At 39.6% G+C, this 144,179-nt stretch overlaps 5 protein-coding genes across 10 annotated transcripts in view; 3 read left to right on the top strand and 2 right to left on the bottom strand.

Annotated features, from left to right (window-relative positions):
* Window positions 1–14,842, top strand: part of LOC127640624 (synaptotagmin-7-like) — a 137,423-nt gene extending 122,581 nt beyond the window's left edge. Inside the window, exon 9 of the transcript XR_007970100.1 lies at window positions 14,768–14,842. The gene's annotated coding sequence lies outside the window, so the exon portion shown is untranslated. The remainder of the gene's footprint in view (window positions 1–14,767) is intronic.
* Window positions 14,843–40,636: 25,794 nt separating this feature from the next.
* LOC127640627 (leucine-rich repeat-containing protein 10B-like) lies at window positions 40,637–43,575 on the bottom strand. Its single transcript, XM_052123292.1, has one exon. It carries the CDS (start codon window positions 42,740–42,742, stop codon window positions 41,513–41,515), a length of 1,230 nt encoding a protein of 409 aa, XP_051979252.1. The 5' UTR covers window positions 42,743–43,575; the 3' UTR covers window positions 40,637–41,512.
* A 2,227-nt stretch (window positions 43,576–45,802) lies between these two features.
* Window positions 45,803–63,096, top strand: LOC127640626 (acyl-CoA 6-desaturase-like). Its single transcript, XM_052123291.1, has 13 exons — window positions 45,803–45,945; window positions 52,618–52,859; window positions 53,801–53,911; window positions 54,302–54,499; window positions 55,554–55,655; window positions 55,988–56,113; window positions 56,202–56,262; window positions 56,398–56,474; window positions 56,605–56,702; window positions 58,358–58,454; window positions 58,698–58,777; window positions 61,633–61,758; window positions 62,466–63,096. Exons 2-13 carry the CDS (start codon window positions 52,653–52,655, stop codon window positions 62,515–62,517), a joined length of 1,335 nt encoding a protein of 444 aa, XP_051979251.1. The 5' UTR covers window positions 45,803–45,945; window positions 52,618–52,652; the 3' UTR covers window positions 62,518–63,096.
* Window positions 63,097–63,117: 21 nt separating this feature from the next.
* LOC127640623 (epidermal growth factor receptor kinase substrate 8-like protein 2) lies at window positions 63,118–116,320 on the bottom strand. 3 transcript variants are annotated; one of them, XM_052123284.1, is made up of 21 exons: window positions 116,055–116,320; window positions 99,823–99,873; window positions 96,915–96,961; window positions 81,839–81,903; window positions 78,870–79,031; window positions 76,662–76,811; window positions 76,387–76,466; window positions 75,403–75,512; window positions 75,245–75,309; window positions 73,381–73,507; window positions 73,024–73,112; window positions 72,790–72,864; window positions 72,445–72,593; window positions 72,072–72,228; window positions 71,910–71,944; window positions 69,128–69,233; window positions 68,894–69,025; window positions 68,737–68,785; window positions 66,369–66,561; window positions 66,042–66,174; window positions 63,118–64,258 (listed from the first exon to the last, which is right to left on the bottom strand). In XM_052123284.1, exons 2-21 carry the CDS (start codon window positions 99,855–99,857, stop codon window positions 64,184–64,186), a joined length of 2,034 nt encoding a protein of 677 aa, XP_051979244.1. In that variant the 5' UTR covers window positions 99,858–99,873; window positions 116,055–116,320; the 3' UTR covers window positions 63,118–64,183. The 3 variants fall into 3 exon arrangements, with proteins under 3 accessions (XP_051979244.1, XP_051979245.1, XP_051979243.1); XM_052123285.1 differs by lacking the exons at window positions 96,915–96,961; window positions 99,823–99,873; window positions 116,055–116,320 and adding exons at window positions 83,253–83,295; window positions 83,499–83,595; XM_052123283.1 differs by lacking the exons at window positions 99,823–99,873; window positions 116,055–116,320 and having other exon boundaries at window positions 96,915–97,159.
* A 9,451-nt stretch (window positions 116,321–125,771) lies between these two features.
* The window catches only part of LOC127640521 (myelin regulatory factor-like), a 43,002-nt gene continuing 24,594 nt past the window's right edge, over window positions 125,772–144,179 (top strand). For all 4 annotated transcript variants that reach the window (XM_052123131.1, XM_052123133.1, XM_052123132.1 and 1 more), the window contains exon 1: window positions 125,772–126,013. In XM_052123131.1, the coding sequence (XP_051979091.1) occupies window positions 125,968–126,013 (46 nt within the window). In that variant the 5' untranslated portion in view covers window positions 125,772–125,967. The remainder of the gene's footprint in view (window positions 126,014–144,179) is intronic.

The following is a 144,179-nucleotide window of genomic DNA, read 5'->3' as shown; positions in this document are numbered from 1 at the left end:
AAAAAAGGACTTAAATATTGATCTGTTTCGCACCCACACCTATCATATCACTTCTGAAGACATGGATTAAACCACTGGAGTCTTATGGATTATTTTTATGATGATTTATGTGATTTTTGGAGCTTAAAAATTGATGTATGGACCTACAGAGTTGAGATATTCTTCTAAAAATCTTAATTCGTGTTCAGCAGAATCAAGAAAGTCATACACATCTGGGATGGCATACATTTTCATTTTTGGGTGAACTATGCCTTTAAGGGACGAGACCTTGAACAGGAAACACTATTTTCTATCCAAAAAACCTAGTCTAACTTTTATTTTTAGCTCTAAACGTGTAGAAAAAATAAAAAGCAATAATAGTAGTAAGCATAAGCAGGAGCCAATTGCGAAGGACTGCCAATGTTAACTTGTGTAATATGTTTATTTATGAGATTATACTGAATTATCTTAAACATATGAACCTAATGATATATACAGATATATATATATACACACACACACACAGTATATATGTATATATAACAATTGAATGATTTTATTTATTAAATATTATTATATATTTAATTGGTTTGACATTACCTTGCAAAACAAATCACAATGGTTTTACTACAGTCATAGTTACTAAAATATCACTACAGTAAAACAATGAATAATTGTATCAAAACCATGGTTTTGCCCAAAAAATAATAAAGAAAAAATATGGTTATTACAGTAACTAACCATGGTTCATTTTCATAAGTGTTAAACAAATAGGGTGACAACATTAGAATATAAGTGCTTTATACTAACAACCTAGAAAACACCCTATTTACGTTTCTCGCTTCAAAAAAGAAGGCAAGGTCCCTTGAGGCTGCTGATGAACTAGTTCGTTTACATGAACTGTCCAAAAGAACCGACTGACTAAAATGAATCCGAGGGTGCGTTCCATTCCGAAGTGATCATCCCTATGCCCTAATCCCTTCGAAGGCTTTACCAGCCACTCTGAGAGCTTTGAAAGGCTAAAAGGTGTGATGCTCAAAAATAAGGGTCACTCAGAAGTCACTTTAGCGATCTTACTGCATACCTATCATGATTCTTCTCCCTTCAAAGTGCCCTTCTGAGGGTCATTTATGCCGTTTGGAATGTAGTGAGTGTTCACAAGGCTAAATATAAGGGAATTGTTTATTTAAATGAACTGACTGAAAGAACCGATTAACTTAAATGATCTGGCTTTCCTAGCGGTACATGGGAGAGAGAGAGAGAGTGGACGATTTAGGCTTTGATTCCTCCCTTGGCTCCATTGCTGCATTTGCAATTCAATGTGACAAATGTAACAATTTGTGACGCTACAGCGCTACCCAGAAAACGTAGCTTGGTCCTGGTAAAGACTTTTGTGAGCTAGCGTCATACTAATGAGACATTTAAGTTAGTAGCATCACTACTTTAAGTTACGGTGACTACTCCCCAACACTGCTGGTTTATTAATACTTAATTTCTGAATTATTTAGAAATCGACCCATATGGGAATTTTGACAAAAGCACAGTCCTTAGCGGTCTTTGAGTGCAGGATCAATGCAGTGTCACCTACTGTTGATTAGCACCAAACACAAAAGCTGTAGGAGTGAGTTATGATCCCTACAGCTGGATTCTGACGTCGGGATGTGTTTGTGTGTGTCCGTGCTGAAGCAGATCTTTGACAGATCACAGGCAGTGAGGCAGTAAATCTCCCAGACTGTATTTAAGTGCACAGTACATCTGCTTTCAGCCAAGAGCCATTTCAGATCACTGGAGCGTTTGATAAAGCACTCAATGCAATCAGATAATAATACAGCTTAAATTGTGTTTGTGTTCATCTCCGTAGCTTACCATGTTGCATACTCAAATCTTGTGCAAGATGCAACATCTTATGTGCGTGTGTGAGAGAGAGAGAGAGAGAGAGAGAGAGAGAGAGAGAGCAAGAGTGTGTGTGTGTGTGTGTGAGTGAGAGAGAGAGCAAGAGTGTGTGTGTGTGTATGTGTGAGAGAGAGAAAGCAAGAGTGTGTGTGTGTGTGTGTGTGTGTGTGTGTGTGTGTGAGAGAGAGAGAGCAAGAGTGTCTGTGTGTGTGTGTGAGAGAGAGAGAGAGCAAGAGTGTGTGTGTGTGTGTGTGTGTGTGTGTGTGTGTGTGTGTGTGTGTGTGAGAGAGAGAGAGAGCAAGAGTGTGTGTGTGTGTGAGAGAGAGAGCAAGAGTGTGTGTGTGCGAGAGAGCGAGCAAGAGTGTGTGTGTGTGTTTGAGAGAGAGAGAGAGAGAGCGCGCAACAGTGTGTGTGTGTGTGAGAGAGAGAGAGAGAGAGAGCAAGAGTGTGTGTGTGTGTGTGTGTGAGTGAGAGAGAGAGAGAGCGCGTGTGTGTGTGAGAGAGAGAGAGCGCAAGAGTGTGTGTGTGAGAGAGAGAGAGCAAGAGAGTGTGTGTGTGTGTGTGTGTGTGAGAGAGAGAGAGCAAGAGTGTGTGTGTGTGTGTGTGTGAGAGAGAGAGCAAGAGAGTGTGTGTGTGTGTGTGTGTGTGTGTGTGTGTGTGTGTGTGAGAGAGAGAGAGAGAGCAAGAGTGTGTGTGTGTGTGTGTGTGTGTGTGTGTGTGTGTGTGTGTGTGTGTGTGTGTAAAATGTAAGGAGGTGCTGTTGAGGTCACTTTGCTCTTTCTTTTCTGATCTAACTTGATGACCGCTGTACGGGTGTTTGTGCATACATGCATGCATGTGTATGTGTGTGTGTTACATCCACACACGATGCAAATCTCATCATCAGCAGTGCGCTCCAGCACTGAACACACACACATTTTTGTAATGCGCAGAATGCACATGCTCTAGGAATTATTTGCCTGAATTACTGGGTCCACAAGGTGGCAACACTCACATTTGAGCCGTTGCTGTCAAGAAGAGGTAACTGCGTTAAACAGGAGACGAAGGTAAAAAACAACAACAGCAGATGTGCACATCAAGAACACGTGTGTGAGGAGGGCTGGAGGTACCTGTAATTGTATAACTTGAGTCTGAAGGAATACAAAGACAACTTTATGGGTCTAAACTCATAAAGAGATATAGTCCGGTGTCTTATAGCAGTCGTAGCATGCATGCGGCAACCATGGTCATTGTGGGTTTATTCACACATTTAATTCACTATTTCTGTGGAGATGATAAAAAGCAAAAAACAGAATCTCAAAGTCTTCCTTCACGAGAAATAAGAGCTTGTGAGTTAATCAGAGAACCTTAAAATAATGTGTGAAACTGCACACAGGTTTGACTATTGCAAAATATAATACAATACAATATAATATAATATAATAGCTATACAGGTTGTCCGAGTTACAAAAGAAGCAAAAGAAAACAAAACACGGAAAACGTCAGATGGACCAAAAGTAAATCGGACAAATAAGAGAGATATAATTTTAGTTATTTAGACACATTTTATCATTAAAATATGATTTTAATTATTTTTAATTTTATACTTTTATATTTGACTGTCATTCATACGATTTTGAAGCCTGAAAAGGAAATCATACACCCTTATTTTATTATATGTCCCAAGCTAAATTTGTATAAACGACTTTGTTGTGTGCATGAAGCACACATAGTGAGTTTGTACGGTAATTAATCGTCATAGTCGTGAAAAACCTAAAACAGGCAATTAATCGTCATAATCGCAATTATTTGTTTGACAATTAATTGTCAGCCAAATTTCACAATCGTGACCCCTATTTTTCATTATTAGGTTCCTAGCTTGTGAATTGTTTTGTTAAAAATGTGAACGAAATTTCAATAGTTTTTGTATCATTTTTAAAAATGCGATTTCATGACATCATGTAAATTGATAGAATGTGACATTTGCACGTTTTTAAAAAGCTCAAATGTGATTGAAATCATAACGCTAAATAAAAGCATTTAAAATACAATATACTATATTGCGTGAATATATATGAAGAGCCCCCCTCTCTCAGTTTGCTTAATATATATATTTTTAGTTACATTACGTTTACATGTCGTCAAAAATCTGCCGAGTAAAAACCAAAAATTACTAGCCAATGATGATTCTTTCTCCAACATGATCGTAGAGGGTTGTCTAAAGAAAATGGGGACGAGTCGAAATAATTTTGGGGTCCATAGAAACGTAAGAGGCTGTTTCTAAGCAACAACCCAGCAACTAACCAGAACACCTTAGCAACCCCATAGCAATGCCCAAGCAACCTCTCACAACACCACTGGCAAACTCCACTCGCTCTTTCTTCAGGAAACATGAAAATAGGTTTATCTTTGCAATTTCGTTTCACACAGAGGTTACTTACTCCAAGCACATTGTTTCTAGAGTGCTTCCAGAATAATCCTAGTAAACACTGCCAGACCGACTCGTTCATGTGGCACTGTTAAGCTTTATTTAGTAGTTATTTTCAAAAGACTCCGGTCAGCAAAACATGGTCACTGACCTCTGTGCTGACCAGCACCTTTTCTCCAGTGTGTGTGTGTGTGTGTGTGTGCACCTGTGTGTGTATTATAGAGAAATAGCGCTGTTGTGGCACTCAGTGTCACTCTAAATTATTCTCTTCATGGGCTTTTTGGGTTGTTTTCGTTGGAAAAACCTCTAAACCTCACACACACACAAAATAATGAACACATGCTGTCGTTTACCAGCTCATTAACCAGCAACAATCATTTCAGTTCTTCCATTTGCCAAATTATTGTTTTAAAAACTATTTATCAGCATTTATGAACACGTTGCGGGTCTCCCCCACACACGGTCGCAATTGCCGCGTTCACTCCTACACACACAACAGACACTCGTCACATGCTGAGACACTGGTGCAGTGCATCAGTCACTCCTCCTGTCCAATGAGCTCTTCACCAGAGATGAGTGCGAGAAATAAAGAGTGATAAATGAGTTGTTCTCATTTTGCAGTTGATTGCATCATGCAGGCCTCAGCCGAAGCCGCTTATGGTCGTAGGCGTTTGATTCAGCAGCGGTTAAAGTGTGCATTTCGATGCTCAGAAATGTCTCTATTATAGCTCAGAATTACCATTTATGTTACTTTAAAGCATCCGCTTTATTTCAGATTCAGATCACTCGTTTTTACACGACTCCTCGTACACGTCGCAGACGTTTCCTGGTGAAATGAACACTAGAGGCGCTAAAACAACAACTCACTTTTATTTACACCAATCACAAATGAAACCGCAGACTCTCAGCTCATGAACACTTTTCGGCCTGTTTCTCACTCAATGCCATCTTATGACATATAAACACTTCTACTATCTAGCACAAGCTTGTTCGAGTATGATCAAGGGTTGATCAGTAGCTCAACTGAATGAGCATTGCACCTCTGACGCAAAAGAGCGGGGTTGGAGTCCTCAAGAGAGTATGCGAGTCGATACGTGAGCCGAAAGTGTTATAGAAGCACTGCGAAATGACACAGTTGTGTTTTTCACGTCACATTTGCTTTTTCTGACACTTATCGGTTGGTGGCGCATTCACCATAAAAACCTTGTTTGTTTTGGAGAACATTTAACTCGCTTTTAGCGCCACACAGTGGACATTCCACCACGTGTTTGTATGTGTGGCGTTTAATCATACAGTGTGACTATAAGATATTCTTTCTCTTCTGATAGATTGCCAGCCAAATTGCATCCATCAGTGTCTCGACCTCTTCCTCTCTTTTAGCTTAGTTCTGTCATCCCAGTTCCAGCTTCCTGTGTGCGCTTCTCTTTATTGGTTTAAAGAGCTGTCCATCAGGCCAGCGTGAGTCCTCCCCGTCAGGGTTTTAGTGTGACTTATTCTGAATGAAGTTAAAAACATGCTTAAAGTAATAATAATTCTTCTGTTTCTGTGTGTCTGTTTGTGTGTGCTTGGGTGTATATTTTAGTTTGTTTGTTTCTTTATCATAAATGTGATAAATGGGAGAAGTCATGTTTTGAAAAAAAAAAATTTTGTTGTAAATAATTGAGCAAAAAAACAGAAGAAAATTATAAATGTTTTGGTTTGTCACTTGCACCGAAAACAGATATTTTTGATGAACAGTGTGTTGACGACGGGTTTGATCCACCCTTCTTGAACGAGGGATTTGTGATGCGTTTTCTATTTTTGCCGAAGGGGAAATGTGCTTGAGGGGATTGAAAGAGCAAGAAAACAATCATCCTAAACATTTCGATGACATTACACTGCCTATCCCATCCCATAAATTACCCATGATTCTTCCCGATGCCCCCCAGTCTTTGTTGTTGGATTTTCTCCCCAATGTGGAATGCCCAATTCCCAATATGCTCCAAGTCTTCATGGTGGCGTAGTGACGAATCTCAGTTGCCTCCGTGTTGGAGACGTCAATCCATGCATCTTATCACATGGCTTGTTGAGTGCGTTACCGCGGATACCTAGCGCATGTGGAGGCTTCACGCTATTCTCAGCAGCATCCATGCACAACTCACCACGCGCCCCACCGAGAGCGATAAACCACAATATAGCAACCACGAGGAAGTTACCCCATGTGACTCTACCCTCCATAGCAACCGGGCCAATTGGTTGCTTAGGAGACCTAGTTGGAGTCACTCAGCACGCCCTGAATTTGAACCTGATGCCCTGCAAACTTAAACAGACGTGATGCTACAATATTCTAACAAATTTTTCTAAAAATGATGTGACAAAATTGCAGTGAACCAGAAAATATTTTATTTTGAATATACAGCAATGTAGTGGGATTGCAGCCCAATGAGATTTCACAGTGGGCGGAGCTACCCAGCGCAAGGCGACAATATAGAAACTGTGTGCTGCTTGGTTTAACTCCAATTAATACGTTAATTTTTATCTACAACATCTGTGGCATGCTTTTTATTTCGAAATAAAATTATTTCAACAATTTATTAATTTTCAAAAGTAATGCATTGACAGTTACATGCTTACAGTTAGGGTGTGTTATTCAACAGCATACATCTTAAGTAAACATCTTAAAGGGATAGTTCACCTAAAAATGAAAATCTTCGGTGGAACACAGAATGTTAGCCTCATTGCCTTTCCATACAATAAAACTGATGTTGACTGAGATGAACATTCTGCCTTACATCTCCTTTTGTATTGCACCAATGACAGAAAGCCATATGAGTTTGGAGTAGGGGAGTAAGGTGAGTAAATGACAATTTTCATTATTGGGCAACCTATCCCTTTAAGTAGTATTTTACACAGAATATATGTATTAATTAGAAGTGAAAGAATTTATTGTCCAGACTCTAGTGAATATCGCCCCAGACAGTCACACACTGGGAGGAGAGACGTGCGGTCTAAAAATAGACGCGGAGCGCACACGCATACAGTAGGTGTTGGGATGACATAATGGGAGCACGTTTGGGAGTTTGATGCAGGTTGCATCTGCTTTCGAACATTAGCATAGATACTGCTCAGAGCCGAGTCAAAACACCATGACGACAACCAGCTGAGCTAGACACACTCGCTTTAGTCCAGTATGTGTAGAACAAGTACACACACCCTGTCTGCTTCCCATATGCTGCTGCCTGCGGGGCTTATCGATTTCATCCACTCTCTCTCTCTCTCTCTCTCTCTCCTAAAACCCAGAACCTTCTTGCCAAATTTCCACCAAATCAAAGTCCGTTCATGCTCAGCTGTTCTGTTCTTATGAGCTGGCTCTTCTTATTGGTGTTTGCAAAGGCAAGCTTCACTATTGTTCATACTCAAGGCCCAAACATACTCAATGCAAGTATGTTATCACACAGCTACGCAAGCTTTATTTCACATGTAGTTGCATTTAAAAATGTGCCGAACTGTGATTCATGAATTCATAAAGAAACTTGCTCTACACAAGTACTTGAATGTAGAAGTTTCTAGCTACACAACCTTGATTTCGTGCATCTTTCAGTTTTAAATTTTGTCCGAATGAAATTCATAATACAACGTGTGTTGCATTCTCAACGTTGCCACAAGGGGCGCTAGAGGAGACATTTTTTGCGAACTGTCCGCTTCTACGGCGAGTTTTCTCTTTCAAGTCAGCCACTGTCTTGGTGGAGCAGCAGTTTGAAGAAAGTATTGCTGAGCAAGTAAGTTAAACTCAAAAGTAAGCGCAGCGTAGTTCTAGCGGGAAGACTAGCATTTGTTCATCATCGCACCATTAGCTGGGTAATTCTCAGACAGGGCTGGACTGGTAATCTGGCATACCGGGCATTTTTCCGGTGATCCGATGCACTTTGGGGACTGGCCATTGGGAGAACCGAGCGGGTCAGTGGGATGGCTGTGAAACATGCCGAATGGGCGCGACAAGCTAAAATGAGCCGCCGCGTTATGCAGAACGGACCACAAAACGGTGCCGTGATATGCATAAATCTCTAAATTTATCAAATCGGGCCGATTTCTCTTCCAAGACCAGCACTGTTCCCAGCCAATCACATGTAAGCCATTGTTTTATTTCAGCGTGCTATCGCGGCAACCTCCACCACCCCACCACCACCAGTCGAGTCCCGTCCTGCACAGGGGTAGGCTCCTCGCCCCTGCCTCCTATCTCCGGCAGGATATGACGGTTCAGAGTACAACTTCTTCAGACCGCCTGACGGGGCCTACGCCAAAGAGAGACATTACCTTTCGGTGTTATATTCCTCAAATAAATGTCATCTTAAATTTCACTTGAGTCTGCAAGTCTTCCTGATAGAAATATATTTATAGCAACTTACCTGAATAATAACATATCCAGTTTAAATGGCACAGACTTCGGAAGGTAACTCCATCACCCCCTTGAGGACTGAGGTCTGTTACCGCTGCAGGAACGCATGTTACGCATGTTGAACCAGACCACGTTTTTTAACATACTTTTAATATCCCCAATCCTTACCCTTATGGTAAGGGATCTGAACAAACCCGTAACCCTAAATATTCAGTTGTAGCACACAACCATACCTTGGCACAAGAATATCATATTGGACATGAGAAATTGTAGAAAAAAGGTGTTATGCTCCAACATTACGGTGGCAAGTATTTCACAAGCAAGCACAGCAATATTCTTCTAAAACTAGTTACAACAATTTATAGTAATGTTTGGACAATAATAGCCATTTCCCTTCAGCTCAGCACTTGAGTTTAACACACATCGGCGCCCAGAAGCCACGTCTAAAATGCGAACACAGATTTTAATTACTTGGTTCTACCGCGTGGCGTTGATTGATGCAGGAGTGCTGACCCAATGAAAGAGCGTTGAAAGAGCTCGAGTAATGAAACTCTCACAGAAGAACAAAACTTATATTTGTTCTGGATAGATGGAGAATATCATGAGATCATTATTTTGCCATCTGGAGGGGCTCTTTCACTTTCCCAGACACATTTCTCCACGGCAAAGACCGTTTGAAGTCTCAACACACACTTGATGTGTACAATCTGACTCGATGTATTTATTCATGTATTTAGTTTTTTGCCAACTTTGTACAGTGTAAAAAAAAACTATGAATCTATGAAAAATAACAGTACTGTATAGATTTAACTGCGTGTGAAAGAGTCACAGAATAGTGTTGATAGAGGTTAACAGCAGAGATGCGATCTAAAGCCAGTTAAACGTGCTTTCTGGATGCCACACAACGGTTTTATATTCTCGCTTTTTTTCCTCGTCATTTCTTTATATGTTTTTACAAGTTACCTAGTGGCATCGTACGGTGTGTGTTGTTTACTTTCTATTGCTTGTTTCTTTGTTTGTTTGTTGATTGTTAATAAACACAGCGAGGTTCAGGCGCCCGGGAGAGTGCTTTTGGGAACAGAAAGGAAATGCCGAAGAATTTCAGTGGTTCGGGATCGAACTCACCTGCCCTTGACTGTATCTGCATCCTGTGTTAGACTCATACCACTCATGTAGCGTAGGACAATACATTTGTACTCGATTTTTAGCTTTCCCATTCTCTCCCATTTCTCAACAGTAAACACAAGCAGTACAGCTAGTTTGACCGATAACATTTCTTACATGTCATCTAAACAGATGCATTGTTAGCGAACGTTGACTAGCAGATGGCTAGCGATCTCTCATGATGGTTTTTAACGGTAAAATACACGGCCCTGCGCCAATCATTATGTACTTGTCTGTTTATAAAAGTGTATGTTTATAGATGAACCACTGTATATGTGTCTTTAAGAAGTGTTGAAGCTGGGTTAGCGTTCAAGACGCCTCACTCTTCCAAGAGCCCTTCCCTTCTCTCAAAGGTCTCTAAAAACTTCAAACATCCAATGAACGGTAGTATGGAACGCCACCATAGAGGCTTAAGTGTAGCACATATCCCGATGCTTCACGTGTACACCCAGAGTGTAAAAGAAGTTTGTTTACCATCATGCATCTTGTGGCATTTTTAGCAACCAACAGGCGGCTGCAAATGGGGGGGGGGGGGGTGCTTGGCTTGAGTTGGAGGTGTCTAAAATGTTTGCCCAGAATCATGACTGTAAAGCGTTCCCAATTTTTAGCCTCTCCTGTTTTTTTGGCCGAGCGGACTGTGATGTTATTGGTTAATTTGTTTGGTTTTTATTTGTTTGTTTTTCTGCCCCACCCACACCCTTCCATGTGATTGGCTGTGAGGGTGGGTGGAGCTAAGGAGCACAGTTCTTACTATGTTCCATAATAAAATAGAGAAATTAATTTGTACACCTGCTGGCGTAGAGTCTTTATTCACCTTCATTTTGTAAATATGTACTTAACTATGTTACTTGATCTCTTGTATTTCATTGAAGATTTTGGTGAATGCATATCCTGGTTATTTATTTTTTCATGCATTTTACATTTACATACATTATTCAACTATTCAATTCATATCTGGATGTTAAATAATAATGTTTTGTTATCTGTCTATAAATGGAGTACAACAATTAATCATTTGCAAGCCAAGACTGCTCAATTTGTCACCACACAAAGTAATCCATTTGAAATAATGTGTTATGCTGAAGTAATATGGAGTGTCGAGATGGAGTGTGTTATTAATTTTAGCACGGCTTATGCGTTTGCCATTGCATTTGTGTGTGTGTGTGCATGCTGTAGATTTCTGTACACTAAGAGATTTGCTGCACGTGTTGGTCACTAGGGATGAGAATTATAAGAAAGTAATGATTCAGGTGCACGCTTATCGTCATGACACCAGCTCTTATGCTAATGCCGAATTGGAGTAATTTATAAAATGTTAATATTAAAATGGGCCATAACAAATCAACCAAATTTCAAAAACTTCCCTGGATGAAATGTTTGATTTTGTTTCTAGTTTTTCCTGAAGGAAGATTAACATAAATGATGATGAAAGCCAAAATATTGAAAGCCATGGACTGATATTTACAGAGTAATCTATTGTCTTGTAGAAGTGGATCAAAATGATAATATTTGCATGTTTTTGGAGCAAAACTACAGGTAAAAAAACATCTTGGTGTCAGCATCATTATTTTATTTGTACACAGAGATAGGTAGGTCTATTACTCAAATCAGTTGACTTCAGCACCTCTTCTTGCATTATATGCTATATGGTATGATTGCTTTTTGTATCTTAATTTTTAAGGCCCTACATGGTTAAATCCCAGTGATGTGGGGCTCTCAATGTGGCCCCATGCATAAATGTGTTAAAAAGTTACACGTTTTCAATAGTCAAAACCAAATGTGGGTCACATGGTGAGAAGCTAGTTTTCAAATCATAGTCTTAGTAACAAATATTGTTGACACTCTCGATAAAATCGTCCAAAAATATGCTATTATTAAGAATAAGTGACATGTGGCTCTTCAATTAATGCAATACCTATAGATTATTGGATTATAGAAATGTACATCTGCAAAGCTCTGTAATACTTTTGGCTTATAGTGCAAATGTTTTAGGCACATAAGATGTTTCACAAAAGCATTTGTCTAAAGATGGTTATTAATTTTTTTTAGCTTTAGTGTGTCATTAAGAAATCTAAATGTTAGACTCCAAATAGAATAGAATAGAAGAACAGGGATTCCTGTAACAGATGTCATGGCCCCCACAAAACCCCCCACTGAACATCGTGTCAGTCTGAGATTACATAAAGAGACAGAAGCAATTGAGACAGCCGAAATAGACAGAAGAACTGTGGAGAATTCTCCAAGAAGTTTGAAACATCCGATCTGCCAACAAGAAAAACTGTGTCCTGGTGTAAGTAGGAGAATTGGTGCTGTTTTGAAGGCAAAGGTGGTCACACTGAATATTGATTAAGCTTTTTTATGTTTACTGGACTATGTATGACATTAAGTAATAAATGAAAACTATTTATGGCATTATTTTTGAAGACATCCTCACAAGTGCCCAAAACCTTTGCACAGTACTGTATATCAAAACAACATTTATTGGACCCGGGGACCTGCTTAGTAAAAAAGCAGAGGAAGAGCACAAGAGAAGCTGAATAGGACAGTCGAAGAGTCACAGATGAGTATATAAATAAAGCACATCCTGGAGTGAATAAAGCATCTACACAAACACTGTGTTCCAGGGACCTGCAGACAAGATGCTGAGCGCTTGTCCCTTTTTGAGTCACTGCAAATATCCAAACCCACCCAGCACGGCAGGAGCTCGATTATGACATCACTGAGGACTAATATTAGACACATTCCATCCACACCTTTATCCCACCTCTCTCTTTCTCTCCGTCTGTCTCTCCAGTTCCCTCTACAGTTTTTCTATTCTGGCTATTCACACAGCAGCACAATATGGTTGCCAGTCCAGTTTGGGGTACTAAATATGGTTCATAAACCGTTTGGTTCTGAAAAGGTGATACTGCATTTATTAACCAAAGTGACTAGTTTACATTTTCATGATCATTTTTTAGGAGTTGCAGTAGAATTTTAGAACAGATTTGTTTCCGGAAGCATCTCAGGGAATTTGTTTGTGTCACTGTGAACTTTTGGCTTGCTCACAGGGGTGTGTAAGGCACTCTTCTTTTTTTTAAACATTATAAACATACGTTTTATTATAAGTATTGTGACAAGCTCTATTTGACTGCTGTAGGTGTTTCTTCAACTTCGGGCACTTTCATGTCCCACGGCATGATTTTCATCAAAACAATCAGATTTCAGTGCATTTGTTTTTGTTATACAAGGTTCACATTTAAACTGAATTGGAAATTCTACCAGGCCTTTTTCGTTTTTTTCTGATGCTTGTCCGATGCCTTTAATGCATAGATTTGACTGTTTTAGCCAGAACCAGACTTTCAATATTAAGCTATGAAAATCCATGCTAAAAATACAAATGATTGCGAGTTTAAAACTAGGATAATTTAAAGAAGGATTAAAATAAACCATTTCAATATTTATTGTGTGAAAATGATTTATGATTGTCCCATAGTTGTGGCATAATTTCTATCATAACCAAGCAACATTGCCACTTATAAAGTTTTTTAGTGTTAGACACTATGTTAGTGTACTTGTTATGCAAGTCGACAAAAGTGTCAGTGAAGATGATGCATGATGTTTGAAGAAAAGAAAGAAAATTCAAGGTAAATATCACATTTATTGTGCACCATTTCCAAGCAAGCTGCAATTCTGCGAAAAGTGTGAAAAGCAAATATTATTTAAATGTGTGTTTTTATTGTAAATCAAATGTTAGCTATGAAACTAGCATTATGGCACTTTTCCACTGCACGTTACGGTTTGACACCTCAACTCTACTCGCTTTGCTTTTCTGAGCTTGTATTTCCACTGCAGTTTAGTGCCGCCTCAACATGGGTGGGATTATAGGCTGATCGTCACAGTTGCGCTGCCTCTACTGCCGTGACATCTTCCAAAACAAACTGACCAAAACAATAACACAACGGCTAGCTGTTAGCTACTAGCTCATTGTGCTGCATAAAGCAGTTGTTGCATGGTGATTTTATACAGTGTAACAGTTAAAATTGCCTGGTTGCTTGAGAAGCTTTCCAGTAGCTGGTCAACTAAATAAAGTGAAGCTTTCAAGCAGAGAATAGAGTTAATGTAACAAAACGTACCATCCTCGATCGTGGATCATCGCCAGTCCAGGGCACTCTCCCTCCCATTGCTCGCCGGTTTAGATGGCATCCATTTGGTCGGACCACTTCCAATTTTCCTTGATGGTACTGTAGTCACTTTTACGTTTTGTCTTTACTTTTCCCGACACTGTTGGTAGGTCCGTTGGTAGCCGTGTGCGGCCAACACCTGATACACTTCCTGAGATACATTTACGTTTCGTGCATCGCTAACAGGAGGAACGTCAGCACCTCGTTTATTGACCACGGCGTGGTTTTGCGCAGAGCCATTTCTTTTTTCACAAATCGAAACTCAAGTGAACAAATGATACCACTATCGCTGTTGCCAACTTTAAAACTAGCGCGATGATGTCGCGTGTTGAAAATCCAGTGACGCTGGTAGTGACGATCCTCCCTGACCAATCAGTGATCTGCAGGATTTTGACGTCACATTTAGTATCGGCTCGACTCGCTTGGAACCTCGACCGAGGTGGTACTAAAAAAGTATCTGGTACCAGGTACTGTCCACAGTGGAAAACCCCAAAAAAGCGAGTAGAGTCGAGTTGTACCATGCAGTGGAAAAGCCCCATTAGTAAGAAACAGGAGTATGCCTTTTTTTCTTTCAAATATTTAAAATTTGAATACCCATCAGCATCATTTCCAGCACAGATTTCTCAAACACAATACAGGTGTGCTGGAAATGTACGCGCAGCGTAGTTCTAGCGGGAAGACTAGCAGCTATACATCATCGCACCATTAGCCAAGTAACTCCAAGCCAATCACAAGTAAGCCATTGCTTTATAAGTCTGCTCACAATCTATCACATTGCTGTTTCAGTGTGCTAACACGGCAACCTCCACCACCCCACCACCACCTGTTGAGCCCCGTCCCGCACAGGGGTAGGCTCCTCGCCCCCTGCCTCCAATCTCCGGCAGGATATGACGGTTCCGACGGTTCCAACTTCATCGGACCTCCAGACGGGGCTTACGCCAAAGAGAGACATTACTTTCCTGTTTTATATTCATCAAATAAATGTCATCTTAAATTTCACTCAAGTCTGATACTGTGCAGGGAATTTTCATGATTTTCAGAAAACAAATGACACATTTCCTGTGATGCATGTAGATACACTGTTAGTGGACAAATAAAATAAAAAATATTCAGAGTTTGAAAATTGTTTTAAAGAGACTTTCTAGAAGTATGTAGAGCTAAATGTGCCCGCTCTGCTTAGCGATAATCACTGACTGAATGACCTGCTTATTACACCGTATAATAAAGTGACATATTTACTGTGCTAAAAGGACATGAAATATTGATTTGAGTGGTGAGAAGAAATAAAGATGGTAGAGTGATACCAGCAACACGATACAAGCACAAATATGTAGTAAATCATTTGCCTGGGAAATAGAAGAGTGAACTGACTGACAAATGTGGTTGTGACTCCCAAACACTGTCTTTGTAAATGTATTCTCGCTAAGAACATGATGCATCATCCTCTTTTCTGTTTCCCTTTTTTTCCCCTTTTAACTTCTTCCTCTTTATGGCACCTGATTAGAGAGGCATATCTTTGAATGCCTGAGCCAAACCTCTCCAAGGGAAGGACACAAGCATTCTTTGTGCAGACTTGATATTTCCTGGTAACTGAGAGTCCAGACACACTGTAAGTACCAGCAGCTTCCAGGACAGATGGAGAGAGAGAAAAGGGGGAAACGGGGGGAGAAAATTAAAGAAGTAGGGGATATGTGTGAAAATGTGAGCATTTGCAGAGGAGGGAAGAGGAGTTGAAAGACTCAAGAGATGGAAACGGTGAGGGATTAAGAGGTAGATTAGGAGCAGAGAAATAAATAAATTTCTGTCATACAATGACATAAAATGAGTATCGGAGATGTCCATGTGTTGTCACGGTCACCATTTCTTTCACAGGAAAAATGCTCATTTGTAGTTACAATTGAGATGTGTAAGAATGTTTCAGAATTAGACGGGAAGGAGAGAAACACGGAAAGGGAAAGAAAGAGGCCATGCAACAGTAGGAATTGTTTCTGTCGAGCCCCAAGCAAAACAAACACAGTTTGATTGATCTACCATGACAGAACCGCATTTAAACTGGAGCTAACTTGCACTCACATACAGATCACAACACACACACTAACAAGGAACATAGCAGAAATTTACAGATTTGAGCACAATTATTATTTATTAATATTGCATGCTTTACGCTCCCTAACAAAGCCTCTTACTTCCCTTAAAGGAATATTACGTGTTCAAAATGTGGCATAATATTGATTAGCACAAATAGTTATTTCGACTCGTCCCTCGAGCAAAAATCGAGGTCCCAGTGAGGCACTTACATTGGAAGTGAATGGGGACAATATTTGGACATTTAAATACTCACTTTTTCGAAAGATTTTAGAGTGATAAAATCCCTTACTAACCTTTTCTGTGTAAAGATATGGTCAATTTAACAACTTCGTTTCCATGATGATGTAATGTCATCAAACCCTAAAACAACAAAATTACATTTTATACCACTTTACAGCTGAAATAACACATGAGTTTTAACAGAAGGATTCATTTATGTGCCTTTATAAAATTATAAGCTTCACATTTCTGCTTTTAAACCCCCATTCACTTCTATTGTAAGTTTCTTACTGTAACTTCTTTTTTATTAAATAAGATGGACAGGTCGAAATATGTTTTGTGGTAATCAACATTATGCCACAATGCTGTCGATTGAGCTTAACTTGTACTGAACCCAAAGGCAAGTCAATCCATTTGTAGCCAAGTTATTTAACTGGCGTGCTAGTACAGTACATCAACAAATTGGGAAATACCAAATAATACTTTTCCTATCTTGCACTTTAATCTCTTGTAAAATTTAGCTTAGATCTCTCAAAAACTAGAGTAAGGACTAGAAAGTCGAAGGCGATGTTTTAATTGAAATTAAACGTACCCATTAGGGGTAGCTGTTTGATTCCTGGCCCACACGACTCCTGAAGTATCCTTGGGCAAGACACTGAACCCCCAAGTTACTCCCAATGACAGGCTAGCACCTTGCATGGCAGCTCTGCCATCATTGGTGTGTGAATGTGACGCAGTGTAAAGCGATTTGAATTCCACTAAGTTTAAAAAGGCGCTATATAAGTGCAGACCATTTACCATTACTATATTTGGTTTACTGCATTGTTTTTATTGTGTTACAATACAAAAAAGTAACTTTATTTAAATTGGCTTCAGTTACAGGCAGTACAACATGATGTATAAATACCAGGGCTGTCATTTTAATTTAGTGCAATTCATTATTCTATATTTAAAATCATTTTTCAGACAAACAGTTTTGCCTATTTTTAAGACTATTTAAGCCTATTTTACACATTTTAATTTCATAACAAAATTCCATTCAATTAAGTTCACAATATTTTAACTCAAATTAAAACTTAAAATATTAGTTTTTTATTTGTTATTTTGTTAATGATTACTATGGAATTGGGATTTTATTATGAAATTGAAATGTGTAAATCTTACATTCTTTGATATTTGGGGGCCCTTTTTAAGCAAATATTGATCATTGTGATTAATTAAATGAATTCATTGGCATGTCTTTTAATTGATTGACAGCACTAAAATTGCTTTACAGTGTCAACCTTTTTTATTTTTTTTTAAATTACAGAAATCTAAATTACATTGATTTAAGTACAGAGAATATAGGGGGAGATCATCAATCCATCTTCTATAGCTGCTTGTCCTATGCAGGGGTCATGGGTAGAGCTGAAGCCTATCCCAGCCGTCTCAGACCGAAGGCAGGGAAACACCCTGGACAGGTGGTCAGTCCATCACAGGGCACACACACACACACACACACACACACACACACACACACACACACACTCTTCAATTAACTTAACCTGCATGCCTTTTGGACTGTTGCAAACTCCACACATAAAGGCCCAGTTGAGCCAGGACTCAAACCCGGGACTTGCTGTGAGGCGTGGCGATACGGGAAAAAAATACATACCTGTCTCTTTCACTTTTCCAAATGGGTGGGAACAAATGAGGAAGTAAGGAGGAAATTATATAAAAGAGAGAGGGAAACGAAGCGGGGAAGAAAAGAAAATTAAACTATTAGGTTATTCTAAGTGGGATACATGCTACCTGAAGGCCGGGTGCTGCCATTTGTTCCTGGATTCTCTGTGCGCGCTGACCGGGTGCGATCGCAAAGTGATGGAGGAATTGAGCTCTGCACAGTTTGCCTGCCTGGTGCAGCATAACTCCAGCCTGTCTCACCTGCCACAGGTATTAGCATTGTTGTCCATCATCTTTTAACCCCAACCAAAGATCCCAAACTTGTTTTTCCAGGCTCTGAATGTTGTGGTGGGGCCGCTATGTAGCCTGCTTCATGCAGTCAACACACACACAGATACATGCTCATTACTAATTCATTTTGTGTAACGGTGGTTTATGAGCTATTTACCGGGAAACTTTTTTGTCAAGTTTTTACTTGTTTGGCTCCCGAAAAATGTGATTCAATTTACCTGTTATTAATTCTTCTAATTTATTTGGGACTCCCACCATTACAGAGGCGACCCACTGAGCCACCAAGTCGTCCATATTGGGGGAGATATCTCATGAAAATACTGTCACAAAATCTGGATAAATCTGTCTAAATTGTCTTGATTTTGTACCAAAAATATAAATTATTTCTGTTGATTTGGTGGTTAAATCTGATGGATTTGAGAGGCATCAGACGTGTCTGTGTGATGTAATTTTTTGGTTTTATGCGAAAGACTGAACAATTCCATTAAAGAGATGGTAGAGGATAGATTCCACTGTCGCCTCCAATCATCAAGCCAAACCTCCATATGCAATATATGGTTGTGGTGTGGAAATTGGGGACTAGGGGAAGGAAAATAATCTTGTTACTTCTCATGGCCCTGTTTGTATATTCTTCAGTCAATGTCATCAGTGACTTTTTTTTACATAGTTCATGAAATGTTTTGCTGTGGTCATTCGTGGCAGACGACGGTCACCTGTGCCATTCTCAACCAGTGAGATCAGCTAAATGACAAGAACATTGTTTGGAACATAGTGTTCCCGTCCAGAACTGAGTGTGACGTTCTGTCTGCAGCCAACACTTCATTGGATATGATCAGATGGAATCTGCAGAACATTTTTGCAGTGGTGCAACCTGTTGGCATGGCACCACACAAAGGGAAGCTCAGAGCTATAAAAGCTATAAAAAAAAAATGCACAAGGAACTGTGTGTACAGATTTTGAGTGGGCCTGAATGACCAAAAAATAACACACACTCGCATAAGCAAACACTCAAGTGAATTGTATCCTGCACCACAAAAATGCCACTCTGGTGTCAAAGAACATTTACAACGCATATACATATATATATATATATATATATATAAATAAAATGACTATGCGGATATATTTATAATTGGGGCACGATCGGCATCAGGTGGAGGGGCAGAAGGTTCTAGTTCCTGGTCGACTGGGAGGGTTATGGACCGGAGGCGAGATGCTTGGGACATCCTGGACCGTGCCCTCATATATCCGTTTCACCTCTGGCAAGGCAATTCTGCTGAGGATGCAGGAGGGTTTGCTGGGGCGAACTTTTACAAAAAATTATTATCGCTGTTAAACACGTATTGCTGCCATTGGTCAACGTCATCGGTATGTATGACCTGGAGCTCCACCTACCTTGAGGCCGATGGCCAATTTTGTCAAAATCAGTCGACATGAACACATCGATGTGCAAACATTATTAGCGAGCTGGTGCAAATGTACCTACATCTGTACAATCGTTCACTTGGAGACCAAGACCAAGTCATGTGAGTTTTGTTGTTTTTTTTTTGTTTTTAGATTCTAAAAGGACTCAAATCTTCTCAAATACTCTCAAGTGCCCATTCCCTCATGTGCCATCTGCAACAAAAGCCATTCACACATCTGTTGAAAGCCCCATCATCATTGTTTTATCTTTGTTCTGCACATTAACACTTTTACACACACATCTTTGCATGGCATCCGTGACATAATAAATTACAATAACAGAGTGCAACCGGCGCATATGGCCACCTGTAGCATGTTAGTGCATTAGCATTATGAATTCATAATGTAAACAAGACAAATTAAACATTTTCTACTGCATATATATAGTACTTTAAATCATCATTGAGTGGATAAAACAGCTTCTTTTATTGACCTCATGTGGTTCCTACTCAGAATGAGGCATAATGTCACTGATAACACATTTTTAAGGTTTAAAATTGGCATGTAGCATCCTCCTGTGGCGTAGCCACTCAATTGTACCGCTCAACGAAGAACTCCTACGGAAGTAAATCGAGACATTTACTTGTTTCTTAGTCTAGGCAAAACTTTAATATGTTAAAATTAAATTAATTAAAATGCATTAGCAGCTCAAAAATATCTATATAATAGTAAAAATTAACAATACTAATGTGTTTGTAATGTAAATAGAATATATTGCGATAAAACTCACTGCGTTTTGCGTCATTCAACTACAACAATTTCCGAAGATTGAGGAAGAGGCTTTGACTTACCTGAACTTACCTCATAGTTAAAACCCCACTAGCGCTGGCATCCCATGTGGCCCGACATTCCCAGTTGAATTTCACCTCCTAGCCACAAAGATTAATTCACCTTCTCAGACATTTATCGTTGTCTGAGGAGGGAGAATTTTTAGGTCCGCTTGAGCGATCTCAACGGTGCCGTTATTCGCAAGGGTTAGCCATGCCTACATGCACCGCTCAATAACGCCAGCACATGGCTCTCTAGAGAGTGATATTTTGTGTTCATTCGCAGGGAGATAAGAGAGAAGACACCCTGATGGTTAAGGTGACAGAGAATTAATTGTGGGTGAGAGGCAGACAGAGGGGATGCTGTGATGGCCGCTATAATGATGGATTTGCTTTTATCTTTCCAAACCAGAGAGTAATTTCAATGTCATGACACGTTATTGCTTTACTCACAGCAAGGGACGTAGTGATTATGAGGACTACTTGATGTGTGACATGGACTGTATACCGTTATTAAAACTGTCTGGGACTCCATAATAACACATGGGTACTCCCATACACACTCTCTCAAGACTGTAAATATGTCATAAAGACATATGAGCAATATGGGACAAATGACACCATGAAACAAGAGGCATGACTGCTTATCCATTTTAAATGGATCAACGGCGCCATCGTGTGGACACACAGGCTACATGCACTGCTGCTTAGACATGTAGGACTGATCCCCTTAAAAGTCTCTGATAGTCGCCATCTGTTTATGTGACGTCAGAGGATAATATATGATGACGTTCAATATCTCAAATAAATTCTCAAGGGGGATCAACGGAAAAGATTAAAGCAACTATGAAATGTTGAGAGCAGACGGTCTCAAAGTGACTTAAGCTCTTTGAAATTACATTGTAATGACATGAGATTATTAGCATTATTAATATATATTTTTTTATTTTATTTGTATAATTTATTAACTAGTCCCAGTTCTCTTGCAGGAATGTTCTTGGGCACACTGTATTTAATTTTAAACACTACATTTCTATCTAGTTGGTCGGATAGATCTGGGTTATTCCTACAGTTTAAATGTAAGTCCTTGTGACAAATTGAGGTATAATGTTTAATTTAATTATTAGCCATTTTAATATGCTTATTTAAAAGAATAACAATGATTTATATGCAGGCTTTGAAATGAACACCCTCCAAATCAGCCGTGGTGGGTAACACTCTCACTATTACTAGCCATTTTGGCAGCTGACATTTTTTCAGGGGTTTTCCTGCATTGAAAATTATGTGAATGTCAGGCGACTCTGGTACGGAGCCCCTAAAGGACCAAGGTGGTGGGGGAAAATTTTGATGGGTCAGGGAAAAAAATAAGCAAAAGCTTTTCTGTTCTCTCCTAAAATGTAGGCTATGTCATAATGATAGTCTTCTGCTAGCTCTCCAATGTGTATTCCAGCATTATTCCAGCTTTTGAGTTCAACAAGAAGAGAAAGCCAGTGCAATCAAAGAGTGAAGCCCAAAAAACAATACTTAGGCAATGCACAAATCATAATCTTGAATTTATGAACGTGTGAAAATAAAGACAACACGGTTAAAATTACATTAAATACGAGTGGTCTAATTGAAATGTGATGTGGTGCACATTTGAATCGCATATAATAATAATAATAATAATATTTATTGTGATGTAGTTTCCCTCTCCAATAATAAAGCAATAAAGCAAAATGCTTCATGTGTGGTGACTGAAGGTTTTGGGTAGGGCTGGGCGATAAAACGATATTGACATTTATCACGATAAAGAAAATCGACGATAAGCTTCTGAGGAATTGATATCGATATTTACTGCGTGTTGCTAAAACACAAGCAGTTCGGCTTTCTCAGGCTGCGTTTCCACTGGGGCGGACGAAATCCACTCAAAAGCTCTCTAGGAGCGCTAGGAGAGAGCTAGCGCTGCCAATCCTACTACGATCCACCTTGCGAGCGTGACACTCGGCTTTCATAGGAATTAAGTGAAAACGCTCTCAGCTACGCTCACAACGTGCCAGTGGTAACGTAGGATCAGACTGGATGAACTTACTAATGCTAGCTGCCTTGCTAACGATTAGGCTACGTCAGACACCGGATTGATTCCATCCTCACCGCAAGACTTCATGACAACGGTTGCGCCCTCTCATCGCAACAGTGAACAACAGTGATGTGGACAACAGCTCTGATCTTTCTGCGCTGTAATCTTGAATATTGTTCTCTAGCACCAAACATGCCTCATTTCTGCCCTGTCCCACTCCGCACGCGTCGCATCTTTTCCCTGCATGTGTGTAGACATGAAGCGCCGCATGAGTTAACGAGGTTTCAAAGCACCTTTTAGACCATAAAGTTTTTCCCTTCTAAATGTATCTTTATTAATCAGCATGTTACGAGCCTTTAATAATAAATAAATCGATTTCGGTTCTAATTTTGTGAAAATTAATTAGTCTGGAATGGATAAGGAAAGACAAAAATTACTCGTCTAGAGTAATAGACTAGTCTCTCACTTTAATGAAAATGTACAAATGTTTTTAAAATTTTAGAAAAAACATTTTCTCTTGGGACACCCCTGAACCCACATTCAGCATCATTCCACAGTCACAAGGGCTTCTACGCCCCATACTTGAGTATCTGAATCTAAATAAATATACAAAATATTTCATTTTAATGTAAAAATATTCCAACAGATACTGGACTGCTGTCACTATGAACAAACAGACGATCTTTTAACATTCATTTTCAATTGATAAACGTAAAAGACGGTAAAATTGGTAAAAGATCCTACAGACCCCCATTGCATGGTCGTCTCTTGACCCCCTGTGCAGTTTTGTAGAGACTATTTTGACTGTTTATAATTAATTTTTTCTTCTTTTCTTCAATCAACTTGTGTAATGTGTAAATGTATATCGTGATGAATATCGATATCGAACAATATGAAAAAGATTATCGTCATAACAATTTTGGCCATATCGCCCAGCCCTAGATTTGGGCTTTAAAATAACTTCAATTCGGAACTCACTTTTAACCCTCATGCGCTGTTTGGCCATTTTTGACCGAAATCAATTTTGTTTCTTTAATAAAACTGGTTTTCTTTATCTGACAGGTATGAGACTTGGTGACTTTTCGTCTATTTGATATCTGAACACACACAAAGAAATTGGAGTTGATTCGATCAGTCTGGAAAGAAAAAAGTTACATTTGAACTGTTCCAGGTCAAAAGTGAACGCCATAGGAAATGAATGGGAAACACTAAATATCACAGATATACATATATACATATATATATATATATATATATTTATATATTTTATTATTTTTTTTCACTATTTATTATAGAAAATCTAAAAAAACATTCAGACATGAAGGGGTGAGACTACCAATCATCAAGAGTGCAAAACACACACACACACACACACACACAAATCTTGTTACACAACCAGGGATAAATTAGGTTCTAACTTGTTATTCTACTAATTTCAGGTATGCCAAAACTGACAAAATATAACCTCAAACAAAAATGTAAAACTTTGACAGAAGTAGTTTTTGATAATGTTTAAATATATATCTAAATGCAGAACTTGTGACAAATCTAGAAACCATATTCTCTTCAACCAAGGATGAATAAGCAGCTCTCTTCAGCCATCAAATGTTTATACTTATAATTTCATGATAATAAATGGACAGCACAGTTTGATTCTTGAGACTTTAAGCTTTCAAACGGTATATCATTATGAGGATTGGTTCAGTATTTGAAAGGTAAATAAATAAATTAATAAATAAAATAAAGCTGACATTTCTTTCATAACAATGAAAAGAATTGCACGTTTATTGTTGCCAGTCACTTTTGACTGGGAACAACTGGAATGTGATTTTTGCAAGATAGAACGAAAAGTTTTGCGAGAGAATTTGTTTATTGTTTCCTACACTACTAATATTTCCCCCACCACCTTGACCCTTTAGGGCCTCCGTAGATGTATGATGTTAAGATGCAATACAGAACATTTATTCACACACACAAAAACACACAAAAACACGTTCACTTGACTGCGTAACGGTAAGGCTTCAGATCAACACTCAAATTATATAACAAGTGGGACTGGCAGCTGCCAACACACTCGTAGCAACACACTCGTAGCAACACACTTGTCTCTTCAGCTGGCCCCTTTTATTTCCCTCACTGCGAACAAAGAAACGGCAATTACCAGCAATTAATCTCAGGTGAAAACCCTTACAGCTTCCTCTCTCCCAAGACGAAGGCTCGACCACACCCTCATCTCCACATACACCCACCGCCCGACTCAGGACAGGGGAACTGTCTGGCCTGCCCACCCCCGGTCCTCCTTTCTGGAGAGGAAGTTTGCAATAGCCATTTGCGCCCCCGGCCTGTGGACCACCTCGAACTTACATGGCTGGAGTGCCAGTTACCAACGGGTGATCCGGGCATTGGTATCCTGAGGTGGGTAGAGTAGCCAAAAGCTGTACCCAAGTAAAAGTACAATAACTTCAAAAAAAAAATATTACTCAAGTAGAAGTAAAAGTACTAACATAAATAATTACTTGAGTAAGAAAGTAACCAATTAAAAGACTATTCAAGTAGTGTGTTACTCGTTACTTTCACAAATGACATTTATAAATGATAAACTCCTTTATTCCATTACATAATACACATTGAACATACTACAGAATTATTATTATTATTATTATTATTATTAATGGAAATTCTGTCATCATTCACCATCATGTTGTTCCAAACCTGCATGACTTTCTTTCTTCCATGCAACACAATAAGGAGATATCAGACAGAATGTTTGCCTGAGTCACTATTTACTTTCAGTGAATGTTTTTATATATATATATAAAGTGAATGGAGACAGAGACTGTCAATCCCTAACATTCTGTCTAACATATTTTGTGTTCCACATAATACAAAGCCTCACACTGGTTTGGAACAACATGAGGGTAGAGAAATGATGACAGAATATAAAATTGTGGCTGAGCTATCACTTTAAAGAGATAGTTTACCCAAAAATGATAACGATCTCATTATTCTCATGCCCTCAAGCTATACCAGATGAGTATGACTTTCCTTTCTTCTGCAGAACACAAATTCAGATTTTTAAAAGATTATTTTAGCTCTGTAGGCCACATTTAACATGCTCCAAAAAGCACATAAAGTCAGTATAAAAGTAATCCATAAGACTCCAGTGGTTAAATCCATGTCTTCAGAAGGGATATGATAGGTGTGGGTGAGAAACAGGTCAATGTGTGTCAATTTTTACTAGACAGCAGGGGGCGATATGCAGAGAAGAATGTGAATCACCAAAAACACAAGAAGAATGTGAAAGTGTTTCTCTGTTTCTCATCCACACCTATCACATCGCTTCTGAAGATGCTGATTTAACCACTAGAGTCTTATGGATTATTTTTATGCTGACTTGTGTTTGTTTGTTTAGCTTTAAAATGTTGCCACCCATTCACTTGCATTGTATGGACCAACAGAGCTGAGAAATTCTTCTAAAAATCTTAATTTAAGTTCAGCAGATGAAAGAAAGTCACACATATCTGGGGTTGCATGAGGGTGAGTAAATAATGAGAATTGTCATTTTTGGGTGAAATATCCCTTTAAGGGCTCTTGTCATATCTGGATGAATTTGTCAATAAGAAGAGAGGTTTGGAAACATTTCTAATAATTATTAGAGTGAAAACGTGAACATGTCCAAGGACTTTTTATATAATGCTGAGATATAATGCCTTCTTTTGCCATTTCATAGCTTTTAAATTCTTTGTGGATTCTTATTTGAGTGTAGTTACAGTTTTCAGTGTTGTAAGTATTTAGATAATTAGTTCTGTACAGCAGTCGCTCTCTAAATGCCGAGCACGCAGCCTACGTAGGGCACCAATCCTGATCGTTGAACACTCGCTGTGTCTACTATACTACTAGTGCACCATTTTGAGTTTTCGCTATTTTGTAGGAGTGCCTGTATTCTGAGTGAGCCACTCGTTCCCAACTTTTGTTCACTCATTCTTACCCACAATGCACTCCAATTTCACGTGTACATTTCAAGTACACTCGATGACGGTTCATTTCCCACAATCCACCACGGGGAAGACGTACGAGCTGGGAGTTTACTGCTTCCTTCACTCCTGAAATATTTTATTTCATGCTGAAATGTAGTAAATTAGTAAATTACTTTCTGACAAATCATTACTGGATTAAAATAACATAACTTATAGCGACAAAACATAGGCTACAGATATGTTTTTAAAATGTACTCTTTATTTGAACAAATGGGTTTACTCTTTATATTAACACACCGTATATATTAAAAATGGCAAACAGAATGAAGATTTATTGTATTAATATAATATTTAATAAGAATAACCAATAAGGCCCAAGTATTTTAAAATGTCATATGTGACGTTGTTTCTGCACCAGCCCCAGAGCTCCGACACTCTCGTCCAAATTTACACATTGCTTTCACTTACAGCTGATATATAGTGCACTAACTGCCATTTACTATATAGGAAAGAGTGAACGATTGCGTACACAGCCACTCTTGTCGCCAAGATTGACTTGTGCACATCGACGCGCGCGCGCGCCCCGCGCAACTCACTGTGCACGCGCAGAAATGCTGTCTGTTCGCGCGAGGACTAAATGCATAAATATTGCTTATGACATGCGGGACAAAGCACACTGGTATAGTGCTGCACTTATTTAAAAATGTACACTTAAAAACTGATGTCATAAGAGCCCAGTTACAGAATCACCCTGAAAATCTCATTACACAGAAAAGCCCGCGTTAGAATTTGCGCCAAAACTCACCTCAGCGTGCTGCATGAAGTTGGAGCTGACTTTAATCTTGAAATATCAGCTTGTCTTGTTGTTAAATGAAGGCATTGCATGACGGAACTATTCTTTTTTTTTTCACTGTGTGGAGCGAAGAAAGTGCTTCACTTTGATGAGTTTGATGCTGCTGCACTGATTGAATGACAGTCTCATCACTCAAATGGGAGCATCTCATCGCGCGCAGCTGTGAACTTCCGCTCTTGTAAAAGTCCCATTCAATAATCTCTTAATAAATTGCACATTAATTCAAATTAAACCCAGTAATGTAACGAGAGTAACGCCACACATTGTAAAGAAGTAAAACAAAATATACAATAATTCATGAGAATAAAAAGTACCCACTTTGAAACCTACTCCTCAAAATGTTACTCAAGTCTATGTAACGGAGTAACTGTAACGAGTTACTACCCACCTCTGTTGGTATCCTTCATGCAGTGGAGCCATTTGGAGTGGGGCATGAACAGAAGGTGAATGCTCATCCCAACAAATAGTAGCGGAGAGTGAGAACTACCCACTTGATGGCCAAGCACTCCTCTATGGTGCTGTACTTCATCTCTCTCATAGAGAGCTTCCGACTAATGTACAGCACCAGGAGCTCCTCCCCATCCACCTCTTGGGACAGTACCGCACCCAGTCCCCTGTCCAATGCGTCCGTCTGCAAAACTAAAGGGAGAGAGAACTTAGGGGAATGCAGAAGTGGCCCACCACAAAGTGCAGCTTTTACCTGCGTGCATGCTTGCTGGCACGGCTCCATACACTGGACCAGGTCTGGAGCTCCCTTTTTAATGAGATCAGTCAGTGAGCTGGTGATGTCCAAACAATTAGGCACAAACCTAAGATAATAGCAAGCCAGCCCCAGCAACTGTCTCACCTCCTTTTTGATCTTGGGTCTCGCAATGCTGCTTGGGCAGGTCGCATTAACTGCGTTTTTATCAATTTGGGTAGCACCTGCCCATGACCCAAGTGGAACCCCAGATACCGTACTTCCACCCACCCAATTGCGCAATTTTTCGGGTTTCCTGTGAGCCCCGCTTGTATATATATATATATATATAATATAAATAATGATATCATCCAAATAGGCAATGGCATATGCAGCGTGCGGTCTGAGGGCCCTGTCCATAAGACACTAAAGCATAGCCGGGGCCCTAAACAAACTGAACAGAAGAGTCGCAAATTGGTGTAACCAAATGGTGTGGAGAAGGCCATTTTTTCACGGGCCATCGGGTTAAGGGGATATGCAAATATCCCTTTGTTAAATACAATGTCCTATAAAAGCGAGCCGTGCCCAACCAATTGAGCAGTTCGTTAACACGAGGCATTGGATAAGCATAACATTTCAACACCACATTCACTTTCCTATACTCCAAGACAGAACTGGACCGAGCCATCTCTCTGAGGTACCAGAACCACCGGGCTGGTCCAATCACTATGGGACTCTACTATTACCCCATATCAAGCATGGTCTTTAATTCTTCCCATAATACTCATTTCTTGTGTTCTGGTAAGCGATAGGGATGACCATGTGAGAAATCCTTTTGCATTCTTGCAACGTACATTGTGACGCCGAGAGGTGGTCTCCACAACTGATTGGCTTTTAGATTCAGTTACGGTCCAAGCTCCTCCCTCTCCAGAAGTAACCATAGATATGGGGACCACCTCTCTCCATGGTTTTAGTTGGTTAAGATGGTAAATCTGACGTGCCCCACCCCTATCCATATACGCACAATCTCATGGTCCACTTCCCCAACTCACCGTGTGACCTCAAAAGTCCTTGAAACTATAGGTCGGTATGGAGGATCTATACTAGATGTGTATTTTAGGCAATGCATAGAGTAATGGGGTAACAGGATGACAGTTTACTAAATATTTTAGCTCTTGTTCTGTTATCCATTTCTTTCATAAACTCTGTTTAACATTTAGATTTGTATTCTGATATAGGATCAAACAGTAATCTTCTGTAGCATGGCCCGCATTCACTTCCATTGTAAGTGCCTCACTATAACCTCGATATTGCTTTTTTTAAAGAAAAGGAGGGACGAGTCGAATTTTTTTTTGTGGTAATCAATGTTATGTCACAAATGTTGTTAATTGAGTTGAACTTGTCTTGAACCTCTAATGACTGGTGCACATGACAATATGTAGGTAGAGTTCACAGTAGAGTTTTATACGTTATTGCTGAGTCTATCATGAGTTGTGTCCTGCAGGTAAGGAGTTATTTCAGTCATATCTAGGTCATCATTCTGGGACAGGTTACTCTTCAAACCACCGTCTTGTTCTCTACTACAGTTCCATCTTGGACCGCTGTGATAATCCACAGATTATGGCACAGATTGTGTTCAAAAGCATTTGTACTTCTTCTGTAAACCACATATACATCCCAAAACCTCTTTAGCACCACACTAAACCTTTTAAATACTTTTATTTTTGTCTTTCCCTCTGTCTTAGCCTCTCATTGATGGACATTTTTGAGTCTCAGTTTAAGTGTCATTATCAGTGCCTGGTTCTGCCTAATGGGATGGAGTCATTGGCCTGCTTTGGGTCCAGAATTGGAGAGAGTGGATATTTGCAGCTCGACATTCAGCCAAGACCTGTAAGAGCCAAACATGCACATATACAGAAACACAGGAGGCTTCAAGAGCTTGTGCCATGTCACTGTACCCTGGTACTCTTTCTCTCTCTCTCTCTCTCTCTCTCTCTCTCTCTCTCTCTCTCTCTCTCTCTTAGAGAGTAGTTTCCTGTTAAACCGAGTAGAAGGCACTTACATACCTCAACGTTTCAGAGTTTTAGGTAAGTAAATGTTCTCTAAAAGTGACGTGTGTCATTTTTTCAATGTTAAAATATCTTGTTTTTAATTGGACCCCGAGAGGAGAGTGGATACACAGAGAGAACCAGTCTGCAGCCAAACACTTCCCTACCTCAGCACATTAACATGTGTTTATGTGCACAGAATCTGTTGGCAGAGTCATGACATAGTCACAATCAAATCCTTTTTTCCAGTGCTGACCCTGCTCTAATTGGGCAGGTCGACTCTTGTAAGACACAGAAAAGTGTGATGAGGACTGACTTCCTGCCCGGATCTTTCTTACAGGTGGTCTATCAGTTCCTCTTGCCCTCTGCTTTTACTCTGTCCAACGATCTATCAACATTTTTCATGTGATTTTTAGAAAGTGTGTCCATTTATGAGGCTTGTAGGCTATTTAACACATTAATGCTTAGATTTTTTTATCAATAGAGGAGACAGAGGCTAGTTGTGACACTTTTTACTCCAGTGAATTTTACTCCAGTGAATGAATCCCTGGAAGTCTTGGCTGCAAGAAAACTACTGGAAGTTTCTATCATTTTTGCCCAGGAAATAAAAGATATAGTTAATTTAACACACTTTGAGCTTTAGTGACAACTTGCCCCAATAGCGGGGCATGTTGTCACTATATGAGGCAAATTGTCACAATAGAACATGCCTCTAAATCAATACTCTAGGTATGATTTGAACATTTGAGGTTGACAGGGAAAGTGTCCCCACCATCATAACTATCAAAACAAAATCTCTGCCTGTCTTTAAATCCATTCCTGCATGAAAGAGCCAATTGTGTAAAGTGTAAAACAATTGTGAAGAACAAAATGATCCATTAAACAACAAGATTGGAAAAGGTAATGGACAAAATTATCAAAACCTTATTTTGGCCAATTAAATACTGTAATTGTATACATTTATGACATTTGAAACACATGTACAACAAATTATTTTGTCCTGAGAGCCCATTTAAACCTTTCAGTAAAACTCGTCTGAATGTATGCCAGTGTGGTTTGATTTTATTTGCTTTTTTACTCAAGCTATAACAAAAATGTAAGTGCTGCGTAGTTCTAGCGGGAAGACTAGCAGCTCTACATCATCGCGCCATTAGCTAAGTAACTCCCAGCCAATCACATGTAAGCCATTGCTTTATGTGGCAGTGGGGGCGTGGTCAAGCGTCCGTCTGGGAGAGAAACAGCAGCATAAATAGCAGCAGCGACAGAGCCTCGAGAGAGAGTGCCTACACCCGGACCAGCTACGGGGCGACCCTTCTCCATACTTGGGCGTATTCTCCAATTTTCCTTTTCCCGGGTTTCGGCACCAGTGTAGAAGGTTTCCCAAAAGACAACACGTGGAACGGCTTCTTGCTTAAGGTAAGACTTTTTAATAAACACACACTTTCAACTGTACAGCACACTTTCTCAAACGTAGCTGGTCTGGGTGTAGGCACTCTCTCTCGAGGCTCTGTCGCTGCTGCTATTTATGCCGCTCTCCTCATGCTTACGGCAATTAGACACAGGTGTTAGACATAATTTAGCTCAGGTGTAAGCACCCTTACCACTTTTCTCTCCCGGACGGGCGCTTGACCACGCCCCCGCTGCCACACTTTATAAGTCTGCTCACAATCTATCACAATGCTGTTTCAGTGTGCTAATACGGCAACCTCCACCACCCCACCACCACCAGTTGAGACCCGTCCTGCACGGGGGTAGGCTCCTCGCCCCTGAGTATAAATTCATTGGACCTCCAGACGGGGCTTACGCCAAAGAGAGATATTACTTTCCTGTTTTATATTCATCAGAAGTCATCTTAAACTTCACTCAAGTCTGCGAGTCTTCCTGATAGAAGTATGAATTCACAAAAATCAAACCAGTTTCAAACCATCATACAAAAACCCTTTTAGAGAAAACACACATTAATGTAATTGGACTTTAGACTCCAAATCTTATTGTTACTGAGATATAGCCCTTGTGACAACTTCCTCTTGGGACAAGTCCCGGTCTCCCCTATATGGAAACCTATGGAAACCTATGGAAAGATTAAGTTCCCACTGACAATGTAAGCTGCTACAAATACAGTAAGTAAACACCTAAAAATGGCTGCAAAATTAAACTACTTAATAACACACCATCCATAAAGATGCTCTAACAAAGGTTGTTGTTGTTTTTTAAATATCTGTAGTCACCCAAAAAATATTGGGAAAAGACTTGAAACTTCTGCAATGTCAGTCATCTGTGGGGTTATATGGATTAATTGGCTTTTGCATGTGTTTTCTGTGTGTGCATTAGGGCAAAGACGCATTAACAAAACATGCTTCTCATGCACTTCGAGAAACTGGCTTCACAAGAGATACACAGAAGCCTTTGGCCAATTCAGTGAGTATCTCTCTCTCTCTCTCTCTCTCTCTCTCTCTCTCTCTCTCTCTCTCTCTCTCTCAAGATCAGTGCTCTATCTGCGATCAGCATTTCCAGTATATTCTGCCCAAAGGCTTCTGTGCAGAGTAACTTGAATAAGGACAGCAGAATGAAGATCAGACCTGCCATAGCTAGATGTGCTGATGGTAAAACTGACTTGCTCACTCATATTTTAACCCCTGGATCTGTAAACGGTGCAAACCACACTTTTTTGTTTGTACTAGGGATGAGCGATACCTCTTGTTTACTTTTCAATCCGATACCAAGTACTATCAAGCCCAATATTGCTACCAATACAATACCTCTATTCAAATTATTTTGACATTTCTTTGTCATTTATAGGCCTAAACTGCAAATTAGCAGATATCTATTTTTGTTAACTATATATTAACAACAACAGAACAGTTTTAGTCTTTTAATAGATTTTGATTAAAATACATTTATAATAAACGAGCGCTGTGACTGAAAATACATCTTGTGTCGTTCAGCATTTCCAGTGTTAAGATGAGCAGAAGAAGAAATATATCCAGTCATACAACTATTTGCTTGTATATGTAATGGTGGCCAGCTGGTAGATAGCTGTGCAATGTGTATAAACCTCACTCTCCTGACCTCAAGAGGTGCACTAGTGACTGACGCTAGAGGCTGTAGCCTTTAACCTCCTTGTTAGCGCACCCGCCTCCCATGCCGGAGATGCCGGTTCCAGTCCCGTACAACAAGAGAACAAGAGCGTCACATATAGTTATTTTTTTTGTCACTTTGCATCTTATAAAACAGTCATTTTCAATGTAAATAAAAAATAAAATCAATAATTTTGTTAAAAATACTTTAGTATAGATAATTTTCTGTAATTAACAATCACCTTGATACAACATCAGTATCAGAAGTATCAATACTTTCTATCAATCTGCCCATCACTAGTTTGTTTTTATTTTTTAAGAGATAGTTCACCCAAAAATTTAATTTCTGTTATCATTTATTCACCATCACGTTGTCCCAGATCTGTAAGTTTTTCTTTCCTCTGTGCAACACAAAATGTAATTTTGTTGAATGTCCTGGCTGCTCTTTTCCATACACAGAATGCGAATGGGAAACTGAGACTTTCAATCTCCAAAAATGACAAAACAAAAGCACATTAAAAACAGTCTGAACAACCTGTGCGGTATATTCCAAGCCTTCTGAAGTCATACACTGAAAATCGTCCCTTCCGCCATAGCTCTCAAATGTAAATCGCTTTTTCATACATTCAAATATGGCAGATCAAGTCCGAAAATACCTCCTTTTCAACAGACGGTTTGGAAAGACACGGGAGTGCTTAAATGATAACAGAATTTGCATTTAAATTACGACAATTATACATTTCAATGAACTATATTTTTTACAGTTAAAACTGAGGTGCCCTCCTCCCTAGAATACATATTTAAACAAAGTAGCTATTTTAAATTGCAAAATTCCATTCTAAGACATTCCATTCCGATATAACCGACGTGTGAATGTCACAATGGCACTCAAAGATGGAAAGTCTCATCTCAACAGCACTGCAAACAGTCATCCATTCAGAATAGAATTCAAAACATGATATATTTTGGGTGTGCTGCTGCTTTAAGATGGCTTTCTTGCTGTACTGTTGCTGTACTTTGTGTTCTGTATTCAGCAGAGCTCATCAGGATTCGTCCTGAACGCCCCCAACATCACACGCCTCTCACATACGCCAGCCGACCCGCAACACTTCCTCACACACTACCAAAGTGAGTGAGTCATGTCTGTCTGTGTGTGTACTGGTACTGAAAGTACTTGACTGATAATATTGTATGCTCATTTATTTAAAATGAGTGTTTTTGTGCCATGAACACATGAATGACACCTGGTTTTGTTAAGGAACAGGTGAAATGTAGTTGTTTGTGTGTTCTTAATTTGCCTTATGTAGTGGGTGCATTCAGGTTTTGTGAGCATCAGAAAGCAGAATGGGTGAGAGGAGGCATACAGAGACACGGACAGGTAACATGCATACACCTCTCATTCACATACACCTCATCAGCAGTTATTAAGTCCTCTGTATGTCTTCCTCTCATTTACAGGTTTAATCTTAGTGGATATAACACTCTAACTTCACAATAAACCTGAAATATTGATACAGATATACTGTTGTCATCATTTCCAGTTGATGTTTTCAGAAATAGTTATATTATATTTAGTGGTGTTGGCTAAGGCATATGTACAAAGGGTTCTAGGCATGCAGAGAGAGGAGTGGCACCAACTGAACACTCCGTTGGTTGGCATATGGGCACAGATTTGGTGCCCGCACAGGTTTGTGAATGTGTGTGTCAGCTTCTCTCTCTCATACCTCCAACAGTTCGCTCTCCCACACAGTCAGATGGTTCTACAAATTCTTAGTCTTTAAGGAGAAAGGGTGAACAGTTTTAAATGAGTGAGTGATCTCTCTGAATAAAACCATATTTATTTTTTCATCCTGTGCTTTTAATCTGTGAGTCGGTGGCAGCAGACATGAGCAAGATCTCTTTCAGTTATGGGTGAGATTAAACAGCGGCTCAAAAAGTCGTAAGTGGTTCGATGGTTGCTGAAGGGTTGCTATTTTGCTGTAAATCAGGCAGTTAAGAGGCCCTTAAACATCCTTAAAACAAGAACATTTTACTTGACATAAGACAAGAATGGCAAGAAAAATAGTCTCATAAAATGAACATTACCATAACTGCGTTTTTGCAAACTGACTTTTACATGCCACGTTCTACGTTTCGCCGCAGTTTCCTGGTGATATTTCCGCTAGAGGCGCTACCGCAACTGTGCATTTTATTCACTTTCACACACATCACGAGTGCAGCGGCTGATGATGACTTGATAAACAATTATTTTCACACTATTTCACACACATCAAAACACATTTACTCTAACGCATCATTTGACAAACGACACATTTGAATGCTTGTATTACAGACTCACCTATATTTACACAAGTATCCCAATGCGATTAGCTTCCGCGGTAGCTCACCTGACAGAGTGTTGGACTTTAGACTAGGAAGTCCGCGCAAGCCCAGCCAAACACGCAAGCTGACACGTGAGATGTGAGTTTTTGGACACTATCAGTAAGGTTTAGGGTAAGGATGGGGCTGGATTGGAAATCTGGCATACCAGGCATTTTCTCGGTGAGCCGACGCAATTTGGGGCCGTTCAGGGGCGAACTGGCCATCGGGAGAACCAGGCCGGCTGCAAAACGTGCCACGGTAAGCTGAAAAGACCCGCCGCGTTATGCAGAACGGGCCATAAAACGCCAACAATCACAATTGGTTAGGTTTAGGTTATAATTTTAGGTTTGGGAGGTACTATACGTTTTACTCATTAAAACAGGCATCTAATATTTCCTGTAAAATCCTCATCTGACTATGACACCGTTTCACTCACTTTTGGTGCCCCCCACTGGACAATTTCCCTTGGACAATGCAGCCAAACATGTAATGAAGCACGTAATTTCATTTTGCAAAAATGTTGCCACGGTTACGTAATGTTCATGAGACCAGGCTGAATTTTTGTTCATGAATGGAGAGTAAAAAAATGACGATTTGAATGGTTCATTAAGCGCTTTCACTTATTTTAATTACTTTGTTGTGTGATTATTATAGAAAATGTCAATATTCTGAATAAACATCATCTTGGATAATTTACACACAGTTCAATACATTAAATGTGCGCATCTTATAGTGTCATTGAGGGCTGAGTCGCCTTAAGATTGAAATCCTAAATTCGCCCCAGTTATGGTTAGAGCAAACCTTGAACCCTAGTATTAAACCTGAGTATAAAACTTATCCAGCACTGGTTGTGCTACGAGCATGAACGTCTTGATGACATGGTTGGGGAAAAAAACAATGGTCCAAAATCATTCATTAACCATGTAATGTTTCCTGCAAGCATTGTTTTGTACTGGCATACACAGTTTTCATCAAAGATTTATCTAGTTTTCACACTGCCGTTTTAAAGCCTTGAGATTACACTTTTAATGGCTTGCAGTGTCATAACAACCAACTGGCATATAAAACATGCAAACATGCCTTACTCATCATGAGCAAAATCATAAGAGCTGGACCGTGATGGCCCCTCCTCTCGTGCTGACACTCTCATACGACTCGCCAGATGACTTCTGCTAAGAACTGGCATCGAGAGACACATATTACTATGTGTGACTTTAAAAACCCCAGGAAATTGCTTTACAAGCACAGTTTACTGTCCTTTGATGACATAGTATTGAAATGGCATGTTGATGTGGTTTAGTTTCATCACAGCTACTGTAGATTTGTAAGTCACTTTTCAGTTGTAGGGGGTGGGGCATTGTCATTCTAGAGAACATTTGATTAGACAAAAATCTGTGTAGAGCAAAATGAGACATCAATATTTTTGGTCATTTTGCCAGAAGAGAAAGTCTGTAAATGTTAAATGCATTTGGGTGTTTTTTCAACTTGAGGCAATTTCATGTCCCAGGGTTTTTTTTTATTTTATTATTTGTATATATATATATATATATAAGTAGCTCACATTAAAACTGAATTAGGGTCATTTTATCAAGCATACAATATTTATTTGGGGTATTTTTAAATGCCTTTTATGTAAAGATTTAAATGTTTTAGCCTTGACCCAGATTTTCAATATTAAACTATGAAAATACATTACAAAATTATTACATACAAACTATGGTTTGTATTTTTAATCAATTTTTCAAAAATGACGACTTTCCCACAGTTGTGGCGTCAATTCTACCACTCCAAACAATTTTGCCCCTAATAAAGTTTTTTCAAAAGTTAGTGTCAATGAAGAGATGAAATATGAGACAAGTGATGTTTGAAGAAAACAAATAGATTTGAAGTTAACTATCACTATCACTAATATTTTTATTGGGCATCATTTTCTATCAAGCTTGCCAAATTAAGCAAAAAGTGTGAAACTATTTAATTGTGTGTATTTAGGATACATAAAATGTTAGCTATTAAATTAGCCTTAGCCAGACAAAGGAGTCTGAAATTGTATTCATTGTATTGTGTTCAAATGTCATTTCCATCCACGTCATTTTCACCACAGAATTCTATTAAACACAATACAGAATTTAACATGTGCTGGGTAGTTCTAGCGGGAAGACTAGCAGCTGTACATCATCGCACCATTAGCTAGATAACTCCTAGCCAATCACATGTAAGCCGTTGCTTTATAAGTCTGCTCTCAATCTATCACATTGCTGTTTCAGTGCGCTAACACGGCAACCTCCACCACCCCAGCACCACCTGTTGAGTCCCGTCCTGCACAGGGGTAGTCTCCTTGTCCCTGCCTCCTATCTCCGGCAGGATATGACGGTTCCGAGTACATCTTTTTCGGACCGCCAGATGGGGCTTACGCCACAGAGCGACAATACTTTTCTGTTTTATATTCATCAAATAAATGTCATCTTAAACTTCACTCAAGTCTGCGAGTCATCCTGATAGAAATTACACTGTGGTGGGAGTTTTCATTTGTCAAGACTTTTAAAAAAAAAAAAAAGAAAGAAAGAAAGAAAAAAGACAAAATAGCATAAATATCCTCTGATGCATGTACATACTCTGCTGTCCATTGTTAGTAGACAAATTAAATAAACTAGCGAGAGTGTGAAAGTTTTTTTAACTGAGCTAAAATTGCCGGATGATTGAAAAAAACACCCATATATGCTAAAAGTGAATTTTGTCATGGTGGACTAAAAGTGCAGATCCGATCCACTGCTCATTCACGGCTTTGTGCTAGCTGTGGCTGTGTGCAATGTGGCTGACCTTGAGAAAATGGCACTCATGTAAACTAGCAGTAAGCCCTCTAAATGATTAAGTACAGAGTCTACGTTCTCCTCACCAGGCCTGGACAATGTCAGAATACTCAACCACACCACAGACACTCGACACTCGGCGCCTAAGAATCCAGGACCAACGGCTGTGCCAAAATCTCTCAGCAACAGACTGACTCATAACAGCTTTAATGTGTCGTATAATGGGAAAACTACATTTTCCTTAAAAAAAAATTAAATAAAAGAGCTGATGGTACAATGTAAACATAAAGTACTGTAACTTTCAGAACTCAAAACATACTCCCCATTTCAAAGACTGTTTAGCCTATTAAAACTAAACTGCAAAAACAACTTTTTCCAAAACTTTCGCAACATTTAACGACATGGACCGGCCACCTTTATACATTGATGATGAAGCCTTGTCTGAAAATTCATTCAAGTTTTAAAAGCTTGAATTAGTATGCAAGCACTTGAACGCAGATGCTTGTAGCTATGTAAGATCGATTTCTTGCATTGTTGCATTCTATTATGTGTCAGACCGCAATTCATAACACAATACAAGTATGCATTGCATTCTCAAGGCTGCCACAAGGAGTGCTATAGCATTATCTAATTTGGTCAGCTTCTGTCATAGCAAAGCAACAGTTTTATTAGAATATTGCTGAGCAACGAAGTTGCTATATTCATAGCAACTTATCTGAATAATAACATCCAGTTACAATAATAATGCAAGAACGCACGTTAAGCATGTTCAAATGGACTGTGCATTGGCAATGTTGATATCTGCGTATGCTTATTTGCGTAAAGTGTGTTTTGGGCTCTACAGTCATGTAATGTAGTCAGTAAGACTGGTTGCTAAGGTTTTGCTAGGTGGTTGCTAGGGTGTTATAGCTGCTTGCTAGGTGGTTGCTAGGGTGTTCTGGCTGCTTGCTAGGTGTTTGCTAGGGTGTTGATGGGTGCTTGTTATGCATTTGCTATGGTGTACTGAGTGGTTGCTAGGGTGTTGATGAGTGCTTGTTATGCATTTGCTATAGTGTACTGAGTGGTTGCTAGGGTGTTGATGGGTGCTTGCTATGCGTTTGCTATGGTGTTATGAGTGGTTGCTAGGATGGTGACCGATAGACAGACTGCTTGCCCAATCAAAATAGTGGACTGGAACTAACTCAGGGTTGGACTGGCAATCTGGCAGACCGGACATTTTCCCGGTGGGCCGGCATACTTTGGGGCCCTTCATGGGTGGACTGGCCATCGGGAGAACCAAGCGGGCCAGTGGGATGGCTGTGAAACGGGCCGAATGGGCCACGATAAGCTCAAATGATCCGCCGCGTTATGCAGAACGGACAGCAAAACGGCACCGCGGACAGCGAACACCCCCAAGCCCCAGTTTGGGCCAGTTGCTATGTAAAAATCCCGGGACGATTTCTCTTACCAGTCCAACCCTGAACTAACTGTACTTTATTTGCTAACACGTAAGTAAAAACTGGATAAGAATTAGTCTAATGCATTATTTAGATCGCTCCGATACAATACAAAGATTCAGCAAGATCAGATAAATTTGCAGATGTGAATAAAGGAATGTTTTTGGAAACTTGGCTGGTTGCACGACACCTAAGCCTTGCACATTTGCATGAATGTGTTTGCATTAGATGGGTTGTGTTTACTCTGGCGTGGAGATTGGGCGGAGACGCACTTCTCTCCACTTCCTGTCACAGGTTATGCCAAATCGCTCATTTCAGATTCTTCCTAGCAGTAATACCAGGCTCGTAACCTTACGTAAATATTTTAACAGATGGCATTTGACACTCTTTTGGGGAGAGATGAGAAGTGTCATGAGATGGAGAGAGAGTTTAAAGAGCACAATGATGGATGAAGGAAGGAAAAAGAGAGGGCAATAAAAACACTTCTTGAATATAATAAGAGAGTTGGCAGGTGTGACTGGAAATGGAAAGTAGGTACATACAATACGAATATTGGAGGGAAAGAATGAACAAATGAGGAAAATGAGAATTATGGACTTTTACTAGTAGACCGTTATATAACATTTCTGTAACTATTGGTGTTTACTTTGCAAAAATGGATATCTGGTTGTAATGATGGTTCCTCGGATCAAATAAAATCACCTTTGAAACCATTTCAATGGAAATACATTAATATCGAAATACTATTTATTGTGAATATGGCCAAAAGGCTGAAAAATATTGAAATGTAACTTAGCTATATCTGATCAGATTTTGTCCAGTATCAGATTTTCTCACAAGACATGAATCATTGAAACATGTTTGTCAAACTCATTGCTTATTTAATAAGAGAACATTTGGTTTCACCAACACACATCACTGCAATTGCAGTATCAAGTTTCTTATAAACAGTACACCCATGTCGGGGGTAAAGTTGCACACACTAAACAAACAAAAAATGTCAGAGCCCTGCTCTTAATTAAAAGTACACAGCACACAGTAACAAAGTTTTGATGCATCAAATGTGTGCAGTTTCACAGGTCTACATACTTGATTGTTCAGAATGAGAATTATTAAATCGTTAAACCCTGCAATTACTAAAGTAAGACCTGTGTTTGAGGATCGCAGCCAGGTCAGCCCAACAATAACTGCTTTCTTATAATAGCAACACTGTCTTCTGTCTTCATATTTCTGTAGCAAACTCAACATTTAACAAAGAAATGTGACATTTCTGCATCACTAGTGGCACCCAACAGAATTGCAATATTATTTACTCTTTCAAACAATTGCCGCTTCTGCCATCGTTTGGAAAAACAGATAGTCCCGTCTCAATTGGCCCGCTCAAACTTACAAATTGCAATTCAGTTTGGTGTTGTTGTCATGTAGAAATTACACACTTCGCCTTTGATTTGTGGGCTTTGAGTGATGCCATTTCATAACTTACAGACTTAATGTGTATTTGAAACATTTCGTTACTAATTGACAGTCATTCAAATGCATAACATCCAAATTCAAAGGCAAAACTTGTAACACTGTGTTAAATTTAGTGCTTTAAAACTATTCCTTTAAGTACATTTATATGGGCCCAATATCTCTCTGTAACGCTCCAGTTCATCTTAACTTGGGGTTGAACCTGCAACCTTTGTCTAACAGTCCATATCGCTAAACAGTAAGCTCCAAAAACTAATTGAAGACGTTCAAATATCAAGCTCCTCCCCTTTGTGCGTGTTCCTCCAGCTCCTCCCCTTCATATTCATAATCCATTTCTGCTCTTTCATACTCTAACCCTGCCCCTTCATACCCTTCATAGCCCTCCCCCTCATATATTAGCTCCTCCCATTCATACCCTTGGCCCTCCTCCTCATACCCAAGCTCATCAAGTGCCACACCTTGTCTCTCAAACTCTGACCATTCATCTTTACTATGTAGTTCATCTTCATCGCCCTCTGTGGCTGATGATGGAATTGCGCCATTTGTTTCTTTCTCCTTAGCGGCTGCTAGGTTAAGAGCGGAGCTCATTCGAAGTTTCTTAAGTATTCCGTGAATAACGGGGTTAGCTGCCGCTGCAGCCGCGGCCGCCACCTCCTCCGCCTCCTTCTCTGCACGCTCTTTTGCCTCTTTCCTTCTGTCTCTAGCCTGTAGGACATCCTCAGCCCCTTCGCCAACAATTATCACCTCCTCCCCTACATGTGGCGGCTCCTTGACAGGGTTGTGGTCATAGGAGAAGAGCTGCAGCGCCGGAAGATGATGCAAGTTGGGGAACTCCGATATCCGATTATGGTCTAAATCCAGGATCTCCAGTTGCTCCATCTTGAGGAGCACGCGTGGAAACTCCTGGAAGCGGTTTCCGTACAGCCAGAGTCCTCGCAAGGCCTCCATGCGCCATAAGTCCGAAGGCAGCGAGCATAGTCGGTTGTCCCCGAATTGCAATGAGCGTAGATGAGGAAGGTCATATAACTGCTTGGGGAATCGCTGGATGTAGTTACTTTCAACCCAAAGGCAGCGTAAGCTCTGAAGGTTCCTCATTTCTGGAGGCAAACTCATCAACCGATTGCTGCCCAGGTAGAGACAGGTGAGATTGGTCAGCTGGCACACCGACAACGGGATGTCATCAAGCTTATTGAAATCGAGCGCCAAGGTGCGCAAGCCCTGCAGCTGCACGATACGCTTGGGGATGTCGCGAAGGCGGTTTCCACATACGTAGAGCTTCTCCAGATGTTGCAGATCCGAGACTTGACGAGGAAGCCGGCGGAACTTGTAGTAACTCAAGTCCAACACCGGGTCTCCACTTGCCAAGAGTTTAGCGACAACGAGCGGCAGCTCTTCGTCCTCAAATACCTCCTCTTTTTTCACCTTTTTCTCCGCTACTTCCTCCTTATCTCCCTTCTTCTCACCACCTTCTTCCTCTGACTCTTTTCGAGACGAGTTGCCCATTCCCTCCACCGTATGAAGCAAGAGTTTGTGTTTCAGGACGGGATAAGACGATGAGGCATTATGTGGGGTTGGCCTTCCCTCCCCGTGTCAGTTTCACTTGGTAAGATTGACCCGGCGGTGACAGAGCCAGTATAGCAACGCATGGTGCTCTGACTATGAGACGGCTTCCTTTCAGTCCCAAAACAAGGTCCAACGTCAGCAAATACAATGGTGATACCAGCAAAGAGCCATTGTGAATCTTTGTGTCACTTAAATTGAAATATTTAAAAAATGACAAGCTATGGAACAGGATGTAATAATAATAATAATAATAATAATAATAATAATAGTAGTTCTAGAAATTGTTGGAACTGTAACAGGAATAAATCTTGTGTCTCTTTAATGTAGAACTTCTCAGAAAAAATGGTGTTAAAGTAGTTTCCAAATTGTAATTAGATTCCCTTTTATAGCTATTATTTAAGTATGTTATTTAAAAGCCTTTAAGGGACTCACATAACAGTCATTTTCACGGGGAAACAGTATGACGTTTTAAGTTGTGAACGCTGGTGCTGGGCGTCTGTCTGCGGACACACGCAGCGCTTGTCCCGGCAGCGGGGTCTGTGGATCCCGGTCTCGCAGTCTCTCGCAGTGACCTGGCCGGCGGCAAGGTGAACCGAACCGATGATGTCTAACTGTAATAACTCCGGTTTGTATGAAACGCGCAGTCCTCAATCAGGCGAGAGAAAACAAATCCTCTGAGGAATCAGATTAAAGTTCCCAGCAGTGTTCGGTCCGGTTCGCTTTCTTCCCACCGTTGTGCGATCAAGCCTCGTCTCGCGTTTTTCTCTCTTGCTCGGTTGGAGTTACAGCAAAGCGTTGCCATGGACCGCCTCTCCTCCCTAGTAACCGAAACAGGGACATGAGAGTGACATCCGATTATCACGTGGTCTAGAGAGAGAGGGGAAAAGGGAAAATTATTAAATAATAATTGTTTTTTATTATTATTATAATCATCAGTATATTAAGTATAAATATATTTCAAATAATTCCTCATACAGAAATATTATATATGGAATAAACATTTAAAAACAGTGAAAACTGCTATAAAAATGTCACATATTCTTACATATTTGCTACATATGTTTAAAAATTGCGTTTCCTTATGTAACATATTTTTTCAAATACTAGTGGAATTTTAATATGTAGATAATTGCTCAAGTGTGTGCGTATATTTAGTAGATAGGTTTGACTCATGAATATTAATTGTGTGACGTAACGTTCAACCATTAGCATTAACGCATTTGCCTCACAATGCTTTAATGATTCTTTCCGGTAGTCCTAATATGGCTCGGGCCCGCTTGACTGCCGTTTAACAAATCAGTTTGAACTACTGGGCTTGCTAAATATTGTGTGATCTAATTAATATTCATGAGCCAAGTTGATAAGATGCATAACATTTTCAAATCATTATAAGCCATTGTTGAAGGCCAGAGTCTGGTAATGATGACATAGGCTATTATTTCCCACATGCATTAAATGTTTATTGAATTGATAATTTTTCCTTTATAATTTATGTTCAAATGTGTGCTATACAATGTTGGGTGTAATGCATTACTAAGTAATTAATTACTGTAATTAAATTACTTTTTCTTTGTAAAAAAATTAAAGTAAGGGATTACTCTTAATTTTTCAGTAATTTAATTACAGTTACTTCTGATGTAATTGAGTTAAATATTGTATAGAACAGTTCTATGTAAAACAATAGTGAATTTAAAGTCTAATGTTAAAATGTATGTTTTCTAATTTAACGCTGCCCCTTTAAATTCTTTGGCCAGTTCATGAATAATTTATGTAATTTTATATGATTTATTTAAAAGAATTACCAGAGCAGTTTCATGTCTGTCCTTATATTTTTCATCTGGTCGAGGTTGATAAGGGCTTTAGAAAGTAATTAGTAATAGTAATGTAATTACTTTTCAGACAGAGTAATTAGCACAGTAATCTAATTACTTTGTAGAAGATGAAATGAGCTGATAGTAATTAGTTATTTTTTAGAGTAACTTACCCAACCCTGGTGCTATATGACTGTAACTACACTTATTTTCAGAGCTGCAATATTCCATAAGAGCATGTAGTGTGCATCATTGTGATTTCCCTGATCATTCTTACAATTTGAAGCATAGCTTTTAGCTTATTTTCTATATTTATTGAACTGGAAAGTAATGATTAAGCTCTATAATGTGTTTTATCTTGTACCTTCATCAACATTTATGAACATCTAATTAGCTTATCATATGCTAGGAGCTTTATCAAAGAAAGATAAAAACAAATTACATTGAAGAATTGTTTAAAGCTGTTACTGTAAATATTATTGCAATGGTGGGTAGCAAAAAGCAGCCATAAACACAAATCCAAAATATGTCTGTGGTGTGGAAAAGTCCAAAGTTCATTTTTTTTTTTTTTTTTTTACATCTGATAATATGTTGTTTATCCGTATGAAATAAAATAAATCCCATTTGCACTTTTAAGTTCTTTTATTAAAAATAAACTTTTGCGAATTATTCTTTACATATGAAAATGTATATAATATTGCTGGATAATGTGTATAGAGAATTCATAGTGCAGTATATCAGCACTTTATTAGAATGTCCTTTCACTGTTTATCACTATAAGTTTTTTATTTTTTACATTTTTAACGATGTACAGTAAAAATGCTTTTTTGTAGATTTTTACCATAAATTATATATAAATATATAAAACATAATATATATATATATATATATATATATATAATTTATTTCTTTTTTTTTTTACAGGTATTGCCTCGTTTAGTCTAATACATGTCTGTCTTTCACAGTATATTTTAAACCAATAAACTTGTTTGGTTTTTTTTATAGTATTTTTACATTGTTTTCTCGTAAACACGTTACATTTTGAAAGCGTGGCAGCTCTTTACCGGCTCGATGCGCTGATTTAGACTCGAACTAGAGTAACTCCATCTCTGCCCCGCCCTCTAAACATCGTTCTCTCTTCCCATTGGCTGGTCGTCGTGAGACTGGCTCAGAGTTCACTCTGATTGGACGGTGGCGCTCGAATGATCTGTTCGGAATTCAGCAGAGGTACAAGTGATGAAGAGTGACTGTATAAGACAGTTTGAACCTGTTTTCAGCTTCTCTTTCTCATCACACACAAACTGCATGAATGTTTGTTTAAAACATCTGACGGTGAGTGACTTATTTAAATAGCAAACTAAGAACACTTTGCCTTCTGCTAAATAATTATGTAACATCATGTATGAATAAATGTCTATTGTGCTTTTAAAAATGGATAAAAAAAAAAATGATTTCATGCAAAGATTTGTAAAATATTTCATTTTATGACTCGATTATTGTTTATTTGAAATGTAAAACTAGTTTATTCACAATGTTCACCCAACAAAATTGGGCCTGCATCCAGCTTTGTTTGCATGATATTTTGTCATGCAAAGTAAAAACCCTTTGACTGATTTGATAAATGCGAAATAAGGAAATAACTTTCAGTTTGTGTACTTCAGCACGTGCTGAGCACATTCGGGTTTCTTGTGCATATATAATGAGATTATGTGAGAATTCATTGTCTCGTTTCTAAACAAAGACTGCCGATTTTACCATTCATAGCTATTTTACCTGGATTGATTCAGTATATTTAACTGAATAATAATTATATAGGCATCTTTAACTACCATTTTTACACATGTATAAATTATTGATGCATTTTATATTTTTATGGGCAGTAATGAAAATACATTTTTAAAGATTTTTATCAAGTGTTCAACTCCTATAAAACAGGTGGACTTGCAGGAATCTGTATTAAATACAGAAAACTGTTTATTTATTTGATTTTAAGTATTTTAAGGTGTGTTATTATTTATGTTACATGTAGAAAACAGAAAGCAGCTCTTTAGAAAATACTAAAACAGTACATTTATGCTTGAGATCAGAACATAATTAATTTGCATAAAGTCCACATTAAATTCAACACAGATATTAAAGAGTGTTCTCTATCCTATCGAGACTATCTCTCCGTTAGAAAACATACGTTTGGGACTATGACACCACCCATGCCATGTGACGTGGAGTCTCTGGAAGACACTAATTAATAGCTCATGCGCAGATCATACATACCTGGCTATAAAAGGCGTGATCATTCTTCCCGGTGGGCTGACGCACTTTGGGGCCAATCAGGGCTGGACTGGCAATCTGGCATACCGGGCATTTTCCCGGTGGGCCGACGCACTTTGGGGCCGATCAGGGCTGGACTGGCAATCTGGCATACCGGGCATTTTCCCGGTGGGCGATGCACTTTGGAGCCGATCAGGGGCGGACTGGGTAGCGGGAAAACTGAGCGGGCTGGTGGGTCGGCCACGAAACGTCCCGAATGGGCCGCGATAAGCAAAAATAAGCCACCCGTTATGCAGAACGGACTACAAAACGGTGCAGTGATATGCAGAAAAGGATACTAATGTTGTATCAAAAATATTGATCCTCACAGAAAAATATTGATTCTAAAAAAAAAATTTTAAACTAGGGATATTGTTATTTGGTTAGCATCAGCAGGGCCATAGCAAAGATTTCTGGGCCCTTTACCTATTAAAAAATACAGTTTTGAATTTGTTGTGGGCCCCCCTGGACCTTTGGGCCCTTAGAATCATTACAACCGTTCACCACATTAGCTCACCCCTGACCATCAGTTTTAGGTAAATTACTAAAAAATGTAATTCACTATAAATTACTAACTACTTTTCTAAAATTATAATCAGATTACTTTACTGAGTACTTCAATGAAAAACTTCTCACATTACTAATGACTTTACTTTTAAGTTACTTTCTAAAACACTTTTTTTACTATTTTATTTTCCGCTCAGTAAATTAAAAATAATGTCTGTTTTCTCCTTGTTCACGTTCGCACACCCTTCAAATGTCACATAAATGCAAACAGACGTCGATATGAACATATGGATTCAATTTTCATTGTATTACACATGAATAATATATTATATGTTCATGGTAACAAGTGTTGGGTGTAATTGGATTTCAAAGTAATTAGTTACTGTAATCTAATTACTTTTATGCACAACATGTAGTGTAATGCATTACATTTTAATCTGTAATCAGATTACATTACTGATTTTCAATTAAAGTCATTACTTTTTTAATCATATGTTTCAAAGTTAAATAAAAAGGATTAGGCTATATTAGCAAATACTTATGCAGGATGGAAACTATTTCTTCTGCTCATCTTAACATGCATGCTGAAAGACCACGGAGTGGTGGTGGTGGCGTAGTGGGCTAAAGCACTATACTGTTAATCAGAAGGTCGCTGGTTCGATCCCCACAGCCACCACCATTGTGTCCTTGAGCAAGGCACTTAACTCCAGGTTGCTCCGGGGGGGATTGTCCCTGTAATTGCACTGTAAGTCGCTTTGGATAAAAGCATCTGCCAAATGCATAAATGTAAATGTAAGACTGCAGCATGAAAGCAGCTTCTGTTCTGGAGTAAATTCATGCTAAAATAACAACATATCTAAAAGGACATTTCTTATTTCTTATAATTTTGTGTAATTCTCGTTAATACCGTAATTAAAAAAATAGTTAACCATGGTTTTACTAAAGTAATTTTGCAGTAGTAACCACGGTTAATTGCGTAATAACTATGGTTTAACTAAATCCAATGGTTCAATTATATAGTTACTGTAGTGAAATTATGGCTCACAAATGTAAAAAAAAAAAAAATGACGAATTATGATTAAAAATTATATTTTAAATTATGACTTTTATCCCAAGAAATTGCAAAAAAATATATGTAATAGAAGTATCGGTATTGGTATCGGGATCGACAATATTGGACTTTAAGTTATTGGTATCGGATCAAAAAGAAAATAATTGGTATCTCCCATCCCTAGTAGTTTAGCCTAGTGTTTGTGTGTGTGCGCGCGATCGCTGCCACTCCCCATAGTCAGTGTGTGGTAGGGTCACTTGGCCATTCAGATGGACTAAGCAAGAACTGCTGGGCCATGGACAGGATTTTGCACCTGTTACATGGTGATGTTGCTAAAATAGCTTGCCTGGCTAACACAGGTACTATACTTTAGCTGTATCTCAAGCAGCTGTTGTAAGGTCTCAATGAATCATTGAGCCCAGAGAAAATAGCTGAACTACAGCTGACTTCTTCTACCCTGTTGAGGGTGTCTAAAGGGCAAGCAAGCATAGCGGGCAGAACAATGGCTCGCTTGTGGACAGCAAGGCAACACCTATGGCTCTCTCATTCCAAGCTGCACCTAGAAGACTGTGCGTCTTTGGAGCTTCCTGTAGTACCTTCGGCAATGTTTGGGGCTGGTGCTGTTGAGATGCTGCAGCGAGCATGTGATGCTTGTGCATGTGCACGGGAAATGAGGGGATTTCTCCCCAGTTCAGTATAGACCCTTGCAGGTGTTGTGAGAAACTTGTCAAGATACCGTCGTACTCACAACAAGGGCCAGCATTCGGCTGGAAGGCGAGATGGTTTTGACTCAGGAGACCTGAGACTTCAGTTGGAGGCCAGTAGGCAGTGCCGGGTTCGTAGACAACCTAGACATAAAATACATTAGGCACCGGCTACCCTTATACAGCCAGAGGATGAGCCTCCGTCTCGTTCCTGATGGTTTTCAGAACCCGCTGTGCCTCCTCTCTCCTTTAGCTCATGTAGCAGCCTGGGATGGCATTACAAACGATCCTTAGGTCATCACAACAATGACCCAGGGCTATCGGCTTCAATTTATAACCTGGCCCCCTCTTTCAAGGGTTCTGACCATGTCCTCAACTTCTATTAATTTAGAAGAGAAAGCTTTGTTAGAGGAGACCAGAACTCTTCTTGAGAAAAGAGCTATAAAGGAACTGAGGCGGAACGAGGTACAGGCTGGATTTTGTTCCTGTTACTTTTTGGTGCCAAAGAAAGACAGCAATTATCGGCCTAACTTGGATCTCAGGGGTCTGAACAGTTTTCTAAAACCCCTAAGGTTCAAGATGCTAACTATCCCACGAGTGAAACAGGCTGTGCGTCGGGCAACTGGTTTGCATGCATAGATCTGAAGGATGCCTACTTCCAGATCCCAATTTTGGAGGGACACAGGCGTTTTCTTCGATTCACATTTAATGGCAGGGTTTTCCAGTTCCAAGTTTTACCTTTTGGCCTGTCCCTCACTCCCCTCACCTCACACGGTGCATGGAGGCAGCACTTGTCCCCCTGCCCCATCAGGGGGTGATAATATTTGACATTTGATGACCGGCTGGTGTGCACACAGTCAGGGAAGACTTGTCGTCAGCATGTAGAGCTGATCATCAGTCACATTCAGTCCTTAGGGCTTCAGCTAAACAAGTAAAAGAGCTGACTCAGTACATTTCAGACAGCTCAGTTTCTTGGGATGACCCTGGACTCCCTGAGCATGAATATATCTCTGAAAGTAGAGCACCATCAGTCTCTCACGGCCTGTCTGTCCCTTTTTTGGTATGGTCAGAGGGTTCAGTGGAGAAATTGTCTCAGGCTGCTAGGCCTCATGGCAGGAGATGCCCAGATAATTCCTTTAGGACTTCTGTTTCATGCGTCCAGTCCAGAGGTGTCTACTGAGGTCCGGGCGCTGTCCTCAGAAAGATCTGACATGCATTGTACCTGTCACTAATAGACTGCTATTAGCCCTCCACTGGTGGAGGGACCCAGGGAACACCATTAAGGGTTCTTGGTTGGGACCTGTCTTGCAGCATCAATTGGTCTCAACTGACGCTTCCCCAAAAGGATTGGGTGCAGTGCTCAATGGCGCATCTCAGCACATCAGCGTGCTGGAGTTGAAGGCCATTCACTTAGCACTAGATCACTTCCTACCTTACCTGGTAGGTCGTCATGTCCAACTACACCTCCACTCACTGAAAGTGGTGTATCTTCCAGGACTGCAGAATCAAGCGGCAGATATGCTGAGAGGGCCCAACTGTTAGCTATAGGGCGCTCAGAGCCTTTTGTGTGCACGTTGCAAAGTGCCAGGGCACCATCACTTTGAGGACTTCATACTCCTATAGATGCTGTGTGTTTTCTGCCTGGTGTACTTCATATGAGCTTGACCCAATAGGATGTTCAACTCCTGATATTCTAGAATTTCTGCAGGAATACTTTGATGCAGGGATGTCACCTACTACTCTTAGAGGGTTTGTGGCTGCTATTTCTGTGGCTCGAGGAAATAGGTTGAGTCTTTCTCCCTATGATGGCAGGTTGATAAGCCAATATCTTAAGAGTGCCAGGCATCTTAGGCCCCGGAGGTCTGCATCACTGCCTCTATGGGATTTGGACACTGTTCTCAGGGCTCTTGTTGTTGCTCCCTTTGATCCCCTTGATTCAGTGGACCTGAAGTGGCTGTCCATGACGTCTGCATTTCTACTAGCTCTCGCTTCAGCTAAGAGGAATAGTGAGTTGCTCGCCTTGTCAGTGCATACAGACTGCTGCAGATTCCTACCGGATGATGTAGCAGTTAAACTTCACCCTAATCCTGCCTTTTTGCCAAAGGTCTTGACCCTTCTCCATTTGAATGAAGTAATTTAACGGTGTTGCTTCCCTGCTTCCCTTGGGGTAGCATCAACCATGCTATGCCCTGTGAGAGCACTGCGGACCTACATCAAGGGCACAATTCAGATCAGAAGCACAGATCAATTGTTTGTCTGCTTTAAGGCCGAGAAGCTTGGCCAACCTCTGTCAAAGGCCATGCTTTCTCATTGGGTTTTTATCACCATATGGCAAGCTTATGAGGACACTGGTTTTCGTGCTCCCTCTCACCTTCACGCACACTCTACATGCAGTGTTTCCACCTCATGGGCCCCGGTAAGTAGGGTACCCTTCAGTGATATTTGAGCTGCAGCATCTTGGGCTGTTCCATCTACCTTTAAATGTAGCAGCTGGCACATCCTTTGCTGGGACTGCCTCAGGAATTATGGATATACCCTTTAGTAGTGTTCCCTCTTTGGCCAGCACATTTCTGGACAAAAGGGTGGTTACCATGGCAGCATCCGGCACATGGTTCCTTTTGTAACAAATGATGGTGTGTTGCCATTTCTGTTTGATTGAAAGAGTACATTTGTATATAGATTGTCAGTGGCCTGTTCTGCCTTCTAGTTTGTTGTGTCCACAAAATCTGGTGGCTGGGGTACACCCTAATTTACGGTTATGCACCTTCTCTTCCCAACTTGTTTTACAGCTTATTCCATACATATTTATTCTGGTGGAGAGATAGTCTCGATGTGATAGAGAGCGTAGCATTACATTGTAAACTTGCTTCTCTGAGTGAGAGGTTGGTTCTCTCCACCTGGCTGTCGCTCAGATGCATTTATTTAGAAATACACAATGATCATGCTTTTTATAGCCAGGTATGTATGATCTGCGCATGAGCTATTAATTAGTGTCTTATAGAGAATCCATGCCATATACAACGGGTGGTGTCATAGTCCCATACGTATGCACTGAGGTGGAGTCTCTCACTCAGAGAACCAAGGTTATATTGTAACCCTACTATATGATCACATTGCAATGAAACGTTCAAATGGATTCAGATGGTGTTTTCGCAACATGATTTTTACTGCTTGCAAACAGATACATTTTTAAGTGATTTTACACATTGACCTTCTGAGTTCTGGTCACCATTCTTTCCATTGTATGGACCTACAGAGCTGAACTATTTTCTGCTGAAGAAAGAAAGACATTTGCATCTGTGATGGCATGAGGGAGAGTAAATGATGAGAGAATTTAAATTTTTGGGTGAACTATCCCTTTAATTCAATCGTGTTGTGGTCATGTAAATAATATTTGTTGTATAGATTTATTTCTGAAACGTCTTCGTCTTGCAGTGGAATAAAAGCTTGCAGCCGGATTTTGAGACGTGATGGGCGGCGGAGGACAGCAGACGGAGCAGATCTCCGGGACCGAACGGAGGTTCGGCACTTACACCTGGGAGGAGGTGCAGAAACACACAAAGCACGGTGATCAGTGGATTGTGGTGGACAGGAAGGTTTATAATGTGAGCCAGTGGGTGAAACGTCACCCTGGAGGATTGAGGATCATCGGACACTATGCTGGAGAGGATGCGACGGTAAATCTCAGAACTTGTAGAACTTTTAAATAGATTACCATAAAACAAAGGCCGTAGCCCAAAAACCCTAATAAGTTGAATGCACTCAGTTGATTGAGTTAACTTGTACCCTCAACTGAACTGAGGAATAGTGTCTCCAAAACCAATTCTAAACATTCATGAAATAATCAGAATTCTCCACAGAAATGAATATATACCTGTACTTAATTTGCACATGTACAAGGTCAACTGAAGTAGTAACAGTGTCCAACTTGACCAAAGTGGCCTTCTGAGGCCGTCAATCCACATATATTATCACGTGACTCGTTGTGCATGACACCACAGAGACTCACAGCATGTGGAGGTTCATGCTACTCTCTGCGATCCATGCACAACTTACCACATGCCCCATTGAGAGTGAGAACCACAAGGAGGTTACCCCATGTGACTCTACCCTCTCTAGCAACCGGGCCAATTTGGTTGCTTAGGAAACATGGCTGGAGTCACTCAGCACACCCTGGATTCGAACCCGCAACTTCAGGGGTGGTAGTCAGCGTCCATACTCGCTGAGCTACCCAGGAAGTGAGCCTCCTACCTAGACAGCATCGTTGGGTATAATGTTTGGCCATAATGCATAGGAATGCTGTCTAGGTAGGAAGTTTATTAGGTTTTGGGACACAGCCTTTGTGTTGTATAAAATAATCTAATAAAAGGTACATTGTATGTACATATGTTTACATTATATGTAAAATATTAATATTATATACTGTAGACTAGATTACTTTAAAATGAAGTTTGTGAGCTGCCTAATTAGACAACTTTTTGGGTGATTATGATGCCTTTGATGCCCAACAAATGGCTGCATCCTGATTTTGAGACACATCCAAAGAGTTTATTAAAATGTGGTCAAACGTTTATGGATTATAGACAATAGATTATCTGTTTTTAACCTCGTATGATAGGAGGCGTTTACTGCGTTTCATCCAGACCTTCAGCTGGTTGGGAAATACATGAAGCCGTTGTTAATCGGGGAGTTGGAGGCTTCTGAACCCAGTCAAGACTGCCAAAAAAATGTGAGTGTGACTCTAAGAATAAACTTCTGAATAAAGCCTGATTAATTGTTTCACTGTGTGCTGTGCAATACTTCTGCACTTCTGCATCTGTTAGTGGATGTCTAGTTGAAAGAGCAGCTTCTAAGCAGTTTAGACAAGTATTTCTGCCATTGTATGGTCAGATTTCTTGAGCCGTTTGGTTCGGTTACATCTACAAAGCCAGTTTGATTCCTAAGAAAACCTGTTGCATATATTGTCAGTTGTGGATCTCCAGACCTGTCCAACACAGGACTACCAGCTGTAATAAAACAGCACAAGAGCACACTTAAATGCATCTTTTCTCTTTTCAGGGTCCATTAAAAGGGGTCACTCCATGACACAAAAATGACTCTATTTAAATCTCTCTCTCAGGCTGCCCTTGTGGAGGATTTCCGTGCCCTGCGTGAGCGTCTGGAGGCTGAGGGCTGTTTCAAAACACAACCTCTATTTTTCTTCTTACACCTGGGTCACATCCTGCTCCTGGAAGTCATTGCTCTGCTGATGGTGTGGTATCTGGGAACCGGTTGGATCAACACAGCCATTGTTGCTGTTTTACTGGCCACCGCACAGGTATCACAGACTCACGATAAAATAAATGATCATTAAACCCTGATGAAAAGAGCAGCATAGCTGCTCACCAGTATTATGCCATGTTGTGGGTATCACCAAGCATCCTAGGGGTTGTTCACACAGGGCACAGTCTTGCATTCAAAAACAGTGGACGGAGCTCAGAGGTCTCGAGATGCATTTTTTAAGCTGAAAAACCAGTGAGACCTGAAACAATGGCCAAAGATGCCCATATGATGCATGTGTACATAGACCAAAACTTAAGACAGCATACATTAACAACATTATGTATATATATATATACACACTGATCAGCCACAACATTAAAACCACCTGCCTAATATTGTGTAGGTCCCCCTCGTACCACCATACATGCAACAGTATACTGTTCATGTATGCGTATATATATATATATATAGTGTGTGTGTTGTAAAAATAATATATACTTTTTAAACTACATTTTTATAATTGAATATATATATATATATATATACATACATATATTTAAAAATAATATGTATGTATTATTTTAAAATATATATATATATATTATTATAGATTTTACTTATATAATATTATATGTATTATCTTTAAATGTATATATAAAACATAACATTTTATGAAATTACATATCTTTTGTAACTATTTATATTATATAAAAAATTTTAAATATATATATATAAAAAAAATATATATATATATATATATATATATATTTGTTTTTATTATAGATTTTTATTACAAATTTATTTAATTGTATTATTATTTGTATATAAAAATATATATTATATTTTATATCTATCTATATTTCTTTTGTTTTTTAATTATTTTTATATAAAATATATATTATATTTGTATATTAAAAAAATATATATATATATATATATATATATATATATATATATATATATATATATATATATATATATATATATATATATATATAAAATTATAATAAAATTAAATAAATAAAATTAATTTGTAATAAAAATATATCCATATAATAAATATATTTAATACAGTTAATAAGTGTTGGGATAATGTTTTCTCTCTCTAGTCCCAGGCTGGATGGTTGCAGCATGACTTTGGTCATCTGTCTGTGTTCAAAACCTCTCGATGGAATCACCTGGTGCACAAATTTGTCATCGGACACCTGAAGGTACCAACAACTAACAAATATACTTTAGTCTTGCTTCCGCTATATCCAGTGCATTAAAAGCACTAAGCCACAAGATTTGACCACAGTTGAGTGGTGTGTTTTAGGAATGATGTGAAAAGGCACAAAAGCGTTACAATAAAATGATCAATAAATTACAGTTAACAAGTTAGAGGCTGAAGTTTAATACTTAGGGTAGTTATTCAAATCTGTGACCGTACATACTGTAGTTCATTAGTCAGTTCAACTGCTAGATGGTTGTAACATGGCAAATTGAATCAGATTTTAGAGCCAGAACTGTGTTCATGTTTTTGTGTGTTTGTACTTGTTCACAGGGAGCGTCGGCGGGCTGGTGGAACCATCGTCACTTCCAGCATCATGCTAAACCCAACGTGATCAAAAAGGACCCAGATGTCAACATGCTCAATGCGTTTGTAGTGGGAGACGTGCAGCCTGTGGAGGTAACAACTCTATCCACAGACAACTCATACAGAAACATAAACTCTGAATCTAACCTGATATGACACATTCACTCTTTCTTTGCTTCAGTACGGGGCTAAAAAAATCAAGAATCTGCCGTACAATCATCAGCACAAATACTTCTTCTTCAGTAAGTCAGTATGTGTTACAGAAGCTGCTATTGGTTCAAGTTTCCTAAAGATGATAGAAATTCCAGAATGAATGTACATGATTTGTTTGTCATGTCTTGATGTTTAACTTCCCCCTCTCTGTCTGTCTTTCTCAGTTGGACCACCTCTCCTCATTCCAGTCTATTTCCAATTGCAGATCTTTCAAAATATGTTCACACATGGTCTTTGGGTGGTAGGTTGCCATGACAACTTTCTCTATTGCTATGCCAATGAAATGTGATGTATAGATTCAGAGAAATAAAGTATGTAAAAATAAATGTTTTTCATCTTCTCTTTTCATTTTTTCTCTTCTCTTTTTTTAGGACTTAGTGTGGTGTGTGAGTTATTACGTTCGATACCTGCTGTGTTTCACACAGTTTTATAGCTTGTTTGGAGCAGTGCTGCTGTTTAATGCCGTCAGGTACAAAAGATCATCTGCTACATTGGTTTTTATTGTAGATTTGATATTCCAGATATATCGCTTCATTTCAGATAAGAAACTATTCTTATACACTTATAAAAAAAAAAAACATATTATATATGGCTTTTGGAAATGGCACCATGCAAAAACCATGTTTTGTTGTTATTGTTGTCTTTACATTTAGCGTAGTAATACCATGTTTTTTTGTTTTGTTTAGTTTTTTTCATTTACTGTGGCAATACCATGTTTTTTTCTGGACATCTACCATATTATATATATATAAACTGATCAGCCACAACATTAAAACCACCTGCCTAAAATATTGTGTAGGTCCCCCTCGTGCCGCTAAAACAGCGCCAACCTGCATCTCAGAACTGCATTCTGCGGTGCATAAAATCATTCAGATACGGGTCAGGAGCTTCAGTTAATGCTTACATAAAAAATCAGATTGGGGAAAAAATTATTGTTGGTGCCAGACGGGCTGGTTTGAGTATTTCTCCAAAAATTCTGCAAGGATCACAGCTGGAGAATTGCAAAAATCTGTTGGGTGTTGGGGTCAGAAAAGTCTCCAAAACTACAATAAGACGTCACCTACATCACAACAAGTTGTTTTGGAATGTTTCAGGAAAATAAGCCTCTGCTCTCATCCAACAACAAACTCAAGCGTCTTCAGTTTTCCAGACACGACTGGAACTTCAAATGGGACCGGGTCCTGTGGTCAGATAAAACCAAAAAAAGAGCTTTTTGGCTGCAAACACCAGAGACGAGTTTGGAACACATAGAGAGGTAGACATGTGGAAAAGTACCTCATGGCCACGGTTAAATATGGTGCTGGATCTTTAACGTTGTGGGGCTGTTTTTATGCCAAAAGTCATGGACATCTTGTTCGGATACATGGCATCATGGACTCTATCATATACCAACAGATAAAAAAATTAAAACCTGCCTGCCTCTGCCAGAAAGTTTACAATAAGCCCAGGTTGGAACTTCCAGCAGGACAATGATCCAAAACACACATTAAAATAAACACAAAAATGGTTCACTGACCACAAAATCAATGTTTTGCCATGGCCGTCCCGATCACCTGACCTGAATCCCATAGAACACCTGTGGGGTGATCTGAAGAGGAGAGTCCACCATGTGGACCTGTATGGAGGAATGGTCTCAGATCCCTTGCCAGGTTGCACAAAGTATTGAAAACAAGGGTGCCAATAGTTATGCCACACATATATTTGACAAATATATTCGTGGCAATATATATATATATATTAATAAGTGTTCATAAAAGCAAATAAATGTTATTAACACAATAAGTGTGTGTATATATATATATATATATAGTGGTGTCCAAAAATATTGATAACACCATGTTTCTTTTATTTACCAGGGTAATATCGTGTTTTTTATTTAATTTAATTTAATTTATTTACTTTTACATCTACCGTGTTTTTTTGGATATTTATAATGACAAAACCATGTTTCTCTTGTGACATTAATACTTTGGTATTGGCATCTGATACCACCCCTAATTCATTTGATATGCCTTTTACTCGCTTGCAAAAAATACTACGGTATCACCATGTTTTTACTGGCATGTTATTTGGATGTTTGACAGCCATCAGCTGAACACTTCCTGTCTTTACTTTGGGCTGCAGGTTCTTGGAGAGTCACTGGTTTGTATGGGTGACTCAGATGAGCCACATCCCCATGAACATTGATTATGAGAAACACCATGACTGGTTCAACATGCAGGTAATTCCCCACTATTAGACTCATAGAAAGATCCAGACTGGTGTTCGTAGGGTGTAGGTTCGAGACCCGCAAGGGGCAATCCATGAAAAATGACCACTGTGCCCTTTTGTGACACAAAGGGATAATTGACTCAGAAATGAAAATTAAGTAATCATTTATTCCTCCACACGTTGTCCCAAACCTGGATTATTTTCTTTCTACCGACTCTAGTGTGCTTTACGGTAACTGTTTTCTCTCATTTAGCTGGTGGCAACCTGTAACATTGAGCCGTCCTTCTTCAACGACTGGTTCAGCGGACACCTCAACTTTCAGATCGAGCACCAGTAAGTAAAGCGTTCCATTTTTTTTGGTGCCGAAACAAATCTAAAGGTCTATTCACACCTAAAGCGATTTGGCGAACTGCAAGTGATTTTTCACATTAAATTATTCTCACTTATTGCAACGTGAATTTGCGTCACTTTCTGAGAAAAGTTCACACAGCCGGACAAAAATGAAATGCACTGTTGCGGTGTTAATTCATGTGTTTTAATGCAAAATGCAAAACTATTTGGCTTCATGTTGAACGTCTATCTAGAATGTTCGTTTTGGACAAAATGACCGTAAAAGTTTACAGGTCAGTTTTTTTCAGGATATATTCGGTTATTCAAAAATACCTAAAACAAATACAATTGTCACGAAACCACGACTTGAATATACCTCTGCTATGAGGATCATATTTTCAATTATTTGAGTTTAAAGACATTTTCTTGGGGTTGAAGTATAAAATAAGCAGTGTAAATATCTGGAGAGAGTAAAAATATATAATAATAATAAAATTCCCCCAAAAAAGTAAAGTTGGCATAAGTTATTTGGAATAATCTATTATTATTATTATTGCTTAAAAAGCAGCATTGAAACTATTTATTTTTATTCCGATTCATATTTGATCCACGAAATCAAAGTCAGGTGGTTTTAGGCACATAGGATGTTTCATAAAAGCATTTGTTTTAAGATGGTTATTTACAGCTTTAGTGGGTCAATAAGAAATCTAAATATTAGACTCCCAAATATTTATTTGGCAAATAGAAAAGATTAGAATAGAAGAGCAGGGAGCCCTGCAACAGATGTCATGGCCCCCACAAAACCCCCCACTGAACATCGTGTCAGTCTGAGATTACATAAAGAAACAGAAGCAATTGAGACAGCCGAAATAGACAGAAGAACTGTGGAGAATTCTCCAAGAAGCTTGAACATCCTATCTGCCATTGGTGCTGTTTTGAAGGCAAAGGTGGTCAGACCAAATATAGATTTAGCTTTTTTATGTAATTATTTTTGAAGACATCCTCACTATGCAACATTTTTCACAAGTGCCTAAAACTTTTGCACGATACTCATACTTATATATATATATATATATACACATACACTGTCGGACTAAAGTTTGGAATAATGTACCGATTTTGCTGTTTTGGAAGGAAATTGGTATTTCAATTCACCAAAGTGGCGTTCAGCTGATCACAATGTATAATCAGGTCATTACTGATGTATAAAACAGCACATCAATATTTGAAAAAAGTCATTTTTGATCAAATCTAGACAACAGCAGCATCACTCCAACTTATCCTTGAGTAATCGTGATAAATTGATAATTTGATACTAGAAAAACACTTTATATCAAACACAGTTCAAAGATATTTGGTTCATTAAATGAAGCTTAACGTTGTATTTGTGTTTGTTTGTTTTTGAGTTGCCACAGTATGTAATAGACTGACATGTCTTAAGGTCATTATAAGGTCAAAAATGGCAACAAAAAAAAAAAGAAACTCAATCAATCATTGTTTTGAGGATTGAAGGTGATACAATGCTTGAAACTGCCAAAAAACTGAATATTTCATAGAAAGGTGTAACTACAGTCTTCAAAGATAAAGCACAACTGTCTCTAACAAGGACAGAAAGAGATGTGGAAGACCAGATGTGCAACTAAACAAGAGGATAAGTACATCAGAGTCTCTAGTTTGAGAAATAGACGCCTCACATGTCCTCCGCTGACAGCTTCATTGAATTCTACCCGCTAAACACCAGTTTCATGTACAACAGTAAAGAGAAGACTCAGGAGGACTTATGGGGAGAATTGCAAAGAAAAAGCCGCTTTTGAAACAGAAAAACAGAAAGAAAAGGTTCGAGTGGGCCGACATTGGACAACAGATAATTGGAAAAGAGTGTTACGGATCTAAACCCCATTGAGCTTTTGTGGGATCAGCTAGACTGTAAGGTGTGTGAGAAGTGCCCGACAAGACAGACACATCTATGGCAAGTGCTACAGGAAGTGTGGGGTGAAAGATCAAGTGCTACAGGAAGTGTGGGGTGAAAGGTCAAGTGCTACAGGAAGTGTGGGGTGAAAGGTCAAGTGCTACAGGAAGTGTGGGGTGAAAGGTCACCTGAGTATCTAGAATGACAGCTAGAATAACAAGGATCTGCGTAGTGGGCTAAAGCACATAACTGTTAATCAGAACTGTTCAGACGGTCGCTGGTTCGATCCCCACGGCCGCCATCATTGTGTCCTTGAGCAAGGCACTTAACTCCAGGTTGCTCCGGGGGATTGTCCCTGTAATAAGTGCACTGTAAGTCACTTTGGATAATAGCGTAAATGTTAGTTGTTTAAACATTTCAAATGTAATTATTCACGTTTCATTAATGTCCTGACTATACATTGTGGTCAGCTGAATGCAACTTTGGTGAATAAAAGTATCAATTTATTTCCATAAGAACAAAGTTTGTACATTATTCCAAAATTTTGGCCTCCGATGTTATTTATTTTTCACTCAATGAGCAAGATATAAATGTATATTCAAGAAGCCAGAAAAGTATTTGAATACCTTCTTTTGGTTACACCACTTGACATTTAACAAATAAAATGAAGTCATATATATATAGAGAGAGAGAGAGAGAGAGATTTGTATTTTTTTTATTTAAAAATTCAATACATGTTTTTAATACCAACAAGGACAAAATATAAAATTTTTACTAACTTGATAAATGTGTTTAAACTAGATATTAAAATTAAAAATGTCACATTTTTTATCATATTGGACAACCTTATTTGTCAATGACCCTTCACACTTGGTGTGAACAGGCCTTAACTGTGTATAATTGTGTATTTGTAATTTTGTCAACTGTGCTTGTTGTTTTTCCCCTCCAGTCTGTTTCCCACAATGCCTCGGCACAATTATTGGCGAGCAGCACCGCACGTGCGTGCTTTGTGTGACAAATATGGAGTTACATACCAGGAGAAGTCCTTGTACCGGGCCTTTGCCGACATTGTCAAGTAAGAAGCATGCCTGAAATTTCTAACTGAATTTAGGAACTGTTCCTACAATATAATAAGTCAAAATGAAACGGCACTCGCAACCAATCGTATCTCTGTAAAGTAACATACAATAGGCCTATATAGACCTTATTCACGCTAGCGCCATCTTTGGTCTTACCATCTCTTCAATGGCATGAATGTTATAAAGCTCCAAGATCACATCTGATTCTCCACAACTCATGTTGGCTGGAGTTCTATATATAGTGCATGTTCTTGGACAGATATTTTATCAATGCTTTGACACTTCAAACTGCAGGACAGCCCATTGAAGAGACTAAGTTGATCCCTCACAGCTTCATTGTCATTCCCTTTAAAAATCAAAGATGGGGATAGCATGAATAAGGTCTATATATCCCCTCTGGGAATTGATTGGATCGTGAAAAGTACTGGAATAGAGCTAGGTGGTGTTTGATATAATGTACACTGGCGAATCGTTCACAATATAACCAGGAAAATGTCTAAATAAATAGGGTATAATTTGACTTTGTTCACTTTAAATGTCCAAGGCATGACGAATCACCTGCTGGTCAGTTGTGGAACTGCACAAAGTAGTATTTTTCGAAGGATTACAAACAAGAAATTACTAAAGTACATTTTAACGCACGTGATTTTTTGCGCATGTGTCAGCAGATGCTTCACCTCTAACATTCTTCTCGTCTTCGTAGGTCGTTGGAGAAATCCGGAGAGCTCTGGCTGGACGCTTACCTCCACAAATAACATCTCACTTCCATTTACATGAAAACGTTTTCCTCCGGTTAGAACCGGAACATTATTCACCAATCAGAGTGAGCATGTCAGAGGCATCCCAAGAGACTGGCTGTGATTGGTTAGTTTACTAAATGTCAGGAATTCTCGTACTAAACGAGCCAATCAGCTCTCAAATATTGTTTTTAGCACCTTATTTTTTTTGTCTGTGACTGAAGCGTAATTGTGGCAATTTGAATGTGTTTCTTGAGAGTGATCGGAGATGTCTCGTTCTTAATAAGGCTGTATGGAAGGTATGTGATGGTCCTTGAAAGTCATGTGATTACAATCGCTGCGTTATAGATTTGCATAGTTGTTGCAATAGATGGACTGGACATTTTTGAGACTTTTAATCTTTTTATTAGTAATTATATTTCTCAAATTTACAATACAGTGATTTGTTTTTACAGTATAAATATTTTAATTCAATTATTTTGACAAAAACTAGCAAAAGGGTAATACTAAAAGGTTGTACTTTAGGTTTCATGTGAATATTAATTTGACTTCCTGCTACTTTTAAGGATTACCGATTAAAACTAATCTCTGCATTAATGCTGAACTTGTCTGTCTCTCTTCTTTTTTTTTTTTTTTTAAGTATCTCTGTTCTAAATGTACATGAAAGTGTGCTGATATTTTGCTTCCAACAAAAATACATATAGTCCATAAATTTACTGCAAAAAAATATATATTTTTGTGTGTGTTTTTGTCATGTTTGCCAATAAAATGCATCATTAAAACGATAAATTCAATTGCAAACAATAAGACGTGTTTTAAGAGAATATATCTTGAATCAAGTTTATTTTTAGGCCATTTGTTAAGCATGCGTTTGACAAATCAGTGAGGTTTAAAAAAATCTTAATATCTTAATTTGGCTTCTCAAGTCAATTTATCCTATTTTAATTATAAGTTTGACTGGAAACATGACTAAAATACACATTCAAAAATGATTGTTTTGTTGTTGTTTGCAGTGTGCTCTTTATAAAACAATAAAAACTAATATTCAGTACAACTTGAGAGAAAAGATGCACATAAATCTAATAGATACATTTACTCTTCTCATGTCATTCATTAATAATTATCAGCATTAGAACATGCAGGTAAAGTCTAGATTCAGCACGTTATTTACAAATGCAGCTTGACGGGGTGCTTTTGAAAAGAGACTAAATCATACATCAAACCCCTAAACAACAGTCTTGTGAACGTTTCTGAACCTGTCAAGAACATGTCCAGATCATACTTCACCCTAAATGTCAAAAGGAAAAAAGAAGTTCAATTATATTTAACTTACAGAAAACGGAAGCCTATATTTAAGACCATTCGTTTTGTTTGCATTGTGCCATTTCCAGCACATTTCCCCATGTCATGATTTCTTGCAATGAAAATAATGTGCACATGCAAATTACTTTTGTATTTATTTATTTTTGGCTGAGATGACCTGGATATGTTTTCGAGAGATTCACCCATACATTGTTTTCATGCTATTAAAGAGTTAATAAAGTTGCAAGTGTTTTTTAGCATGAACAACATACAACAATTTCTGTGGATAAATTAAGACAAGGTCCGTACATACACTAATAATAATAATAATAATAATAATAATAACAACAGGAAAAAAAAACACCAATCCTTGTGAGCGCGCTCAGTCGGCGGCAGATTCGATTTTCTCTTGCCGTTTCTTCATGATTTCCTGCAATTCAGAGTCTCCTTGACTCTTCTGTTGGAGAGAAAGACGACAAATGAAAGGCATGTAAATTCATGAAAAGTTTGACTATTTAAAAGTACTAAGGACAATTAATATTGATAATATATATGAGCTGGTAAAAGTTTTTCCTGTATAGAGAATTACTAGGCGGCCGCCTCCGGCTGTCTACAAAACGGGCTGGTGTCTTCATGGAAAACACTAACAAACATTGCACTTGGTGGATTGTCATTTTTAACTGCAAATCTCGGCAATAATAATAAAATAATTCCGTTGTCAAATCGTCACTTGATGTCATTTAACGTAACTTGAGATCATATAAACTATAACGATGACACGCCAGACGAGAGGAGCGCTGCAGCTCGAGTGTCTGATAGAAACACAGATCACAGCTTGGCGATATATCTTTATTTCATCCTTAATTAAAGTTAAAATAATAAGGGAGCGTGACATATAAATAAACACAAACTCCAAAACTGTCATTCTCGGTGCGGTCAGAGCCGCCGCTTCAACCAGTCGCGGTCGAGACCCAATCTGAGCGGGAGTCCAGATTTAAAGTTCCGCCGGCTGATGCGCGCTCTTAACACGGAGACGCTCGTCTCTCACCCCCGCTGTCTGCAGCTCGCAACGTCATCATTATGATAACATCAATCTTATGTGAAAAATAACACTAAAATGACAACAATTAAATATATATATTGGTTTTGGATAGACTAGATTGACAAATGCTTATCAATAAAACTCTTATAGCTAAAATGTTTACAGTGTTCACTGACTAAAACTACATAAAAAGCCCAGACTTTGTCAAATAAAACTTTAATTAAATAGGATATGGTTGACTAAATATGATAAAAACTAAAAAAGGACATTTGACACAGGATTAATACTAAGACTAAATTAATAAAACAGCTGACAAATTAACACTAGTATTCAGTTGCCAGGTCATTATGAGTGTATTAACGCAAAGCCAACGTTTACGTATTTTTAACGTCACTTTTTTGATCAGTACGGTACCACCTCCGACCTCATTTTGAGCCAGGAAAAACCCTGTAAACAACCATTTATTTTAAAGTAATATGTCATGATATCTTGTAATGAAAATGAATTAAATCTTTATAATGACAGAGCAGGCTGCATGCATGAAAATACACAGAAATATTAGTTCACATTTTATCTATATATATATATATATATATATATATATATATATATCTTTTCAAAGCTCTGTTGTTGTTTTTAGGGTATGAATGTAATGGTGATTGATAGAGATGCCTCAAAAGCCTGTTGTATCATATTTGATACATGGATTTCAACATGCTTTTTCAATAAAATAATATACAACAGTTTAATCAAGCACAAGTTCCTTGTATTCAGCAAATACTCATTTTAAAATATCAGTAACAATATAATCATTACTGCCACTTTTACTTTATCATAATCAGCAAAGATTTCACATAACAAAATTTGGGGAAAAAAATTAATATTGCATGCAACAGGATTTTTGGCAAAAGTTTGATTATGTTAATGATGCACAGGCTTTAGAAAAAAGCATAATAAAATTTGATACAGGTGGCGTTATAGGGTTAATGATGAAACTGCACAGAAAATAGCTGGAAATCATTGGGAATGGTTTATATTTGATATACTGAATAAGCTCCATTGTGTAAGTATAGAAAAAGTTGATGCTCAAGGTGATGCCATTTTTGCTACACTTTGAAAATTTATGAAAGCTGATATTTTTGGCAGATGTAATGTGTGTGTGTGTGTGTGTGTGTGTGTGTGTGTGTGTGTTGCTGACCTCTAGTTCTGCTTTCTGTACAGTGATCTGACTGAAGACTCGTGAGCCCTCATCTCCACACACAGCCTTCAGATGATCTTTATTCAGAGAGAAGAGCTGAGCTCCTGTCAGAATGCCCAGACGATCCACCGTGCTAATAGAGAGAGACAGTGAATAACATAAAAAGCTAAATATAATGCCAGAACACTAACCCAAACCCTAAAAATACTATTTGCATTTAGCATCGAATGAATGTCCCCAGATTTAGCCAACTTCTAGAAACAATTCTGTCGCATGAATACAGCTTTATAAACCTCCAGCCACAAACACACACTTATTAAGACTTACGGTTTTGAGAAGCCCTTTGCATTGAGCCAGCCGGTGACCTGGGCAGGACTGGAGTTGAAGGCCAGAGGGACAGCGGAGCTGGACTGACGCTCCACCTTGAAGTTCCTCGTGGGCGGATTAATCTTGTTGCTGGTGAGCAACATTAGCAGCTCATCATTGACTTTATCCATCTGGTGAGTGTGGCCACCTGAGACTGAACAACGATGAAGAGACGAGTTCAAGCTGTAGACTCGAGAAGTCAGACTTTTGGTAAAATAATTACAATATTTGTTTTCTAATTAAGCCTTTAAGCTCTGAATGTGTTTTTAAAGATGTCCTATTTCATGTTTCTCATGAATGTGCCAATTTTCATTTATTTCAAATCACATTTGGCATTTTATAATATTTTAACTATATTACAACAATTACTGATTTTTTCTGCTTTTAGAAAATATATATATATATATATATATATATATATATATATATATATATATATATATATTTTGTGCAATTTGTGGGAAAAATGCAGTAAACAGTGGAGCAGGTGGGGGAGCTAGAGGACAGTATGGGGCAAGGGGTAAAATCTGAGAAAATGTGAAATATTTTAGGTCAAATCTGAATCATATATCTACAAAAAAATTATAATAATTATATATATAAAGCTGCATAACTTCCAGAAAGTCCAAAGGTATAAGGCCAAAACTGGTTCTTGCCATAAGGGTAAAAAATGACCCATTAGGACAAAGGAAGGAACCATATGTTTAAAATTGTTATTTCTCTTAATTAGATACAAAATACATTTTCTTTTTTGTTATGTTTGGTTTGATGGTCTTGACAAAGTCACAACATTTTGGTCCAGTCCCAAAAACTATGCGGGTATTTATAACATATTCTTTACCTGTCCCGGGTCAAAAATGACCCTAAGACAAAAGGAGGGTTAAAGTTTGGTGTGTTATTTTTGGTTGTTGTTGACTACAATTATATACCACTTTAACCTGTTGATACACAATCGCCAGCACGCAGAAGTGACGTCACTCTGATTACATTTAATATATAATTTACCATCTATAAATGTAATGAATGTTAACAAATTATACATCTTTTGAAAGGTCTAAGGGTTCAACATTGATATCCAATCTCTGTTTCACGATAGCAATCCTCCAGAAACAGCGATTGAGTTATTTGTGCAGGAGTACAAATGAAAACATGCGATATCAAAACGGGACTTTTATTATGAAAACACGATCGCCGGATGAATCCAGTTCAACACACTTGGGTCAGTCGTCCATGACAAGCGTTCATTAAAAACATCCAATCGCACTTTTTGTCCATAAAAGTGATAAATCTGAGAAAAATTTATATATTCTCCATTGTTTACATGAGATCTCGCCTTCATCATCGTTCTTCATCAAACTGCAATCTGAGCAGCATTCATGTTGTAAAACTGTATATGATCTTATATATTAGAGTCTCATAGACTAAACCAGCCGTCTCCAAAGTCCATTTTTAAAAATGCGGCATATTTTTGTTCATAATAGACAAGCAGTGCCATCAGATTTAGTGTCGTCTTGAGAGGCGGAGCCTTAATTTTACTCTGAACACTTCCAGAGATTTTACAGAGATTAAAGCTGCAGGAACCTCATTTTGTGTTCGATCATCTTCAAATTTGAAATGTAACTTCTTTAGACTCGTGACTTTGAGAACATTGTATTTCTGGGTTGTCTTGGCACTTTTATTATTGTTTTTTAGATTATAAATCATGTTCAGCACAAAATATTTCCATTACTGTAAACTTCAGTGTCTCTAACTTTAATAAATAACAACATATATTAATTCTGAAACTTGTGAAATAAAGCCCAAAGTATCTTCTTTCAATAGATACTATAACGGTGTCCATACTCCAAAGGGTCCCGTAAATACGACCATTTCAGTTTAGGTATGCCATTTTCATGGTTTGTGCTCAACAAGGGCTTTGCGTATCAACAGGTTAACCAGAGAAAAACGGACTAAATGTAATGAATATACCATGACAAAATATTGACAAAATTTAAAGGACATTCTCGTCAAAAGACTCCAACTATGACTATGGGTAAAAATTAACACTGTCGACGTGACATTTATGGGCAGGTAAATCTGAAATTGCTTATAACAAAAATGCAGAATATATTGATGTGGTCAAGGACATCACCTTTATTTGCTTTAGCAAATCCCGTTACTAGTTTTTCCAAGGAAATGCCCTGTGTAGCAGCCCGTGAACTTGTACACAGCGTAAAGCCAGCCAGATTGGATTGGATCTTGACATTTCTATAAAGCTCTTGCCATTGTTTGTGTGCAATAGGCTTCAAAAGGTATATGTAAAGCAGAAATGATTATGTTAATAACTTACGGTCTTTGTCACTGCCCAGTGAACCGGAGGGCGACTGTCCTCTGTATAGCTGCGTGACAACGAGAGAGAGAAAGATACAGTACATCATTATTTATAGACATGTATAATGATCATTTTAATCAAAAAGCTCTGTTGCTTAAGTGTGTATGTGTGTTACCGGATTGTAGGGAGGGTCATTCATGGCTTGAGGATCCTCTAGTTTCACAACATCCAGGATGTTATAGGGCACGTAACCTGCCTGACCGCTTCTGTTCCGCAACTTCCACCACTGTTTATCATCCTCCAACACCTTAACACACACACACACACACACACAGTTACATCTTTCATAAGTAGACAACACACAGACTCAGCACAGGTAAAACCAGCACATATATCACAATCATCATACCTCCAGAATTTCATCCTGTAGCACTGACAGCTCGTTGGCGTTGCGTGCAACAAAGTGGTAGCGGATCTTTGCATACTTGCGAGCAGCAGGAGACGACGAGTAAGAACTAAAAAAGTGAGAGCTGGTCAAGGAGAAATCTTCAAATCACATTTAAGCAAAAAGGCAGCTGTCCTAAAGTATTATATTACAAATATAGTCACAGTATCACCTTGAGTGCTTTTAGAAATGGTTACAACATAATAATAAACATTTTATTTAATTATTAATAATTAGGGCTGCCGATTTGATGCATCAGTGCGACTTATTATCTAAAAAATAATGCATTACAAAAAGAGCACATTTAATCATGTCCCCGGACAGCAATAAGGAATATTTGTTTATATTTTTAAGCTTGAAGTACATGTTTTCAGCTGGGGGCAGTCAGCGAAACTCCAGCCGTATCCACAAATTTCCCACCTGGCGAAATTCCCCATTATGCTTAGAGCGTACTCGCAACGCGGATGCTACAGACATCCGGTTCACAAATTATTCACATTACCAAGCATTGAAATAATCACTAACAACAGTCAAAAACTATCGATCACTTGCTGTTTACTTAACGTTAACCCCTTTCTCATTAAAATAGGTGAATTGACTCTTTCGAAGGCAATCGCTGAATATATAAGTACATAATCACACACATTTAGATGGTAAAGTTACTACAATGGGCTCACACATATTCTGCACACGCCCTGTGTGCGTGTGTGAGAGCGTGTGCGCGCGAGCATGTGTGTGCACATGCGTGAGCATGCTCGTATGTTTGCGCGCGCGTGTGTGTGTGTGCACGTGAGCACGCACGTGTGAGCGTGTATGTGCACGTGTGTGAGCGTGGTGCATACGCACGTGTGAGCGTGTGTGTGTGTGTGAGCACGCACGTGTGAGCGTGTATGTGCACGTGTGTGTGAGCATGTGTGTGTGTGTGTGTGTGTGAGCATGCACGTGTGAGTGTGTGTGTGAGCACGCACATGTGAGCGTGTATGTGCACGTGTGTGTGAGCGTGTGTGTGTGTGTGTGAGTGTGAGCAGGCACGTGTGAGCGTGTGTGTGCACGTGAGCACGCACGTGTGAGCGTGTATGTGCACGTGTGTGAGCATACGCACGTGTGAGCGTGTGTGTGTGTGTGAGCACGCACGTGTGAGCGTGTATGTGCACGTGTGTGTGAGCATGCACGTGTGAGCGTGTGAGTGTGAGCAGGCACGTGTGAGCGTGTATGTGCACGTGTGTGAGCATGCACGTGTGAGCGTGTGAGTGTGAGCAGGCACGTGTGAGCGTGTATGTGCACGTGTGTGAGCGTGTGTGCATACGCACGTGTGAGCGTGTGTGTGTGTGTGTGTGTGAGCACGCACGTGTGAGCGTGTATGTGCACGTGTGTGTGAGCGTGTGTGTGTGTGAGTGTGAGCAGGCACGTGTGAGCGTGTGTGTGTGCACGTGAGCACGCACGTGTGAGCGTGTATGTGCACGTGTGTGAGCGTGTGTGCGCTTGTGTGTGTGTGTGTGTGTGAGCACGCACGTGTGAGCGTGTATGTGCACGTGTGTGTGAGCGTGTGTGTGTGTGTGTGTGTGTGAGCATGCACGTGTGAGCGTGTGTGAGCACGCACGTGTGAGCGTGTATGTGCACGTGTGTGTGAGCGTGTGTGCGTGTGAGTGTGAGCACACACGTGTGAGCGTGTATGTGCACGTGTGTGTGAGTGTGTGTGTGAGCACGCACATGCGAGCGTGTATGTAAAAGAGCGCGACACATAGACATTCAGCACGCAGAGAGAGAATTCACATTTATGATGCACTAGATTTCACCAGGTTTATTATTGCACACACAATGTATAATGATGATGATGATGATGATGATGATGATAGAAATCACTTCAAAATGAAAATGGACAAATCTGGGAATATTAATCTGACCGGACGCTTTTTAATGTCCACAAAGAGGACATGCATGTGAAAAGAGGACGTATGGTCTCCCTTGGTTTCATTTAAAATCAGCAGATTTGAAGGACATATCGCTTGGAACTATCCATCAGTGTTGAATGATGGAGAATTATGTTAATGCGAACTCTGCTTATTGCATCTGGTGCGACTCAAAGTTTCAGGCATTGGCAGCTTTTGGGTGGGTTTATTGTTGTAACATCAATTTTCCAGTAATTGTTTGAGCCGCTTGTAGTTGTTATAAACATCCTCTAACCGCACATATTCCTCAAGAGCCTCCGATGACCGGCATCACCAGTAACGTTTGTCTAGCTCTAGTGTACAATAACAACAACTAAGCGGAAGTGCGGAGCATCCGAGAAGATGTAGCTCGCTGTAATAGCACCACCCATGAAAAGGTGGATAGGCTGCTTGACACTAGCGACAGCACAAGACGAGAACGCGTTATTACGTTCAAACAGCGCAATTCCGAAAAAGACATCTCAAGAGGTGTTTTTCAATGACTCAATCTACATTTAACTTATGTGCTAATGACGTGATGCAACCAAAGTGAGATGCTCCAAAATTAAGTGTAAATATGGAAAAAACTAATTTTCTTCCAATATATGATTTTCAAAAACAACATAATGAGAGTAAATTAAAACTTATTTTACCTTCTGTTTGCAGTTATTATCCAATGGCAGTCCGACATCCACACACCATAATGATTAATTGGTCGAGCTGATATATTAGTCTCTGACTACTTGTTATTACTAACCAAAAATGATATGAGTGGCATTTCAGAGTTCTTCTCTGTCAGGAGATGAGGACAAACTCACCCGTTTGACGAGAGCGATGACTGTGATCCAAAGAACTGACAGGAAAAAGAGGGGAAATGTGATTTCCATGAATGTGTGGTTTACAGAGGGAAGATTTGCAGACAGTAATAATAAACACAGTGACATAAATCAACACACCGTACACATCTGTTTGTCTCTCACCTCTTCTTTCCTGTATTCTGACTGCATTGGGGACTTCGGCAGCCCCGCGCTCTCCGTCTCCCATGGTGACGTGCGAAAGAGTTCCACCGGCGGCTCCCAGCCGTTCCGGAACTTCGGGACGTAGAGAGGAGCGCACTGATCTTTCGGCCAATCAGCTCTAAGACAAAGGAGGACACACTCTGAATTATACTCTAAACAGCATTAAACACACAGCCGTGTTTTTGTATAAGGAATATTTAAAATTATGCAAAATAAAAGCATTTTCACTAGTGGACCCCAATGTATATTGGAAATGAGACTGTTGATTTTAAATGATTATTTCACACAATATAACCTGAAAATTAATTAAACGTCAAAACAGTTGTATCAGCACCTGGGTCGTGTCCATCCCTCTCCAAGCAGCTCAAATATGGTCGCCTCTTTAGGAGTCAGATTTCCTCGCAGGAAGTCCACCGAGTCTCGGGACAGATGAGGAGAGATGACTGCACGCGGCAGCTCTGGACTGCCACAACTCTGCAGGATCTGAATGAACAAACAACACACATACTGTAAAACATATTTAACACTTACAGTATACTGCAGCATGTGAATAATACAAAGACTTTCAAGTGGTCAACTTACTGAAGGGAATTACTTCAAGTCATTTTTTGCTCTCTTTACTCAATCAGACAAATGGCAGGTGAAAATATGCTCACATTAAAACATTCCTAAACCTCACCAGTTCAAGGGGTCCAAACAGGAAGTGTACAAGCTCTGAAGCCGTGGGGTTCTGAATGTGCTTCTTCAGTTTGGCCTGTAGAGGGCGCACAAAGGCAACACCATTCACATTTAAGAATCACAATTAAAAAATGTCATCTGAAGCATTCAACCGAATCAATGTTTTGCAGAACTTTTCTTTAGGTTTAAGATTAGGAACAGAGACAGATGATCTTGAGTGATATTTTAAACCCACCAGCAGGTTGAAAGAGAGTTTCAGCTTCTGAATACAGTCAATAAACTCGCCTTCTGATGGAGGCTTGGCTCGTAGAGTTAACATCCCCTCTGAAACGCACACACACAAGTTTAATGAGAGTAATGATTGGGTCTCAAAGCATTTAAATTTGTAAATATACCAGTCTTCTTCCAAGAACAACTGAACAATATGACAAGAGATTAAGTGAAGGTTGTTTAGCAGATGCTTAGTCTGTCACCATTCGGTTTCATTGTATAGAAAAGAGATCTAATGAAAGTGAATGGTGACTGAGAATAACATTCAGCCTAACTTAAACCTCCAACCTTTCAGTTAGCAGCCAATGAACACATTCAGTACCTGCTGGTCCTCTCTTCTTGTTTTTCTTGCTCCTGTTACGCTGGTTGAGTTGAGTGAAAGCTTCTGCTGCTTTATTAAGACGCGCCACAAAGATCTCGATGTCATCCAAAGCACAGTTCAGGATTTGCTGAAGGACACACACACACACACACACACACACACACACACACACATTTACTTTGCGATCTAAATGAGGATACTCCATAGATGTATATTGTTTTATTTACAGCTTATCAAAATATAATCAGATTAACACTTAATTCTAATAAAAATAAACTTCTCACATTTGTATATACAGACAGAAATACATAGAACAACAGACTGACGGATGGACAGACAGACAGACAGACAGACAATAGATACAAGGACAGACAGAAAGACATAGAATGACAGACAATACACAGAACGATAGATAGATGGATAGACAGACAGACAATACATAGAAGGACAGACAGACATAGAACAATAGATAGATGGATAGACAGACAGACAGACATAGAACAATAGATACTGTAGATGGATGGATAGACAGACAGACAATACAATACATCGAATGACAGACAGACACAGAACGATAGATGGCTGGACAGACAGACAGATAATATTAATAACTATTTATAAACAACTGTGCATCATATATATATATATATATATATATATATATATATATATATATATATATATATATATATATATATATATATAAAAGAATGTTTAGTAAAGTCAGAAGTTTACATACACCTATGCCAAATACATTTAAACTCAGTTTATCACAAGTCCTGACATTTAATAGTAGAAAACATTTCCTGTTAGATACAGACAGACAGAAATACATAGAACGATAGATAGATGGATGGATAGACAGACAGAAAGACTGACAATACACAGAACGACCGACAGACAGACAGACATAGAACGATAGATAGATGGATGGATAGACAGACAATACACCCCACAACATGATGCTGACACCCCCATGCTTCACGGTTGGGATGGTGTTCTTCAGCTTGCAAGTCTCACCCTTTTTCCTCCAAACATAACGAAGGTCATTATGGCCAAACGGTTCAATTTTGGTTTCATCAGACTAGAGGACATTTCTCCAAAAAGTAAGATCTTTGTCCCCATGTGCACTTGCAAACTGTATTCTGGCTTTTTTATGGTAGTTTTGGAGCAGTGGCTTCTTCCTTGCTGAGCAGCCTTTCAGGTTATGTCGATATAGGACTCGCTTTACTGTGGATATAGATACTTGTCTACCTGTTTCCTCCAGCATCTTCACAAGGTCCTTTGCTGTTTTACTGTTGTTCTGGGATTGATTTGCACTTTTCGCTCCAAACTACGTTCATCTCTAGGAGACCTTCCTGAGCGGTATGATGGCTGCGTGGTCACATGGTGTTTATACTTGCGTACTATTGTTTGTACAGATGAACGTGGTGCATTAAAGCATTTGGAAATTGCTCCCAAGGATTAACCAGACTTGTGGAGGTCCTCAATTTGTTTTATGTGGTCTTGGGTGATTTCTTTAGATTTTCCCATGATGTCAAGCAAAGAGAAACTGAGTTTGAAGGTATGCCTTAAAATACATCCACAGGAACACCTCCAATTGACTATTGATAATTAAAAGTTTATTAGCTCACTTCTGGGAGCAAATTTGTACCCAAATTATAGTAAACACACACACACACACACACACACACACACACAGTGTGAAAACACACCTAATTTACATCTCGATTGATGTAACCACTAATCTGATGCACTAAATGCTTCAGTGCATTTTAGATGAGTTAGTGTGTGTGTGTGTGTGTGTGTGTGTGTGTGTGTGTGTGTGTGAGATCCAATGTTATGGCATGACATAAGCACTCACCACGTCCTTCTCAATGCGCTGAGTGAGTTTCAAACTGGAATCAGGATCCTGTGGCAATAAATCATCTGAGACACATACACAAAGAGAGAGTATTGAGTGTCGATGCTTTTACTGTAACTCAGTGTCATTATAGAGTATGCACACAGTGCGCGTCTCACCTTTCATGTTTGTAGCTGCCACACGACCTTTGCCCCCGGGGCCAGGACTTTTAATCTCAGACGGCGGGATGATGGTTTCTCGATGGCGTTTCATCTTTTCTTGGTTCATCCTGGTGGAGAACAAAACCAAAAATGAGCTGCCTACTCAGGCAACATTTTAAAGCATCATAAGTGTGCTCACGATGCTAAGGCGCTCCTGAAACGTAGGCAGCGATATTAGAGCTAGTGTGTGTGTGTGTGTGTGTGTGTGTGTGTGTGTGTGTGTGTGTGTGTGTGTGTGTGTGTGCGTGTGTGCGAATGTCTGTACAGTGTGGTATCTCTAATGACCCTGTAACTGTTTTTCAGGAAGAAAATTGGAAACACACGGGTTCCAGAACATTAGCTGCAAGTAACCAAATCCCAGCACTAATAGCATTCCTAAATAAATGAACAACTATTACACACAACATCAGAGCATCCGCTGGGTAAATGTGCCTTTACTGTCCACTTATCCACTTACTTGTGTTTAGGACTGCTCAACGTCATAACAGTGTTACGTAACGGAGGAATAGAAAATTCTGTCATCATATACTCAGCCTCATGTTGTTCGGAACCTGTATGACCTTCTTTCGTGGAAGAATGATGGAGATTTTGCAGAAGATTTAACATGGCTTTAAAACTTAAATGTTGGTCATATGGCTTCAAAAAACTCCAAATATATTGCACGAGTCATACGGACTACAACTACAATATTTGATGGTCCTTTTTTGAGCTTGATGACCCCTGGCCACTATGATTTTAGTGTAAGTGTCCAGTGACCAGTGTCAAACTTATGCTAAGCTTCTCCTTTTGTGTATCACGGAAGAAAGAAATTCAAACCGGTTTTGAACAACATGAGGCTGAGTATATGATGACAGAATTGAAATTTTGGGGTGACCTATCCCTTTAAAAACAGCTAGAGTAGTGATGAAGATTTTGTTTGTGTCTGTGAGGGCTGGAACTCACTTTAGCGTCTGTGGTCGCGTCTTCTTGCCACGTTTGTTGTCTCCCAGAGCACTATCAATGTCAGCGTGCACCATCTCTGCCTAACACACACACACACACGCACACACACACACACGCACACGCACACGCACACACACACACGATTCACCCAGGCTGATAGCTTGACCGTAGTGAGTGTGTTTGTATGTATAGACAAGTTCAGAATGACTTTCCATATTTCCAAAATAGTAGCCAGTGTACAGCGTGCAGTGCACAGTATGCTAGTGCAGTCTCACCTCCACCTCGTCGCAGTAAAAGAAGTGAATGTCTGGTTTGTGCTGTTCATTGTCTTGACAGATGAGCAGCAGGACGGAGGGGTATCGCGTCTGATTCAGCAGTGACTGACAGTGATGGACTGTACACAGAGGAAAGTTCTCAAGCTCCTCCTGGGAGAAAAGAGAGAGAGAAACAAATGCTATATACTGCAGCTAATACTAAAATAATGTTCAATATCTAACAGATAATACTTATTTGCTTTCTACACCTTCCTGGTCCTTTAATTGTTTCACCGGTGCAAATGATCCCAAACAAAACAGAAGCTTGTCTTCCCAAGATTTTATTAAATTGTAATAACTGGCTCTGCCTCTTGAAATTACTTTCCTTTTTGACCGACATCACCAAGGTCGCTTAAAGCGATAGTTCACTCAAAAATTTAAATGCTACCATTGTTTTACTCATCCTAATATATAACTTTCGTTCTTCTTGAACACCGATGTTAGGCAGAATTTTAAAGACTGACACACTCAGTCACCATTCACTTGTGTTCCACAGAGGAGAAAAAGGTGAGTAAACGATGACAGAAGTTACATTTATGGGGGAAGTAACCCTTAAAGGGATAGTTCCCCCAAAAATCTAATTTCTCCCATAATTTACTCACCCTCATGCCATCCCAGATGTGTATGTCTTTCTGTCTTCAGCAGAAAACAAATTAAGATTTTTAGAAAAATATCTCAGCTCTGTAGGTCCTTAAAATGCAAGTGAATGGGGACCAAAACATAGACGTTCCAAAAAGCATATAAAAGGCAGCCTAAAAGCAATTCATATGACTCTGGTGGTTTAATATGGATTGGTCTTCTGATGCGATCTTAGCAGTTTTTGGTGAGAACAGACCAAATTGTAACTCCTTATTCACTGTACATCTTGCCATCGTAGTCTCAAGATTGCAAGCTCGATAATACTTCCTAGTGCTTGACCCATGCACAGAGCGCTAGATGGAGTTAGGAAGTCTAGTTTGGGAATACATAAACAAACCTGATTACCAAAAAATTGTGGGATCAATGAACTGAGGAACATTTATACGTTTACGTTTTAACATTTAACGTTTTGGCCTGTGTGAACCGACTCCCAGGGTTGCCAGATTTGTAACAAGCGGGCAAACGCAGTGTGCTGAAGTCATGGATGCCAGCAATACATCTAACTAACATTGACAGAGTTATAAAACATCCACATGAGCTGGTTTATAATTTGCACACAATAAAAACATTGCAAATGTATACATTAGCTGACCAACTTACAGTGTAAGGCTCATCGCTTGCCACTGTCAGTATACTCATTCCTGTTGCGTGTCCTCAACCTGGCAACCCGCATGAGCTTCGAGTCTGGGGAGGAGGGGCCGGGGGAGACGACTCTCTCCAAAATTTTGAATTTGGACTGCAGTACCCATTTTAAACACTTGATGTCAATGTTACATATTGCTCCTTTAATAAAGCAACTGCTGATGTTTAATTATAATAAGATAAATAATAGGATTTTTTTTTTATTTATTTTTCATACCCGACCCGATGTATAATGATTAATGAGGTCAAATATGTGGAAGTGTTGGCAGTCACATTGATACTAGTCCAATCATGACTTCACAATCTCATTTCACACGGATGAATCTCACCCCATCCACTTATTCCAACAGATCAGATTACTTTAACCCGCTGGTTTGGAGCAGACTATGCTCATTGGACAAAGATGTGGAGCATGCAAATGTCCGTCACTCTTTTCACCTATTATTTTTTCCACAATCCATTGTGCATGTTTACCTCCATATGGAGTTTAAAAATCACCAATCAGCAAATGCTATGTGTGTTTACTTGAGGGGAACTGACTTCATATATCCTCTCAAAACGATCTTGAGTATTCGAAATTACAGCAATGTTCCATCAAGACAACAATAATCGTATGACTTCTAACGTTTTGATTAAATCAAATTCAGAAACAACTATACTAGCCCACAAAATTGGTGGATTGATTACTCAAGTACACAAAAAGACTATTAAGCCTGTCCCTAATTAACATCAATTGGTGTATAAGTGATGCTAGTTCTGAGAAAAGCTTGCAGCATTTGTTTGCAGATGAGACTTGGTTTGACATTGACATTTTTAAGTGTGACGCAAGTGTCCGGACGCAACACATTATCACATATACACACACGCGCGCTGAAAGATCGCACCCACCTTGGTCTCGCAGTCAAGCAGTTTGATGGATTGGTCGGTCACCTGCAGCAGCATTTCTTGCGTCCAGATTTTGTCTTTGGAGTCGAGCAGGATTAGTTTCTTAATGGCATCCTCCACCGTCGCAATGGACTCGGTCTTATCCATGATGAATGTGGAGAGATGCTGCAAACACACAAACACACACTCAGAGGGGAATTCACTAAGAACTGCAAGAATCGCGCCCGGTAAAAGTGCATCATTTTTATTTTGCACGCACTGTCTGCACTTGTTCAGTGCCAAAATTACTAAAGGCATCATGCAGATCAGGCATAATCTGCGTTGAGCGCAATTTGCACGAATTTGCCCTTAATTTAATAATTATTTGATTAATTAATGCTGTCATGATCGACAAAAAATGCAAACATCTCTTGGTTTACCACCCGCTTCCCTCGAACAGTAAAACCACAATGATAATTGCGTCAGGCAAATAGCGCAGAGTTTTGAGAATAAAGCGCAACCAATAACGTGACTAATTTACATAGAAAGGAGTCGTGTTTGCGTGGAAAGGAACGGCAATTACAATTTAAATACTCAAGACACAGTGCGGATTGTGCATGCTTAAATTAGATTGTGGGGGCGGTGAATAAGACACAGGATCAGGGGAAACTATTGGGATATTAAATCTATGCACATTTCTGTGGTGGAAAAGACGTCACATCAGGTCATTGTATTGTAAATGTCCCTTAAGGAAAGCACACATATTTTTGGAGACACACCAATGTATTGTCTCTTTGCATATAGAGACAAGGGTGTTGCAACACTGTATAAACATCTTCAAAGAATGTCATTGTAATAAAGCGACTAATCCAGGCACACACCTCCTTATAATATTTTGATATCCACTTCAACCGTGTGTGTGTGTGTGTGTGTGTGTGTGTGTGTCCGTAAAAGTGTCATAACACACACAATACTATACTGTATGTCAAATAGTGATCCCTAATGCAAACTTGCACCCATGAGTGAGAACACATATTCAGGGCATCATGCACGATTCATATCATGCATAAGAAGATTAAGACACGCGACATGTTGTATACAGGTAGGTGATCTCAGCACAGGGGCTGTGGATTAAACGCATAATCCAAACACAAACACGTTTATTGACATGTCTGATCAAAATCATAAAAAGCAATAAGACATAACTTTGCATATTGAAAATGAAAACGATTTTTAGTATATTTATTTAGAATATTTAAGCACATTGTTCTCCTCAATTCTCATTATCATAATGCAAAAATATCTAATGATCATTACGGTTATGCACAAAAATTATGTATTTAAATTATAAGGCGAGGCTCGACAATAAGGACTACCTGATGGCCAGGGGCCACAGTGAGAAAAATTCGGGCCAGTTGCTAGAACTGTCACTTGCCCGATCAGGCCATTGCTGCACTTACAACATCAGTGCGAGAAGACAACAAGTGAAAGTGCACAAAAATAACACGGCACGAACAGAGTATTATAACTGCGCACTCAGACCAAGCGTGATTACACTGAGTGTGCAGAGACAAGCGAGAACCTAGAACTGTCCTAGGAGTATATACACATACATATACATATTATATATACAGTATATAATATATATATATACATTTCGTTTGTGCCAAAAGTTGTTGAGGGGCAGGGGGCACCGTTTTGTGGTCCGTTCTGCATAACGCAGTGGCTCATTTTAGGTTAGTGTGGACCGTTTCGCGGCCAACCCAACGTCCCGCTCGGTTCACCCGATGGCCAGTCCACCCCTGATCGGCCCCAAAGTGCGTCGGCCCACCTGGAAAATGCCCGGTATGCCAGATTACCAGTCCAGCCGTGGCTACCGTGCAATTTGATCGCACTCATACAAGCTCGTAAATGTATTTGATTATGTAACGCAAATGTTAATGTGCATCGCCTTACAAGTCATTGTAAAAGTGTTTTGATGTCGTAAAATAGCATTGTGTGAGGAACAGGGTAAAAAGTAAGTTAAGGTCAGGGTTCGGATAAGGAAACAAGCCATGCAAAAATGATTGCAATAATGTAACGGGATTCTATAAGACCAGGTTGAGTACTTAAATTGCTTTATGGCTCTTTTGGAGATTAATATAAATACTTGTTGTAACATTGCAGGCTTTTCAGATCAGAATATTGGTTTCCTAAAAGTATACTGCTGAACCAAAGAACCATTTCATAATTATTGGTGTCTGCCAAGGCAAGCCGCACTATTACTGAAACTCACGCTTACAGTTAGGGATTTAAAAGGGACCACAATAAAATCAGAGACTTGGGACTTTGTCATTTGTATCTGGGCCAATACGCTACCAGATCAAAGACTCAATCATCTTTTATATGCTTAAAAGCAATTAAGAAAAATCTATTAATAAAATAATAAAAAGGACTGCAAGTCTTACATGCGGAGACTCCGAGCACTAGCCGTGATATAAGAGTCTGTGTAAGGATTCAAGACCTGATATGACTGTGGCTGGCATTGGTGTATTATCAATTTCATGTGTGTATGAGTGTGAGAGAGTGAGATAAGAGACAACATATTCTTTGCAATAAGTGAAGGGTGAAAGTGAGAAAAAGAGAGTGGGAAAATAATGTGTCTAGATTTGACTAAAGTGCAAAAAGAACGTCTTGAGTCAAGACTGGATCAGTGTGCCTAACATGGAGATAATTTCACATGTCTAAATAAGTTCTGTTGCGATAGGCAAACGCATTCTCTCCATTCAGGAGGACTATTGAACTAATTCAGGTTTTAGCACGCAGATTGTGTTATCTCGGTTCTGAGTCGCTGGTTAACCCTGATAAATCTCTGCTGTGATCCAGGGACCTGATTGCTTTATTACGATATAAAGTTGTCAGATGAATCACGTTAAATATTAAACCAAATGCTTGCCAGTGAAATTCAGCTGATTGTAGAGCTTGTACTAAATTAAACTTCAGCATCAACTTACTTGCACATGGTACTGTGACGTCTCCTGCATGATGACGTTTGAGTTTGAATACTTCTTTCGTTGTTCTGAAGGGGGAAAAAAAGAATCAAATGGTAAATTCTGAGAGAAAGAGATGAAAGATGACAAAAAAAATGGACAAATGTTTTTGTGTTCCTGAGGCCACATCCACACTAACCCATTTTTGTTGGAAAACGTTTCCATCTCGCTGTTTCTCTCTTTCAAAAACAATCTCCATTTCTGCATAATTTGGAAAACGATGATGCTAGGCAAATTAAAGCTACATTTTCACATAAAACAGGGTTTAGTGGATGGGGCCTGTGTTTTGTAGTTTTATCCAAGCGTCCATATTCTCATGAACTAGATATAAAAATAAGTACGTCTTAAAGGGGTCATGACATGAGAAACCAAATTTGCCTTGATCTTTTGGTATATAAGAGGTCTTTGTATCATTAAAACGTCCTGCAAGTTTAATATTTTAAGACGTCCTCCCCATTCTAAACGAATCATTTATTTAATCAAGCTCAAAATACAGCTCGTTCTGGATTCATGGTTAGAAGTGACGTGTCGGTTAGAAGTGACGTACCAGCGTTTGCATATGACCGCCTCCAGCACAAGATAACTACGCTTTAAGCGCCAAGACAACTACGCTCATTTCAGTATCGCCGTCGCCTCACAAGTGTTCAGTCGATGGACAGCGAGCTCTGACAGAGACTACTTGTGCACAGGAAAATTACGATGCCACACAGATGTGCTGTTCCTGGCTGTGGTCAAACAAAACCTCTGAATAAGCTGCCGAAAGATCCAGGCGTCAGGGAAAAATGGATGCAGTTTATTTTTTGCGGACGTCCCAGTCACGGCAGTGTTAACTTAAGCGTTTGTTCTGTACATTTTAAGGATGACTGTTTTGAGAACAAATCTCAATATGATGCTGGCTTTGCCAGAAAACTGTTGCTCAAAGATAAGTCCGTGCCGACTATTCTGGGAACAACGACGACGCAAACTGTAAGTAATCTATTTTAAACTTTAAACTACTTTTTAAAGCGCAATTTCATTCATTATGAATAATCACAGTGTTTTTACTTAGTTTACTTGCATATTGTTCTGGCTGGGGCGTCAATAATTGATACATAGGCACTGACGTTAGCCAATCATAACAGTGGGCGTTAACACTGAAGTCTTAAATGGAAAACGCCCCAAAACAGACTGTTTGAATCAGAGGATGAGAAACAGGGTGGGAAAAGGTCATAAATCACTAGATTTTAAAAGTTTTTCTTAAAAAAAAATATATTAATACTATAATTGCACCTAAGGGAACATAATAATACAATAAAAAAAACCATGTCATGACCCCTTTAAATTGAATGTGTAGACAAACGTTACAAACAGGCAGAACAACACATTCACACGCACTAACCTGACGAGTGCCACATTTTGGCGACAGAGGACAGGCTAGATCACTTGAGACAAAAGGTTTCAAGCATACAAACAGAAGAAAAACATGAAACACCAGTCAACGTCAAACATTATAAAAAATGAAAACACCAAGCGCTACAGTTAGCAAAAATCAGCACTAAACACGGCAGTTCGACGTTGTTTATGAGTCATGTTCAAGTCAATTGAGAATCCATGAATTTCAGAAATAAAAAACGTTCAATCTCACCCTTTCGAACCAAGGAAAGTCACTTCTTCTCTATAAATCTGTGTTAAAAACCTCCATGGTCTTGGCACTGGCGGACTTGCGAACAGGAAATGTTCTGACAGGCTGGAACTGTGAATCACCGGTCTCTTTTATCTGAGGTCAAAGGTCAAACTGTGTTACACTCACGTAACCCTTCCTCCCCCTGTCAGTGACTGACTTAGTTTTACAGCAGCCCTATAAATCAGTTTTGTGTTGCATGTTTCAAAAAACACTCGACTTGACATTCGCCTAAGCTGAGACAGATCAAATCACATATTTGGGTTTCACTCACTGATTTTATTGCTCAAAGTTGCACTTTCGTAGCTCAGGGGACTTCGCTGAACTCTCATTATGATTAATTTAAAGTTTCATTTTGCCTGTAAAATGTTTCTCTTATAAATCCTTAGGAGAAACAAAAATAGACACAAATACGACAATTGTTGACATACAGTAGGAGTATAAAATTAATGTGGACTGCATAGCTCAGATCCGGGCTGGACTGGGAAGAGAAATTGGCCTGGGATTTTACATAGCAATTGGCACAAATGTTGTTGGGGGTGGGGGTATGGGTTGAGCCAAAAGTTGTTGAGCGGGGGGTGTTCGCTGTGCTTTTCTGCTCTGTTTTGTGGTCCGTTCTGCATAACGCGCCAGCGCATTTCGCGGCCGACCCACCAAACCCCTCTGTTCTCACGATGGCCAGTCCTTCCCTGAACGGCCACCAAAGTGCGTCGGCCCACCGGACCCCTCGGTTCTCTCGATGGCCAGTCCTTCCCTGAACGGCCACCAAAGCGCGCCGGCCCACCGGACCCCTTGGTTCTCTCGATGGCCAGTCCTTCCCTGAACGGCCACCAAAGCGTGCCGGCCCACGGACCCCTCGGTTCTCACGATGGCCAGTCCTTCCCTGAACGGCCACCAAAGCGCGCCGGCCCAACGGACCCCTCGGTTCTCACGATGGCCAGACTCTTTAAGGTCTGGTTATGGCTCAGCCATGAGAATCCTGATAACAAGGTCACAATGTTACGTTTAAAATAGTTGCATAAGCAGTGCTGCAATGGATGAATGGCATGTTGTCAGGGTGTTGAATGTTTCCAAAGTTGTCATGATGCTTCATTCAGATTAAGGATGGGAATCGTAGGTAATGTAACGATTCTGGCTCCATAACGGTTCCTTTATTGATTCTTTTAGTACTTTTTATGAAGAAATATTCGGAAATAAGAAATGAAACTAATCGCACAGTCACAATTCTTGGTTAATTTCAAGTTGGACACAAAAAGACAAAAAATATCCAGCAGATAAGAGTCATTCGTTCAGGAAGTTCAACAGAACCGACCCATAAGGGGATCAGACTACATTTACATGCTGTATATTTTCATGGGGGTCTGGGTTGCTCAGTGAGTATTGACGCTGACTATCACACCTGGAGTCACGAGTTCGAATCCGGGTGTGCTGAGTGACTCCAGCCAGGTCTCCTAAGCATCCAAATTGTCCCGGTTGCTAGGGAGGGTAGAGTCACATGGGGTAACCTCCTTGTGGTCACGATTAGTGGTTCTCGCTCTCAATGGGGCGTGTGGTGTATGGATCGCGGAGAGTAACATGAGCCTCCACATGCTGCGAGTCTCTGCGGTGTCATGCACAACGAGTCACGTGATAAGATGCGCAGATTGACGGTCTCAGAAGTGGAGACAACTGAGACTTGTCCTCCACAACCCGGATTGAGGTAAGCAACCGCACCACCACTAGGACCTAACAAGTAGTGGGAATGGGGCATTCCAAAATGGGAAAAAATGGGATAAAAAAAACAACTGAATCATAAGAGTCATTCCTTCGTAAATCAGTCGCGTTTTTAATCACACTGTTGATTTAGTAGTGGGGTTTCAGTGCTGTTGAATAGTAGCGCAAGACAAATTGTCAGTATTTTAGTACAGTGTTTCTGTGCTGTTTCAGAACCATTAACGGAACCGAAAGTCATGAACATTATTCGGTTCTGGTATTTAAAAAAAGATGGAAAGTGATTCTATCGTCCGCACCAAAACTCCAACATTATCATAATTTGCAATGGCTACAAGGTTAACAAATGAACACAATAAAACCAGGCTAGCATGCATCAAGACAAGGGTCAACTACATAAAGAAGCTAGATTTTATAGGATGAACAGTGTTCAGTCTTGGGGCAGGTTGTCACATTATATTGCAATACCAATACAGCCTTTGACATGCCAAAAGAAATCCACTAAAACTGAGATAACCGAGAAAGAGGGAGATGGAGAGATAGGGGGTCATCGCCCTGTAAGAGTCTCTCAGGTTAAGTGACCAGAGCTAATCTTTACCTCTAAATGAGCACATGTAGTTATCTGCTGCTTTACGGGATCAGATATCAGAGTTACATTCTCTAACACAAACCTCCTCTCTGCTCATTCTTCAATTAGATCTCTTCTCTTCACAGTCTATCGCTCTCTCCAAATGCATCTCACCAGGAAGTCTTCGTCACACTCTTTCCCTCTCTTCCTGTTGGATGCAGAGAGTTCTAACATTAGCGTGGGGCGTTCGCTCCATGGGTGTCTTTGTGAAAGCCGAACTGTGCACATACGTAATTTATGCCTGACATTTACTCGAAACGGTTCGCAGCATGTCGACAGCTCGCAACTAGAGAGCTAAACATTGCATGGGTCAACTCAACTCGAGAGGGATTTCAGGTCGACAATGAACCGTCTCCTAATTCATACTCCACCTGATTTAGAGGCATAGTTCACCGAAAAATCGAAATCCTGCCATTGTTTACTTACATTAGTGTTGATCTAAACCTGTTTGACTTCCCTTCTTCAGTGGAACACAAAAGGAAATGTTACGCAAATATGACTGCCTCAGTAATGTGGTCATTTTTGCTAAATTTCATCACATGGTTCATAACGCGTATCACGGCAGAGGTGTAATGTCCACTGTGAGGCGCTAAAAGCGAGTTAAATGTTATCTGGCTCTACTGAGTTTTAAAACAACAAAACCGACTGACCTCCCTACCCTAAACCTTTCAACTAAACCTAATCGATAGTCTAAGAAAAAGTGAATGTGACATGAAAAACACAACATCAGAAACAGGCCTACAGGACTCGCACCCTGGTCCTCTGCATCGCAACTGCTCTATCAGTTGAGCTACCGTGCAATTTGATCGCACTCAAACAAGCGTTGGTTATGTAATACAAATGTTTAAAGTCATGCACTATAGCAAAAATGTTTAGGTGTCATAAGATAGCATTGTGTGCAGAACCGGTGAAAATGTATTGTTTTGCCGTTTTACTTGTGAATTGTGTAAAGGGAATGAAAGTCATTGTTGTTGTAGCATCTCTACTGTTCATTTTACCAGGAAACTGCTGCAATATGTAGAACAAGACAAGTAAAATCATACATGCAGCATGTCTATTAGGATGCATTTACACGTCGCACCGCTAAGATATTTTGAGACGTACGATTTTTGTCCTGTCTGCACATATCGCGTCAAGAGAGGCATTTTGACTAAGAAGCGCATTTCAAATTCCAGGAGCATCTGCATTCACCACGAGACATGACTTATGCATGTGAGCTTTTGAAAAAAGCCGGCTGTAGTCAAATAGCACATGGGTACCGAACTGAGTGGGGGAAAAAAAACAAAAAACATACTGGCTATAAAGAGATACAGTGGCTGAATGCAAACAATGATGAGGGGAAAGCAAATAAATAACACTCAAAATAAAAAATACCAACTCGCAGGGGGCCTGGGTAGCTCAGAGAGCATTGACGCTGACCATCACCCCTGGAGTCGCGAGTTTGAATCCAGTGTGTGCTGAGTGACTCCAGTCAGGTCTCCTAAGCAACCAAATTGGCCCGGTTGCTAGGGAGGGTAGAGTCACATGGGTTAACCTCCTCGTGGTCGCTATAATGTGGTTCTTGCTCTCAATGGGGCGTGTGGTGAGTTATGCGTGGGAAGCCTCCACAGGCGCTATGTCTCCGTGGTAACGTGCTCAACGAGTCACGTGATAAGATGCGCGGATTGACGGTCTCAGACGCGGAGGCAACTGAGATGCGTCCTCCGCCACCCAGATTGAGGCGAGTCACTACGCCACCACAAGGACATAGAGCACATTGGGAATTCCAAATTGGGAAGAAAAAAAAATATATACAAAAATACCAACTCCCAAACCAAGCATAGCATTGACGAGGAGAGAAAGAATTATGCAAATATAATTTGCATGTTAATTTTCATACAAAGTAACAATGTTTCAGGCTCATTTGTTAGTGTTATTAGGAGCAACACAAAATTGCAATGTGTAACTTTTAAAAGACAACATTCAAGTCCACTGTAAGCCTCTTGCCCCCGAACACACATTCACACTCATGCACATGACATCATGTAAAACGCTGTCCTGGAGTGACTGCTGGGGTTCTTGTAATGCTATATGTCTCACCTCGGTGTCTTACTCTCACTGTCAAGTGACAAGTATTCTCTCGCTTATTATAAAACTTTTTAAACATTTATTCCCGGTTATTTGGCCACACTTATTTGTTTTCTATCAAACTTGAGATTCGGGATTTAAAATGCACCATCATCCTATTACAGCTAAACTCTTGTACTTTTGTGACAACACGTGTCTCACAACCCATCTTAAGGTCCAAGCATATCCTGTCGTGATGGTGCCATGCCAACTAGCTCCGGTGTCCCTTCTGGAAACAGGAAGTGCAATGAAAGCCATCTGTTCCACAGATCTGTTCAGCACAGTTTGAACACGTTCAATGCTCTTTTGTCTTTTGAGTTTCACAACACCATTCCAACATGTACAGTACATATTTGCAATAAAAAAAAAATTACAAAGCCAAGCGGAAATTTGTGTCGGCATGCAAAGAGAGTGTCGTGTCCTCGCCCAGGCACCATCAGCAAAGATTTCCGGCCAATCGGGTATCGAAAAGGAAGGGAAATGGACAAACTAGATTAACGAATTACATTATTGTTTTGAGGAGTCGAGCAGGCGAAATGACTGTGATAAGAATAGATCACTGGTGTCCTGAGCGAGTGAATCCTAACGGACCATCTCTCTCTCTCTCTCTCTCGCTCTCTTTTATCAGACGCTGGTGTGATAAGTGTGTGCGTTTAACGCACCACTGATTTGCATGCTCTGTCTGAAAGCATGATTTGAGTGACAGATGGGAGAGTTTTTGCAATTTGCAGAGGGCCAATGGCAAAAAATACAACCCAAAAATAAAACTTAATCGGAGGACAGGAGATTACAAAACCAAGCCAGAAGAACAGATTTAAAGGCACGGCTCGGTGTGTCAGAGCAAACAAAAATGTTAAACTTGGCAAGAGCATTAGGTTTGACTGAATGAGTATGTGTGTGCGTGTGTGTGTGTGTGTGTGTTCACTTGGCAGGGAGTGTACCGTCTCTTGGGTTGCTGGCAGAGTGCAGAACATGATAAAAACATGTTGTGTATATTATGAAAGACTCACAAGGTGCACAAATGAGCACACACATAAGCACATTGGGTGAATCTCATAAAGCCTGCGAAGAACCTGTAAAGGTCATATTTTACCACTTGCAACTGAAGTGAATAGGGGCCAATTTTTGAACGTTAAAATACTCAGCGTTTCAAAAGTATTACCACAAGACATAAACAATGTGTATTAACATGATATAGTGTGATAAAAATCACTTTCTAACCTTTTCTGTTTACATTTACATTTATGCATTTGGCAGACGCTTTTATCCAAAGCGACTTACAGTGCAATTATGACAGGGACAATCCCCCCGGAACAACCTGGAGTTAAGTGCCTTACTCAAGGACACAATGGTGGTGGCCGTGGGGTTAGAACCTCTGACCTTCTGATTAACAGCCCTGTGCTTTAACCACTACGCCACCACCACTCCATTTTTAAAGCTATAGCCAATTTTGCAACTGTTGCCATGACGATGTAATTTCAAATTTACAGCTCAAATAATACATGAGTATTAAGAGGAATAAATTCACTTCCATAGTAAGTGTCTCACTGTAACTCCTTTTTAAAAGGAGGGACGAGATGAAATAATTTTTTCTGGTTTTCAACATTGTCACAAATGCTTTCGATTGAGCTCAACTTGTATTGAATTTGGAACACCCCATTTTCAATACATCACGGTCCAATTTATTTAGCTGCCTTAAATTTACACTGATTTAAATAATCAGTAATTAATCAAATAATCATATTATTAGTTATTATTATATAATATTATTAATAATGTAAATAACAATGATAAACATAATATTATTATTGTTATTAATACTAATAATAATAATAATGTTATTAATAATAATGTTATTAATACTACTTCTACTAATAATAGTTATATTAGTAGTAGTATTGTATACATTAATAATAATTATTCAAATATATTACTGTACCTGTATACACTATTATATCTATATATTTTGTTGTTCCTTATATGTATACACACACACACACACACACACACACACACACACACATATATATATAAGTATATGTATGTATGTATGTATGTACACTCACCTAAAGGATTATTAGGAACACCTGTTCAATTTCTCATTAATGCAATTATCTAATCAACCAATCACATGGCAGTTGCTTCAATGCATTTAGGGGTGTGGTCCTGGTCAAGACAATCTCCTGAACTCCAAACTGAATGTCAGAATGGGAAAGAAAGGTGATTTAAGCCATTTTGAGCGTGGCATGGTTGTTGGTGCCAGACGGGCCGGTCTGAGTATTTCACAATCTGCTCAGTTACTGGGATTTTCATGCACAACCATTTCTAGGGTTTACAAAGAATGGTGTGAAAAGGGAAAAACATCCAGTATGCGGCAGTCCTGTGGGCTGAAAATGCCTTGTTGATGCTAGAGGTCAGAGGAGAATGGGCCGACTGATTCAAGCTGATAGAAGAGCAACTTTGCCTGAAATAACCACTTGTTACAACCGAGGTATGCAGCAAAGCATTTGTGAAGCCACAACACGCACAACCTTGATGCGGATGGGCTACAACAGCAGAAGACCCCACCGGGTACCACTCATCTCCACTACAAATAGGAAAAAGAGGCTACAATTTGCAAGAGCTCACCAAAATTGGACAGTTGAAGACTGGAAAAATGTTGCCTGGTCTGATGAGTCTCGATTTCTGTTGAGACATTCAGATGGTAGAGTCAGAATTTGGTGTAAACAGAATGAGAACATGGATCCATCATGCCTTGTTACCACTGTTCAAGCTGGTGGTGGTGGTGTAATGGTGTGGGGGATGTTTTCTTGGCACACTTTAGGCCCCTTAGTGCCAATTGGGCATCGTTTAAATGCCACGGCCTACCTGAGCATTGTTTCTGACCATGTCCATCCCTTTATGGCCACCATGTACCCATCCTCTGATGGCTACTTCCAGCAGGATAATGCACCATGTCACAAAGCTTGAATCATTTCAAATTGGTTTCTTGAACATGACAATGAGTTCACTGTACTAAAATGGCCCCCACAGTCACCAGATCTCAACCCAATAGAGCATCTTTGGGATGTGGTGGAACGGGAGCTTCGTGCCCTGGATGTGCATCCCACAAATCTCCATCAACTGCAAGATGCTATCCTATCAATATGGGCCAACATTTCTAAAGAATGCTTTCAGCACCTTGTTGAATCAATGCCACGTAGAATTAAGGCAGTTCTGAAGGTGAAAGGGGGTCAAACACAGTATTAGTATGTGTTCCTAATAATGCTTTAGGTGAGTGTATGTGTGTGTGTGTGTATATGTCATTGGTATAAACAGCAGAGTGGGCATTAATCTTAAAGCGCACAGCACATGCAGACTATGAATTTAAATAATTAAATCGCATCCTTTTGAGATTTAACATTTACATTTATGCATTTGGCAGAAGCTTTTATCCAAAGCGACTTACAGTGCACTTATTACAGGGACAATCCCCCCGGAGCAACCTGGAGTTAAGTGCCTTACTCAAGGGCCCAACAGTGGCATCTTGGTGGTGCTGGGGCTTGAACCCCCGACCTTCTGGTCAGTAACCCTGAGCCTCAACCACTGAGTCACCACTGCCCCCAAGTATAGCAAACTCTTAACCGGAGGAGCAAAGCGGTCATTAAAAACATACAAACAAAAAAAAAAATGTATTATTATTATTCCAATTAATTGGTTGAGTGATTAATAGTTAATTCATAAGTAATTATTTAAAAAATATGATTTTAATATAATTTTAAATTATTAATAATATATATAAATAGAATCATTATTATTTTACATTATTAATCTTATATTTTTCTTTTTTTAGATGTTGAGGTGAAATTACACAGACAGCTCAAGGCTGTGTTAACACAACAATCATCTCGAAACACATTCCCTCTCCCTCTCCCTCTCCCTCTCTCTCTCTCTCTCTCTCTCCCTCCCCCTCTCTCTCTCTCTCCCCCTCTCTCTCTCTCGCTCTCTCTCTCGCTCTCTCTCCCCCCTCTCTCTCTCGCTCTCTCTCCCCCCTCTCTCTCTCGCTCTCTCTCGCTCTCTCTCCCCCCTCTCCCCCCCGCTCTCTCTCGCTCTCTCCCTCTCCAATTCAATTCAATTCAATTCAATGTTTACATACAATATTGCCAAAGCATTAATACACAAAACAGATAATGACAAGACAAATAATAATAATAAAATAGTAACAAATAGCAATAAAGATAGAATTAAAATAAGGTGCCAGGTAATGAATAAAATTAAAACAATAATAACAATATACATTATACAATATAAAATAAAATAAGCATTTAACACAACATTATGAAAATAAGAAAATAAAAGTATTGTGACTGAAGTACATTAAGGCAGTAATTGGTTTCTGAGGAGGTGCAGCTCAAAAATGAATTTAGCTGCAACTGATGCATGATGGTCCTCCCCCAGTAACACCAGCATCTGATCTGATCCCCCCCAGTAACACCAACATCTGATCTGATCCCCCCCAGTAACAACAGCATCTGATCTGATCTCCCCAGTAACAACAGCATCTGATCTGATCTCCCCCAGTAACACCAGCATCTGATCTCCCCCAGTAACACCAGCATCTGATCTGATCTCCCCCAGTAACGCCAGCATCTGATCTGATCTCCCCCAGTAACGCCAGCATCTGATCTCCCCCAGTAACAACAGCATCTGATCTGATCTCCCCCAGTAACACCAGCATCTGATCTCCCCCAGTAACGCCAGCATCTGATCTGATCTCCCCCAGTAACGCCTGCATCTGATCTGATCTCCCCCAGTAACACCTGCATCTGATCTGATCTCCCCCAGTAGCGCCTGCATCTGATCTGATCTCCCCCAGTAACACCTGCATCTGATCTGATCTCCCCCAGTAACGCCAGCATCTGATCTGATCTCCCCCAGTAACGCCAGCATCTGATCTGATCTCCCCCAGTAACGCCTGCATCTGATCTGATCTCCCCCAGTAACACCTGCATCTGATCTGATCTCCTCCAGTAACACCAGCATCTGATCTGATCTCCCCCAGTAACACCTGCATCTGATCTGATCTCCCCCAGTAACACCTGCATCTGATCTGATCTCCCCCAGTAACACCAGCATCTGATCTGATCTTCCCCAGTAACACCAGCATCTGTTCTGATCTCCCCCAGTAACACCAGCATCTGATCTGATCTCCCCCAGTAACACCAGCATCTGATCTGATCTCCTCAGTAACACCAGCATCTGATCTGATCTCCCCAGTAACACCAGCATCTGATCTGATCTCCCCAGTAACACCAGCATCTGATCTGATCTCCCCAGTAACACCAGCATCTGATCTGATCTCCCCCAGTAACACCAGCATCTGATCTGATCTCCCCCAGTAACACCTGCGTCTGATCTGATCTCCCCCAGTAACACCAGCATCTGATCTGATCTTCCCCAGTAACACCAGCATCTGTTCTGATCTCCCCCAGTAACACCAGCATCTGATCTCCCCCAGTAACACCAGCATCTGATCTGATCTCCCCCAGTAACACCAGCATCTGATCTCCCCCAGTAACACCAGCATCTGATCTGATCTCCCCCAGTAACACCAGCATCTGATCTCCCCCAGTAACACCAGCATCTGTTCTGATCTCCCCCAGTAACAGCTGCATCTGATCTGATCCCCCCCAGTAACACCAGCATCTGATCTGATCTCCTCCAGTAACACCAGCATCTGATCTGATCTCCCCCAGTAACATCAGCATCTCATCTGATCTCCCCCAGTAACAGCTGCATCTGTTCTGATCTCCCCCAGTAACACCAGCATCTGATCTCCCCCAGTAACACCAGCATCTGATCTGATCTCCCCAGTAACACCAGCATCTGATCTCCCCAGTAACACCAGCATCTGATCTGATCTCCCCAGTAACACCAGCATCTGATCTCCCCCAGTAACACCAGCATCTGTTCTGATCTCCCCCAGTAACAGCTGCATCTGATCTGATCCCCCCCAGTAACACCAGCATCTGATCTGATCTCCTCCAGTAACACCAGCATCTGATCTGATCTCCCCCAGTAACATCAGCATCTCATCTGATCTCCCCCAGTAACAGCTGCATCTGATCTGATCTCCCCCAGTAACACCAGCATCTGATCTGATCTCCTCCAGTAACACCAGCATCTGATCTGATCTCCCCCAGTAACACCTGCATCTGATCTGATCTCCCCCAGTAACAGCTGCATCTGATCTGATCTCCTCCAGTAACACCAGCATCTGATCTGATCTCCCCCAGTAACATCAGCATCTCATCTGATCTCCCCCAGTAACAGCTGCATCTGATCTGATCTCCCCCAGTAACACCAGCATCTGATCTGATCTCCTCCAGTAACACCAGCATCTGATCTGATCTCCCCCAGTAACAGCTGCATCTGATCTGATCTCCCCCAGTAACAGCTGCATCTGATCTGATCTCCCCCAGTAACAGCTGCATCTGATCTGATCTCCCCCAGTAACAGCCGCATCTGATCTGATCTCCCCCAGTAACACCAGTATCTGATCTGATCTCCCCCAGTAACACCAGTATCTGATCTGATCTCCTCCAGTAACACCAGCACCTGATCTGATCTCCCCCAGTAACACCAGCATCTGATCTGATCTCCCCCAGTAACACCAGTATCTGATCTGATCTCCCCCAGTAACACCAGCATCTGATCTGTATCTGCCAAACTGGAAAACTGTGGCATGAGGTTTGAGAGTTTGTGGAGGTATCTCTCTCTCACCTGTGTAAATTTCTCACAGTGAAGAAGAAAGTGTGTCTCTGTCTCGACCTCACCCGTGTCACAGTGAGCACAGACTCGTTCATGTTTGTCTGTGTCGGCCTTTATCTATGTTCAGTCTGTGATCACGGAGTCTGTATTTGGGGAGGATCCGTCTCTGTTTTGGATCTCTTACAGTGTGCAGATATTCTGCCAGATTATATGTTCTGTTTAGGGCCTGATAACATTCCAGTTTGCTTTGGTTTTTACTTTCATTTTCCCAATGGTCCAAATATGAGTTTTTGCTTTCTTTTATGATTTGGTTTATTCTGATCTGGTTTTGTTCAGCAGTGCTGGTCTGAAACTGGTGTTAGTTAGTTGTTAGTGGGTTTGTGAGTTTTCTGGTTTTAGGCTTCAGCTCTTGGGTTTTAAGGGCTTCATGTTGCAGTGTGTTTGGGGAACTTGAATTTAGGTGTCCAAAATTTGAGGGATGGTTTTTCAATATGTATAATAAGGGAGTATCTGCCTAGTTCGGCCCGGCATGCATTAGTAGGTGTTCTTCTCTGAACTCTTGGAATGTTTCTACATAATTCTGCATGCAGGGATTCTATGGGGTGTTTGTCCCATCTCCAGTAATCTGCCAGACAGACCCCAAACCTCACTTCCATACAGAGCAATAGGCATTATAATACTATCAAAGATTTTACACCAGATTGTTACAGGAATGTCAACTTGGGTAAATTTGCCCTTTAATAGCATCGAATGCTCTTCTAGCTTTCTCTTTTAGTGCATTCACTGCCAGACCAAAACCCCTGAAGCACTCATTTTTAGTCTCTCTCTGCCTCTCTCTCTCTGCCTCTCTCTCTCTCTGCCCCTCTCTCTCTCTCTCTCTCTCTGCCTCTCTCTCTCTCTCTCTCTCTCTCTCTCTCTCTCTGCCTCTCTCTCTCTGCCTCTCTCTCTCTCTCTCTCTGCCTCTCTCTCTCTCTGCCTCTCTCTCCAGGTTTTATGACATTAAATCATTTACCAAAAGGTCCTTTTAGGGTTTGACCTTCTAGTAAACAATAAAAGTAATTTCAGGACAAGAAATAAAGAACTCTTTATCTTGTTCTGCATCTTAACCCTCCCTTACGTCCATTCTTGTTCTCAGTTTTATTTCCAAGTGTCTTTTATGCACACGTCAGACCAGGTTGAGCACACGCCCCCTTTTCCAGACCCGGCTGGGCACAGAGGCAGACTGTGTGTAAATTTAGGCCTAGACACACTCCCCCTTGAGGCACACACAAACACACACACACGTGTAGTTGCCATGACTGCAGCAGTAGGATAAACACCCAGCTTCAAGAAACTATGAGTTCATTTAAAGTCAGGTTGACTTGTTTGCAGTGTGTCAATTTAATGCAAACAAGGTGCATATAATATATATATATATATATACACACACACACACACACACACACACACACACACTTTGCAATATTGTAACATTTATATTTCAAACCTTTTTTACACAATTTATAACATATAATCCTTTATGTTTTTAACAAATACATTGGAATAATTAATCAAAGATATAACAGTTTCTGTTATATCAATACAATATCTGTAAACAGACCTCAATGAAGTCTATATTAATGCTCACAACGCCATAGCAACTGCACAGCAACGCCCTGGCAACCAAAGACAACATCCTCGCCAAAAAATGTTTAGCATTAATAAGCCACTCGAGGCCAAGCATTAGTGATTTTACCACAATTAAGAGAGTTTTAGGCACTTCAGGTTGTGCTCAATAACATCCCATCAACCGTGGTATAATCACTGCAACACACGTACTCCCGTGACGTGTTGCTTTATAAAGGTTTTTGTTTTCCAAACGGCAGAAGTTTTCTCACCTTTCTCTTGCAATCCCATCACTGTGAGGTCAGATATAGCCTGGCACACTCATTTGATTGGCAAATGCCTGATTGTTATGGTTTAGCTGAATCACAATAGATCAGCCTCCGCCCGCTGTGAGTGTGTGTGCGATACTAATGCAAATGTCCTACTGTACGGAGAGCGGATTTACATAGCATACAGTGACGTGTTGACTGGCATTTCAAAAACAGAGAGCAAGCGGACACAGGAAACAGGACGTGATGTCATGAGAAAGAGCTTTACACACACTGGGCACACAAGCAAACAATAAAATATAGCTCACTTACCGAACAGGGCCTTGGCACTGATCTTGCTGTCCGATCTGGCCACCCCACTGCAGAGAGAAGCAGAGGATGAGGATGAGGATGGTGGAGGACGATGTCTACTCTTCATTTTTCAAACTCTAAAACTATAGACCGTAATTACTCTACAAGGCTCAAGCTTACTGGCCTTTGCTAATTTTGACAACGGAGTGGACAAGCCTGCTGAAAAGATGTACAGGTTCTGAGAGCAGATGGGAGTGGGGAAGGGGGTATGAGAAAGCGAGAAAGAGAGAGAGACAGGTTGTTTCCAACAGGTCAGGATAGGCAAACATTCCCACACAGTGCTGCTCTGTTAACTAAGACCCTAATGTACATACGCAGAGTCACACAAAATCATTAACTACAGGATGTTTGGCTAGGCGTGTCTGTGTGGGGAAAAAAAGCATATAATTTGAATGCAATTAAATGTTGAATTAATCAATTATTGCTTCGTCGCATACGCTTCAAGACCAGATATATTTTTAAAGCAAGCAAGCAAACACATACGTGAATGCTTAGCCAACACATTGCAAGTGTGCAGCTCTGCTGAACATACTTAACGCGCATACTTACATTACTGTGGCTGTAGCGGCTTCATAAACAAACCATAAACCGCCGAGGGGCAAAGCAAGGAGATCGCGTTTGATGACATGTCAATTAAAATGGTCTAAAACATTTGCATCAAGACAGGAATATGATTATGAGTTTGTATGATGAAAACAATATAAAATGGTAAACGACGTTTAGACGACATAAGGCGAAATGTAATGGTCAACAAAATATACGTACTCCAAACTCACCCCCTCCCTCCATGTGAGCAGATACATGCACAGGTGTTTTAACCCCAAATTGTAATTGACGCACATTGCCCCTTCCAGTCACATGACACTTGACATTTAAAGAGGCATGAAACAATTAGCCTTCAGGTTACTTTATTTATATCCGTAGGTAGATTTGGTTTGCAGTGGGTGAGTTCATACATTTTGACACATTTTTTACAAACAGTGTACAACATGATGACAAGTGCTCCACGTTCCAATCAACATTTAAATACAATATATAAATAATATCATCATATTAGCAATGTTGCTATTACTTGTTCAACTGAGTAATAGCTTGTGGCAGGGCGGAGGGCGGGGCCGGGTCGTGATACTACACACCCGGTCCCGTATTAGGCTAATTATGCCTCCGTGAGGTTTAAAGGCAGACTGCAGAGGGCCGTGCAGGAGAGAGAGATCGTTAGCGGACATGTCCGTCATGTGTAACATTTCAATGGAAAGGAGGAGGCGAGAACCGGCTTTTCAATATAAATAATAGATTTAATGATAAACTTAAGACAACACAAACACACACACACGACGGACATGTCCGCTAACGATCTCTCTCTCCTGCACGGCCCTCTGCAGTCAGCCTTTAAACCTCACGGAGGCATAATTAGCCTAATACGGGACCGGGTGTGTAGTATCACGACCCAGCCCTGCCCTCCGACCTGCCACATAGCTGCTGGAACAAAACTGTGGGACTATAAACCTTCGTCCAGAAGGAAGAAGCTGAAATTCACTGAGCATGGGATGGAGTCATCATTAGCCTGGGATGGATTATGACTTTCAAAGGCCCTGGGGCCAATTATCTCCAAGGTCCCCCCTCCTTCTAAAAGGTTTTGAGTGTGGGGGGGTTCGTTGTTCATGCATAAACGGGTTTTCAAGCGGAGGGGGATCGCCAAACTAGATCATGCAGCCTTAAATCCTAGGGCACCCCCGGGCAGTCAAGGGCCCCACGGTAGTCAAGGCCCCCAGGGTCGTCAAGGGCCCCCCGGTAGCCAAGGGTCACAGGGTAGTCAAGGGCCCCCGGTAGTCAAGGGCCCCCCGGTAGCCAAGGGCCCCCGGTAGTCAAGGGTCACAGGGTAGTCAAGGGCCCCCGGTAGTCAAGGGCCCCCCGGTAGCCAAGGGTCACAGGGTAGTCAAGGGCCCCCCGGTAGCCAAGGGTCACAGGGTAATCAAGGGCCCCCGGTAGTCAAGGGCCCCCCGGTAGCCAAGGGTCACAGGGTAGTCAAGGGCCCCCCGGTAGCCAAGGGTCACAGGGTAGTCAAGGGCCCCATTGGACCGGTCGGTAATCTGTCCCTGTCATTAACATGGCTCCTACGGTGGCCATAACAAACCTCATTACCAAAGGTACATTTTGTTACCGAAAACTATTACGAAAATAAAAACAAGCGATGAAAAAATATTTATCATCAGCTAATTGTTTCTTGTTGTTGTTAGCTTAAATGATAAGGTCATTATCATTAACAAAATCGATTCCAAAAATGTAAACAAGCCGTGAAAAAATATTTTTATTAGCTAAAATAATCATTTTTGCTAGCTTAAATAATAACACTTTTATTATCGTGAATGAAAACTATCACGAAAATGAAAACAAGTAGTGAAAAATATTTTTGTTAGCTAAAATAATATTACCAAGTACTGACGTTAATATTGTTAATGAAAACTATTACCAAAATGAAAACAAGTGAAACATTTTTTTTATCTGAAATAATAATAAAAACAGGAATTTTCAAAAAGAAAGAAAACTAAACAAAAAGTCAAAATGTGCACTAAAATATGAATAAAACCAAACTATATATAAACGTTTAAAACTAGTAAAATAAGAAGTAAAAGCAGCTAAAAATCATTCAATCATTTAACTTTGAAAAAATTGAAACTGTTGCCCAGCTGTTCAGTTGACCGGAATGAGAGAAGTGACCTCAGAAGCAGACAGTTTAGGCTAAAGTGCACTATAAAGTCCACAGCGGCAACATGCGTATACTGACAGCATAATGACGGGTGAAATTTAGCAGGTGTAGTTAGAAGCATTTGCGTTCCTGTACTTGTCTAAAGGGTGTTTCGGGACTTACTTGCTCGGTATCGTTGGGGTTCCCAAAGCACTCATGTTCTACGACATCCACCTATGACGGAGTGAGAGAGAGAGAGAGAACACAGGCCATTAACACCTACACCAGAGCAGGAAATGACACATGGCACAGAAATGACAATAAATCCACATATCATTGTGTATTTTGTACTGTAATATATCTTTTACTACCAATCAAAGCCTCCATTCTACACATATAAACCTCCCGCAGGGTGTGTCCAAACTGTATGAATTCTGCTACAAGGTACTAATGACTCTTAAATTTGATCGCAGACTGTCGTCATCACTTTTGCCACTTCTCCTGCTGCAAATTGCCAGCTTACGTTGTTAATCTTTCTCTAAACACCATGCTATTTTTCCACCCCCTCCACCCTTCTTTCTTTCAAACACCTTTCCATTGTTTGTTTCTTTCTCTCCATCCAGGGCACAGTGAATAATTTATCTCTACGTGTGACTGCAGAGGCACACGACTCCTTTAAAGAACCACAAATCAATCAAACAGAGGGTACACTTACAGGCTGCAACTCGCTCAGCAGTTGCGTATGACTTGAAAATGAAAACTTTGTGCGATTAAGTAGGTCTAAACTCAAAGGTGGGCGTCTGTCTGGTGCAATCACAATGATGCTGAGAAAGTCAATGGTCAATAGGTGTTTTAATTAAACACCGTGTATTTCCATGTTATTGGACTGGCCCCATTCATTTGCGTTGTATGGGCCTTTAAGTATTTTATATATAAACAAGGGTCGAGTAGAATTTTTGGTGGTAAACAACATTATGCTATAAATGCAGTCAAGTGAGCATAACTTGTATTGAACCTGGAACATTCCTTTAATAACAAGCAATCAACCTTTATACGTTGTTACCCAAAGGCATTGGAAAGTTTTAGCCTGATTGTGCATAAAACATATTTAAAAATATATGTTTAATAAGTTAATCAAATGCCTCTCTATTTATAGCCTGTATAACACTGTATCGGTAGTGTGATGAACCGCACTGTTGTTTTAGTTGTAAATGCTCTGCTGTCCGCTGTCCCGTAAAGATGCTGGACCAGACAACAGCCAGCTGGCAGACCAGACTGAAACAAGACCTGCCTCTCCTCTGGACACGGACATTTTTCAATTGCTTAAATTAATTACACACCAATAAACTCACTGGCACAACTCTAACCAGATGAAAGGCGCTCTCTAGGTCACTGGGGTGTATATTTATAACCGTACGCAAATAAAACAATACCCTGCAAGGTGCATGTAAAAATCTATTCCAAAGAAAACATTGTTTGTAAACAAGCTGAACTTTATTTGCATGTTAGTGGCATTCAAGCTACTGTTCAGCAGTGTGAAAAGGTGCTGTTAGGGATTCCTGGAAAACAGTTTGAATGGATATATTTATGTCTATAAACAGGGCGTGAATTACGGCGTGGTTTGGCAGGGTCTGAGACCCCTTATTAAGCACATTTATTCCTACATATCACATAAGGAACGTTTTAGTGTTGCTAATAACTATGATGAATCAAAGAATCAATTTAGTCTTTAATATGGAGGATATGCGGCTAACTGTGCAAGGACAACGAAACACATGCGAGACAAACCTTAACAGATTGCATATATAAGATTAGAGCAAGTGGGCGTGGGTGAGAGTGCTTGCGCTATCTGTGGGTGTATGTGCGCAAACTGTGGCTGTATTGTATGTTACTAAAGGGGTGCAAAGTGCAATTTGCTAACAGTGGTAAAGACGCTAGCTACCACCCCTGGAGTTCGCAGTTCGCCAGTTCGAATCCCAGGGCGTGTGAAGTGACTCCAGCCAGGTCTCCTAAGCAACAAAATTGGTAGAGTCACATGGGGTAACCTCCTTGTGGTCGCTATATTGTGGTTCGTTCTCGGTGGGGCGCGTGGTGAGTTGAGCGTGGATGCCGCGTTGGATGGCGTGAAGCCTCCACACTCGAAATGTCTCCATGGCAATGTGCTCAACAAGCCATGTGATAAGATGTGCGGGTTGATGATCTCAGACGTGGAGGCAGCTGAGATTCGTCCTCCGCCACCCGGATAGAGGAGAGTCACTACGCCACCACGAGGACTTAAAAGCGCATTGGGAATTGGGCATTCCAAATTGGGTGAAAAAGGGGGAAGAAATTCCCCCGCCCCCAAAAATAAAAAGTCACTTTCAGGACGGGATGGATCAGTGTTACGGGACTTTTGTTTGTGAAATCGACCTACTTTTAAAATCTTTGAGGAAGGTGTGACAGTACAGGAGACAGTGGGTCTGTTCCAAAACCTAGTGAGCGTCCTCCAGAGGCAGCGTTTTAAGACATCATAGGCGCTCTCCCGACACAAAGCTTGGTATCTTAATTGTGCGGTCTCTTAAGATATATCGGTGATCCCACGGGGTAGGTGATCCCAGAATGCACCGTGATGAGCTCGGCAGAAAAGTTAATCAAAGATGGCGGATGAAGTGAGAGAAATCAATTCATCGTCATCACCTGTATTGAAATCATTTGCGAGTCCAGTGTCCCGTGCACTGCGCGTAAGGAGCGATATTTAAATGACGCGCACAGCTGCCGTCTATGTAGAGCAATCCAAATCACGCTCTTATGAGGCATCATTTCAGTAAAAGACCGCTGCCTATGTAGGCAGTAGACAGCAAGGCAGCTCACTAAGTTTTCGAACAGGCCCAGTGCGTCTAATGCCAAGGGCTTTTTGATACCTAAACATGTCTTGCAGATTATGAATGAAACGATTATAAACGATGACTGGAACTCATTTGATAATTATTTCCTCTTCAAACCAGGGTTTCACTGATTTAAACACCTTCAAACCGTATTAATGTCTCTCTAATTGGTCATTTCCAAGGGTATGTTTGAAATAGCACACTGCAATACGACTTGTACAATTTTGCATACTGTGTCCCACAAAGCAATGTGCTGAACTTGACTAAGAAGTATGCCAGTACTCCACTGCGAACATAGTTCTGATCTATTCTTAAATTGTGTTTGTGTATATACGACTAAGCGTGAATGAGACAGACGGTCTGGGTTTCTTACAGTACTTCTCAATGCATACTGCTCATCCCGAGCTCGTAATCTGTGGTGTATCTCTTATCTCTTTGTTTTATTCATTGGGCTTAAATTGGTCGATATCTGGTGTCAAGTCAACGGGATTTGAAGTGTTTTTTACATTGTTCCGAGAAAACAAAACTGATACTGAACATTAAAAAAGTAACATGAAACTTTTGTCTAGTACAAATTTGAAGGATCTGTTGAACATTAATAATGAATAAACATTTGATTGGGTGTCATTTCCAATCAAGCTGTGGTTTTGCCAAATCATGCAAAAAGTGTGAAAAATTGGTTTTAATTGTGCATAAAATGCAGCTATGAAATAAGCCTTAGCCAGACAAAATCGGCAGCCTTTTAAATAAATAATTAAAATGTATTTTTCCGCATAATTTGAGATGTGCTGAAAATGAAACTGTGATGGAAATTTAAACTGTAGAAAAAAATTGCTTTGTTTCGCCCAGGGCGCCAAACAAGCTAGAACTGCTCGATTCAGTGTCCAAATAATACAATGAAGACTGTCAAATGTATCAAATCCACTTTTATTGTATGGAATAATATAGTATGGAAACTAAATGTTGAGGCTAAACATTCTGCCAAACATCTCCTTTTTTACATAAAAAAAAAGGAAATATTACGGCTTTGGAAAAACATGAAGGTGAGTATATTATGACAACTTGTTATGGTTACGGATTTAGAAAAAAAACCCTGACCAGAACATTTGAGGAATATCAATCAGTGCTCCCTTACAAGCATTGTAATAAATGTCGGCAACTGTTGATTGTTGCACAAGAACTGCATTTGTGTTAAAGGATCTGTACCATTATCTGTCCATTCAAGCTTGAAGAGACGGAACTAGACAAACACACAACACAAATCAAACACATTACAACAGATCACTTAAGCACGGACAATAAACAGCCCAACCTGACCAACCAGAGCTGTCTGTAAAACAATCATCAGACCATTTAAGTCATACAAATGCTATGGAGTCCTTACGCAATGACCTAAAAGCTGTTCCAACAGTGAAATTCTGTTCCTTAAGCAAAGTGAGCAACAAACATACACAGACAAAAGCAGAGAGCATTTGACTATGTAAAGATTCTATCAGCGCATATATATATATATGGCGCCTGTTCAGCTGATCCCACACAGAAGATTTCCCTCGCCTATGTCCAACAAGCAGCCAGATTTAACTCCAAGAACATAAAACGTACCACATCAATTACACCTTCCAGAATAACCATGCAAGTGAAAACATATGTTACACACAAACTATATACGTAAAGTTTGTCTAGACGAAGCTTTTGTCTGAAAGTTTTAAAATATAGATAGCTAGTCAAGTATAAAAGATAGATAGATGGATAGATTTTGCATTTATAAAGCCACAATATGGCAGACCTTGCTTGTGTTTGTTTACATTTGAATTTTTTGAAAGTTAGAGTTAGAATTAACGAGCATTCCGTTGACCTGTTTGAACATTCCGTCAATGTAAGTCAATGGGTTTTTTTGTAAGTTTGATCATCCGCTGTGCGAAAACTGTTATCCCGATCAGTTAGAAAATATAGTGTAATGCAAGTCAGAATAGTCCGAAGGTCTGTGCCAAGGGTGATGGGTGTAGCTTGCAAACTCTAGGAGGAATTGCAATTGATAATTTTTGGAATTTTGAAATAAATCTCAACAAAGTCGGAAGAATAACAGTATGTTGGCTTGATGAAGCCAACATCATTTTACCAAAATAAACATTCTAACATTTGCTTTGTACAGTAGAGAGTAGTCCCTTTTTTCATAATCAAATCCCTTTATTGTCATATACACAAGTGCAACAGTGTGTGAAGTGTGCGGTTCCAAGCAACATAGCAGTATGACAATTACAATAAACATCTGATTTTCACACAACACAGTTTACACATCTGTTACACAACACAATATACACCTAATAATATAGAATACACACAAAATAAGAAGAGTGTATATAATCAAAATATTGTACACAGTATTGTATACAGAACTTTTTTTACCGTGGCCACATTTATGCAAAAAATTTATTACGTGCTTCATAACACATTTGGCTGCAGCTTCCTAGTGGTATTTCCAGTGGGGGGGGCGCCAAACGCCAGTGAAATGGCGTGGTAATAAGACAAGGTTTAACCCAAAATTTTAACCTAAACCTAACCAATAGTGATCTAAAATAAAATGAGAATTACACAAAACAGACATCCTTACCTGTAAACCAACGGTTGAACCCAACCGATAATGTCTAAACAAAATGAGAAATAAAAAGCAAATGTTCTGAAGCAACCACGTTATTTCGTATTGCTTCTACGACACTCTCGTCTCATGTGTCAGCTTGCGTGCTTGACTGGTTTCGATTTGCGGCATTCGAAGTCCAACCCTCTATGAGGTGAGCTAAAACAGAAGCCACTTACTTAGAAATAAGTGTGTAGATGTAGGGGAGTCTGTAATACAAGCGATGACATTTATCATTTTTTTTAAATGATGCCTTAGAGTAAAGTGTTTTGATATTATAACATAAGTGCAATAATAATAATGCAAAAAAAAAATATGTTTATAAAAGTCATAATCAGCCGTTGTACTCGTGATTTGTGTGAAATTGAATAAAACGCACAGTTGTTGTAGCGCCTCTAGTGGTCATTTCAGCAGGAAACTGCAGCTAAATGTAGAACGAGGAGCGTAAATGTCAAACCGCAAAAATGTTGTTATAGTAACGTTCATTCTATGAGACTAGTTTGAGTCTTATTTTATTTTTTTAAGTTGTTTAGATAATTTTACTAGAAAACAAGACAAAACTCATTGAAAATGAATGGGATGTTGTCGCTGTCTCGGTCTCGGTCGATGACACCGGCAGTGTGTCTGCCATTCACACACACACAGAGCTGCCATGCAAGGCCCTAGCCTGCCATTGGGAGCAACTTGGGGTTCAGTCTTTCCCAAGGACACTTCGGCATGTGGAGTCGTATGGGCCAGGAATCGAACCACCTGAGCCACAGCCCCCCCCCCCATAATGTCTGATGGTAGTTTTTATTTTTAACATGCTACATTTATCATGCTTTAATAGTGTGTTAAGAAATATCCAACATATATTCTTTCTTTTAGCCAAAAAAATCACTTATAAGGCTCCATTTCTGTTAAGATGCCCATGTACATAGACTGCTCAATAGGTTGTGGAACAGAGCTAGTGTCACCACTTCAAAAAGGCTTTTCCCATTGGTTGTGTATTGTCAAGGTAAATTCCTTTGGTGAGTTTAAATACCCGGAACGGCTGCTGTCTTCAAACTTGATTTCCACAGACTGCACATTCATTGACTTAAATCCTGTGGTATTTCACACCTGAGCGGATGAATGTACAGGCATTTTGAGCCTGGTCCAAAAGTACATTTTCTCACACAACGCCACCATTTAAAGCCACGTCACACTCCTCCACCACTGGACTCATTTTTAACTTTTTTTTTTTTAAGCAATCATTGGCTGTCCCACCCACTCCACCTTTCATTTGGATTCTAGGTTTGTTTGCTATCCACACAAAAAACCTGTTTGTACAGCCTGTTTTGTTTAGTAGTCACAGTGTGTGTGTAGTGACTTCATTTCCCAAGATGTATTGTTCGGTTATAAGCAAATACTTACTTTGAAATATACTGTAATTCAAATAGTGTCTGTGGTTCATACTGTAATTTTCCAGGTCTTAAAAGATGGTGGACCATGGCCATACAGACACAACTCGTATTGTTCACACTTCACAGTCAAAACAAGCATCTAAACCGCGTTCATCCAGCAACCTGATCTAATGCTAATCTATCACTGTATCAGAGTACAGTTACATGTGTTCACTACATGAAGCAAAACCTGCCAGAAGATGTTGCCAGAGGGACGGTGGTAATGTTTCATTACAACACATTACACAATGCATAATAACGGTCCAAATAAAATTAAAATACTATTAAATATTTATACACTGTATCATATCAAACATTCATAAAAGCATTTCAGAAATTTACCATTCTTACCTGCTTATGCATGCTTGCTTTCCTCACCATGAAAAACAACTGATCACTTCTATAGATGCCTTTAAGATTTTTTGCCTTTAAGGTTTTTCCATATCAGTTGAACAAGTAAGAAGTGGGCTAAGGAGAATTAAGATGAAGAAATCTCCGGGTCCAGATGGTATTAATTCTAGCGTTCTAAAGGCCTGTGCTGATCAGATTTGCAGGGTGGTACATTATATTTTTAACTTGAGTTTGCGTTTAGAAAAATTACCTGTTTTATGGAAAACATCATGTGTAGTACCCGTACCTAAATTAACAAATCCCACTGAGTTCTCGCACTATAGGCCTATTGCATTAACAGCACAGCTAATGAAGGTTTTTGAGAGATTGGTATTAAACCATTTAAAATCAGTATTGTGTGGTGCTGAGGATAAACTACAGTTCGCTTACAAAACTGGTGTTGGAGTGGATGATGCACTTATTTACCTCTTACATAAATCCTTAAGTCATTTAGAGACCCCGGACGGCACAGTTAGAATTACATTCTTTGATTTCTCTAGTGCATTTAACACTATTCAACCTTCACTTCTACGAAGTAAGATGGAAAATGTTGGAGTACATCAGGGTATGGTCAATTGGATAATTGATTATCTCTCTAATAGACCACAGTATGTGAGGATGCAGGACTGTGTGTCTCAAATAGTGAAGTGCAGCACTGGAGTCCCTCAAGGAACGGTTTTAGCACCATTTTTGTTCACTTTTTATACATCAGATTTTCAGTATAATTCTAAATCTTGTCATCTCCAGAAATTTTCAGATGATTCTGTAATAGTTGGCTGTATAAAGCACCACGACGAGACTGAATATAGGGAGCTAATAAAGAGTTTTGTGGACTGGTGTGATAAAAATGGCCTCAGGCTAAATGCTAGTAAGACAAAGGAAATAGTGGTTGATTTTAGTAGATTTCCCCAGAAAGCTGTACCAGTAAATTTAAGAGGTTCAGAAGTTGAGATTGTTACAACTTACAAGTATTTGGGTGTATATCTGAACAACAAGCTCAACTGGTCTGATAATATGATGTATGTTTACAAGAAGGGTCAAAGTCAGTATCCATTTGTTAAGACGACTGAGATCCTTGGGGTAGCAGGTACTACTAAAGATATTCTATGATTCTGTAGTCTCATCTGTGATTTTGTACTCTATCACATGTTGGGGAGGGGACTGTTGGAAAAGGAGAAGAATAAGTTAAACAAACTCATTAAGAAGGCAGGCTCTGTCGTGGGGTGTGTGTTACCCACTTTAGATGAGATAGTGCAGGATAAAATGATTGGGAAACTTTCTCTTATGAATAATCATGACTGTCATCCTCTTAATGAAATATTTGGAGCATTTGTGAGTACCTACAGCTCAAGATTAATTCATCCACGCTGCTACAAAGAGCGTTTTAGAAAGTCTTTTTTCCCAACTGCGATTAGATTTTATAACCAGTGTTATATAAGATGATATATAGATAATGGTCGTATATAATCATAATGCTTTGATGAAATTGATATTTGAGAACAAGACTTGTTGTTGTTGTGTATGTTGTCTGTTGTTGTTGTTGCTTATTTATTAATTGTATTTTTGAGCTGTTGTGACATATAAATTTCCCCTTGGGGATTAATAAAGTAAATCAAAAATCAAAGATCATTAACTGACTCGACATGTCTCTTAATGTATATGTGACATATATTTTATGTTTTCTAAATTCATGCAAAGTTTTGTGTGGGTAACAGACCTACAGAACAAAACTGCACATCGTCAGCCACTGACTGTCTTGTGAGTTTTATTCCTGCAGGGGGCGCTTGACGCTCTGAACACTGAATCCTCCATGCATCTGCATTTAAACGCTTTCTATCCTTTTGGGGGACATTTAACACTGGATAGTTATTTTTAATAAAACTGATAATTGCAAGGATTCATACCAGTGAATGAATATCCACCTCAGCATTATCTATAAAATAATAATACAAATCCTCATCCAGTAATAATAAAAGACTGCGATTGGCCCGTCCTGGCCAGCGCTGAGAAATGTATCAGGCACCATGTGACCTCGGCATCTAGTTGGGTGATTCAAACTCGTACAACTTAAGGGGGACTTCTGTGTTTTCTCTGAATATGACAGACTCACAGCCACTGCAAGGCATCTCATCCTAAATTATTTTCAGTGTTGATAAAAATATATAAACAAGGACAGATGCATGATTGGGGGGACAAATCACCCGCTCCCCACAGCGATGGGGCGGGGGTGATGCCGACCCCCCCATCTCTTCCAATATTGATATACAGTAAGAGTATGGATCTATAAATGAACAGCCTAATCTCATGAAAATTCAGTGACTGTGGTGAAGTGTTTTTCAGAATGGCATAACATGGTTCATCACACGTATATCAGCAGTTACGAGGGGAAATTTCCACTGTGTGGCGCTAAAAGAGAGTTAAACATTCTCCCCAAAAAAAATCATATTTTTAAGTTTAAGCCAAGTTTTAAATCAACAAAACTGACCTCCCTACCTAAGCCTAACCCTACCCTACCAAATAGTGACAGAAAAAGCAAACGTGAGATGAAAAACGCCATTTCTGACACAAACACATCATTTTGTGGTGCTTCATGTTCACAAGCGCAACACTGCATCAGTTGAACTACAGTGAAATTTGACCTCACCTGAACAAACTTGAAAACGAAGTATGATGCAATGCAAATGTCAAACTACATTTACATTTATGCATTTGGCAGACGCTTTTATCCAAAGCGACTTACAGTGCACTTATTACAGGGACAATCCCCCCGGAGCAACCTGGAGTTAAGGGCCTTGCTCAAGAGCCCAACAGTGGCATCTTGGTGGTGCTAGGGCTTGAACCCCCAACTTTCTGGTCAGTAACCCTGAACCTCAACCACTGAGCCCCCACTGATCACAAACTGCATCGCCTTTAGTCGTGCGCTATAGTAAAAGTGTTTCGATGTCATAAGATAGCATTATGCGAGGAACAGAATGAAAAGTGTTTATGAACTGATAATCTGCCATTTTACTCGTGATGTGTGTGAAAAGTAGATGAAAGTTATTTTTGTTGTAGCGCCTCAAGTGTTAATCTCACCAGGAAACTGCCCCGATAAGAGCAACAAATCAACAAATGCAATGCAAAAATCATTTTGGAAACATTTAGGTATCGTAACATGATACTATAAGACCAGGTTGAAAATTATAGTGGATAGCATAGCTAAGATAATTTGGTTTTGGGACAAAGTGATGAGAATAGTCTGAGACATTGTTGAGATCTCTTCTGGAACACTAGAGGAGACATATGTGAGATTACTGGGGTGCAACATAAAAAAGCAGAAGTCTTAATATGCTCTCCATTTAATATCACGGTCATCTAGGAGGAACAGATTTTGATTGAGATTGTATTCGCCATTTTCCTTTCTAATGGCTGACTACTGAAATCCAAAAACCGCAATGCTTATTTCCTTCCTTCTGCTCTAGAGTACTGAGGGGATGCCATGCCTTGTTAAAACTGCATGTTTACTGTTTCAAAATTGTTATGAAGGTTGCCTATATGCTTACATATACGGAAATAAAATAGCCTATTGCAACAGTACTTGCTAGGAGAAGAAATGACAAAGATAGTGAGTGATTTCGGGTATGTTTCGGGTTTCATTTTAATGCTGCCTTCATGTGCTTTCGGAATGATCTAACTTCCCACTTCTGAAACGGTAATTATAAGTACGTCGTGTTCAAGTGCCTTGTTGTCAGACAAAACGTTCATTCATATACATTTCTTGAGGAACTTTTATTTTGGCATCATAAAAAATATTACTCAGCTTGCGGATGATTTAATGAAATGTTGCTCAAATACAAGCTATCTTTACTGTGTAAAAATGTACAGCATGCATCAAATGATAGCTGATAATCAATATGACCAATCGGTAAGCGCTAACAATTAGTTATATTTAGAAACTTTAACAAGACCTGCCATTCACTACGGAGACCGTACTCTCCTCTGCCATGTTGAAAGTTTACGACTCCTCCCATCTCAGAAACTCGGGTATCAAAATGATCCCAGTCGCAATTACGAGTTGAGGGTCGTCCATGTGCAACTTCCGAGTGGGAAAATCATATTTACGATAATTCCGATAGCACGTGAAGGCCTGTGCAGACCTCTAGTACAGCCCAAAAATTCAATGGGCCTCATTCATGAAACATAAATGTTTAATTTAATGCAAATATTTACATCGTTCATTTTGCAAGTGGAAGTCGCACCAAAAAATGTTCTCCTCTTGTGCTCTACATTTCAACTGAAGTCTTCAATAAACAGCTAAATGTGGTCAAATTAAGAATATCAGAGTTCAAAATGTTTAGTCACAGCCATGAACTGTTTCTCATTTAAACGTAGGTGAATGTGTGCGTGTGCATGTGCATGTGCATGTGTGTGTGTACCTCGGGACGTGTCAACAAAGAGCGAAGTCTAGTGTCCTTGAAAACAAGATTGCAATAATAAATTAGAGGAGATTATTTTGAGTCACACTTATTCTTGAATAGACCATTTTACTAAGACGGAACGTGTCATTTTAGAACAATAAGTAAACAAGGAAAGAATCCCAAATCCAAAGAATTCCCCAATCATGAGTCTCTCTTTGCTGGTGAATGGTGTTATGGTTGGCTGGCTATTGAACAGGCTGACATAAATAGTGAGAAGGAAGTCAAGAGGATTTGAAAACGTGAACTTTATCAAATTAAAAGTGTGCAAGGCTCACAAGAGGCACAAGAGAAACCCACATCAACAACTTTTATGACAAATAATAACAAATAGGACAAAGAATTGTCATTTAAAGCTAACGTGTGTAAAATAAGTGCTACTAATGTCAACAAACCGAATTGCAAAAATACACATTTATTCAAACAGCATTTTTGAACACTGTAAAATGATATACAATACTGGGATTTCAGGGTTAAGTTGTCAAGAGAATGAAGCTATAATATTGGATATAACTTTACACAGATTACACAGGTTAGTACGCGATTTTACCACATTATTATGACGTTAACATCTTGTGGATATCATTTTGAAAGAATGTGCATTTTTGTACTGTACTTACTGTAACCATGATGTGTGGAAACCCACATTTAGCCACAAATACGGTTAAATGAGCTTAACTTTTATTGAACCAGAAATATTGCTTTAATAATATATTTCACTTCTCAGCATTAATTACCCATAACCATGTTATCCACACAACATAAAAGGGCATTTCCAGAAAGATTACATGACATTAATAATCAGCGTTTTGTGACCCCTGAGGTTGCGAGTTCGAATCCAAGGTGTGCTGAGTGACTACAGCCAGGTCTCCTAAGCAACTAAATTGACCCGGTTGCCAGGGAGGGTAGAGTCACATTGTGGCCGCGATTAGTGGTTCTCGCTCTCAATGGGGCGCGTGGTAAGTTGTGCATGGATCGTGGAGAGTAGCATGAGCCTCCACATGCTGCGAGTCTCCGTTGGGTCATGCACAACGAGCCACATGATAAGATACGTGGATTGATGGTCTCAGAAGCGGAGGCAACTAAGAATTGTCCTCCGCCACCTGGATTGAGTAACCACGCCACCACGAGGACCTAGTAAGTCGTGGGAATTAGGCATGCCAAACTGGGGAGAAAAAGGGGAGAAAATAAAAAAATAAAACAAAACAGTGTTTTGCCACCTAGAACGTGAATAGAAATTTGTGTTTAATTTATACACCGATCAGCCACAACATTAAAGTCACCTGCCTAATATTGTTTAGGTCCCCCTCATGATGCCAAAACAACAACAACCCGCATCTCAGAACTGCATTCAGAGATTATATTCTTTACACCAGAATTGTACAGAGCGGTTATCGGAGTTACCATAGACTTTGTCAGTTCAAACCAGTCTGGCCATTCTCTGTTGACCTCATCAACAAGGCGTTTCCTTCCACAGGACTGCCGTTCACTGGATGTTTTTTGCACCATTCTGAGAAAATTATAGAGACTGTTGTTCATGAAAATCCCAGAATTACTCAAACCAGCCCATCTTATCTTAATCGGAGTCAACAATCTCTTAAACAGGCAAGTAACCAATCAAGAATACGCACACAGAAACACACAGATCCCTCACATCTAAACGCAAGAAATCATATATCTTAATGACCATTTTGGTTTCCAAGCAATCGTGCAACAACAAACCACCTTCCTTCAACATACCACAGATAGAGCTGTGCTGTCTTTTTACGAGGAACAGGAGCATGTCATTTAATTTGCCTTCACTTAGGTGACCGAAGAAAAAACTAAAAAAAACGACTCTTTTGTGCATTGTGCCGTTTGTATGGCATTATAGACTTTATTCACAGAAGTGCAACCTTTGATTTTTGACGGGACTGAAAATTAAGCTGAGGGATTGACTCTTCAATGACATACACCGTTAAAAGCGGTGTATAAAGCTCCTAGATCACACCTAATTTCTGAAAGAGAATTTCCGAAGAGTTTTGTCTCTTGAAACTGAGAGACTGTATGTCTATCCTTCACAGCCATGTTGTTATTTCCATCAAAAATCAAAGATGGTGCTGCTGTGAAGAAGGTCTATTGTTTCAGTGATGTGATTCAGTAATGCCAATCAGGGTTCAGCTTTCAGATTTCATCCCATTTCAGGTGTAACTAAATTAATAGTTCACCGAGAAATGAAAATGTTGACATCATTTAGGCTAATAAGTAAATAACAACTTCGGTGTAACTCACACAAAGGTGTCACATGGCTTCAGAAGACTTGGAATACAGTGCATGAGCTTTACGGAGCACTTTCATAATACTGCTATGGTGCTTTTGGATCCTTAGAAGCTTGAAAGCTTACCTTAAAATTTTAAAATGTGTCTCTATTGAAGACAGAAAGTAAAACGAGAAAATAGCGACATTTGTGTAATATGACTGTTCATTTTTGGGTGAGCTATTTGTTTAAAGAAATGTTCATGGTTCAATAGAAGTTACGGTAAGCTCATTTGTGGAAAAACTTTGATTTCTGCAATTGACAAATTATTTTTAAAAGTACAAATCGGGGTTACAGTGAGGCACTTACACTGGAAGTGAACGGGGCCAGTTTATAAACATTAAAATACTCACCGTTTCAGAAGAATAGCCACAAGACGTAAACATTATACATAACTGGGTTTCAGTGTGATAAAATCACTTGCTAACCGCATCTGTGTAAAGTTATGCACTATTACAACTTTGTTGTCATGACAACGAAACCTTGAAATCAAGGAATTGGATTTAACTTGACACAAAAAAAAGGCTATTTTATCACACTAAAATGATGTTAACATGCATCATGTTTCAAAACTTTTGAAACGTATGGACTGGCCCCGTTGTGTCATGCACAACGAACCACGTGATAAGATGCGCAGATTGACGGTCTCAGAAGCGGAGGCAACTGAGACTTGTCCTCCGCCACCCGGATTGAGGTGAGCAACCGCACCACCACGAGGACCTACTGAGTAGTGGGTACTGGGCGAAAAGGGGATAAATAAATAAATACGAATAAATGATGGTGAATTGTTGTGGTAATCAACATTATGCTACAAATGCGGTTGATTGAGCTCAACATCTATTGACTCTGGGACATACTTTTCAGACCACAGAACCAGTAGAGATCCTGGTTTAAATTGAGTGTGCCCTCTTGTAAACTCCACTCTAATCTAATCAATGAGAGCGTTAAAAGCTATTAACAAAAAAGCAAGCCCCCCGTTGACTATTAAACTCACCTTTATTGACTTCAGTAAATTATGTAATGCCTTCTCAAACAGATGTGCAAACCGAGATAACGTCCGTGGGAGCATTGCCCTGCAGGGGAGAATTGGCTTTATAATGTGAATCAAACATAACCACCGCACTAAAAGCCAGAGTAGCCACTAAAGTGAGTCATTAAGTCCATCCGTAATGATGGGGAATAAAGGACCATGCGCCGCATGATATGTGTGTTTGTCTGGTATTGTAATGAGGGCAGAGAGACTGGAACAGAGTAACAAGAGGGTTTAGATTTGTGATTGATCGAGCAATCCCATTCGGATCACACTGACATTGTTGTATTAAAATGTAGTAAACACAGCTCTTGGAACCGGTCCTGATTGTCAAACCTCACCGAATGTAAAGAGAAAAATATAACAACTCAAAAGAATATAGAGTTATAACAACATGCAACACAAATATTTGATAAATGTGCCAAATAGACTATTTAGTCAAAACTATATGCCATATTTTGGTTTTCAAAACACTCATGCCATCCCAGATGTGTATGACTTTCATTCTTCTGCAGAACCCAAGCAGAGATTTTTCAAATATTATTTTAGCGCTGTAGGTAAAATAAGTGAATGGTGACCAGCTCTGAGGCTCCAAAAAGCACATAAAGGCAGCATAAACATAATCAATAAAACTCCAGTGGTTTAATCTGTGTCTTCAGAAGAGATATGATAGTTGTCGGTGCAAAATTGATCAATATTTATGTCATTTTTTTACCATAAATCTCCCCTTTCACTTTCTTTGTTTTTGGGGATTCACATTTTTCATGCATATCAACGCCTACTGGGTAGGAAGGAGAATTTATAGATATAAATATATATATATTGATCTGTTTCTCACCCACACCCATCATATCTCTTCTGAAGACATGGATTTAACCATTAGAGTATGGATTCGTTTTATGCTACCTTTGTATGCTTTTTGGAGCTTTAAAGCGTTGGTCACCATTCACTTGCATTGTATGGACCTACAGAGCTGAAATATTCTTTTTAAAAACGTTTGATGATGAAATGCCAACACATGCCATTTTTAAATGTATACATAAGCATGACTAACTTCTTGTTTGACAGTTGAGTCACTTAAGACTATAAGAACCTTTAAACTTTCATCCCAATAACCAAAACCACGCGAAAGCGAGTTTTTGCCTATTTGCGTAACGCAACACCGGGACGCAAATGGAGCGGCTGAGCGCCTCATTGAAAGTTTCACAGGTGTCCGCACCGCAAGTGCGACGCGACGCGACGCTCCCGTATGCACTTGTGGGAGCGTTCTCGCGTCACTCAGTCACCCTGAGGTGAAAATTAGGATATAAAAGTTCACTTACCCCTCAGCTGAGAGAAACTATAATCCACCGTTCCTCAGTCCGCCGATGATTTCTAGTGATCCAAAAACTCCTGTGGAAAACTCATCAAGTCTCAATCTCAGAAGTTTGTTCCAAAGACGGCCAAGACGACGAGGAAGACCTTGTTGGAACAAACAAAAACGTAAAACCCTGTTTAAAAGTGTTTTTATGAAGAAAAACAGTAGAACGGTGCAACAGGTGCGCTCGAGCGACAGGTGAGTGGCGTGCGTAACTTTACCTGCAGCGCGAGACAAGAGGGCGGAGCCTGCATATGAACGCCCGCTTTGTGTAGGCTACACACAAAACAAGTCATGGTGGGATCATTAAAGGACTTAACCCTGTAGCTATAAACAAAAGCATAAAAATAACTTTCTCATTTGCAAGTGTTATAAAAGCAAGAATACATTCTTGAATCACTAAAATAGACCTCAGTATAATTATTATTATTTTTATTATTTTTGTTGTGAAAAACATTACCTTTATAGGTCTAATGCCTGATCCTTGGAGTTAACCAAACAAGTTAACCAAGGCTTTATTTATTTAAATATGTGCAGTGAAATTAATCGACAACAGCCAACCCTAACAGCAAAGAATAATACTTTTGAACAATTTAATTCAATTTGTAATTCACACTGTGATGACAACATAACAACGTAAACCCTGTAATCCCACAAAAACTATTTACTAACTATACTAACTTTACAGCTCAAAAAATGCAAAAGTTTTAACAGAAGAATTAAGGTAAGTGCTTTTACACAATTATAAGCTTCACGTTTATGTCTTTAAACCCTCCAAAAAAATGGACCCCATTCACTTCCATTATAAGTGTCTCACTGTAACCTCGATTACTGCCCTTTTTTAAAGAAAAGTAGGGATGAGTTGAAATAAAATTTGTGATAACTGACATCATGCCATGCTGTTGATTGAGCTTAACTTGTATTGAACCCAGAATCTCATCCATACTGTATCCATTCCACTCTCACACAAGCTGTTTCAACAAACAAAACTCAAGCAATTCTTTATAAAATACAAAAGAAATGCACCAAATGTTGAAAAAATGATGGTGAAAAATCAATTAAAGCATGCTTTTCTGAGGGCAGTTCTCGAGAGCAAAAATGTGCATCCGTCACTTTTTGCATCATACCAGAAAAATATTTCTTTTATAAGATCCAAACGTAATTATGAACCATATTATTACCATCTTATATGCATCATGTGCTTGCAAAGTAAAGAAAAAGGTTTGTTACACAGTGGCAACATTGTGCAACCGAGAGTTAAAAGGAAATTCGTGACTGAAATCACAACAACCTTTAAAATATAACAGAACATGCATGTCATCCAGCCAGCTGCCTAGTAAGCAAATTCCTGTTCCTGGTCCAGTTTTGAAACCCTGTATGATGAAGGAGAGGCATGTCCAAAGAACAGCGTAAAAGAAGAGCAACAGGGTGGAACATCGGATAGGTTTGGATGTCACTGGACGCTGAGCATGACTCGGGGTGGAAAAGTCACTTCTGTCTTTGTGCTGAGTCTTATATCACGATGCAGGGGTTATTAAAGGGAAAGTTCACCCAAAAATGTAAATTCTGTCATTATTTACTCACCCTCGTGTTGTTCCAAATGCATTTTGAATTTCTTTCTTCTATGGAACACAAAAGGAGATGTTAGACAGAATGATCACCTCAGTCACCATTCACTTTAACAGCATATTTTTTCTATATAATGAAAGTGAATGGTGACTGAGACACATTTTGTGCCTTACATCTCCTTTTGTGTTCCATGGAAGTGTACTTTGCTCTCTAAAGAACACGCACACTCACACAAATAATGTTTATACCCATTGGTATGCAGACAGCTTGCTGAACTGAAGTAAATGCACACAGACCAGTGGAGTGTTTGACTTTGGGAACTTTGAGTTTTGGTTTATAATTAACATCAGAGGGCAGAACTGTAACACAAGGAAACTCACTTTCTCAGGATCACCTTCACTAGAAAAAAAGAGGCAATTCTGTTCAAATCTTTTCTTGAAATCCATCAAAACTGTTCAAAATAATGACTTATTAAAAGTTATTCAAACATGGGCAAATTACAAAGTAACTTGAAACAATGCCTGTGCATTTGAAGTTTGGTGCAATGCATTGTTTGATCTTCCGAAGGAGAAGCATAAAGTGATTTGCTTGTTTGACAGTTTTCATATAGAGTTGAATTAAGGACACGACTGAACTAATGAACCCTTTACATTAAAACCATTGACTGCAACACACACCTCACATCAAACCTGAATGTGTTCCAGTACATGTTAAATAAATGCCCCCTACTGGATAGATAATCTTGCTCGACAAACTAACAGCAACAATAAAGACATTTATGATACAACAGGCACTGATTTGAAGTGACTTACAAGCAGTTTGAAGAAAAGTGTAAACTATTGTTTTTCCATTTCTGCAAACTCTAGGTTGTAGACTATAAAGAATGACATTAATCACCCAACAGACTCACATAATATAAGATTTATTTATTTTTAAAGCCCAAACAAAGCATAAAAATGTACTCAAACTTCATGGGTTTACAGATAATGTTGCATAGCAACAAATCTCTGGCACCTCGTCATGGCTTTAGAGTACAACAGATACCGTGATGCATTGTAGGAACTGTAGTCAGTAGCACCACCAAATCGCCGCTGTTGCCATGGACATGTGATGAGGACTCAAACACGACCTAACTGGGAAAAATAAGACACGGTTAATACAAGAAACATTTATGGTGCGCAAATACAACACCATACAAACTCATCTCATAATGTAAGTTCAATGCAAAACATGATTTATAGCATGCATAATTCATGACCTCTGCATTTGACATTCACATTGTAAGTCCTGACTGTAAATAAATGGGTGTTTCTCCAATTTCAGGCACTTTTACCACTATGAACATCTTGAAAGTAAAGTCTTGTTGAAACACATTTCACACTCTCAATCATTTACATTTTCTACTAACAATGTCCAAAATTGCATATGCATGCATCACAGACGATTTTTGTCATTTGTTCTAATAGTCATGAAAATTCACACCACAGTGTCATTTCCAGCACATTTCAAATTCTGTACTATTCTCAATAATAACATTTATCATGCAAATTCTCGAATTAAATTTTCCTTCATCCTTTGACATATAACAATGACTTTTATAGTATTGTCATTGTACTATAAAAACACACAGTAAGTTTCAGAACTCAAAACTTCCTCCTCACTGCAAAAAGAGCATTTGTTGAAATCAAACAACAAAGAACGACTCGTCCCCTACTTCCTCCACATTGTGATGTCACACTGTGGTAGACATTTGCATCTGACCGCCTCCACAACAACACATCAATGACTACTTTACCTTACCACTTCTGTAGCCCCGCCCAGTAGTGGTGAACTGTGATATGGCAGGTCAGTCAAGAACAGAGAGCCAATCAGAACAGTGGGTGTTTACTGTCAAGTCTTAAAGGAGAAGCAGCATCAAAACCGAGCGTTTCTGACGGAGGGCCAGAATGAGAGTGGAAACTTCCCGTGCCCCATTTCTTGCTCTCTCATTGGCTGTAGGTCAATACTGCCATTGTATTCAGTCAAAACATATTTCACATTGGACGATTTGGAGTCGCAGACCGGTCCATATATTTAACATTCTAAATATCTCATTTACATCGGCAAAGTGTCGGCACTTCTCTCAGATTGCGTCTTTGATAGTTCATACATTGCGATCGTCGTTCATGGGAGCGAGCTCCAATTTGCGTACAATTTCAGGCTTTTGTCGGCGATCTCCACAAAACTGTCAGCGAGTGAAAATCGGCTTAAAATCATGTAGTGTAAACTCAGCGTTAAGGATATTCACAGAGTTGTCCCTAAGCCACTCTCGCTTTGTCTTGGCTGTGTGCTTAGGGTCATTGTCCAGCTGGAACTTTGGCCCAGTACAGGTTTAACAACTGTAACAACTGACAAAAGACAGAACATGAGGGCAATATATACACAGATAAGGAAAACACATGACAAAGACAACCAATGACAAGACGTAACTAATAACAAGATAAGACTATTACACAGAACTACAAACTAAAAGTCTCTAAATTCCTAGCGACTTCTGGTGGCCGCTAGGGCAAAAGCCTCAGGTGTTACAGTAAGATAACTGGGGTATTTTTCTCAAGAGAAACATATAAAGGTGCACTCAGTCATTTTTCCCCATTTAAGAGGTTTTACTCCTAATGAAATTAATTGTAATTTCGAAACATATGTATAAAATTATTAGCACTTACAAGAGATGAGGACTCTAGTCATATTAGTAACCTTATAAAAGCTGTTTTATGCTACATGGGGCAGAAGCGTGCTCATGGGGGCTGCCATAGAATCACATGACCATCTGAATACTACATGCTTAATCTCAGTAACCATCTTGTTATTGGACACTTTCACTCTTGGATTAAATTAATCATGGTTGACTATCCATCCATCCATCCATCTTCAACCGCTTATCCGAAGTCGGGTCGCGGGGGCAGCTGCTCCAGCAGGGGGCCCCAAACTTCCCTATCCCGAGCCACATTAACCAGCTCTGACTGGGCGACCCCGAGCGTTCCCAGGCCAGTGTGGAGATGTAATCTCTCCACCTAGTCCTGGGTCTTCCCGAGGCCTCCTCCCAGCTGGACGTGCCTGAAACACCTCCCTAGGGAGGCGGCCAGGGGCATCCTTACCAGATGCCCAAACCACCTCAACTGACACCTTTCAACGCAAAGGAGCAGCGGCTCTACTCCGAGCTCCTCACGGATGACTGAGCTCCTCACCCTATCTCTAAGGGAGAAGCCCGCCACCCTTCTGAGGAAGCCCATTTCGGCCGCTTGTACTCGCGACCTAGTACTTTCGGTCATGACCCAACCTTCATGACCATAGGTGAGGGTAGGAACAAAAATTGACCGGTAGATCGAGAGCTTTGCCTTTCGGCTCAGCTCTCTTTTCGTGACAACGGTGCGATAGAGCGAGTGCAATACCGCCCCTGCTGCCCCGATTCTCGGTTGGTGGTTGACTATGAATAGTGAATTTCTACAATGACATCTGTAACAGAAAACTATTGAGTTTGAATGATGCCGCATCCACACCACTAGGTGTCACTGTAAGTCCAATATGATACAAACAAAAAAGTTTTTGAGTGCACCCTTAAGTTAAACAAATGTCTCCATTTGTTCTTCATTTAACCTCATTCCTGTCTAAGAGAAACAACTGACATTTGTGATTTTTCTTTCCTAAATTTTGCTGTCTTGCCTCTTGCCAGTTTTGTAACCTCTCTTGAATCTCTACGTGTCTGTTGTCCTCTCCTTGCTCCTTTCCATTTGGTCGCCATTCGTCTGTCTGAGTTTTAAGAGCCTGTGAGCTAATGTTGTCCACCTCTTTTGTTTTTCGTTTTGGCCTCATGAAAGAAAATCGGCTCATTTTTGAAACGCCAGTCTCCGTGTTTTAATTATTAAAGCGTGGTCCTTTCAGGAGGCTGATGACTGTACCTGCGGCCCAGCGTGGGCAGACGGATTTACTGCGTCTCCTGCTTTGTCCCCATGTTCATTTAAGATTCTTTTGTCTTGAGTGTGACGACAGTCGTTTCAAGCTGATAAGGAGCCAAGCCACGGATGCAGATCTAGAAACATCTAAATTTAAGATGGTCATACAGGACTTGTAGTGTACTTTTCAACTTAACACTCATTCAGCTCCCACCACACACAAACTAAAGATTAAAAAAAGACGAGTAGTCAGTACAAATGAGAATTAGTCAGTACTACAATCTCTGGATTTGCAAGAAAAGAGTTTTTCTGAGGGACTTATGGTTTTTGACAATGCTGAAATTTATATTTATGTGAATTTTTAACGAGGATCAGGCTTTTGCCATCGACATGCTCAGCTATTGTTAATCTGACATCTTGAATACAATCTGGCATCTTTCAAAAGATTGTCCTTTTCTAAACGAGAGTGCTTTAACCAAACTCAGTTTATTAAAATCCACTATTTATAGACCCTATGTGGGTGTTTCATCAGCTTCAGGTACTTTCATATCCAAAGGGTTGATTTTTTTGGTTTAAACGAAGAGATTTCAAATGTTTTCTTTTTGTTATATGAAGATGACACTAAAACTGAATTGGAAACTTTTTACTAGGCCTTCATCATTTAATATCATTTGGTACTTTTCAAATACCTTTTATTTATAGATTTGAGTGTTTTAGCCTTGTCCCAAACCCTGACTTTCATTATTTAACTATGAAAATTCATTATAAAAATACAAATGATGACATGTTTAAAACTATGAAAATCTAAACAAAGAGTGAAATAAACATAAACCAATGTGTGACAATTATTTATATCAATATGTAAAACGTATGACTGTCCCACAATTGTGACGTCATTTCCACCGCACCAAACAATTTCGCCCGTAATAAAGTTGTTTTGTTTTGTTTTTAAAGTGAGTGTAGCCGACTTGTTAACCAAGTGGACAAAAGTGCCAGTGAAGAGCATGCTTGAGATGAAATATGAGGCAAGTGAACAAAGAAAATTCAAGGTAAATATCACTTGTGAACAGATTTTTTTTTTTAAATGTATTATTTCCATTTAGCAAAACTCTCTTCAACTAAAATATAAACATCCCTTCTTATCTCCCTTAATCGACAAAAACGTCAATAAAATATTTTAAGCATTATAGCAATCTCACTTTTAGTAAAAATATCCGTTAAACACATTTATTTGTTATGATAAATCAGCGTATCTATGGCAACGATGCTGGTTACCTGCTTGTCCAATCGCTGATCCGGCGAGTCTTCATCTGCTTATTGGTCTTTCGCGCCCCTTAGTGGTCATGAGTGATATCACCACAGTCATATCACCACACTACAGTACGTTTTCTTATGTGTCTGTCCCCCGACCTCATCCTAAACTTTACTGAGAAAGAAATGCGAGCTAACAACACCTTTGAATCTTAAAGGTGCACTCAGTAATTTTTCCTCATCAAAAAGATTTTGCTCTCAATGAATCATCATTTTGTACATAATAAATGTACATGAGGTAACAACTCACAGTCATATCAGCAACATTATAATAGCCGTTTATTCTACATTGAGAGGGTCCCATCATGGGGGCTGCCATGTTAGGTCACATGACCCGCCGAATACTACTTGCTTAAGCTCAGCAAATGCCCTGTAATTAAAATGTTTCACTCATAAATTAAATAAATCATAGATGACTGTGAATTGTGGCATTTTTACAATGGCGTCAGTAACTGAAAACTGAGCCAAACGCACTGGCACAGGGCTTGAATACATGAGCCACACTGGCAGTCATTTCTAGATTAGATTGACTGAATGATATTGTCTCAATGGAAATATGCAACCGGAGTTAGACGTGCTCTAACTTCACATGCACGCATTCATTGTTGTGGGCTAGCAGCACCGCATCACATGTGTCCGGCCACACATATACGGCTGCGCTCACATTTAAACTAAGTGCATTAAAACAGCCAGATGTTTCTTTGTCCCCGCAGTTTCTATCTCTCTTTTTCTCGCCTGCATCCTCCCAAACAAACCACGCAGTGTGTCGTGGGAAGAACGGTCATGTTGTTCAGGTCAAACAGAGGAAAAAGGAGAGCTAGAGAAAGAGAGAGAGAGAGAGAGAGAGAGAGAGAGAGAGCAGACAGACAGATAAATGCTCCAGCTGTGAGTAAAAACAACAAAACTGCATTTGATTGGGAGGGGGGTCGCATGGACACAGGGTCATTGTTTGTAAAGAGGTCGCGGATAAAGAGACGAGAGAAACAGATCACTCAGCTCATGCAGTGATAAATGATGGCGTTACACCTCATTCATTCACAATCTCTCTACTAAGAACACTCTTTAGGCTACAGTATGACTGGTGTGATGCCACGCAGTTTTTAATATTGAAAGATTAGGAAAAATGAATGAAAAATGAAATGTATGTAAGATAAAGTCATAAAACGCCACAATTTGTGCAACAATATATTATTTTTATATAGTACTTCAAAGAAAACCATGATATTTTTAAAGGAAGTGGATAAAAACGCCATTACCATAGTACTTTTTTTGTAAGTGAAGGGCTGGATGAAAAAAATAAACAACTTTTTTGTGTGTTATTATCTCTTAAAATGATAATAAATTGATTGAGGGAAAGGTTACCCATGTGAATGCAACTTAAAGGAATATTACGTGTTCAATGCAAGTGAAGCTCACATGACAGTATTTGTGGAATAATGTTGATTACTACAAAAATTATTTCGACTCGTCCCTCCTTTCCTTTAATAAAGCAAAAATGGAGGTTAGAGTGAGACACTTACAATGGAAGTGAATGGGGGCCAATTTCTGGAGGGTTTAAAGGCAGAAATGTGAAGCTTGTAATTTTATTAAAGCACTTACATTAAATATTCGGCTAAAACTCGTGCATTATTTGAGCTGGCAAGTTACATTTACATTACATTTATGCATTTGGCAGACGCTTTTATCCAAAGTGACTTACAGTGCACTTATTACAGGGACAAATCCCCGGAGCAACCTGGAATTAAGTGCCTTACTCAAAGACACAATGGTGGTGACTGTGGGGCTCGAACTAGCAACCTTCTGATTACCAGATTACCAGTTATGTGCTTAGACCACTACACCACCACCACTCACATAAGTTGATTAAATCACCGCTTTTGCAGAAGTTACAGGGTTAACATTATGTTGTCATGGCAACGAAGTTGTAAAATGTGATTATTTAACTTTACAAAAAGGAAAAAGATGAATCATAAGCCTTAAAATATTCTTAATTAATAATAAGCGATTTAGCGTTAAGCGACAATGAGTATTTTAATGTTTACGGATTTACTCCATTGACTTCCATTGTAAGTGCCGAATTTGTAACCTCGATTTTTAGTTTATTTTCTTTTACTTTTTTTTTTTTTTTTAAGAAAAGGAGGGACACGTCATAATTAATTTTTGTGGTAATCAGCATTAGCTGTCAACTGAGCTAAATATGTATTGAACCCGGAATATTCCTTTAAGTCTGAGTCAACTTCACAAAAATAATTTTAGTACAATAATGACAGTATGTACAAATCTATGCATGTTCAACTCAGGAATGAACTACAGTTACACCCAACTGTCCTCAACTCAAAAGTATTGTCCACATTTTAGAGGTTAAGCAATTTATTTGAGACCAGATGCATTTAACGGTAACTCTTTGCCAGGTTTGGGGAGTAACGAAATACATGGATTACCTATTTAAAATACAAAATATACATAATGAACAATATGTTTTAAAGCATTTCTTAAAGCTTTGTTAATGTAAGTTAATAGAAATGCAATTGTTCATTGTTAGATCATGTTATATGGTGCAATAGCTATGTACCTTTACAAATGTATTACTATGTTGAAATTAACATTGACAAATGTTAATAAATGCTATTAACAGTATGCTATTATTCATTGTTAGTTCCTGTTAACTGATGTTGTTTACTAACGACAACAAATGGAGCCTTATTGTAAAGTGTTACCCATTTAGTTTTACACATGCACAATCTATCTTCACTTTTGGTCTTCGGAAATTATCATGGTCAAAATAAACATTTGTCTTGATCTTGATCCGCGTGCCCTGTTCACTCTCGGAGCGCGCGCACAGCGCAAGTGAGGGCGGGAGCGCGCAGAGAGGGATATGAATTGACCAGAGGATATTGATATTGGAAAAAGAGCTGTGAAGCTCCGTGGTTTGTTTTAATAAAGATAACTGTGCGTAAAGTTGTTAAACGGGCATGAGGGTTTGAAGCGCACGCGACTCCCGCCGCTCCCGCGCGCCGGAGGATCGATCCTTCATGTTCATGGAGTTTATAAGCGGGAGCCGCTAGAATGGACGTGATCGATGAAACGGAGGCCCTACAGAGATTCTTCGAAGGTAAAAATAAAGTTAATTGATCTTCTATGAATGTGACAGTTCAAGAATAGCTTAAAAACGTAAAGAAGAAATTTTAAAAAACAAAACAATAATGTATAATAGCTACTTTTCATTATACCCTAATGAACAAAATATGTATAATGCATATAAGTTGTTTATCCCTTGCAAAAATGCACAGTGATGGTTTCAGATAGTAAAACTACTCATTGCTAAATGTTTTGGTAAGCTGAAAATGCTTGGAAACACCAAAAGTATCAAAAGAAAGGAGAAAAAAAAAAAGAGTAATTTATTATGACTGGAGGGTCAGATCAGGTGGAATTGTTAAGGGGAAAATTGCACGTTCACTTTTTAATGTTAACTAATAAAGTTGATAAAACATTTGCAAGAAGTAATTTCAGATAGCGTTTTCCCATGCACTGAAAAAAACATGTGTTGGATTTACTTAAAATATAACATTAGCATTTGACATCATCATTTTTAAGTAAATTCATCTTTATTTACTTATAAAGGTCACACGAATAAGATTTAACAACTAATAGCACTTTTTCTTTTGTTTCAAATGAACTTTAATATTATTGTTTCTACCTGATTTAATTATCTCGAAAGACTTTACGCAAAACAGCACCAATAATACTGAAATGAGTTAAATTCTCTATGAACTCGAACTAATTCTAAACTAATTAAATGCCCCGATAAATTCTTTTGACCAAACAAATGTGCATCAATTTGGCTATTCAAGCTCAGATGTTTATGGGTATTCCCCACAACCTCAGTTCTGTACTTTATCCAGGGGCGGACCGGCCATGGGGAGAACCGGGACTTTTCCCGGTGGGCCGGATGCAAAACGGGGGCGAATGGGCGTGACTAGCTGAAGAGGGCCTCAAAATGGTGCTACGATATGCCGAAGAGGGCCACGATATGCAGAAAAGGATATCGACAACTCCCCAAACCTAACCCCTAACCTAAACCCTACCCAGTGGCAGATTTAGGCATGGGCGACATGGGCAGTCATGGGCGGTATCTTGCGGGGGGGGCGTTCAACTAAATAAATAACTCTGGGGGCGTTCTCATTTTGACTCACATACGCCCCTCATCCACCCCCAACCCCCCAAACAAATTTGGGGGCATGTTGAAGCGGGTTTCACCTACCTAACCCTAACCTTGACTTAATCGTTTGAGTCAGTACTTAAAATCTTAAAATCTTAATTTGAGGGATTTTTAAGCGAAAGAAGAGCAAGGAACTCACAATTAGATTTCACTTTGTCTCACTCTTAAGTTCTCAAATAATTAATATTGTGTGTTGTACACATTAATGCAATTTATATAAAGATAAAGATGTAATAAATATGTACATTTCTGAGTATAAGCGGCCTATTTATTTTGATGTATTATGGTTGTTGAGTCAACAAATATTTTTCTTCAGTGCATGCACCTGAATGTAAAATCAAGTCGTTTCTTACAGCGGGAAATGTAATATAGAAACCTAAAGAGATCATTGTTTTTAGATTGGAAACTTTTAGATTAGTCTGAACACAGTTGGCCTGATTTCTTTTTAATTATGCTGTTTTAACTCAACAATTGCTTCCAAGCCTCAATTGTTTGCATTTCACCTTTCTGTTTACATAAACCACCACGTGTCCACTTATAAAGATTTTTTTAAGGGCCTGTGCGTGTTTCAGACATCATTGGCGTAAGTGATTTAGTAGGCTTAAATAAATGTGTCATGCAAGATTTGGGGGGATTTAATTTGGGCAAGAGACACGAAAAGCTGTCCAGTGGCTGGATGGGAAGAACACGATGAAGGAATTTTGTGAAATGGGGAAGGGCCAAAAGGTGGAGATGATGTAGGGAGAGAAGGAGGAGGGGTTTGAGAAGAAACACTGGGCAAGACAGTGGAATGTGATAAATGGTGTGTTTGTAATGGTTAATGTTATAGTTCACCCAAAAATGAACATTATGTCATTATTTACTCACCCTCATGTCGTTCCTCGTTGTTTTGTTTTGGGGTTTTCTCAGTGGAACACAAAAGGAGAAATTTTTATGAATCTTCATTCACTTTTTCATGCAACGTTCATCTGTCAAGCTCCATTAAGGACAAATTGAAAAAGTGAATTAAAAAGATCGTGTTTAATGGGGCTCTGTGTAGCTGAACAAGTAAAGACGCTGACTATCACACCTGGAGTCGTGAGTTCGAATCCAAGGGGTGCTGAGTGACTTCAGCCAGGTCTCCTAAGCAACCAGTTGGCCCGGTTGCTAGGGAGGGTAGAGTCACATTGGGGTAACCTCCTCGTGGTCGCTTTAATGTGGTTCTCGCTCCCTGTGGTGAGTTGTGTGTGGATGCTGGAGCGAATAGTGTGAGCCTCCACACACGCTAGGTCTCCACGCTACAAGCCACGCGATAAAATGCGCAGGCAACTGAGATTTGTCCTCCGCCACCCGGATTGAGGCGAGCCACTACTCCACCACGAGCACCTAGAGTGCATTGGGAATTGGGCATACCAAATTTGGGAGAAAAGTGGAGAGAGAAAAAAATGAAATCGTGTTTAATAGCAGAAAACTGCTAAAGAACTACACTACCCATGATCCTGTGCAGGGAAACAATCCACCAATCAGACTTGCTGCAAACAAAATGCGCCAAAAGAGCTCTGCAGTGACCAACCACTCCCATTTTACACTGAGAATAAAACAATCGAGTCGGTCTCCTTCTTTCAAACTACTTACATTTACATTGATGCATTTGGCAGACGCTTTTATCCAAAGCGACTTACAGTTCACTTATTACAGGGACAATCCCCCCGGAGCAACCTGGAGTTAAGTGTCTTACTCAAGGACACAATGGTGGTGGCCGTGGGGATCGAACCAGTGACCTTCTGATTGCCAGTTATGTGCTTTAGCCCAATACACCACCACATACTTACATATCCATAGTTTTACATATTTCCCTAGTTTAGTTCAATTACATCAATGCTTTATGGGATTGTTGTACATTCCCTCATTAAAGACGTCAAGCACACAGTCTTGTACCTTTGTCTTTTCGTCTTTTAGAATTAAAGTTTGTAATGTTGCGATTCACCTTTAAACTGGTTGATTTGGTTTATGGCTTAGAACCCATTTATGAAGAACTTTACGGAAAAAAATGAATGGGAAACATACTTTCTGTACAAAGACAGCTGAAAAGTGGTTGGGTGGTTGATCACTTACTCTGTCATTGTTGACAGATAAAAGCCACGGTTGTTTATGCCGAGTATTAAGCCGAACTCTTTATTTCGGAGGGATTTTCCAGCCATAATTCGTGTGAGTGACACATTACTTGGACTGATGAGGGTCTGCTCTTAGAGCAGGTGTTGTGGTTTGTTTATATGTCAGTGCTGCGCTGTAAACACTGCTGACTTCATTGGGCTCTGGAGATCACGGCCATCAAGAACAGCTCTTGACTTTAACGAGAATTTTACATGTTTACATTCTTCAGTTGGGGAGTGAGGCAGTCAGCGTGTCTCTGGTCCCGACCGAAACCTGGAGGTTCTGACACACACACAAAGAAATACACTCTAGAAATGTCGATATGGTGACCTGACATTATGTGAGTGTGTTTGTGATATGAACTATGGAAGAATTGTGGCTTACACATAATAGTTATTTTGTAAATATATTAAAGTTAGTTTCATGCTCACTACTACATCAATAAACCTTTTTAATAATTAGCGGAGACCTTAGCAAGCCTTTTGAAGGGTCACATTTTCCAACAAAAACAAGAACAGATTCAGTGTTACTGCATGTATATTTTCAGTGGGGTAAAATAAGACCACATCCACACTAATACGTTTTCATTTGAAAATTAATTTTGATACATTTACGCCTCTCATCCACACTTGAATGGTGCTTTCCTCCACTAAAAACAGAGTGTTTCGAAAAACGCTCTCCATTACTTTTTTGTTTGAAAATGCATTAATACACTATTACGCCTCTAATCCAATCTAGAACAATGTTTTATTTCAACAAAAATGGAGCATTTGAAATACTCTCTCCATTACCACTTGGGAAAACAATGGCGTTAGTTACCTGAAAGCTAAAGTTTTCATACGAAAACGGATTAGGCTACGTGCACACTAATAAGTACAGTATATGTTTGAAGACATACAGTATATGTAATTGATACGTTTGCGCCTCTCATCCACACTAGGATAGCATTTTCTTCCCCCAAAAATGCATTTGAAAACACTCTCCATTACCGTATTTTTGGGAAAATGATGACGTTAGAAAACTGAAATGTAATAAGTTACATCCACACTAATGGACTTTCATCTAAAAATGCATACATTTTTAACTTTTATTTGAAAACACATTCATTTCGCTACATTTACGCCTCACATCCACTCTAGATTTTCATTCAAATTTCATTCATTTAAAAAACGCTCTCCATTAACACATACTTTGGAAAACGATGACGCTACACTGTAAAAAAAGAAATCCTGTTGTTTTTACCAAAAAAATCTGGCAGTTGTGGTTGCCAGAATAATTATGTTAAAAATACAGTTAAAATGTAAATCACTTTACAGAACAACCTGTCAATTTTACAGTTTAAAATGGTTGTAATTTACACACTGGCACTGTAAAAACAAAAAATAATTCTGTTAAATTTACAGTAAAAAAAATAATTAAACATGCCTTCTGAAACTGTAAAAATCTGTTGTTTACTTTATAAGATATTTGTTAATCATATAGTAATTACAGAAGGGCACATGATGACATGAAGTTCATCAATAGTGGCTCTTCCAGGAGCAATGACCGATAAACATATAGAGACATCAGTGTCACTCACAAACACTAAACATCGTCATGGTAACACATGTGAGATTTAAATAATGCAATAAACATGAACTAAACTACATCAAATATAACACAGAACACTCCAGTAACTGATATAATGTGATGAAACATAACTAGTCCCATAAAATATAATGAAATGTAATGGGTCACGCAGGGAATTGTGAACACCCGATTACTGTTTTATCTCTGAAATTTTAACAATAATTTACTGTAAAAAAAGTACATGTACTCTCTTGTTCTTTTTACCCTTAATTATACAGGAAAATCTTACTTTTTACATTTAAATAATTTAATTTTTACATCATTTTATTGTAAAAACGTCTGTATTGTCTTTTAAAATATATTAAAACATTTTACTGTATATTTTACAGTTAATATTTGTTAATCAATTAACATTTGATTTCTGTAGCATTTTTACAGTATTTTACAGTGTATAGTCAAATTGAAAATGTAAACTATTTACACCTTTCATTCACACAAGAAAGGCAATTTCCTCCGCTGAAAATGGAGCGTTTCCATTATTGCATACTTTGGAAAATGGTGACGTTAGGAAACAGAAAACAGAGTTAGCATTATTGTGGTTGTGGACTATTGATTACACTGTAATTCTTTTTGCTACAGACATGAATGTTACATCAAATTGTGCGTTTTCTTCAGAAAACATACTGAAGTTTTGTTTAATTTTGTAATGGTTATGGAACATAGTGGTAATTGTTTGGTTTTGCATTTTAGGTAAGAGTGTAGTGATGATGTCTGATTTGATTCACTGTCATGGCATCATGAGCCCAGCTGCTCTTCCGATGTCTTTATTAAATATTGGTCTGGGAAGCAAATGCAACAGGTGCTGGTTTATGTGTTTAATGGTTTTCTTGAGCTTTGAGAACATTGTGGCGAATCAGATAATCGCATTTAATTTTAATTAAGATTCTGTTCCCTGTTATTTTCTGTTATTTCAGTGTTGGGACCCTGTCTATGTGCCTCTGTATACAGTTGTGCAATTGAATGAATGGCTGGTTGCAGTTTGCATTTCTTGATTCCTGATGAATGATGTATGTGTTTGCGCTCTGTTTGTGTGTTTGGATTGCGTTGTGGGGTGGGGGCTGTTTCTGAAATGGACATCCATTGTGAAGTACAGCAACACAAAGCACAAAAGACAAGGCAGATTGAGCTGTTTGTCTGTAGATCTGATCTGACCCTCAACTGTCCCCAGGGGGAAATGTTATCGCTCAGAGGTCGCTCTTTCATTGCTGAAGAGACTGGAGTTTTGATTCGTTGACATACAGTAAGAGTACAGGGCTATACAATTAATGAGGACTACATAGCTTAGATAATTTGCTCTTGAAAGAATTTGATAAGAAATGCTTCAGTTCATATTGAGACTTATGGTGGCAGACGGTGCTATCTTGGAAAAGAGTTTGAGACATTGAAACCCAGGTTCACACAAGACAAATCTGCGAAGCAAATTATTATTTTTTTTTTTTTTTACAAATATCGTTTATTTTGAATGATGTTCTCTTAGGGTTACTCCGAATAAAAGAGTCACGAGGGTCTGAAGGCAGGTTTTTTTTTAGGTCACATGGTAACACAATGGCTACCTGCATGTTGGGTACACCACCTGACTTTGATTAGGTGGAGGGAAAAAATCGAATATTATATTATGTTTTAAAACAAAAATGTGTCATTATTATTTTATTTTATTGTTATTAATTTATCCCCTTTTCTACCCAATTTTGGAACGGAGACTCACAGCATGTGGAGGCTCATGCTACTCTCTGAGATCCACGCACAACTTTCGACACGCCCAAAGAGAGCGAGAACCACTAATCGCAACCATGAGGAGGTTACCTCATGTGACTCCACCCTCCCTAGCAACCGGGCCAATTTGGTTGCTTAGCAGACCTGGCTGGAGTCACTCAGCACGCCGAAACTCACGACTCCAGGTGTGATATTAACTACTATTAGAAATAATAATATTATTCCAAACTACTTATGCAAGCATTTCTTTTTTTCGAGAATTTCAGCTTTTAATGACACTTTTAATAATTTGTTTTATATTTCTCTCTCTCTCTGGACGGTTACACCACTTCACAATTTTTACTTTAAGTGCATCATAGAGTTTTATTTAAGTAATTATTTAGTTTGAATTGCATTTTTTATATATTTTTAAATAACGTAATAGATTTAGACCTAAAAATGGGTGCCATGTCACAGACCCATAAATAAATTGTCACTTCTCGCTCGTCTCAAGCAGACAGATGAGTTTGAGATGAATGGCACACCATTATCACCGTAAACAAACTTCCCAGATAAGCATCCTCTGTGTTTTCCTAAACTACTTGGATGGATTAAGGATTGCAGGTGTTGAAAGTAATTCTGAGAAACAGTGGCTGGCTTCTGTTCGTTCAGAACTGCGAGGCGAGAAGTGGATATTTTCCACAGATATTTACATAAAGATAACTGGCACGGAAACCCCCAGTGACATAAGAACGCTCAGAAAGCGTTTTTAGCTTGCTAGAGTCATAAGCTGCTTAAGAGGGTATGTATGCCCCCTCTCTCTAAAGCACTGGACCATTCCTGGCATACCTAAAAGACTGTTAAAAAACAGAATGAGGTGCGAGTAATGTTTCTTTCTCTCTCGCTGTCTCTTTTTCTCTATCACTCGCTTGTTCAGACTCCATTAGTGTGACAGTGTGCAGACAGGGCGAGCGAGAGAGATAACAGGCTTAGACTCATAAACACATGCATGCACACTGATGGATGCACACACACACACATACACACACTCACACATGCTGTGGGTGGGGTGAGATAAAGGCAGGGCACAGGTCATTCCAACACACACACACGGCAATAAGCAGAAACACACATTTATGTACGAAAGCGTTCATATTTGTATCAATCACGAATGAGATTTCTTTAATTGTTTCTCCTAAACAGCAATTAAATGGAGAGCAAATGGAGACTTTTGCTAGTGTCTTTCATCTCACATTGTTCTCCTGAGAAAAAGACGCCAGTCGTTTCATTAGTGTTTCCTCTAAAGTTTCAGAAGAGATCTCAACAGTGTTTCAGACTGAAGTTGATACTTTAATGAAACATAAACTGACTAAACTACGACTGAGATATTTAAGAGATCTCATTTGTGATTTGTCCAACATGGTCTCAAAGAATCACGTTACTATACATGCATTTTTTTACTATACAAAATAATTTTTACATCACTCGTATGTATTTCAGTATGTGAGATAACACAATAAAGTTACACTCAACTGATAGAGCGTTGCGCTTGCGATGCAAAGGACCGTGGGATGAGTCCTGAAGTGCAAGTGAGTCGAGACATGAGCCGAAAGTGTCACAGAAGCACCACAAACTGACATGGTTGCGTTTTTCATCTCACATTTGCTTTTTCTGACACTATCGGTTTGGTTTAGGTTTAAAGCTTAGGGTAGGGAGGTCGGTTTTGTTGATTTAAAACTCAAAAAATCTCATCTATTTGGAAGAAGATTTAACTAACTTTTAGCACCACACAGTGGACATTTCACCTCGAGACTGAGGCAATACGTGTTATGAACAATGTAATTGTAACGGGAGCCTGCTGGTACATGATAGCTGTGCGGTATGTATAAACCTCACTCCCCTTGCCTCAAGAGGTGCAATAGCGTCTGATGCTAGAGGTGTAGCCTCCTCGTTAGCGCACCCACCTTCCATGCCGTCTGATGCCGGTTTGAATGTCAAGTAGGATTGGTGTAACAAGGTTCTATATATGCTGCCAAGGAGGAAGCGGAGGACAGAAACTTCAACGCAAATGTTGGATTCATTTTCACACTCAATAGATAAATACTGCTTTTCAGCACAGTCTTCCCAAACACAGTTTGTCCAACACACACACGACATAAGTGCCAGTCTCTCTCTCTGCCTCTGTTGTTGTCTCCCTCTTTATAGCTCTCCCCTGCAACGAGATACACCTGTTAATCATCAAGAGTGTGCTCAGGTGTGAACCTTTACGCTCAACCACGCCCCAACCTCCACAACTGGTTACAGTGGTGCCGTGACCCGGATGGGAGTGAGGTTTAGGGGGGTGAGTGTAACGAGAGCCAGCTGGTACGTGATAGCTGTGCAGTATGTGTAAACCTCACTCCCCTGGCCTCAAGAGGCGCACTAGCATCTCACGTGAGAGGCTCCTCGTTAGCGCACCTGCCTCACATGCCAGCTGACGCCGGTTCGAATCTCGCTCTGAGAGGGTCAAGCAGGACCAATTACATAACGATATCTCGCAAAAATGTCACCAAAGTCACATCATTTTCATGAGATCATGCTGAATATGCCTTATGGGATGTTCATGTAATGTCAACAAAGCTTGGTCACTTTTGAGAGGGTTTTTTCTTTCAGGATAGGTCACATTTAGCCAGATGGTAATACATAAGTCATAGAGCTCTTCGTGTGGTTCCTTGGGGCTGATGTTTGAGGAAGAGAATGGTTTGGCCATTGCGTAGGGTCTCTTTCATGCAACTTTGTATTGCTGTCACTGGAATGCATTGTGTTTGAGCAGCCAGGCCTGTAACATTCAGATACCATTTCCATTACAACATGCCAAAAATTACACACTTTTCACATTTCAGGTGAGCATGATCCATTTCCCACCTTCTTGGGTGAAATGTTTGCTGCTTTTAATGATTAAACAACAAATTCAGTTAATTACAAAGTGGTGCAGAATATTTTTGGTTAAGTAACAGACTAAAATTGTTGGTCCTTGTCCATGCAAAACCTGCAGCCACAATACTGAGGAGTTATGGGTGGTTTACAGGGTGTTGCGATATGGCTAGGGTGCTATGGGCATTGCTAAGTGGTAGTGGTAGTCAACCTTATTTGGGTGATTGGAGCACACTAGATAATCTGGCTGGTTACTCTGCATGTTAGTGGGTAAAATAGGGCCGAGATCTTTGCAGCTGTGATGTGTGGGGGGCTGTTACCATGTTATACCCATCAGAGAATTTGGGTCATTCCTTGAATCCCTTGTCGTTATTCGATTTTTTCACGTTTTCGTCCTCCTCACGTTCTCTGTCTCTGACAGTCTGAAGGCATTTGTTGCTCGCTACACATTTCTGCTCCGTCATTCTCTCCCTCATGTTTGCGGTACGTTTGTGGGGAAGGTAAGCTGCTCAGGTCGGCCGGTGCATTCAGTGCTGGTGGGCGACTAGAACTGTGTGTGGTGGCCTGGTACAGCTCTGTCTCATGACTGAGACCTAATCCTGCATTGCAACACACATGCACACACACACGCACACACACACACACACACACACAATTCAGTAACCCTCTACCCACCAGCTAAGGTCAGAGACATTAAGGTGTATGTTGTTTGGAAGGATATGAGAGACGTACTGTTTCATATACACACATCTTCAGATTTGTAGGTTTGTGTCCATCCTAAAACACAATGCTGTGGCTTCGACCAGGTACTGTCTCTCTCTTCCTCTCTGTGTCTTTTGTTAAATAAGATTTGTTGTCTTCTCGTGGTACTTAAGACTGCTATTTATTGTTGTGATTGTCATAGTTTAGCATATATATATTTATGTGTTCATTAAAGTGTGTGTTTGAACATAATGGAAACTAAAGCCATATTTTCGTAAGTGTAATAAGTATTAAACTTTGCCATGTATTGTGACTCGTCCTGCAGTGTTTGTGCTATGCTCATAAATTATACCTAGTATTTCATACTTAGTATTTTCATTATGCAGAAGATAAATCAGGCACACACACACACACATAAAAATCCCATAGACATTGAAGGAGGGACCTGAGTCATATTAAGAGTATCATCGAGAATTGGAGGTGGGCCCTTTTGATTTGGGCCAGTAAGCAACACCCTAGCAACCAGATAGCAAATCACCAAAAACAACTCAGAACACCTTAGCAACTGCATAACAAAGACTTGGCAACCACTAACAACACCCTAGCATCATGGTGGTTAGTTTTGCATGAGCAAACGCCACTCACATTATCTTGAGAAACGAAAATACAATTTTCTGAAGCTGTATGATCAAAACCGGTTTTGTCTACGACTGCTTACGTCTTTCAGCATTTCTGTATGTTTAGATAAGCGGAAGGAGAAATAGTTCCTATCCTACACAGCTATTTGCTAATGTAATTTTTAAATATCAGCCAATTATTGACCAAACGGCATATCGGATAAGCATGAATATGCTGTTATGAAAAATCAGTGGTTTATTTATCATTAATTATGTGAATGTATTGCATTGTATAAAGATTTATAATCATTTTTGCAGTGCAATATAAAGAAACACCTACCAAAATAAATGAAATTCGAAAAAGTAAAGCATGCGGAATATGCATGAATTTGTAATGTTCTATCATAGGTAAAATATGAGTTATATTGTTTATAACTGCAAAAAAAAAGGTGCAAAATGTTTTAGAAGTAGGAAATATCCTTCATGTTATCATATTTTGTTTTTAAAATTAAAAATGTTTATCCTTCATTGTGGCTCTCTTCTAATTAGCATACAGTGTTCAACAGATCCAATCCCAGTTTAATGGAAATTGTTTATTATTAAAACAATAAAATAGCTTTTGCACCTCTTTGAATAGTTTTAAGGCATAATAGAGATCTGATGACAAAGTAAGTTAAGTAGCAGAATATGGATATTGGCCTACAGTTTTTCTCCCAATTTGGCATGCCCAATTCCCAATGTGCTTTTAAGTCCTCATGGTCGGGTAGTGATTCGCCTCAATCCAGGTGCCAGAGGACGAATCCCAACTGCCCCCCCGTCAGCCCGCGCATCTTATCACGTGGCTTGTTGAGCGCATCTCCACAGAGATATAGCGCGTGTGGAGGCTTCCCGCCATCCAACGCGGCATCCACGCTCAAATCACCAAGCACCCCATCAAGAACGAACCATATTATAGTGACCGTGAGGATTTTACCCCATGTGACTCTACCCTCCCTAGCAACCGGGCCAATTTGGTTGCTTAGGTGACCTGGCTGGAGTCACTCAGCACACCCTGGATTTGAACTCGCGACTCCAGGGGTGGTAGCCAGCGTCTGAGCTGCCCAGGCCCCCAGCCTACAATTTTTGGTAAAAATGGTAATTTGTTAATTGGTAATTGGGGGGAAAAATTGTCATATTGGTGCATCCCTAATAAAATAAAAAAATTTGCTTTGAAGTTTATTATATGCATTAGCTTTCATGGTAACTAAATAATAAAATCACTAGAAAAAAAAAATGAAATTATGTGTGGATTCCCAGTCCTCCTGGGAAGTTTGTTTGCTAATTTTCACAACAATTAGCATTTTGTGTGCGAAGGCAGGAAGCTTTTTTAGCACCAATACAACTAAATGAAGAGCAAAGCCACGCATTACATTTGTAATGAATGCTTTATCTATCTTTTTTATCATTCTTGTGCGGCCACATATAATGATGACAAATGTCGTTTTTTTTTTGCAAACGCTTGACGCTGCATAAACCAGCTACACGAGTCTTATTTTATGGCAAGTTTTATCATTACTATAAATTAACAGTACAATAATGCACACTGAACTGTCAAAATTCACAAGTAAAACTGAATTATTGCCAATAACAATTTGCTTCCGCCATGATTCTTAAATTGACAATAAATGGCTCTACGTGTTTTGGTGGGCGGCTGTGGCTCAGTTGGTAGAGCGGGTTGGCCACTAATCGCAGGGTTGGTGGTTTGAATCCCGGCCCACATGACTCCACATGCTGAAGTGTCCTTGGGCAAGACACTGAACCCCAAGTTGCTCCCAATGGCAGGCTAGCACCTTACATAGCAGCTCTGCTGCCATTGGTGTATGAATGTGTGTGTGTGTGAATGGGTGAATGAGATGCAGTGTAAAGCGCTTTGAATACCGTTAAGGCTTAAAAAGGCCCTATATAAGTGTAGACCATTACCATTTGATTGGGGTTTTACAGTGCACTTGGCATCATTGATAACAGTTGTGTAACTAGGATGCATGTTTTCCTATGTAACAGTGTGGATACTCAACTGAAAGTTGTGGTATTGATCACAGTTATGGTGTGTGTGTATATATGTCATGTGTTTGCATTTGTGTCTTTCTGGATAGTGTTTACCATTTGATAGTATAATGGGCTTTGCTCTAGCATACTTTACTCTGGTGTAAATTCAGGCTTAATTAACACTGTTTCACAAGCTACAGACTCACCCAATGTTGAAAGAAATACAGTGTGCGAGTACAATGCAGGGGGAGGTTAAGAGCGATAGAGAGACAGGGAGTATGGGATACGGTATAGCATTGACTGTGATTAATGAGCTCTCGAGGGAGCATTCTTCGTTTAGTCAACTGTGATGCCAAATGCTTGAATAGCTCATAATCAACAGTTCTTCATATGAAACTTCCCCATAACGCTGGTAAAGCCAATTAATGGTAGCTCTTGTAACAGGAGGTATTTGAGTCTTTTGAATCTGTTACTAAAGTAGAAAATGTGGCGTATTAATATAGAATTAAACTAATGTGCATCACAGTTATGTTTATATCAGCTTTGAGCTGCTAATAATCCAATTACATTTTAAGTAGATAATCTGATATGGCTTTGTCTTGCCTATATAATTCATTTAAACGAATTACAGCACATTGCTACTGAAAACAATACACAAATACAATGAATCACATTCTACTGAGCCTTGATTAATAAGACCACACTCACACACACAGTCTCTGTTTATACTGCGTTGTTATCATGTGGACAAATCCGGCATTCAGTTGTTCTCCAAAGCCCCCTCTTTTTGTTACAAACCCCTCCAGCAGTGAAAAGAGCATTTGGTAAACTCTCCCAAGACTTAAATGTGTTCTGTGACACTAACTGACAATCAAACCTCTGTCTGCTCAAGGCCACGGCTGGACACAGTCCTCACTATCTCAACGCATCATTAATTACATGATTTAGCTCCTTGACAGACAGCCCACCTTGACATATATTCCTATATAGCTGATACGCAAATGCAGAGAAGTTCATGTTGTAAGGTCCTGACAGGACTCTTGTCTTTTTTGTCAGTTTAAGAGTTGTTACTATTGTTCTTTGGTACTACAGTTACTTCTGTGTTTGAACACATGAACGTGTTCTGATCTTGTGCTCTCTGCTGTCGGTAAGTGTGGTTTGTTCTCTGTATAAGATGCAGGTTGCCTAAACAGCTGGAGTTTGGTTTACTGCCCCCTGGAGAAAACAGGTGGTACTTCAAGCTTGAATTGCTCTGATATGGGGTTAGAATTGTATCTAATTAACTTATAAATGGAGAGATTCACAAATAAGCGTGGTAGTGTCTATAGGAAGGCCCAGGCACGAGCTGGGTCAATCGGCCACTCACGCTCCCCTCGAAGGTCCACGGCGCGACAGCATGGAATCAAGCACATACAGATAACCGCAAACTCTGAAAGAAACAGACGCCATCTGAGGAATACTGACACTTAAGGTTCAGATAATTTTCTCTCAGTTATAAACACGTGTAGTGTCTTGTTAATTGTCGACAGCTGAAAATTGCTAGCGCAAGAAATGTTTCAGAAGTCACAAATGCACAGCGAGCGATCCACACAATAAATGCTGTACAGAGTTGTGTTTGTGAGTTAAAACATATATTTGTAAACCATTTTTTTATTTGCAAATCTCATTTTATTTATTTGTGAATTCACTTTGTTTTTGTGAAACTCTTAACATACTGTATATTTGTAAATCACATTCCTTTTATTTGTGAATTAATTAAATTTTTGCGCAGCTCCTTACATTTACTTGTGGATCTCATTCGAATCATTTGTGAATTTGTTTTTAATTGTGAATCTCTTTCCATTTTTTCTTCTAATATGTCAAAATGTAAAATGTTAATATGAGTGGATTGTCTCTCTCCACATGAAATGTGAATGGGTTGGGGCACCTCATAAAAAGAAGGAAGGTTATTTATTCTTAACATAAGAAATATGATATAGTGTTTCTTCAAGAAATGCATCTTTCCCTGCAGGAAGCTGGAAAATTTGGGAAGATATGGGGTGAACATGTTATCTTTAGTGCTGGCTCACGTAAGAGCAGGGGAGTCATTACTTTGATAAGTAAACATCTACAATTCAAATGTCTCAAACAGAGTAAAGATAAATTAGGAAGAGTCATTATTGTTTTAGCAGAAATTCAGGGGCAAATGTTGATTTTGGCTCATATTTACACATTTAACGTTGATGATCAGGGCTTTTTTATAGATCTTGAAGGGAGCTGTGAGGTCTGTGGGTGTGGCTTGGGAGGCACTTAAGGTGGTTCTTAGGAGTCGGACCATACAGTATGCCTCATTCATAAAAAAATCACAAGAACTTGTGGAGTTGGAAGGTTGGAAGCAGAACTGAAGTGCAGAATGTCATCCGATGGCCTCAGAGAATTGACCCGATTGAAATACAGATATAAAACTATTTTGTCACAGAAAGTGGAGTTTTGTCTATTCAGGGCAAGACAGTCATACTTTGAGTTGGGGGACAAAGCAGGGAAGCTTTTGACTATATATATAAAGCAGAGAGAGTCTTTTTCTAGCATTCTCTCAGTGAAATCTACTGGTGGTGAAATATTTAACTCTGCCATTGAAATTAATGATGTTTTTAAAGAATTCTATCTTGATCTTTATAGTTCCATGTCTTCGTCTACTGATGAAGATATTAGAAACTTTTTGGAACCATTAAAAATCCCCAAGCTGACGACTGAGCAAAAAAACTCTCTTGATTCTGAGATAACCTTGGAGGAGCTAGACAAGGTAATTAAGGCCTTGCCCAGAGGCTCCAGGGCCAGACGGTTTTGCCACTGAATGTTTTAGATCTTATGCTACAGAACTGGCTCCAGTTTTGTTAGAAGTTTATATGGAATAATTAAAGAATGGAAAGATTCTGCCAACCATGACACAAGCTCGGATCAGTATGATTCTTAAAAAGGACAAAGATCCAAGTGTGTGTAAGAGTTACCGTCCAATTTCCCTGATACTGCTAGATGTAAAAATATTGTCAAAAATTCTGGCTAACCAATTAAGTAAAGTTATGACATCTCTTATACATACAGATCAATTGGGGTTTATTCAGGGCCGCAGCTCTTCTGATAACATTAGACGTTTCATCAATATCATGTGGTCAGTTGCGAATGATGGTGATCTGCCATCTCACTTGATGCTGAAAAGGCGTTTGATATGGTAGAATGGGATTTTCTTTTAAGATTTTGGAAATATATATTTAAGTATATATACTTTTATTGGATGGATTAAGTTACTTTATAGACACCCGGTAGCTGTGGTACAACGTTTTTTATTAATTTCAGATTATTTGACTCTGGATAGGGGCACCAAGCAAGGTTGACCTCTTTCCCCTTTATCGTTCTGTCTTTCCCTGGAACCATTAGCAGACGCAATAAGAAAGGAGGAGGATTTTCCAGGTGTGATGGCGGGAGTTGTGGGGCATAAACTTCTGCTTTACACAGATTATATTTTATTATTAGTCTCCGCCCCAACTAGATCTATGACTTGCCTCCACAGAATTATTAATTCCTTTTCTAAATTCTCGGATACAGAGTTAAATGGTCTAAATCTGAAGCTTTAGCACTGACAGCGTACTGCCCGATATTGGCTTTTTAGCTGGGCACCTACCAGTGGCCCAAACAGTGCATTAAATATTTGGGTATTTTATGTCCAGCAAACTTGTGTGATTTAGTGAGTTAATTTTCACCCTTTAATAAAAAGGTTTTCGTGCGATCATTACATATATCGATGATTGGGAAAGATAATGTTATTAAGATTAATTTTATTCCAAAATTCAACTACCTGCTACAGTCACTCCCTATAGATGTCCCCCTCTCTTATTTCAAGCAATTTGATAGCATAGCGAAGTCCTTCATTTGGAATGGGAAGCGTCTCAGATTACATTTCAGTAAGCTGCATAGGCTGATTGACAAAAGTGGGCTAGGCCTACACAAGGTTTTGTTTGATTATTATGCGTTCGGTCTCAGATATTTGGCTCATTGGTCGCTTCCACCTGAAAGAGCCCCTCCTTGGTTTTGTATTAAACAGGAATTTCTTGCCCCTATTTTGCCTTTGCAAAGCCTTTCTATCAAACTAATCGGAGAAGTTAAATTACACCGTTATCTCGCATTTACACTCGGTATGGACAAAAGTGTCCAGAGTGTTTAATTCGGACATTTATTTAAATGTTGCCTCTAGCTTATGGCTTAACCCCAAATTATGTATTAATAAGTCCCCATTCTGCTGGTCAGAGTGGATTGTGAGTGAGGTTAATACACTCGGCACCTATATGAGAGTGTTGAGGTCTTTTGAAAATCTGGTTCAACATTTTGAGATTCCCAGGTCTCAATTCTTTAGGTATTTACAGCTGCGACACCTGCTCTGTACTGTTTTTGGGAGTAGTATACACCCCCCCTAAAGCGGTAGATGCTCTGGAAGCTGTGATTACTGCTTTTGGAAAAGGTCATGAGGCATCAGTGTATTACTCCCTGTTAACTCAGGGTCTGGGAGACGGAGCTTTAACTTCTTTCAAGAGATTATGGGAGAAAGATTTAAACTTGGTATTGAAGGAGGGAGTGTGGGCTAGAATTCTAAAAAACATCAAGTCTGCATCTAGAGATGCAATGGTGCGCCTTATGCAATTCAAGGTTTTACATCAATTTTATTGGACTCACTCTAGTTTGTATAGGCTTGGTCTTAATTACACACCCACCTGCTGGCGATGCCAATCAGAGGATGGAGACATAACCCATGCCATTTGGGGAGGTGTTAAGATCCAGGAGTTTTGGTTGAATGTTCAGAGTCTTGTGAGTGATGTATTGGGCACTCGACTTTCATTTTCCCCCAGACTCTGTATTTTGGGCAATGGGATGGTCATTTACTTTGAGAATAGTCACATAAAGAATTGGGTCCTAACTACATTTACATTTATGCATTTGGCAGATGCTTTTATCCAAAGTGACTTACAGTGCACTTATTACAGGGACAATCCCCCCGGAGCAACCTGGAGTTAAGTGTCTTGCTCAAGGGCACAATGGTGGTGGCTGTGGGGATCGAACCAGCGACCTTCTGATTACCAGTGATGTGCTTTAGTCCACTACGCCACCACCACTCCATCATGATCGCCAGACAGGTTCTTTTAAGGGGTTGGAGGTCGGCTGGAGCACCCTCATTTCATGAGTGGTGCTCAGAGATGGGGAGGGTGGCGGCCTTTGAAGAAGGGTCATTTAGAAGACTAGGAAAATTGAATTTGTTTATGGAGAAATGGGGACATTGCTGGACGTGTTATTATTTTTTATTTTATTTTTTATCTTTTTAT

The sequence above is a fragment of the Xyrauchen texanus genome, chromosome 49, assembly GCF_025860055.1.
Source record: "Xyrauchen texanus isolate HMW12.3.18 chromosome 49, RBS_HiC_50CHRs, whole genome shotgun sequence".
Taxonomy (NCBI): domain Eukaryota; kingdom Metazoa; phylum Chordata; class Actinopteri; order Cypriniformes; family Catostomidae; genus Xyrauchen; species Xyrauchen texanus.
This window is presented reverse-complemented; position numbering and strand designations above follow the sequence as displayed.

Coding starts and splice junctions, on each gene's coding strand:
- LOC127640627 (XM_052123292.1), bottom strand. CDS start 42,742: ATGGGCAACTCGTCTCGAAAAGAGTCAGAGGAAGAAGGTGGTGAGAAG.
- LOC127640626 (XM_052123291.1), top strand. CDS start 52,653: ATGGGCGGCGGAGGACAGCAGACGGAGCAGATCTCCGGGACCGAACGG. Junction 56,263..56,397: donor GCACAAATACTTCTTCTTCA/GTAAGTCAGTAT, acceptor TGTCTTTCTCAG/TTGGACCACCTCTCCTCATT. Junction 56,475..56,604: donor TCACACATGGTCTTTGGGTG/GTAGGTTGCCAT, acceptor CTCTTTTTTTAG/GACTTAGTGTGGTGTGTGAG.
- LOC127640623 (XM_052123283.1), bottom strand. CDS start 97,020: ATGAAGAGTAGACATCGTCCTCCACCATCCTCATCCTCATCCTCTGCT. Junction 75,513..76,386: donor ACGCGACCACAGACGCTAAA/GTGAGTTCCAGC, acceptor GTTCTCCACCAG/GATGAACCAAGAAAAGATGA. Junction 69,026..69,127: donor TACAGGATGAAATTCTGGAG/GTATGATGATTG, acceptor GTGTGTGTTAAG/GTGTTGGAGGATGATAAACA.